General features: G+C 40.1%; 3 protein-coding genes and 1 long non-coding RNA gene across 7 annotated transcripts; 2 read left to right on the forward strand and 2 right to left on the reverse strand.

Moving 5' to 3' along the window:
- The first annotated feature begins 21,927 nt into the window (after positions 1 to 21,927).
- On the forward strand, positions 21,928 to 26,565 carry rnft1 (ring finger protein, transmembrane 1). 3 transcript variants are annotated; one of them, XM_086013467.1, is made up of 9 exons: positions 21,928 to 22,126; positions 23,184 to 23,611; positions 23,942 to 24,018; positions 24,143 to 24,243; positions 24,350 to 24,503; positions 24,808 to 24,966; positions 25,034 to 25,099; positions 25,257 to 25,358; positions 25,690 to 26,565. In XM_086013467.1, exons 1-9 carry the CDS (start codon positions 22,101 to 22,103, stop codon positions 25,822 to 25,824), a joined length of 1,248 nt encoding a protein of 415 aa, XP_085869593.1. In that variant the 5' UTR covers positions 21,928 to 22,100; the 3' UTR covers positions 25,825 to 26,565. The 3 variants fall into 3 exon arrangements, with proteins under 3 accessions (XP_085869593.1, XP_085869594.1, XP_085869592.1); XM_086013468.1 differs by having other exon boundaries at positions 23,282 to 23,611; XM_086013466.1 differs by having other exon boundaries at positions 21,929 to 22,126; positions 23,181 to 23,611.
- Positions 26,566 to 27,211: 646 nt separating this feature from the next.
- On the reverse strand, positions 27,212 to 38,312 carry LOC147132962 (ribosomal protein S6 kinase beta-1-like). The gene is made up of 15 exons (XM_086012943.1): positions 38,071 to 38,312; positions 36,433 to 36,476; positions 35,960 to 36,080; positions 34,951 to 35,019; positions 34,178 to 34,325; positions 33,996 to 34,053; positions 32,797 to 32,897; positions 32,467 to 32,557; positions 32,115 to 32,205; positions 31,941 to 32,048; positions 31,792 to 31,854; positions 30,668 to 30,745; positions 30,478 to 30,585; positions 29,613 to 29,725; positions 27,212 to 28,832 (listed from the first exon to the last, which is right to left on the reverse strand). Exons 1-15 carry the CDS (start codon positions 38,140 to 38,142, stop codon positions 28,601 to 28,603), a joined length of 1,497 nt encoding a protein of 498 aa, XP_085869069.1. The 5' UTR covers positions 38,143 to 38,312; the 3' UTR covers positions 27,212 to 28,600.
- Positions 38,313 to 44,784: 6,472 nt separating this feature from the next.
- On the reverse strand, positions 44,785 to 96,937 carry LOC147132963 (uncharacterized). Its single transcript, XR_015081924.1, has 4 exons — positions 96,791 to 96,937; positions 86,549 to 86,720; positions 74,001 to 74,049; positions 44,785 to 48,171 (listed from the first exon to the last, which is right to left on the reverse strand). It is a non-coding gene; the product is annotated as an uncharacterized LOC147132963 (long non-coding RNA).
- A 10,451-nt stretch (positions 96,938 to 107,388) lies between these two features.
- Positions 107,389 to 109,158, forward strand: ptrh2 (peptidyl-tRNA hydrolase 2). Of its 2 annotated transcripts, none has more exons than XM_086057290.1 (2): positions 107,389 to 107,468; positions 108,448 to 109,158. In XM_086057290.1, the coding sequence occupies exon 2, from the start codon at positions 108,455 to 108,457 to the stop codon at positions 108,977 to 108,979; it is 525 nt and encodes a 174-aa protein (XP_085913416.1). In that variant the 5' UTR covers positions 107,389 to 107,468; positions 108,448 to 108,454; the 3' UTR covers positions 108,980 to 109,158. The 2 variants fall into 2 exon arrangements, with proteins under 2 accessions (XP_085913416.1, XP_085913415.1); XM_086057289.1 differs by lacking the exon at positions 107,389 to 107,468 and adding an exon at positions 107,629 to 107,782.
- The last annotated feature ends 925 nt before the right edge of the window (positions 109,159 to 110,083 follow it).

The raw sequence follows: 110,083 nt of genomic DNA on the forward strand, positions 1-110,083 counted from the left end.
ATGTCATCCCGAGGAGAATGCATGAGGAGAAAATAAGCTTTGAACAAGAAGTGACATCATTCTGTGAAATCCAGAGATTGTCCCTGAATGAACAGGTGACATCATAGCGCAGTGTGCGTCTCGACGTGATGCGGAGCCACATATTATAACCCAAAACATCAAGCTTGTATATTTTTCGGGGGAGCCCTCCAAAAATGTTCCTAATGATGAGAAAATATGTTTTATGAAATGTTATAGTAGCATTATTTTTTTTAAGTGGTGCCACACAGCTTGCTTAGTTCACAAAAGGACACCTGACTGAGGCACCGTTAGTGGAAGTGGCCTCAAATTTTATAAGGCTGATTTTTTTGAGTCAAAAGGAACATAATTACAGCGTGGCCCATTAATACACACACACACACACACAAAAATAATTTTCATATTTCTTCTTACTTTTTTGCCCTAACATACATATGGAGGAATCACCGGAATCACACAAGTGTCAAACCAAAGGCCTAAGGTCTAACTTTAAATTCTATGTTAGGTCATTAATACTGTGTCAAGTGAATTCAGAGATTTGTTTCTAAATGCATTACACATGTTTGAAGGTAGTTGCTGAAAACATTTTCCTGAATTTTGGAGCGTAGCTAACGCATGAATCCCCCCCTTTCCTCCTATATAAGAACTTGAGAGCCTTGGTTCGCATCAGTGGTTAGCCTATAGTAATTAGCTAGCTAGCTATGTCTACACCCCAAGAATGCATCTTCCCTTAGCGTAGTCCGTTGGTGTTGTCGCTGTAGAGCACCTCGTTGTTGGCTGTGAGTGCACGCACATCACACAGAGAAAGTAAGAATAGAAGAATATATTTTTGAAATAAATTGAACAATGGTTGAACACACTATTTTATTTGACTTTGTAATTCAAAACTACCGGTAGTTATCAACACTTTTTACTTCGCTTCACTTTTTACATTGAATACAAATGTAGCATTTTTACACACAGACACACAAACACACTCACACATGACATTCATTTAGCTGACAAAACCACAGGAAATAAAGAATAAAGCTTAGACACCTGTTTCTTTCATATCGAGAGTCAATTGGGGTCAACGTATGTTTGAAAAGAGTCACATTTTTGGGCACTCCCAACTTTTGATACGCTTTCTTAAGTTCAGAAGTGAAAAATGACACTCGACAAAATGAACCTCGACAATACACTTGTTTGGAAATTTGGCACACTTCTGTTCAGTATTACCGCATTGTTTTGCATTTTTATGGACTATTATTTACATATTGATTAGTCAATGTCAAGGGAAACTTAGAAAACAGCAACTCTGAAACTGCTTTGATAATCATAGAAAACATGATTGCAACAGTTACTGTTACTGCTACTTTGTTTTATTTTCCTTTTTTAAAATTTTGTAGCTCCAGATGTTTGCCCCTTGAGCTACAACCCATCTCTCTACACATGGAGGCAAAATTATACCCTTATGGTAGACAAAAGAGACAAAAAAGACAACAACAACAAAAAGATCACTGAATACTTGAAACTGATTAAAGTAAAACAAAATATAAATGTACTGAAAATGAGTCCATTGAAATCATCCAGAATTGTTAATTAATTGTGGTCCAAGAGAATTATTTAAAAAATTTAACTAATGAAACTGTCTGGAATTGGCTGGCAGTTACGCCAATACATTTCTGTAACAATATAAAGTATTTTGATCCAATTATAAAACTGTCTCAATATAAATAAATTTGAATAATCTGCCATATTGTTCTGACAAATCCTAATATTTGGATATTTTTATTACTCTTTAGTATAGTTAGAGTATATTTGTGTGTTTGGGGGGCCATTTACTGTTGGAGCACTCATAACAGACGGTACAGACAAAGTTTTCTGATACTGAGCAGCACATTTTGAGTCAAGGATGTAGCAAAGCAGCCCCAGAACATAACAACCCTATTCCGTATTTCACAACAGGTGTGGTGTTTTTTTTTGTCTGTTTACATTTTTAATGTGTAAGCATAGCGCTAATGTAACTTGCCGAAAAGCACAGTTTTCAAATTATTTCAGTGACCACTGAGGATTTTCCCTTCCTTTAATGGAAGTGTACCAACACACAATATGAGGATTCTTTTCCCCCAATGCATCAAAAAGACCACAGTTTAATCAAACCTCAGTATCAGTCCCTCTCCTCTGCTTTTGTGTCCAAAATTTGCTTGCTTGCAAATAAACCTCTCCCAAAAAAAGTTTGGAGATGTTATTTAAATGTAATACAAACCTACCTGTATCGTATTTTATAATACTGGAAAAAATGATTAGCCATTACTTTTTTTTTTTTTAAATGTATTTATTTTAACAAGATACAGCATGTACTGATTATGCATGCATGGATGAGCAAAAGAGCTCCAAGTGTGGTTGGTGCTTTAAATACAGCCAGGTGTGCCAGTCACAGATGTATGACTGGCACCAGATGGATAAGTTTGGGTGTGACCGACGCAACCCAAGCCGGTTGACCTTCAACAACTCCTTGTTGAGAAATTGGCTGCCACCCGGCAGCAAAATGCGACCAGGCTGGTGACCAGCATGTGAGGAGGATGTGCCAAGCTGTTGTATGAATCTTCCGTATGAATCTTCCGCACGCAATTGAGGTCACTGAAAATGATAAAGGTCAACATGGTCCATACTGTATGTGTTTCTTTTTTTTTCATTATCACCATATGAGTGGAATAATATGGAAGTGTGGAACTGTCAATGTGAAGTAAAACATTTTTGACTGGCAAATACGTTCGCAAGTACGTTTGAACATATTTGCGAGTATGTTTGAACGTCCTTGTAGGCTTAATGCTACAGATGTAGCATTTTTCCCATGATGCAACGGTATATTGACTTTACATTATACCAATACGTTCAAAAATTAAGCAATAAAACATTGTTTATTCATATTTTTAATGGTTTTATTTTACCTGCAGTGCATGATTTACGTTCGTAATTTTTTCCCAATTTTTTCAATTGCCTGTGGCATGATGGGAAAAAACGACAGAACGAAAAGCATAACAGACTTAAAAATAAAACCATAAAAATATGAATAAAAGATGTTTACGTACTTAATTTTCAAACATATTGGTAGGGTGTAGGCCAAACAAAAAAATTTTTTTTTCCTTACCCCATGGCATTATGGGAAAAAGTGTTTTGTTAGTAGCATTTAGCTGACAAATACCTTCTAATATATTGCAAGTACGTTCGAATGTACTGTACTCGCAATTACATTCAAACCTATTTGCTAATAAAAGATTTTGACTTCACATTGGCAGTTCCATGCTCACGTACAATCATCCAATCTATAAAACAATTCAAAACAAGAGTGAATATCAACAGCAGAGCATTGCTGGGGATTTTGGCACTTTGTCTGGCATGTTACACACATGCTTAGCTGTGCTGCTCTTTTAATAATATAATACCTCGTTGGTGATAAATGGGGATTTCCAATGATACAACACCAGTTGTCAAAGTCAAGGCAAGGTTTTATTTACTGTATTAAATTGCGCATTTCATACACAAGGTTAACTCAATGTGCTTCTCATTAGTTACAAAGTATTTAAATACGACATTTATAGGCGAACGAATTCAAGACTTTTAAAAAACAGAAGAATTTAAGACATTTAAAAGCAAAGTAGTTTACTTAAGTTAGTAAAAAAAAGTATGGTGCAAAGAACCTGGAAAAAAGTGGTCTTAATCTTAGGTATGGGGCGGGGGAAATCATAGTTTTTAACCTGTATTAAAAGTATTTATGTGTCTAAATGTGTCTAAAACTTCAGTTCTGTTGGCAGTTTATTCCATGTGTGTGCAGCATAACAGCTTAATAGTGATGCACCATGTTTGTTTTGAACTCTGGGCTCCACTAATTGACCCAAGTCTGCTGACCTCTCAACCCTCCTGGGATAAATTCCGTGAGCATTTCTTTAATACATTCAGGTTCTAAGCCATTCAGTGATTCATAGATCAGTAGAAGAATTCTAAAATCTATTCTGCAGCTGACTGGGAGCCATCGTAAAGTCTTTAGGCGTGGAGTATTATATTCCGCCAGGGATTTGGGGCCTTGTAAAAAAAAACACACACTTGAGCCCCTCTGCATCAATGCCACGAATTGAAAATATTATTTTCTACGTCCCCTGTCAGTCCTGTGCACTTTGAATCATCATTTCTTTTCCTGCGCTTTTGGTGCCCAAGACTATTAGATAAAGACTGAGTGGCAGAAAAACAATATTCCTCCAATAGTCCTCTCGTATTGGAGATACCACATTAACATAATACAGCCTGTCCCCATGCAATTTTTAAATCCCCATTTAGACTCAACTTCAATTCTAATCAATAAATCCACTAAAGCGAGTTAGCGCCACACTCTGGGACTCTCTCGCAGATATACAGAGGTAATGATCTAGAAGTTCTCCAGCCATTGACCTTTTTCCAGTCCCTGCACGCGTCATTGCAAATAACAACAAAGTAGTGACTTGGCAGTGAGACAGTCCACTGCAGGCATTGCAGAGGGATTGGCAGGATGCGGTACGACGCGTGAAGGAAGTTCAGCTCCCCTGACAAATGCAGGGATGTGGGAGTGGGTAATGAATGAACGTCCGTCATAATTACATTTTTTCAATAGTTTTTAAAATTTTTGCTTGCCCTGGCCCCTTCGCAAGACTAAAAGCAGCCTGAAAACTTTTCAGATCAGTGAGACAGTGAGCAACCCGTGCTAGCCACTACTTCACCAAACAGTTTCAAGCAGAATTCTTTGTGCCTAATAAAACGTTTGTTCTCGACCCATTTATTGGAAATGGTGGGGCACTGTAACACTTCACCTCCATTTTCAGACCCCCACTGCAAAAATTAAATATATTTATTAAAGCCCAAAAACTAGCTCATCTACACTAATGTTGAAATAACAGGCCATCTACAGTGAATATGTAAATAAATAAAAATATGCATTTTAATCATTAGATCAGGCCCATATAGGGAGCATAAGTGGTTCAGAAAATGGATGGATGGATGGATGGATGGATGGATGGATGGATGGATGGATGGACGGACGGTGTAAAAATTTGACAGCTGCAGGGCTTATTTTAAAACCAGGCAATACATGTTGATCCAAGTAAACAATGTCCAATATGTATAAGTTAAATTATGAATTATTCATAAAAGCTGTGTTTCAGCAGCTACAATATATTGTGAAGATTGACTGGCAAGAAAGTATAATGCCAAATAGAATAACAATACCCCAGAATTCACAGATTTTTATATTTATTTATTGATTGCATTTTCAGCCCTTTCTGTTTTTTGATCTTTTTAAAAAATATATTTGCTACATCCTTGGATAACAGAAAGAAATCCCTGCTCTCTGGAGAGCCCTGTGTGGTTGTCAAAAGTGGGTGGACACCATCATTGCTCACTACATAGTAATTACAGAGCTTTCACTTCCAAGCTTCTCAATAATCTACCTTTCTGTAGCGAGTGTGCCCTGACAGCTCTTGTGATCGCACCGGGCAATTTCTCCATGCACGCTGCTGTATAATTTCAATTCCCATTCTTGGAGCTGTTCTCCAGTATTTTAAAGTGGTTGCTTTCATGTGTGCTTTGCAGCACATCTTAACCAGCAAGCCCCCTCCCCTTCCTCATACTCTCCAGTAAGCAACCTCAATGTGAGAGTGCAGCATGTGTGTTAGTGTGGCTCATATAATCGTCAGCGTAGTAGTGTTACACTAATGGAGGCTCTGCACGCTAACAGTGTGAGTCATTGCGTTCCCTCTGTGAAGGAGGTGATGCTTGATTATACAGAGATCCATGCAGGGGGAAGAGGTGTGGCCATATGCCTTTTCTGGGAGCTTTCCACTTGCTTTGATTCCTGACGATGCAAGATGCAGTGATAATCTTCCACTGGAATGGACAAAGTGAAGAGAGGAGAGGAGAGGAGAGGAGAGGAGAGGAGAGGAGAGGAGAGGAGAGGAGAGGAGAGGAGAGGTGAGGTGAGGTGAGGTTGAGTGAGGACAGGATAGCACAGGACAGTAAAGAAGAGAAGAGAAGAGAAGAGAAGAGAAGAGAAGAGAAGAGAAGAGAAGAGAAGAGAAGAGAAGAGAAGAGAAGAGAGGCTGAGTCAGGACAGGACAGTAAAGAAGAGAAGAGGGGTTCAGTGAGGACAGGACAGCACAGGATAGGAAAGAAGAGAAGAGATGAGAAGAGGAGAGGAGAGGTGAGGTTGAGTGAGGACAGGACAGCACAGGACAGTAAAGAAAAGAAGAGAGGTTGAGTCAGGATAGCACAGGACAGTAAAGAAGTGAAGAGAAGAGAGGTTTGGTCTGGACAGCACAGCACAGGATAGGAAATAAGATAACAGCGGTTCAGTCAGGACAGGACAGCACAGGACAGTAAAGAAAAGAAGAGAAGAGAAGAGAAGAGAAGAGAAGAGAAGAGAAGAGAAGAGAAGAGAAGAGAAGTTGAGTGAGGACAGGACAGCACAGTACAGGAAAGAAGAGAAGAGAGGTTGAGTGAGGATAGGACAGCACGGGACAAAAAAGAAGAGAAGTGGCTTAGTAAATGGTTGTCCCTGGTTGTCTAATTAATGGGATTCATTTGAATAAAGATAAACAACTGCAGACAGTGCTTCCTAATACATGACTGCTTCCAATTTGATGACTTGACAACCGACCTGGTCTTGATCCATACACGACTCCGTGACCTGCTTGTCTCCCCTAAGTCAATTTTCAGTCACAGCAATCTGCAACTTTGCAGGGGGCAATTATTGCAACTGGGCCATGAGCGTGTAAAAGTGAGCAGACAGTAGGTGTACACGCCTGCATGCTTTGGATTGGGGGGGGGGGGTTGGACAGAAGAGCGGGTAGGCTGAATGATTGCACAAGCCAGCGATATAAACAACACATGCAGATTTCCCCCTGGCACTGTTGGTTCTGCCTGATTATTTAACAGGAGCAACTGGAAGTGGTTGACATGGTTTCATGGGCTTTGTGCAGCGTGCACTCCTCAATTATGGATGGGAAAAGTGACACTGTGACAGCTGTAGCTCTCAGGAGGTCGGAGAGAGTGAAGGAGGAAAAGCGAGGGAGTCAGTCGTCCCTCCTTTAACTGGAAGACAGGAGAGAGTGTTCGGCACAGATGTGACAAGCAGATAAAAAAAAAAAACAACAAAAAAAAAAACATGCCCAACCGCACACGTCCTCTCTCTCTTCTTGTTAAATTAAATATGCTCTGGAAATGACAAGAGGGTGGGGGTAATGAGGAAATTATTCAGAATCCTTGACATGCTTTAAATCAGATTATGTTCCTCCCTTGCTTCACCGGGCCCATGCAGTCTAAAAGACGCAGACCGATCCACTCCTTGCTTCAGGCACACTGCCTCCCACTCACACGCTCACAGACCCAGACAACGCTTTCAGTGATATAGGTACAAAAAAGCTCAAGTGGGACACAGGCGAGCAAGGAGAGGTGAATTATCTGCAGCTTTCTCTGCAAAGCGAAACAGTGGGATCGGACCTGCTGCCATCTTGGAGAATCATCACATCCAGTGCTGGAGGTGCGAGTGGAGGCAATGAGCCAAAGAGCATGACTCACTGCCAGCTTGCCTGGCAACAATTGCGGTCAGAAATTTACATACACCCATCATGTGCATGAATGTCGCCTTAATTTCGGGCTTTTAATGATCCTTTTTTATTTCAAGGGGAAATGATCCTTTTTTATTTCAAGGGGAAAAGAAACTTCAACATCTTTAGCCAGTCTAACTCAGCTAAGTTTTGACAACAGGGGTCAGGGGTGGGAGGGGAGGCGGTTGTTTTGGTTTAATGGTGTAGCAGGCTCCAAAACATGGGGGGACTGGACTTTTGCAAAGTCATTCATATACATCAGGTATTTTTTTAAAATCATAAATGTTCAGAAAATACATTTTGATTATGAAATTCAATAATAAAGTTGCTTTAATTGAATTAAAGGGGAAGTCAACCCACACATATTTTTTCAGGTATATGTTCTATGCAGGCCCACTAGTCTAAGCACAGCATTCTGATTAATTTTGCATTTGCGGAATATTAGAAATCCACCCATTTTTAGCTAGCTCAGGACGTGGCCATTTTGTCACTTCTGTTAACTGAAGACGACATCGAAGTTGCTCAGCGCTCAGATAACGACCAATCATGGCTCAGCTTCAGAAAACAGGTGAGCCGTAATTGGTCGTTACCTGAGCCCTGTGTAGTGGTGATGTCATTTTTAGTCGATAGAAGTGACAAAATGGCCGCCCCCAGGGATGGCTAAAAGCGGGTGAATTTTGCTGCTTAACTTATATTCCACAAATGCAATATTAATCAGAATGACGTATTTCAACTATTGGGCCTGCATAGAACATATTCTGGAGAAAAATATATTTGGGTTGACTTCCACTTTAAGGCTGTCTGAGTCTAAACTCACCTTTCAAAGACGCAAAATGGTTGTTTACACCTGGGAGAACTCATGAACATGAGCTGTTTGTTGCGCGACCGCTCTGTTTGCCACCCGTCACTTCTCGAGTTGTGCTCTCCTTCACAGGAGTATAGGAAATAGTACTAAGTTGCCAGGAGAGGGTGAATGAAGAGAAGGAGCATTGAATCAGACTATTAAAATGTTATTTAAGGATTGTTTCACCATGCTATGCTACCTCGTGGTCATGGCAGATTTTTGAAAAAAATAAATAATAATACTGAGCGAACTAGCCTATCTTTTTATGTACTCACATATTACAAAAACAAATGCGACTTCTAATGTGAACGCAACGCATCCGTGATGTGACACAGATGTACACAAAGCACAACGTCGAATGACGTGGACAAAAAAAAAGAATATATTTTGCATGTTTGTTGCACGTGATTGCCACAATGTTTACAAAAGTAAAATAGGTCCCTCGTGTAGGAACTCATTTTATCATCTCATATCGCCAGAGTAGCGAGGTGGGAGGATGTAGAAATATTTTGAGGATATGAGGCAATGCTCCTCAATTTCCTCATTTAATGGAGAAGTCAACACACGGATAACCCTGTTTTGAAAGGTGAATTTATTTTATTTTATTTATATTTATTTATTTTATACTTATTTGTTTTAATGTAAAATTTTATTTTTGGTAGTATTGTATATGTATGCAAAGATGGTAATTGGATTGCCTGATTACTATGTTGTACTTTGTTGTCTATATTTTGTTCCACTAAAAAAAAAAAAGTTTCACACAAAAAAAATGGAGAAGTCTACTAAAGATGACGTCGCGTCATTGCCGCGCATAATAAATTAACCGTCTGAGAGGCTGAATTACTACTATCGCTACAAATGTCCACTTTATTCTTCATGTTTCAAGTGGGATTAAATTAAAGGCAAATGTAAAGACAACAGAACAATTTTGCAAATTCACGGATTATGTTAGTAGTCTCTCGACACCCGAGCACTCTCCCGCACTTGCGCGGAGCAAATATTGGACTTTTGATGACGTATAAGTCGAATGTGTGCGGATGAGACTTAGACGCATTATACCCAAAGCAACTTTTGTCTCAAGAAAGATTTATCGCATGAAAGGATCCACTGCTTTGAAATTAAGACCTTTTGCTTAATCGCACTGAAATTTACAGCTACCCATACGGACAAACGAAATGCTTTATGGAAAAAAGTATGGTCATGACAGATGCACGTTGTTAGTAGTTAATGCGAGCCTGGTCGTAGCATCATGCTCTCGGGCTATTTTGCTTCCAGCGATACTGGTGCATTGCACAAAATGGACAGAGTAATGAAGGAGATGTCCTCCAAATTCTTCGATTTTACCTCAAATCAACTGCTGCATGGTGGAAACTTTTATGCAATTGGTACAATGATCCCAAACAAACATAAAAACTAGGTTAAGAATGGATAAAGCAGCTTCTAGAATGGTGTTCCCAAAATTTGTGGACCATGATGGCGTCTCCACGTGAGGGAACTGACCCATTTTAATGAACTTCATCAAAGCATCTGGGCGGGGCAAAACTTGCATAGGGACATTGAACAATTTCATTATCGATTATAAAGTGTCACTTACAACTGTATACCTGACGAAAGAAGGGGAAATCCTCCCACCTCCTCACTGTTACATCTCAATACATATACACTGGCAGTAGAGGCCTTTGTTTAGCAATAAGGACCGCTAAGAAAGGCATCTTCGGGCACCTATGCAAATATGTGACTATAACGTTCATGCATACTTGAGTGGTTGAAGGAAGCTTGTAGGACAAAATATAGATAAAGTAGGAGCGCGTAAATGTATAGCAGCAAGGATGTTATCCTGCAATGTGGAGAAGAGTATCTGCACGCAATGACCTTGTGCCACGATCTATGGTAATATATGTAAATTAACATCAGTGATTGCATAAATGAGGGCTTGAAATGTGTGTTTAGTGACATACAGTATGTGGTAAGTTGATGTGTTGTCTTCACTGGATGTGGCATAAGCATCAATCCAAATTCATTTCTCGTTTGCGTGAGTCTTTTTCCATAAACACATCAGGTAGGTCTAATTTAGGATGGAGAACGCGCATGTGATCGGTTCCGAGGACGGAGGTGAGACGGCTGAGGCCTGCGATAATATCCACAGCAAAAGTTAAGGCGCTAGGTCATAAAAGTGTGTCAATGGATAATATACATTGTCAATAAAGAAGGGAAATGGAAAGCGACAGACTGACTGTAAAAGAAACGTTTCAGAAAAAGGCAGCCACAGGTGATTGGATGATTTCATGCACACACACACACAATTCTGTGTAACATTAGAATTATGGTGTTGATTTATTCCTCCATCATGGTGTAATCAAAGACTTTGACGCAATGGATCAATGAAAAACTAGCATCCTGTGAAAAGTCATAACACACACAGAATGTTTTTAGCTACCCTTTTTAATTCAATCCAGTTGTGATAAAACTACCCCTATTGCAGTATCAGTGCCAATCTGCAGAGGGGCTGCCATTATTTTTTATAAGTTTGCAGTTGCTTAACACTTTGAAACACTTTCGGAAGGACCACAAGCATACTCGTATAAATTAGAGGACAGATATGTGTGATTATGTAATGTTTTCACATGTGTATCCAGCTGGCTAGTGAGGATGTAGAGAGAGAAGATGAATGGTTGTCAGCAGATGTCCAATATTGTAGATGCTTGGGGAGGAAAAAAAACAGCAAGAAACAGATGTAGATACAGTTTTGACACACTCCACCCCCTAACATTTGTTGGACTTGGAAACAAAAAGGATCCCTACAGGCAGTTTCAGGTGTGTGTGTCTATATATATATATATATATATATATATATATATATATATATATATATATATATATATATATATATATATATATATATATATATATATATAAGTTACAGAAATTTAAGATGATTGCAGTACATCTGAAACAAATGATTGTAACAATATATTTGAGAGAAAAGGCATGTTATTTTGCCTCATTCAAATCTTAATATCTCAACATTTAAATATATAAACTAAAGTGCAATCACATTCGTAAATGAATGGCTTCTGGTTATTGAAATGTAAATAAACCAATCTATTGTGATCAAACAACGACATTGCAATAACTGCGTTAACCATCAAAGTGAAGTCTAACTAACTGTAGTCTTGAAACAAATCTGAATGAGGAAAAACATTGCAATAAAATAATGCAAACTGGTTTAACTTGAGAGTGGCTGAGATCTACCATGACAGAACGTTACTCCTCACAAACAATTATCTGCCTCGCTGTGCTCAGTGTCGCTGTCCTTAATCCCATCCTCTAAGGATATACATATATATATATATATATATATATATATATATATATATATATATATATATATATATATATATATATATATATATATATATATATATATATATACACACATAGACAGACTATGTTGAGCAGTTTCTTTCATGATGTTCCTGATGTTATCAGAAGAGTCGCCTTCTTCCGCCTCTTTGTGTCCCTTTTCGTGCAGTTGCAAGTGTAGTTGGAGGTCATTTATCATATTAACATTTTTGCGATCCTGTGAGAACAGACTGGCGGAGCAAGGGCAGAGACATATTTTACGTGTCTTGTCTTCATGTGAAGCATAAAGGGTGTTTTGTCGAAGAACGGAAGGCTTTGCAAGGTTATCACCCACATTAAGGGGCCTCAACCTTTATAGTAACTTTCGCTTTTTACACCAACAGGGCTTCAAGTGGGCTTTTATTATCCATTTAACTTCAATGAAATATTGTAACGGTGATATTATACAATAAAATGGTGTCAGGCCATCCTACATTTTAAGCCTTTTAGTTACCGTAAATAGCAAGCAACCTTAAGGGGAAAGGCTTGTAATAATGCTGTTTTACATGAGAGATCATAAATAGTTGATGTTGCTGTGATGCACTATTGTGTTTCCATGCACAACAACCGTACGTAGAAATGTGTTAGGATACATGTCGACCCAGTTCACAAGTTGATGAGCTGCAGAAAATGAAGTGTTTCTTGTTTTCATTTTGTGCTGGAAACAGTGTGCACCGTTTATGGGCAATACAAAGACAACGTGTGAAAAGGGAACAGCGGGATATCTGTGTTAAAAGCTCTCGACTCTACCTGTACAGCTGTTTGATTCTATGCTGCACTGAACTCCCGCCATGGTTATTGTAATTAGCTTTTGGCAATCAACACAAGATTATCTGCTTAATGACTGGGGAAAACAAATTGTATCCATCGTCCTAGTGGAGGAGCTTTCGAGTGATCAAACACAGCATCATTAAGAATGCTGCTTTACAAATTAGAACTGAAGATAATCAAGTTGAGGTGGAGGTTAGGCCCACTGGGACAGGAGCGCTTTTGAACAACATATTCAATTATTAATGCTTTTCAAACAAACTTTTATTCAGTTAGTTTCCATTGTATATTTGTGGCTTGCAGTTCAACTAGGTTTCCATACAAATTCCGTCAAGGACTAAAAAGAGGCCATGTCATGGAAATTACAGCTTTACTAACTTATAGAGGAAGTCAAATAAAAAAAAATAAATCTTTACAATAATATGTACCATGCAGCCCCACTTGTCTAAACTTGATATTTTGATTAATATTGTGTTTGTGAAATACAAACTAAGCAGCAAAATCCACCTGTTTTTATTCATCCCAGGGGGCGGCCATTTTATCACTTGCTGTCGACTGAAAATGACGACCAATCGCGACTCAGCCCTGTGACAAAATGGACACCCCCTGAGATGGATATAAACTCCTTAACTCATATTCCACAAACGCAATCGTAATCAAAATGACGTGATTAGACTCCTGGAGGCGCATACAACATATAATTGTAAAGACATTTTTTCAGTGTACTTCTCCCTTTAAATAGATGTTTTGGTCCTTGGACTTAATGAAATTAGGTTCTGCTGAGTGTACAGTGTCAAGCGTTTTATGGAAAAAAAATATTATCTCGAAGGGTGAAACTCATTTTCATTCATATTAGGAACATGTATGTTCCCCAAAGTCATCTGCATGCCAATAGTGCAATAAAGCCACTTTCCCGCTGCACTGACTTGACAGCTGGGTGTTAAAATGCACCTTGTTATCATGATTTAAGCCAAAAGGTGGAGGTTGGCGTGCACCTATCAGGACCTTGGGATAGATGGGACAGTGAGGGAGAGCGTGTGAGGGAAGCACGCGCACACACAGGGTATACAGAAAGTTTATATCAGACAGAGCGCAGCCTCATTTGCATTCTCCACAGACTGAGAGCAGCAGCATCAACCATCACCACCGCCGACATGCCCCGAGGGAGCTGCTGCTGCTGCTGGTGCTCTCGCCCTCTAAGAGGAGACGCCCAGGCTGCTCTGCTGATGAGCAAGCACGATGGGACTAAACGCAAACACAAAGACGAAAAAAGGGCAACGGGGAAATGTGTTTAGATGGAAAAGATGGATTATTCGGATAGCTCACTATCTGGATATATTGATACCAGAGTCATGAATGTTTTTGTATGGTCCACTTATTGAGGTTTGTTAAATACAGTAGCATATTACTGAAAGGAAGACAAGTACAAATGCACAGTTGTGGGAGACTTTAATTAATCCCACCAGGCATTCACCAATCATTTATATTAGCCAAAAAATCGAACAAGAAACAAAAATAAGTTTGACAATGACAATGAATTACTTTGATGTTAAATACTAGTACACCAGTGGGTTCTTCTTCAGGACATTCCAAAACTTGTATTGGCTATGGTAAAGTTTTGTCCATCTGATTGATTTCTCCTTTCAAAGCTTCATTTCAAATTTTCATTTCTGATTTTCATGTTGGTTACATCACTGACTAATATAAATGGGATCATAAAAGGGCACTCCAAGTCACCTGTTGGTCACATGTTCCAATACTTTTGATCAAATGAGGGGAAAAAATGGAAAAGCGTTCTAGCCTGTCATGTGTCAATCCAGATGAAAATACCTGGAAATGAAAGCGGAAATGAGGAATACTTCCATAGTTTCACATTCTCAGATTCAGTGTATTTATAAAAAAAAAAAAATCAATTGATTGTCATTGCTCCAATACTTTTGGAGGAGGAAAAAATGTCATAACGTTCATGAATTGAAAAAAGAGGCTATTTGGTGTCATTCAATTCAATTCAATCAAAATCATCTGTTCCATTTTTACTAGCACGCACCTTTTAAACGTGAATTAAACAACTGATTTGTTTTGTGAAGGACGGCCAACTACAAATCCAATGTATCCCATGGACTAGACTAATGATAAAGCAACTTTGAGTTCAACCTCCTAAATGATGACTAATGATCTCAATCAGACAGATGAGCCAGCTAATTAAATATGCTTTCTAAACTAGATGATAAATTAACATTGAAAAATAATCACGCTAACTTATAGTTTGCCATTTAAAATGTTATTAAGTACAGAGAGGTTATAATGGGGTCACAAAAAGTCTTCTTTTTTTTTTGTAAGGCTACTGTGGCAGTGAAGTGTATTCTTTTTTCTTCCTTTATTAAAAAAACAAAAACTTAACTATATGGTACGTTTTTCATATAGTTAAACATTTAACCAAACATTTGCTTGTCTGGTATTTTTATTTCAAATGTACTGTGTATTCTACCTCACACACTGCAGACCTAGCTTAAGAGCTCAACACGCAAGGTCAAACAGTAAAGTCCGGAGCGTTAAGGTGAAAACACTGCACATGCAGGAAAGTATTAGGTTAAGTCCTGGCACTGATACACACAAGAGCGTGGTGTCAGATGCCAAGCGCAGTTGTGGATGCTCCCATTTCTGCAGACTCCCGCTGGGCCACACAATATTCGTGATCTGCTGTAATTAAACACGGACCACCGGTATACACGCATACACACACGCGTGCTAATTGCAGGCAGGGGGCATTCTAATCATTATAGGCTAAATTAAAGCAATCAATTGAAAGGGGAGACCAGCAGAGAGGAATCCATTCATGGTTCCCCCAGCCCTGCGCACAGACATGTGTCAGCCATTTAATCGCACAAAACCTTTCCTATTTAGGACACAAGCACCCTTTTAATCACCTTGACAGTTACCTCGTAGCATGCGCTCCAAAAAAAAAACACACGCACACAAATAAATGTCACCTATTCCATGTTTCTCTGCAGCAACAAAAAGCTCTTGGCTGACACATGAATGCATCTGCAAGGCATTTCCTCTCCTCTCTGCTTTCCTAGACTGAGCCGAGTATCCTTAAAAACGGGGCAGGTAATCTCGTGTTTTTGCCAAAATCTGCCTCTGCGTCCATACAGCCAAATCGGAGGGGGGCGCGAAAGTGCGAGCGGATCCAATTCCAACATTCCTGGCGTTTTTACAAGTACATCATGCTCCCTGTCACCACCAGGGAGCCCTCGCTTGCTCTCTCCCACTCGCGCCCCAGCCAGGCCAACTGTTGCTGCATCTCGGGGGCTGATATGGCGGAAGCGCTGGCTCCTGAAGAATGCAGGCCTGCTGCTGTCACTGCCACCCTCTCCTCGGGATTTATTGGAATGGCCCGGCAGCACTGGCTTGTGGCGTTTTGACCAGCGCAGGAGGGAACAGAAGTAGCTCCAGTGACACATGACATGCGGCGAAGAGAAAACATCGCGATGCCCCTTTAAAGGAAAAGCTTTCTCGCTGTGTTTGAGTTCACTCTGTTGCCTTGTTAACACTGCTTTCCCGGAATGAAGGTGGTTTTATTTAGGGGAGGAGAGTTGCAGAGAACAGAACATTAAAAGGCTCTAAATCACTAAGCTCTGTCGCTATTGGATGCCATTACCCAAAATAGTGAATTCGCTCCCTGAAGGCATGCATTTGGCGTTGTGACAGCAAAAATCAATGATTCAGGTCATGAGCTTGAAGCTGTCTCTGCAAACAGTGATCACATGGACAACAAGTGAGCAGAGGCGTTTTTCTCTCCGTCTCTCTATTGAGATGAAAGAGAAAAGGAGGACAACTGAACTTGTTGGAATGCTTTTGGACTGGCAACAAACCGGTTTACACGGCTTCGGGGCCTGAAGAGGAAGAGGAGGAGGAAGCAGGGTCAGGCAAACGTTCATTATGAAACAATAATTTACCACCTGTGTGCTCTGTAGGTCTTACTAATACAATTTAGTTGGCATCAATTCACTGCTTTTGTTCAAATATTTTGTGAGCGCTAATTAGCACCAAATTACAATGGGGAGGGGACAAAACAGCCCAACTTTCATCTGACATGCATAATAGGCCTACATTAGTGCTATTGTTTCAGCTTAGAATCAGCGAATGAAGACAGGGATGTAATTTCAGTTTGTCATTTGGTGAGCTGCTTTTCTGGTGTTATCATAAAGCGCCACCTGCTGGACAATGAAAATCCTGTCCATCTAAACGTTACTTTTAAACAGTTTGTGAAACATTGTTTACTCTGGAGTAAAATTGTATTAAAACTACTTTTCAATTAAAAGTAACGCTACAACACTCTGATAATAATATAGCAAGGGAAACAAATCAGATTGTGACATCTGCCTACAGCAGCCATCACACTCAATATTATCTATTTGACTCATCACTTCTTGTTGGAGTATTTTTTAATGACAATGTTTCTCTTGTCCTCAATGATTCCCTTGTCATGTGGAAAAACTGATTTTAAAGCGGAAGTCAACCCAAACATAGTTTTTTCAAGAATATGTTCCCAGCAGGCCCACTAGTTGAAACACGGCATTCTGATTCATTTTGCGTTTGTGGAATATAAATTAAGCAGCAAAATTCACTCGTTTTTAGCCATTCCCAGGGGCGGCCATTTTGTCTTCTGTCGACTGAAAATGACATAACAACTGCTCATAATGACCAATCATGGCTCAGATTCAGAAAACAGGTCAGCCATCATTGGTCGTTGTGAGCAGTTGTAATGTCATTTTCAATCGACAGAAGACAAAATGGCCGCCACCAGAGATGGCTAAAAAGGAGTGCATTTTGCTGCTTAACTTATATTCCACAAACATTAGGGATGAAACAAGGGCAAGCGATCTTAACTCAATACCATTTGCAAACCCTGATGAGATACACCTGGACAGTTAGGATAATCACCCAGGTGGGATGGATAGGATTCATTCGTGAAACAACAAAACACGTCAGAGGAAGGAACTGATTGGCCAACACGGAAAAGTTGTAAATGAGACCAAAAAATAAATAAAATAAAATAACTGGACAGGTGAAACTACTAATATGCACTAAACGACTAAAATAACCTAAACCAACCAAACCAGACAGAACTACTTCAAAAATGCTTGACGATGCTTTGCTGACTTCAAAACTGTATTTTGAACTATCATCTGATTAGACATCAATCATGAGGCAAATACGTCATTGTATGGTGGTTCGCAGTCGTGACTGTCATGCAGCCAGAACAAGCACGACTGACGTGTGGGTCTTGATGGTTGCCCATCGATACAGCACACACAGTGCAGTACAGTATGTGTCTTTTGATCATCCAGCATGTTAAGCACCTTTCGCTCACAGTCAGCTACAATAATAGCGCCTACGTCCCGTGACCCTGAACCAGAGAAACAGTTGAGGATGGAGAGATGGATTTATTTTCTCAATTGTCCTACCTTCATCTTGCTCTACAGCAGCCAGTCCCTTGTTGTCCTGTTTGTAGGTTATTTGATGTGGCCATTTGTTGTTAGAAGCACAAACCATGTGGCATGGAATCAATCAATCATTAAAGCATAAATCCGCCATATACTGCAGTACTTTAATCTTGGTCACAAATGCAAGTAATTTTGAAAAGAAGGATGGTGTTTACTGTTGAGATGTTCTATGCCAGGGATGGGCAACAGGCACACATGCTGAGGTTTTTTTTTTTTTTTTTTTACGAACCCAGAAAATTCTTCATAAATGTCGTAAACATCCATTACATGTTTTCCATGAAAAATGGGGGGAAAGGGAAAACAAATCCCGGATAAAAATTGGAAAAATACAAAATATGAAATACGAAAAAATATTGGTGAAAAAACAATGAAAAAAAAATCGATGAATATGTGAATCCATGGGTGCCAACCTGTAAATACGCAGGAGTCGATTGTAGTTTTAAATCATCATATTGTCAAGCACCACAAGATGGCAGTCTTAGTTGTACTGACAATGTGTTTTACATTGCCTTATACAGTACTACATGAGTAGGCCTAATATTTTTGGCAGATTTGCAATGATATGCAAGACAAACATAGTACCTTAACAATATTAAAATTTGGAGTGAGTTCATTTTGTGAAGAAAAAAACTAGTTCAAATTAGTTCTTGCACTTAAAGTGGAAGTCAATGCAAACATTTTTTTCAATGTTCTGTGCAAGCCCACTAGTTCAAACAGGGCACTCTGATATATATTGTGTTTGTGGAATAAGTGTTAATCCACTCGTTTTTAGCCATCTCCGGGGGCGGCTATTTTGACTTCCGTCAACTGTAAATGACATCACAACTGCTCACAATGACCAATCACGGCTTGGATTCAGAAAACAGGTCAGCCGTGATTGGTCGTTGTGAGAAGTTGTGATGTCATTTTCAGTCGACAGAAGACAAAATGGCCGCTCCCCAGAGATGGCTAAAAACGAATGCATTTTGCTGCTTAATTTATATTCCACAAACGCAAAATTAATCAGAATGCCATGTTTCAACTAGTGGGCCTGCTGGGAACATATTCTTGAAAAAAATATGTTTGAGATGACTTCCGCTTTAATGTTGGTTTCTTGTTCAGCAGTGTTATGACAGCCTTGAATGATATTTTTGGGGCTAGAGATCCATTTGCACTGTAAAGAAAAATACTGTGGTTATTTTGTTGTTTGCTTCACACTCTTTGTTGTTAGGATTGTGGATATCTTATACATGCATTGAAAAAATGTATATTTTTGTCATACATCTGCTTTGGAAGTGTGCAGTTCTTATGTGGCCGTCCTGTAGCATTGATAAAAAAATTGTGACCCCCAGTAGCATTTAAGCCCATCCTTGTTCTATGCAATCATGTGTGGCAAAATGACACGACTGCAAGCCTGTTTCCACACTGATACACACAAGCAACGAATATGTTTGAGGGTGGCATCAGATCATCAATTTGCAGGCTGTGTGAATAAAGAGAAAAAGCAGGAGATGATGGGAAATATACTGAGTCTGTCAGAGTCGATGTCAGGTCACCGCTGTGTGGTGTGCGCCATTCATCTAGGCAGATAGCAATTTATATGTCAAGTTAACCTTCCCGAGCTGACTTGGCTCTGATGTCTTTACTAGGGCTATAAAACACCACTGACTATACTGCAGTGAAATAATACAATTACAGGGCAGGGTAGAGCTGGGTGACTGTTATCAAAGCCTTACAACATTAATCTGTTTTCAGCCACAACACTGGATGTGATGCAGAGAGGGTATTTTGAGCGTATACTACCATTGACATTTGACAAAAATACAACACAGGGGAATGAAAACATTTCACAACAGTTGAATTTTTGAGCAAGGTGGGATTAAGAAGAAAAACGTCAGTGATGTCATGACACCAACTCAAAGCACTAGGTAGGTTTAATACAAACACCAAATTCTGATTTGGTGCCCATGTCCGTTTTGGGGGGGACTATTTAAATGTGTACTAATGGGGAAAACGTGTATCATACACTGTCCATACACTGTATGTCCAACCTGAATTAAAAAAAAAACAACTACAATACAGTACTGGGGAAAAAAAAATAGAAGTTCAACTCCTTTACTTAAAGCGGAAGTCAACCAAAACATATTTTTTTCAAGAATATGTTCCCAGCAGGCCCACAAGTTGAAACACGGCATTCTGATTAATTTTGCGTTTTTAGAATATAAATTGGCTGACCTGTTTTCTGAAACTGAGCCGTGATTGGTCAGTTCTGATGTCATTTTCAGTCGAGAGAAGACAAAATGGCCGCCCCCGGAGATTGCTATAAACGAGTGCATTTTGCTGCTTAATTTATATTCCACAAACACAAAATTACTCAGAATGCTGTGTTTCAACTAGCGGGCCTTATGAGAACATATTCTTGAAAAAAATATGTTTGGATTGCCTTCTGCTTTAAGTAAAAGTAAAATACATTTTCTTGAATAAGGCCATGGATGGGGAATGTCACGCTTCTCCGAATTTGTTTCCCTTGTTCCCATTCCGCCTTATTAAGTGCACAAGAACCCAATCAATCAATCAAGATCTCACCTGCACAAAATAAGGAAGTGCCAAATCTGTTTTCAACTATTGGGAGTAAAAGGAAAAAGTCTTTGGAAAAATGAATACTCTACAGTAAAGTACAGATACTTGAAAAAAAAATCTTCTTAGGTACTGTACAGTAATGAAGTATTTGTACTTTGTTATGCTCCATGACTGCATATACTGTATTAAAGTCCTTGTGATTAAACCTAAATAAACTTCAAATGCTGGTTGGCTTTTCATAACATTTTTAGTCATATCTTACCACAAAAGACATAATCTGCAGAGAGCTCCCACAGCATCAGAAGGATCACATTGTTCAAAGATATCAGTGAGGAGAAGGGGACGTAAGAATTTCCAAGGCATTAAATATAGACAGTCATCATCAACTCGAGAAAATGTGGCCCAAAAGTGACATTACCAAGTACTGTATGTTCCTCCAAAATTGATGAAGACAAGAAGAAAAACGATCACATTAATGGCAGAAAAAGTTTGTGAAAGAATTTCTCTTGGTCCCATTTCTTAAATTACAAACACTTGAAATTTGATCAGGGGTGTGTAATCTACCTCCCCCCGCTCTCTCTCAATATTTGTATACGTGTCTCTGTGTTACATATACTGTATACACACTTAGAAAACGGGTACAGTATGTTCCTTTTTCTTTTCTGGAATCAATTTTTCCCTCAAAAGTCTCCACAAAGACCCACATAATGACATGCTGTCATTGAGCAAAGCAAAGGCTATGAATATTATGTTCAAAGTGACTTGTTAGTTTTGATGCATTTGCATTAAAATTCCATTTTAGAACAAAGTTTTAAAATCAAATGTGGGCGAAGTGAAGTACAATGAATACTTTCCAGATGAGTGCACGCCTGTTACACAACAGAGAGGACGATTTGCTTTCTTTTTTTTCTTGAACGTCACTTCTAAAAATAAAAAACAATGTGTTCCTTCGGCGTCACCGAATGAAATACGATGACAGAGCGAGAGTAATCAAAATTTGAAACCGGTTGAACCTGTTCAACCTCTCTCTTCCAGCTAAATGAGAAAACATCTTTTGAAAAAAATGTATTTTTTTAAATCAACCATTATTTCTCTAATTTTCCCTGTATAGCAACTTTGCTCACACAAAATCAATAAGGAGAATTTCAAAACCGTGAGGTCTTAATCATTTGTTTCAACAGTGCCAAGTTTGAAATTACATTGCACGTCTTCAAATTGAACGCTAGGTGGCAGTAATGCGGCAATTGACAACCTGACACTATACAGAGAAAGCTTGCTTTGACGTCATCTCTACGTTTATGGCTGAGCTGGAAGTCAACATCTTAAGTGTTTTTGTTTCGTTTGGCGTTTTGGGCGTTTTAGTTAAATGGCGACTAAACGGTTACCATGAAACTCCGGTTGCAGAATGACAGGTGAGTGGATTTACTCGTAGCTGCTCAAGTGGCCCGACATAAAACATCTGCGAGCTAATGCTAACGACATTTCACTGTCGTCAGCTCTCAACATTTCACTGTCGTCAGCTCTCAACCCCGATTTTTTTTTTCGAACAAAGTTGATGAAGAGAAATAATAATTATGCGTCTTCGATGCTTATGGAGGAGGAGCAGGCGTTATAGTGCCTGAAATACACATTGGAGCTCAGTTTAAAGTAGCTGGATTATGTGTGTGTGACTATTAATCTCTTGTGTGACAACATGGCTGCTTTTAAACGTACAACTATTCTATTTTTAAGGCATTCTATAACAATTCTAATTGTTATAATAATAGAAAGAGGGCGTCATCATACTTCCTTGGCCTTTAAAGACGACGTATTGTGCTCCCCCAGACGATTCAAAACATTTCCCTGGTACCTAAATAACATGATTGTGTATAGTGGTGGCAAAAAATACCCCGATGATGAAAAATTATAATATACTTTACACACCTTCATTTTGTATTGCTGAAATCAGCCTGTTTTTAGGTGCTCTCTCATGCAAATCAGCAACTAGTCCTTATCTGGTCCCATTTACTGCTTGGCCAATGGTGAGTCTGGCCTTCATTACCATGATGACCGGGGGTCGAGCCTGTGATTTTTTTGGTAATGACATTTAATCATGATTTCGAATTTGGCTTCTCATGATCATAAAACATAAACAGCGGGGGGGGGGGGACTATAAATGTGCTAATGTTCGGACTCAACATAAAATCCCATTGACATGCTGATAGATTTTTTTTTTTTTTTACTGTAGATCCATGCACCGCTTTGTGTAGAAATAATTTGACACATTGGCAGCAAGTCAGGGGGGATCAGTGCATAAAAAACAGAGAACGTCCAACATTTGGGATTATTTCACACCGAAAAAGATAAAGTGCCTAATCCTAATGTATGTCCAAGAGAGTAGCATGCTGTTCAACAGGAAGTTGTATAAATTGTTTGCTCGGTTTCTAATGAGTTGAGCGAGTTGACACTCTTCTCTTTTGTGTCCAGAAGAGCTTTGAAAGTGAGGGAGTCTCCTACTGTCATGCAGCCTAATCCCAGCCAGGAAGGCACTCATGCGAGAAATGGTTTGTCCCTTACTCTGCAAGCAGAGCTTCCCAGCAGGACGACGCCCCCCGGTGCCGCGGGCGCCGCCCATCCCGACACCAATGAGGTGCGCGTATCCATGAGTGGCGGCGCGCCGAGCGATTCCGGCGGAGCCGCCTCGGCCAGGAGGTCCAGAGTCAACCCTCACGGCCACTCCCATTCCCACGGACACACTCGTGGGCAGCGACACCCTGCCTCCGATGACTCCGGCGACCCGGACTCCGGCGAGCCCAGTACCTCGCTTTCGGAGCTACGCTGCCTGTTCCGCTGGCTCCAAAAGAGTCTTCCTTTTCTTGTCATATTGAGCGCTAAACTGGTCATCCAGCATGCGCTAGGTGAGAGTAAACAGACTCACGGGCTTTAGCCCTGCAGATCCAAGTGTCCATGTCCAATTGAATACGATTAGCGTTGCAAAGGGATATAAAATTTCGGGTACATTTCTAATTGGAATTTAAGTGAGGGAATTTTTTGAAATATTCCACATTGGAAAGTTTCCGTGGGAATTGAAGGTAAACCATTGGAAATGTGTCATATCGATGCGGTGGATCACATTCGGCAACAAAACTGCAAAGTGTTTTGTTGGTTGTTTTTTTTTTTTTTTCTGTTTGTACTGCCCTGACAGCAAATCCAACCGTCTTCTGAAACGGCTTCTCCTCTTTCTCAAGGGCTGGCAGTTGGCGTGGGCCTCTTCACAACGTTTCTCTATGTGAATAAAAGCATCCAAACTCAAGTGTTTCTTCAGGTAAGAGCTGGATCATTTCAAGAAAGAGCTATTACACCACCAAACGAAAATGTGACGCTAAGCACGCCAATGTGTCTGAGAATCACAAAGTGTTTGTATTTTGCGTGTGTGTGTGTGTCCTCAGGGTCGCCACGCAAAGCTGCATTGTGTGTGGCTGCTGCTGCTGCTCGTCTCCTCCGCCCTCCTGCTTTACTACACTTTCCTCCCTCAGACGCTTTACAACTGGTAACGTCCAAACGAGCAGCGGGTGCTGGTGTTTTTCAGCATCGACAACTGTTCGCACAAGTTAGGTGAACGTGGACACGTTTTAATCCGTGTTTTCCACCCCCAGCCTTGCTTTCCTCAGTCCAACTATTGAGCCGCTGGGATTCTGGGAGGTCCTGTGGGCAGTTGGCATCACCAACTTTATCATCAAATTCCTCTTTATGGGGATCAAGTGCCTTCTCCTGCTGCTGCCTGCTTCGTTGCTCAGCTACAGAGCGCAGGTGAGAGCGACGGACTGGGTTTGAAATGTCGAAACGAGTTCAGTTCTCCGGCTCACCTGCAGTAATTTGGGGTTTGCATTAAAGTTAGGTTTTATTTCGATTTGACTTTTGTCTTTTAAATTCAGGTCATCTTCATTAGTTTTGAGAGTGTTTTTTTTTTTTTGGGTGAGTTGCCATCATTAGTGCAACTTACAAATTCCCGCATAGTTGTTGACATGCTCGATTGTAAAGTGCCTTGTGATAACTATCGCACTATAGAACTCAAACGGGCTTGCCGATTTTGTAACGTGGGGTCTGTGCGCAGGGACGCTGGCTGCTGCTGAGCGAGGAGCTAGCTCAGGTCTACCAGGCCGTGGCCCCCGCGCCGCTCTGGTTCCGCTATCTGGTCACCTACCGGGAAGCCGATGGCGCCCCGGCGCTCACCGTGGGCATTTTGCTGGCTCTGCTCTACCTCATACTGAAGGTACGACGCTTTTCAAATCAAATGACCACAAGAAATCTTCTTCTCAAAGCTATCATTTCTCTCGCAGCTTTTGGGATTATACGGACAGTGGACGTCTTTACTGAAAACTGTGAGGATCGTCCTTAAGAGCGAGGTCAGTTGAACCCCTAATGAAATTTCGGTACACCCAGGGGAAATATTCTGAACTTTTTGGGGAGTTTCGTATATGCTCTTTGATTGATTGGCAACAAGTCAAACCTCTCGCCCGACGTGCTGCTTCTAATGACCGGAGTGTTTTTGTTACCTTTCAGCATACAGGGACAGCGGCCACGAGGAGTCAGTGCGTGGAAGCCGGTGACGTGTGTCCCATCTGTCAGGGAGAGTACAGGGAGCCTCAAGCTCTCATCTGTCAGGTAAAATATTTGTCATTTCTATCCTTTTAGTTACACGGACGGGGACAGGGCTGGGGAAAATCCCCGTGTTCAAAGGCAAGCAATGTGTTATGGCATCCATTGCATCACATGAACTAGCATCACTAGTACACACGAACTGTAATGGCGTTTGTTGACTAGATATGTTAAGACGCGGAAAGTTGATTCCGGTTGGAAGAACGTTCGATAGTTGACAGTAATAGCATTTTTAGCAATAGCAACTTTAGTAATAGCATTAAAAGTATTGGAGTGTTAATCTCTTTTCACGCGGACGGGTCAAATGAATGGTACCACTGTGTCTCTGACTGCGCAGCACATATTCTGTGACGAGTGCATCGCTCTGTGGTTCAACCGGGAGAAGAGCTGCCCCCTCTGTCGCACCGTGATCACGGAAAAGGTGTACAAGTGGAGGGATGGAGCCACATCCCCGCACCTGCAGATTTACTGATCACACATTTGGGAGGAGCGTTAATGAATGTTACATTGTGGGATTGTCACATTTGTACAACACTGCTCTATTCGTTTTCTGAGGCCACTCACTCACTGTCATTAAAAATTGAAGTCGTTTTCCTTTGTTCACATCCTGACGTGTCCGAGCCCCCCACGCACCCCACCCCTTTTTTTTTCATTTCTCTTTGTATTGCATTGTACTATATTTTTCCTCACAGACCTACATATTGAGCTTATTCCAAATTATTCTTTTACTGTAAATACAAGAAAATATTTTTCAACAATTTGCTGGATTTCTGTTTTCAAGAGATATGCGTAAAATCTTTCCAGCTGTACAATTGATCCATTCATGTCAGTTGGAGGTAAGCAGATGTGCGCATACCTCACACCTGGAGTGTTTGCTGAAGACGCGTCTTTCATCTTGAAGGGTTAAAGTTGATTTGGGACTGCTGGCAAATTGCACACTGCAATGCCTTTGGAAGAGGTTCTACTAACTCTCCCACAGCAGCCTGTATCAGGCGATGATGATGGACACTGTACATGTAAGCTGGTGCTATTGCTATTTTTGCAGCTCCGCTCCTAAGATTTTACACAAGTTTTTCAATATTTTTATAGAGGCAATGTAGCTTCCTGGTGCAAACACCAAAGAAATGGAGAAATATATTTTATGTAATGATAGACATCCACTGTTCTTGTCCATTTCACTCCGTGAACTTTCCGAATAAAATTTTACATTTGATCAAGGTATGTGTGTTTTATGAACTCTGCATGTTTCCTTCTTATATGTTAAGTCCTGCGATAACTGAACGAATCTTTTTGGACCTTAAAGGGGAAGTCACCCCAAACATATTTCAAGAATATGTTCTATGCAAGCCCACTCGTTGAAACAAGGCTTTCTGATAAATATTGCGTTTGTGGAATAACAATTAATCCACCCGTGTTTAGCCATCTCTGTGGGCGGCCATTTTGTCTTCTGTCGACTGAAAATGACATCACAGTTGCTCGGGGCTCAGATCAGACCAATCACGGCACACCTGTTTTCTGAAGCTGAGCCGTGATTAGTCGTTACCTGAGCAACTGTGTAATGACCAATCACCGCTCAGCTTTAGAAAACAGGCGAGCTCTGATTGGTCATTCCCTGAGCCCTGGGTAGTTGTGCTGCCATTTTGAGTTGACAGAAGTGACAAAATGGCCACCCCCTGAGATGGCTAGATTTTGCTGCTTAACTCCACAACTCAAATCCACAAACGCAATATTAATCAGAATGCCTTGTTTCAACTAGTAGGCCTGCATAGAACATATTTTGAAAAAAAAAAATGTTTTTTCATTTTCATTCAAACCGTAATATACATTATACACATGTGGGGGGGAAAAATGACAATACATTGCCACACAAAATTTATTACATACTGGAAAATGTGATTCAAAGAAAGCTGCATTGTGGTTGCCATTTGACCTGTTTTGTGTGGAAAAACAAAACATAAATGAGCATGTGTATCATTAACTTTTTCTTCCAAATCACTCTAATGCTGTCTAAATAAAACTAAACAATAAATAGCAATGTAGTTTGCATAGTATGAGCCAGTGGCCCTAAAATGAATACGCAAACAAATTCACAGTTGATGCTTTACCTCTGATGGAAGAAAATCAATTGAACACTGGTCCATATTTTGAACGCGATAGAAAAGTTTAAAGCATTTGGTTGGCAACTATTTTAGCCATTGAAAAAAATAAACTAAAATAAACCATTAATAGTTAGCGTCATTGAAAAAAAGCATCCAATGGCTTCACTCCAGAGGCTTGTCCAGCAGCAGCATCATGGTTTACACGTTACTGGTAACAGTCAATGTAGAAATGCAAAGGCTTTATCATAAAGTGCCATGTAGACCAAAACATAACATTTACCACTCACACTCAACCAAAAACTTCACACATACTAAAAACAACTCGCACTAACCCCACCCAAAAAATCACACTTACCCAAAAACTGCTCACATTCAGTCAGCAAAACCTCTCTGACATCAAAATAAACCTCTAACTCACCCAAAAAATGTCACGTAGAAAAGGTTTCACCAAAAACCCTCTACCAAAAAACCATAACACACACACACACGTTTTCCAATGTGAAGACTTTTTTCTCTAAAATTGTCAAAAATTGTAAAAGGAAGCTCAAAGCTTGACTCCAATCTCAAATGCTGATTGGCGCTGCCATCCGGTAAGCCCCTCCCTCCGTCTGTTGATGGTAGGTGTGTGAGGTACTGTATTTTTTATGTGAGAGGAATTTTTGGGGGGGGTTGAGAGATTATTGGTGTTTTTGAGAGTTTTTTTGGGGGGTGTCTGAGAGCAGTTTTTATTTTTTGAAGTGACAGTTTTTGGGGGGGGTCTGTGTGCATCTCTTGGGGATGGTGAGGTTTTTGGATGTGTGTAAGAGCTAAATGTTTTTTGTGGTCTATTCAGCACCTCATACTTGACAAGTGTTTTTACATTCAGCACAAAGTAAATGAACGGTGAACCGCGTTGACTTTTTTCACTGCAAGTTCATTGTGAATAGCAAACAAGTTGGCGCCGGGTGGCGGCTTTGTAAAAAGTTATCCCTTGAGGAACGAAGAGCACCATGAAACCAAAGCAACGGCCTATAAGCAAATTGGCGACTCTCATCAAAAGTAACCGCCGAAGATCTTGGAGCATGGCCAAGAGATGGAAGCGCTGGTGATGGCGTCAGCAGTGACGGCCGCCAATTATTTCTCGGGGCGGAAAAGCGGCTGAGCCGAGCGTCATAGGTTCATCCGGAGGTGTTCCGGTCGTTTGGAGTTCAGAGGGTAGGCTTGTTTTTTGTAGAGCGGCTCGCCGACGCTCGACGGCCGCCTGATGGGAAGCGGCGCCGAGGCTTCCGACGCGCCGCTGCTGCCGCTGCTCGTGTCCATTTGCTCCATTGTGGACACCTCCATGGGTTGCTCCGCAGAGGCTCCCCGCGGCCAACAGTTGCCCCGAGCGAACTTCACCGGACTGCAAAGGGGGAAAAAAAAAAGAACTCTTCTCTAGTCCGCTCCCAGCTATTTGAATGTTTCGTCAAATTATACACATTGTGAACTAAACAATTCACACTCTACTTACTTTTGAGGAAAGTGTTAGCAATTCATCACAAGTTGTCGCCCTTTAACTCTGGATGCGGGTCAGCGAGATGCTTGGCCAGATTGGGCGCGTTACCACCTCGAGTCACGGTAGTTTTAAAACAAGCCTCACAGACGGGCTTTGTCATGTTGGTCGGCTTAGCCGTGGCTTTTGGCCGTGTCAGCAAAAAAGTTCCATGTGACAGAGTTGGTGAGCTGCGTTTCTTTTTTTTTTTTTTTTTAAATACCAGTGTAAAATTAAAAAAGGTATCGAGACGTTTTTGACGCCCAGAAAATCACGGTACGGTACTGGTACCGGTATCCCTTGCAACACTACTTTGTACTATTACAAATTTTGAAAGTGGTCAAAAGAAATATTTCCTTCATTTGACTCGAGCAAAACTCTCCTCTGTTTGAGTACATGACCGTACGTACTTTTCACTCTTTAGTCCTTTTTGACCACCTTTGTGATCCTTGTGACTCAAACTGTAGCCACTTACACGACAATGGCCACATATCACGCGGCGCCTAGTACCTACACAGAGCACCCACGTGTGACACTTTCTCAACAAAATGTGTGGACGCTCATTTGAAACTGCATTGAATGTTGATTCATCATTTACAGTAAAGGCGTTTATATGATTCATTCATTTAACAAATTCAAGTTGGTCGTCACCTCACAGGCGTCCTCGGGCTTCCGGGGAACTTGCGAGGCGAGCGGATCTTTGGCTCGAGCGAGAACTTCTCCTTGACGGTTTCCAGCACGGACGGCGCCACATATGTGAAACCCTGCGACAAGCCAAGAAACGCCCGGTCAGCTGAATCGCAGCAATGTGGCTTAACAGTGAGGGAAGCTTCCAGGAAGAGGACTCCTGAACCAGATGGGACCAATTAGCAGATTCTGGTAAAACGCACTCGTTGGAAGAGGAAAAAAACCACGTCCGCAGGTTGTCCCGGTTGCACAGTATGTTTGTGTGGCACACCTTCTTCCCGTAAAAACTTTCAAGTACTAAAGTGGAGCTTCCGATGTGAAATGTGTGAATCGTCATACTCTGCTATACTGTTTTCCTCAGATTCCACACTCACGTATCGTCCAATTTGACATTGACAGATAAAAAAGCAAGTGGGCAAATGGCTTGTCATGTTGAGTTTTAATACTACTACTACTAATAATAATACTAATAATAATACTACAACTAATAAAAACGAACAAAGGCGCCCTGGAAACTAAGTTGCTAGATTTAAAAAAAAAAAATAAAGTCAACAAAATAAAAACTTACTATAATATCCTCAAGCAGAGCAAAACCACGTGATTAGCGACTCGTCAACGTCACGTGCATGTTTTCATAATGTGATAAAAAAAAAAACACAACTATGGTAACATGCAAACTACAGACTGAAATAATCCAGAGATTCAAACTGTGAGACGTCTTGACTTTAAAGACAGACATGCTACCCAGGAGACACATTTACGCATCATTTGAAGTGAAGATTTGACCGACAACGGTCAACGAGGAAAGAGCGAGTCGACAAAAACGCACCAGGAAGACTTGGTTGGCGCTCTCGCTGAGCGCGGAGTCGTCCGGGCTGTCCACCGGAGGCTGGCTGGTGAACTTGGAGTCAAACTGGCTGACATCATCGGCCGATTGCTGCCAAAATAAGCGGCTCGGTGAAGTTGATTGTTTTGGGTTGGGGTCAGGGAGCGCGGCGCCGTATGCCGGATGAACTCACCAGGAAAGGTTTGAATGGAGGTTCCACTCGGTGCGCTAGGAGCTCCTCCCAGTTGGTATGGCGGAAGAAAGGGTGCGCCTGGGGGAAAACCACAACAACATCCCGTTTGTGCGCGGCACGTTTGACTGCTTATACTTGGCCACGTTACAAGATTTGATCCATAAATAGTTTAAATGCATTATTTAATTGAATAATGTATATCACAGAGGCTGAACCTTTTGTGCCAAAGCGCTACAGCAGATTTTTAAGAAGATTTTTTCGAAAGCAGACAGGTCATTTGCAGATGTAAAAAAAAACAAACAAAAAAAACTATTATAAATGTCTATGATTTGTTTACATTATTGTTGTAATCTGATTTATGATTTCTGTTCACGCCACACTTGTATGGAAGAATATTGTAAAGTTGTTGTAGTGACTGTGCTTAAAAGACTGAAACTCAAAGTGTTTAGTAAGTTAACATTTCTAACTCAGGTAGACAAACTGTCATTCATATTAATTCATTGTTCATTTAGCATAAGCCTAACCTATAAAACCTGAATGTTTATTACGGTAATAACAAATCTGATCTTTTTTTAACCATAATGATTCATTTATTTATTGTGTTTATTAAAAAAATACAGGGGAAGAGGACGTTGAAAAAAATTATCGCAGATTAGATTCCAATTAAGGCTGCAATTTACGATTATTTGACTAATTGATTCATTTCTTGATTTTGTTGATTCATCGATGAATCTGATGGAAAAAAAACATTTTATTTTCCATCTCTTTATTCAAAAAAAGGATAGACAGTGCAGAAATTGCACACATTAATTATGATTCATTTACTGGTTTGATCCCTAACATGTCACAAAATAGGCAAAAATGTTGATCATTTTTTCCAAAGTAAAAGCAGATGTTTTAAAAAAAAATGTCCAAACCATTACGACTACAGAAATCTGAGAATGTTTATTGTTGAGGGGCTGAACTTCCAAGCATTTGGACAATTTTAAATTTAACAATGTTTGGAAATGATTCATCGATTCTTTAAAAAAAAAATTATATTATTTTGCTAATCAATTGACGGATTAATAGTTTGTTCAGCCTTACTTATGACGCTAAGAATAGCGGGGAATTCAACAAATTACCTGGACCTCGCCAGCGTCGTTTGGCCCTGCCCCGAGTCGCAGTGAGGCGCTTCGCTTTAAAAGCTGAGAGACGAAAAAACGTCATGTTGAGCAGATGCCAAGTGTGCAATGTGAGGCGGGCGGTGGAGGGGAGCAGCAGTGAGGCTCACCTTTTTGAGGAGGTCTCTGGCTTCTTGAGTGAGGTAAGGTGGAAGGCTGAGTTTGCATTTCAAAATTTTGTCGATGGTCTTTTTCCGGTTTTCGCCAGTAAAAGGAGGCTGCGGCGGAACAAGGAAACACATTAGCTGACTCAGCAGAAAGCGGACGCGACGGTGTGCACTTACTGCTCCTGTCAGCATATCGTACATGAGAGCCCCCAGACTCCACCAGTCCACTGCCCTGTTATGGCCGCTTCTCATGAGGATCTCTGGAGCCCTACGGAAATAGTGACGCGCTTAACGCGGAACGGCGCCCGCTGCCTCAATTCTACTAAATGGTACGATTTGGCTCAGCAGAGTACTTGTATTATTGCAGTGCAATTGCAAAACCCCCCATAATCCATAATCTATCTGTCTGACGCAGAATCCCGCCGACAAACCCCACAGCGGAAATGCAAGCCTGGTCAGGCTTTACCTGATCCTAAACTGAACTAAACTGTACTGTTTGGTGCACAGCCCGCAGGATGTGATGACGTACATGTACTCGATGGTGCCGCAGAAGGTGTGGGTGACCGTCCCGTCATGGATGGACTCTTTGCACAAGCCAAAGTCTGTCAACTTCACATGCCCTGAAAGTACAAATCACACACATTGTGATAAAAGTGATAAGATAGCCTTCCCAAATTGAAGCTTTACATATGTTTTTGTACTCCCCTTAAAATAAAGGTTTACATTGTCATAAGTAGGACTAACAACAAATAATAATAATAATAAATATAATGTGCGAACGGTGGCTTCTCAGCAGTCACACAATAATACTGTGCTTGAGTTTGGAGTCGCGTGTGACAAAGTGACAAGACTTCTGTACCGTTGTTGTTGAGCATGATGTTTTCAGGCTTCAAGTCTCTGTAGATGATGCCTTTCTGGTGCAAATGACCCAGTGCCATTGAAATCTCAGCCAAATAAAAACTGACAACAGAAGAAGACAGGGTGTTATCATCATGCTAACTGATGATTTAAGAAAGGGTTTAAGGCATACTTTGATCAAATTAAAAAAAAAAAAAAAAACATTCACTAAATAAGGACACTGGGAGAGCACAGTGTAAGCTCAGTCTTACATCACAATAAGTTTGACATTTTGTGAAAATGGTTTGATTTGCTGTATAAAACAAGTAGCAATAATTTCCTAGTTTATTTAAATAGTGGTAACTGAGCGTGGGAACCAATCATTTTTGCATTTTTTTAACTAAGGCAAACAGAGACCCAATCGGAGAAAAGCTTACTTACATATTGAATATAGGGATAGACTAATTATTGGCCGGGCCGATTATCGGCGCCGATATTCGGCGTGTTGAAATCAAAACAAAGATAAGAAAGTATTTGAAGCTATTGTTAAATGTAACGTTTTAAGACACGCTGACGACCCTGGGTGCTCCTTGAAGTTTTCGATAGAATTTTATAACAATAAAAAAATAAACGAATAAAATAATAAACATATGCTTAAAGACATTTCAACAAAGTTTTTTCGTTTTTATAGATTTTTCCGCCAAAATTTTTCTTTGACTGAAAATGAGTAGGTTTTCTCCGGGTACTCCGGTCTCCTCCCACATTCCAAAAACCTGCGCGATTGCACAGTCTAAATTTGCCCCTAGGTGTGATTGTGAGTGCGAATGTTGGTTTGTCTCTGTGTGCCCTGCGGCTGGCTGGCAACCAGTTCAGGGTGTCCCCCGCCTACTGCCCGAAGACAGCTGGGATAGGCTCCAGCACGCCCGCGACCCTTGTCAGGATAAGCGGTATAGATAATGGATGGATGGATGGATGAAAATGAGTATCGGCTCCAAATATCAGTTATCGGCCTACCAATAATTGGTATCGGCCATGAAAAAAAAAAACCATCGGTCAATCTCTAATGGAATAGTTTTAAATATTCATGAGAAAACAAACCGTTCAAAATCAGCCATTTCTGACCAATAAAAATAGCTCGGAAAAAGAGCATCCTGCTCATTTCCACCCAAAACTTTCTTGCAAAGCCCATAAAAGCTGAGTACCCAAACGCATGCAACTTACCATGCGGTATCTTCCATAAAGATGCCCTCTCTCTCCAGTTGCATAAAAAGCTCCCCACCTGCAGTCAGCACAGTCAAATGGATTCATGTTAGAAAAAGAAAGTGTGTTGACGGAAACCGGTCCTAGGTCATGAAAAGTGGATTGTGTCATTGATGTCACCGAAGAGCCTCATGGATGCTCACCGCTGAGATACTCCAGGATTAGGTACAACTTTCCTCCTGTCTGGAAGGCATAAATAAGATCCACTATAAAAGGATGCTTGACTTCTTCCAGAATGTTCCTCTCGGCTTTGGTGTGCGCTGTGTCCTTTGCGTTGCGAACAATCATGGCCTGACGGAAAGGATGGAAAAACACAGGCGGCAAGGCATTATTAGTATCCAGGCCATACCTTTAGCCCTGTTACAATTGTGTTAAATCTCCGCACCAGTGACAGCGCTGGAATCAGACACCCAGCGTGAGAGTGAGGGTGAAGCCTCATTAAGCCAATAAAACATCATTATCCAAAACCTCAAGCTGCTGGGAATGGAGCAAGTCAGGCAGTCGTTTAGTGTCAACTGAAGCTAAGAGGCCAAGCGGAGCATAAAAGCCACTATGAGGTTTCATGAAGAGAAAAAAAAAAAAAGCCTGCTGCCATTACTTTGGGTGGTCTGCTACTCGCATGAGGGTTCACAAGTGAATGCACAAGTCTGTCAGTGAGACAGAAAAAGGGTACTTTGTGGCATACAGTACACGTGAAACGCTATACATGAAAAGGCGCCATTGGGCTTTAACTGTTAAGTATTGGAGGGAGTTAATTCTCCACAAATGAGGGCTTGTTGTCTTTTCGCACATAATGCCACCCCTATGACACTGCAATGCTTAGAACGTACACAAGAGGGCAGTAGCGCTCATGATGGCTCAGTCACAGGACACTCACATCAAACCAAAATGAGAGACAAAAGGGATTCGTACTCACCTTTTTCAAAACTTTCATAGCAAATATCTTCCCGGAAGTGGAACCTGATACCTTCCGAACCTGAAAAACCTAACATGACAACAACATTCAAACAAAACATAACATAACATTTCTCATGGGGCTTCAGGTAATCGAGCAGCTAAAGGACAATATGTCTAAGAGTTCATTAATCAATTATTTTACAAAGCACACATAATTCCAGGATTACATTTAAAACACTACTAGGTGATAGTTGTGCTCTGCAAACACATCCCTGAGTCTGTCAAATTGTCTTCAAATCGTAACTAGTTTTAGTATAGCGTGGTTAACTTCTCTATACGTATATGAGTTAGTAATAGAAAACATTTTCACACAATGTTCTTGAAAATCTGCAAGTAATCGACGACTCCCCCCAAAATGTTTATGATTGCCTCAAGATGCCACAAAATGGTGGAAAAAAAAACGTTTTCTCTATTACGCAGACAAGACTTATGGCCTGACTATATAATGCGCTCTTCCCTCACTTTTAACAGTTACTTGGCCCCTAGAGAGCAATTCAAAAATTTTGTATTAGACATAGCTTTGGCCTACGCACAAAAACAGCAAATATGTGAGTTCTTCAGCAAATGACAGAGTATTGGCTCCCCTCAAAAATCTGCAAATTGTACACACCGTGAATGTCTTGTAAAAACTGTATACTTTACAGACACAACATTACTATCAGGTGCGTAAATCTAGCACAGGAGCAGTATTATGGCTTTACAAAGATAACAACATTCAGTATCGATTGACACCATCAAAGAGGCATCCATTTAACAATATGTTTATTATTCTGGGTGTAGAAATGTACTGCATCATACTGAGAGCTATGTGCAATATTCTGACTGTCATATACTTCAATGAGGTCACTGTAATACTGCTGCGACCAGTCGGTGTGTATTTGAATTGGAACAGCTCAATGAGCAGCAGCATTAAGGAGTGAGGCACAATTTCCATTTCCTTAATGAAAGAGATGAACGTAAGGGCTCACCTTTCCATAGCCACCCTTCCCCAGAACCTTCAGCAGCTCAAAGCACTCAGGTCTGATCTGTTCAGTTCCCTTGTTCACGCTGTTCTCGGAAATCTCAAACTTCTCACAGTCATCTATGTTACTGGTCAAATAAAAAAGAAGGGAAAAGAAAAAAAAAAAAGGACCAGTAAGAACAAATTACATCGCGGCAGAATTGCCACTAGATGTTAGAATGAGTTGTACAGTGTGTTAGGATTCTACCACTGACATTCCTTGCGGATAGAATAGGTAGACAGTGCTCTACACTACTTTTACCTAATGGTCATTGCACAAAAGTGAACACATTTTCTCAAATCAAGCTTATTGGTCCTATCAAATATCTTTACCTTTTAAATAAAAAGCCATGTAATGCTAAAGAATGAAAACATTGTAATACCTGAGCAGCTTTAATCATACAGATTGAGGCATTTCCTTTTGCACCAGTTGATACTCACAATTCAAAGCCACTGCATTGGTCCATGTATTCACCCATGTGGCCCTGAAAACAAAGGAAACAGTAAACCTTTCAGAAAAGGTGAACATTAAAAAGGCAAGGCAAGACTGGTAGTTACCATGCGACACTTCATGGTAGGATGGAAAATGGCAAACATGCTTCGGACTTCGCCGAGCACCATTTGTTTATGTCTTTTGCGTCTAATCAGTAATAGTAGTAATAGTAAAGTAGATTCATGGTAAAGGGTTGTAATAGTGTATTGTTTAACTGAACCCAAAAATATACTACCGGTACTTTATTTTTTGCTTCAAATGTATACTAAAGGTTTAACTTGACAGGATGCTAATAGTCCTCACCTCGATAAAATTATACATTTAGGCTTTTATTTTAAACGGTAACTACTTTTACACACGGGTGTGTTGTGTGTCCCGGGGCTCAGAGACATGGGAAGGATGGATGAGTTTGTATTTTCATGTACTGAGAAACACTTTCTGTTGCGTTTTTAAGTATTAAAGCGCTATATAAATTAAGGCATCATTTGATATAATTATTATTTTATTTCTCATTTTTAAACTGTAAACTTCTTTTACGAACAAACGCTGAGTGTCCTAGGGCTTCAGAGACTTCAAATGTACACGAGGGACAGATGAGTTTGTCTTACTTTTTGTCCTGTGAAGGAATTTGTGTTACTTTTTAAGTATGAGAGAGCTAATTTACACATTTATCTCATATATTAAAACTTTTATTTTACTTAAATGATGGCTGCCTTTTATGCCTTTACTGTCTATTTTTTTCGCATAAAATTTGTTTTATTCTTGTAAAATTATGACTTTCTTCTTGTAATATTCGAACTCCGGCCATCCACATGAACTCTTTGATGTTTTAATTACGTGTGATTTTTTTTTTCTTAAATGGTAGCTTGAAGATGTTAATATGCAAAATAAGCAACAACAAAAAACATGATTAAATAACTAAAATAGATATCAACTTTGTTTATTGCTGGCTAAATTACTTTGCTAAATGTCGTTCTTAGACCAACTTTCGCCGAACGTGCACCATCAAAAAAGATCACAAAGAAAAGATAACTGTCAAATAATAACAGTCTTTGCATCCTACAACACTACACGTGTTGTCCTGCCCTAAGCATGTCTAGAGTAAACAATTACAGAAGCTACAGTATTTACAAATATATACAAAAAATATTTTTTAAAATTACGGTTAATTTGCTAGGAGTGATGAACCGATTTGCTTGAAGATTTCAAGACGTTTCCCTCTATGAACTACTAGCATTCTTGATTTACAACTGTATGCGTTTTGGCGGTGGTCAGATCCCCGGTCACACAGACAGCCGGACACTGTCCGGCGGACACTGGCTAAAAACTAACAAAAACACACAATATGTGGCGTCACCAAATAATCCAAAGTAACGCACGGGATGTAACGTCACTTTAAGTGGAGGAAATGCTGCGCATGGACGCTTTGGGCGTATTTCAGTGAAATGCAGGAATTCGCGGGAAACGCGGGGAGAGGGCAGTGTCCGATAATGGATGTCGCTTGCGTATTAGCAACTTAACGGCGCTGCGAAACATTTCAGCGTACACACGCTATTAGCATCCATGCTAACGCGCACTGTAAATACCCCGTCTTCCAGTTCGTCGTCCGACACATTCTCATCCGGTTGGTCCAAGTCGATGTCGAAGACCCCCGCCATGGCCTTACAGCGCTTGGCCCGGTGTTTACACAAAAAACACAGGCCCACTCGCCCGCCTCATGGGGCAGCCATAGCAGCTACGGCCGGCCGGCTACAACACAGAAGGCGTGAGCCACTCGCCCGGCTAGCCAAAACACAACAAACAAGCGTTCAACGAGCGGGAAGCCGGTAACGCCTCTAGCGTCGACGGCCGGCACTGCTCGGCTCAATCCGGCTATTTCCGGAAGAGGTCGGCAAAGTTCGGCAGCTTCCGGCAACGCTCTACCGAAACTCGGTGACTCGAAATCGTCTCAACTGGACGGTGTGCATTTAACACGTTCCCGACACCAGTGCAAATTAACTGCTAAATTCTAATGTGACTTGCAAATCTATAACGTGAATATTACACTCAAATCCACAAAGCCACATATTACCAGTAGATGGCAGCAAAACCCCCTTTGACCGTGAAAGACATTTTTAGACATACCGTACTGTACAGTTACACTTTTTTCTCCTCTTCACATTTTTAAGACTTTATTTATAACTCAAGCTATAACAAAAACTGTTATTGCTAGTTATATTTACAGACACCCAAAAATATATAAAAATACACAAGGATACGAAACAAGGTAATGATACATTAGTAATATAAAAGTAATACACGTTTTATGGAAAAAAAAATCTTTTAAGTCATTAGTGCCTTCTTATTTTCCAAATGATTAACTAATAACTAAGAAGCTATAGGCCTAAGGCATTCGTTCCATTCCCATTTCCTTCTTTTGAATTTAGCAGAATGTCTTGTTTTGGTTCTTGGTATCGGTATTAACAAAAGAATAATACAATTAAATAAAGCAGTTAACACGTTTAGGCAGACATTGCAGTCATGTTACAGTGTTTTGATTTATTTCTATTTTATTTTTGATTCGATTGATTTGTGTTTTTCTTCAGAATGTTGTGATTCTATATATAAAATATGTGAAACAGTTTGCCTATATAACTGGTGAATTGGAAATTTGTGGTGCTTTTGTGTTGCTTTCCAGTATACCCACTCTTGCTCACTCAGTCTATTTGTATGTAAAGCGTCCTATAGTGTTTACACAGTGATAATGTATTTGGTGACAATGGCGATGCAAATTTTCAGTCCTATCACTATCAGTGGTACTATACATACCATCATATGTATTGTTCTCAACTTCAACCAGTTGAGGCAGATGGCCACCCAACAATGAGTTAACGGTTTCTTCATGAACACAAGGGTGGCTCAGGTGGGATTCTTTTGGTTCTCTTCAAGAGGCGCAGTCCTGGATCTGGTCCATATAAAACTCCCTGGACATGTATCGAATAAATGTAATCATCTCTTCCCATGAGTCAGCAGGACATCACAGCAGTCGCTCAATCCAAAACACTTGAGTTGAAATCTCCAGCAGTGCTTTAGTTTCAGAGCTGGGAGTCTTGTCATTGCTATTTTAGCCCTCAGCATGTGTGAGAGTGGAGTCTTCTTTTCTATTTAATGACTCATTTTTATATGATTGACCCATAATCAAAATGTGGTTTACAAAAAGCACTTACAGTACTTAGTGTTAGAAGTTTCACAGCTCTGTTGTGGGTTGCCGTGAGGTATGAAGTTCATTAATCGCTTAACTCTTCCAAGGACCAAGTGTCCACCTCTTTTCACTCTTTTTAAATAAATGGGAGGAACAAAGGACATCACCCACAGACAAAAGCAAAACTCATGGGCTGCATTTGATTATTATTATTAGTAGTAGTAGTAGTATTGTTTTTTTTTGAAAGATAACTTTCTACAACCTTTTGACTTTTGCTTTGTTACATTGGAGACAAAAACCTGCCAACCGCACAGAGTGCTCTGACAAAGTTGGAAGTATTCAACTGTCCAAAATGTCTCGGTAAGTAAGATGAATTATGAGTCAGTGATGTGCGTTGAGGTTCATGGCTGGTGTGAAGCACCATACCATACTATGGTATGCTTTTATTGTCAATCTGCAATGTGTGAAGCATACGGATGATCAAATTTTACTTCTCAATAGCCCACAGCCTCAAAAACATGACATCAGTACCGGTTTCAGGGGGGCAAATGCCCCCTTAACACTGTGACAGCCCCCTATTAAAATGAGTATCGAACCGCCACTACATGACATGTTTATACTTTTGTTGTTTGAAGCAGTTATAGATGAAAGAAGAGAGCTTTGATGTCTCCTTTCTCCAGTGGATTGGAGTAATACTGAGCGACATCGCTCTCAATCAGTGATCCTGCTCTAATGCAGCTGTCCCCAACCATGGTATCGAGTTGACCCATTCGCCAATTGGTTTTGGAACGCACAGATAGGGTGAACAAAAAATATTTGATTATAATATGTTTTATTTGTATTATTTATTGTATTTTCTGCTTGTACTTACGTACACATCTCAAAGTGCTCATCTTGTTGACATGATATTGTAGCCCACAAGATGGAGAAAAAATGATAGCCTACAACTTTTCAAGAAAAAAGGAATGTGCATTTAAGCGACGATGTCAACAGTCCTTACTTAAAACACAGGTTTAGCACCGATTGGCTCCTGTGAGTCTCACGCGCCAAACCGGCGGTACATATGTGATGACAGGCTCGCAAAATGTGGCAACATGGAGACCAAGCATCCAGCATTGAAAGACACATATATTAAAATCAAAGCAAAATATCCAGACCCCAGAATTTATATTTTTAAAAAAAACCATTGAATTCTTTGCTGCACAAAAATACAAAATAGATTTCCTCCTCCAAAAAATGTCAGCATTGATGAGTAACAGTTTGGCCTTGGCCATTCTAGTTGTTATTCCTCCTGTGTCCCCGTGGGCCACAGGAGAATAAAAGGCAAGCATGTAGACGCGATGAGCCTCGGCTGATGCACGGTTTGGACACACAGACAAATGAGCCATCAGTGCTGTGTCAAAGGTTCTGGGAAACCACCATATGACTCACCTTCATCCTCCCAGTGACTACACCAGGCTCTGATTCTGCTTACAAATTGAGGGCAGGGCTTTTAGTCCAGTTTAAAGCAAAGCCAAGGCCTGAGCTGAGGTTCGAACCTCTGTCTCGACAGAGATGCAGACGTGCCCATCACTGCCACAACCACCGGTTCGTTTCATTAAACGTAGTATGAACTTTTCTGTTATGATCATTATTAATCGGTACCTTCTTTGCTGATATGAGCCGTGGCAGTTCTAGACTAATTTTAATTGGGGTGGTGGGCCAGTCTTTTTTTTTTTTTTTCAAAGAGGCAAAAAGGTTTTTAATACAAACCCTATTGTCCAAATCGCTTTACTGTCATTATCTATTCATGGTATCTATTGATCATATTAATTGCCATCGTCTAATGGCATTTTACATCATCGCAGTAAATCAAGTCAGTCTGTGCTCCACTCATGGCAATGATGCAACCTAACAAAGGCGCTGAGGTACATTACTTAGCAAAGCTCGGCATTCCGCCTACATGACAGAACGGTCGGCCTATCTGCCTACGACCAATGCCCATTTTTTTTAGGCGATAAACGATAGACGGGAAACTTTAAAAAAATATTCCGACCAAACTTTAAAAAAATATTCCGACCAAGCATTGTAGGAAGCCAATTTTTTTCTGTCTGGGTAATGGTGTATCATATCGGTGGGGTGCAAGTGGTAGTTCATCGAAGTTGGTAGTCGGAAAGGCAGACCCCTTTGAACTGCCAATGGATTTAAGACAAATTCTGCTGCCTTATAGTGCCTCTTACCCTAATGTAGCCATAGAAAATGGAATGTTAACACAAAAAGAAATTCACATTGTTATGAATCTCTAAATTGTTCATCCAGTGATCCTTGTGGAGCCGCATGGCTGTTTACTGTTCACCGAGTTTCATGTTCATGCCCATGTCAGTGAATTTGCATATATAACGACTGTATGGGAGCGCACATGAGGCTGCTATGCATATGGTTGAGGCATATTTGTGCAATGGCATCATGTCATGACGCATGGACTCTACTAAATGCGTCTGTTTATTGCTGCCTGAAAAGCTCGGCTTGGAGGAGAGTCCACGCAGCGCTCTTGTGAAATAGGTCAAACTCAAGGTGTGTGTCAGGTACACAGTTGGTTGTAACTGTTTTACGCCCACTCTGTTGCCTCATTGTTACCTAATCTCACTAGTTTTCACGTCCCGTGTGTTCAGGACACACCTGAGTGACGCAGGCTACCTGGCAAAACTCCTGGAACAACAAAGGCCGAAGGAGGAATCAAGAAGCAACGTGAGGCTCGACGCGGGCCGTCTTTCCATCTCGTTGACGCAGAGGCATGCGCACCTTTTGTGTTTAGCTAATGATATGATCCACACAGGACACGCGTGACTCACGTAAGACTAACACAAGGGCAGAATGTTTAAACATTCATATTAAGAAGCCATAATCTGTCAGTGACACACAAGGCAGAATAACACAGTGTTTCCGAACTTTAGTTGAGTCACGGTGTATTTAACATTTCGCAGCACACCGCCAAACAGAAATGTATCAAAAAGTATTATGCTCATGAGAGTTTAATTATGCACTTCCTGCCATCACATGAAAAAAACATTTTGAATTGTTCACCCTGTTACTACTTTGCTGACAGATCAGCAAAGATTCATTGTTTGTAGTAAAGTTTCTTACCGACTAAATAAAAGTGGATTATTTCCGTCTCAAAGCACCCTTGCTGAGAATCACTGCAAAAAACGAATACAACTTTATTTGAAAGCAAAAAAAAAAAAAAAGACACATTACACTCACTTTGTACACCTGAGTAATATAATATTCAGTACAAACTCTGTCTAAGATATTCCGACTTTACAAAGATCATTTTTGATTGACAGTCAGAGAGGCATTTATTTAATCAAAAGTTGATGTAAAAGGATGGATATGTAAAAGTAACTGCATTGAATCATAACGTTTCAAATGTTCCAGTAAGCGGCTGCGTGTGAAATATATTATTCAGCACAATGATCATAATAACGTGCAGCTAATGAGGTGCGATTACTGCAAATGTCAGCAGAAAACAAATGTTAAATCACACCCTGAGTGTGCGAGGTCATTATATGTCTTGATTGCACAACATTGGTAACTATTCACTCTGACAATCAACCAAAAATATGTACAGTATATAGTAAGAAATAAACATTTAATTTTTTGCTCAACGTGAGATTAAGATGTCGTGTGTGCTTAACAAAAGTCACACATGACATTCTTTTCCTAAATGAATGTTTGTACTGCAAACTTTGGTATTTTTTATTTGATTTTTTTTTTCCTGTACTTTCCCCGAAGAGGAGACGTCAAGGACGAATGGTAACATCATCATTTTGAAATCCAATATTGACTTCCAAGGATTATGTCGAAATTTGAAACCTTACGGCGAGGAATGTGTGTCATTGTGAGGAGTCAAATATTTACATTTGCATAAAGTTAATGAGGCGGGGACAAAGTTATGCATAACATGAAGTCAGACTAAACTCATTTTGGTAGTTTGTAAATAATTGGTCCGACTTAAAGATAAAAGAAAGGATCTTCATTTGATTTTGTGAGAAAAAAAGTAGGAAGAATATTAAAAGAGAAAAAAGTGCCATGCACTTTAGGAGTTAATTTAAAGACTTTGAAAGGATAACGAAATAAAGAAAAGGCTTAAGGGTGACTTGTTATGAGATCACAGGATATTTTAGCATCCCTCAGACTGTGAGGCTCCGAGAGCACTTGGGGAGAGTGGGTCAGTGTGCCAGGAATTAAAACCAAGTCACATTCAAATTGGCATCCCGTGGATGTTCGGATGAGTGAACCGCATGTTCAAGTTTTGGTCTCCGTGTGTTCGGGCAGGAAAAATCACGTGCACGTTGGATTTTCAAGCGGTGCTCATGGGGCAGGGCGGGGCCGGGTGGGTGTCCACTCTTTCCGGCCTGTGGTGCTCTGGGTGTGGTTGGTTTAGGAACCTAAGGACTCCGATCGTGACAACGCCGCTTCACACACAGCAAGGTCATGGCCCTATTTTCGTTTTTTTTTTTTTTTTTTTTCGTTTTCACAATTAGTGACATGTCTATCCCATTATTTTCTAATGTAGTGCTTGTCCTCATGTGTGTGCTGGAGCCTATCCCAGCACAATTTGGTCGAGAGACGGGATACACTCAGGACTGGTTGCCAGCCGGTTGCTGGCCACACTGTTAGAAGTTGCGAACAAAAGAATAAATTATTTTGACTTCAATTGACAGAAAAAACATGGATATTTAAATTATATATATATATATAACAAATTGAGTTAAGATGTACTGTAATTGTTGTACATTTTTTGGGGGGGTTTACTATCTTATCACAAAAATGTGTTCACTTTTAATACTATTTAAGTATCTGAATTTTTATGGTGTGTCAAAGTGAAGTCGTGTGATATTTGAATGTTTGAGGGAAGTGCTATTAAAAAAAGATTTTGCTTGCAATCCAAAATGGAGATGATGTCAATGCGGAGCGAGCAAATCAGTAATGCGATAAGTGCTTGAATGCGAAACATTAGATGTGACTATGTGAGTGGCGATGGATCCTCCTCGTCCTCTCTTGGCCGACATGTGAGATTCTTGAGAGGCTTCAGGGTCAACGTCTGTGGCTTTGTGTCGTCAACGCTTGAATCGAAATCAACAAGGCATACTTTTTTTTTTTTTCAAGCACGCTTTATTTGAAATGAAAAAAACAACAAAAAAAACAATACAGCATTCAGCAATAATTCAGGTACAGACATGAAATACAAGGCATTTACACAATATAAAACCATTTCAAGGATAAAAATGTGGACACGTTTATAAGGGCCGAGGGGTTATCGGAAAAGACATGGACCCGCTTCACTGTTATCCAACATGCTTTTATGACCAGGTTTGATCCATTTGTTCTGCTTGAAAGCAAACTCGACAGAGGCTGACTGACTTTTTTGCTTTTCACCAAAATGCCACCTTAACAGTTGTCCCGACAGAGTGGGGGAAAAAAGAAAACATTTAGCAAGAGTGGAGAGTTGAGGACGGGGAAGTGTAAAAGGGAAGAGCGTGTACTATGATGACTGTTGCTGTCACAATAGCATGTGTTGCAACGAGGCGTGCGATGTCTGGATTCTCTGGAAATTCAAGAGGAATCAGTCGGCTCACTCTCACACCCACGCAAACACACAACTGGCGTAAGTTCATTTGCACAGACGCACACCAATACACCCAATATACTCCACTTCCACATTTTGACCAGCCTCAGACGTCAGCGTCGGAGGAAGAAATAAAGACTAAAGCATCTCTCCGATGCTTGACGGACGGTTGGGATAAAGGGAAGTACCACGGTAGCGCACCCACCCTGAAATGGGAACTGATGCTAGCGGAGACAAAGAAAGGAGAAGGAGGAGGAGGAGAAGGAGGAGGAGGAGGAGGTGGAGGAGGACAAAACAGGATGCTGGTCAGATGAAAGAGCCCGGAATGTCAGACAGCCTACAGACTGTTGTCGCCTTGTAATCTTAACAGCCAACACCAGTCTGATAAGCTATGTGACAGGCCAGGAGAATGACCAGCGCCGATGAGTACGAGGGAACCGGACAGAACAAAGCCTAATAATCCCACTTACCGTGACAGCGGGAAGCGGGAGACGGCAATGTCGGCAGGCGAGCCGGAGCCGAGCGCAGGCTCCAAGCCCGTCCAACAGTACCTCTCTGTTTCGAATCTACTCGAGTGATTCGTCTCTTGGCTCTGCGACCGAAGGCAGTGCAACGGGTTCATTCGAGGGTTCAGATGAGGTAACGGCACAGACGCTTTTCACTGTGCACTCGCTGGGGGCTTTTTTTTCTCTCTCTCTCTCTCTCTCTCTCTCTCTCTCTCCTTCCTCCTCCTCCTTCCCTCTCTCGCTTGTGCCGGCTCGAGCGCCCGCTGAGTTCAGTCCGGCGTAGCGAGGCGGCGGTACACAACAAAATAGAACACTTCACCGGCGCATACAAGATACCGGAGACACACACAAAAAAAAAAAAAACCCAGATCTTTTGTGTAAATGCCTCCCATGAGTTTACAGTCATCATGCGGGGTTAAAGGTTACAAAAAGCACTTAGCAGTATCTACATGCAGCCTATTAGTTTAGGCACACTAATAAGAGATAAAAGACAGAGCACATGCACCGACACCAGCCTAGCATCTCTGTTCCCTTCGCAGACCTCGGTGTGATTCAATACATGCTTGCATCTGGTAGCTGACTCATGCTCCCTTTCCGGAGGCAGAACAATAAGCGCAGACAAAAGGGACGACACGGGCCGTGTTTTATCGCTCGGGCTCGGAAGGTAGCGAGATGAGCGCCAGGATGGAGGCGCATGCGGCGGCTCGAACAAAACAGCTGACGCTCACGCAGCTCATTAAACTACTCTGAAAACGGCCAGGCTAACCGGTAGCTGACAGAAGGGAATAAGTTCAAACAATGACTTTTTTTGCGGGGAAGAATTACTCCCGGCAGTTAGTTGAACAACACAGGAGCTTAAACGCACTCACAAGGGCAAGCACCAAAAGTACTGACGGTACTTGGACAAGAGAGAAAGCCGCCCCGGAGGAGAAAGGTGAGGTGATCCTTGGCTCTGAGGTGTCCTCCTGATGCGCTGTTGACAACACGGCGAGGTGAGCGCAACCTTCTTCCAGCCTTCCTCGTGGGGACCGCGATCTCGACCCTGTCCTGTAAACAGCCGAGGGATCCAGCCAGCTCCATGTGCAGGACAGATAGAGATCAGGGGTAATAAAACACGTCGCAACCCCCACCGTCCTCCCTCCGTACGCCCCTGCTGACCCCAGCCTGCGAATAAAATTGCCTCGCCGCTCTCAAGTAACTGCGGCGGGCTCGAGTTACAAGAAAAAAGGAACATTGTTCTGGAAACTCCTTAATCTGTCTTTATGCAACTTAAAGTCTTTCCTTCTTCTCATTCCACATAAGCCCATTAAAAAAAAAAAAAAAGAGGAAATCTTGTTTTCAATGAATCACTCGCAGCGATAGAGTGAGAAAAAAATAGCCTTGGACAAGACACAGCTACAGCTACAACTGGCTCTTTTTGTTCCAGACAGGGAGGTTTTGATGGATTGTCACTAGCGGAAGGTGGGGAGGGGGGCAGTGCTGGCTGCCCCCGCCCCGGTCTACAGTCAGTGCTGAGTTCAGGCGGGGCACAGAGTGCAAGTGCGCGTATGTGAGACACACACGGGGGAGTGACCACACTCACGCACGCACTCACATGCTCCCAATTGCTAAGATGGAGCATGAGTCAGCACGCTACAGTCGTACACTTCAATACTGAGTGGAGCCAGACCCCACAGTGGCCCCTCTCCATCACCCCACCACCCCACCCACACACAGAGTCCCCCCCCACCCCACCCGCCCTTCCAGCCCGCCTAGTGCAGCGCTCTGTCACTCTAAACAAGCCCCTGTGAACTAGCTGACAACTAAATAAACACAAATTCGATTTTCTTTTGAATGTGCCGATGAGTCTAATTCGGAAAAGGGAACATAACTGTCAATGGACAAGGAAGGGGAAGAAGAAGAAAGGAGCAAAAAGATACAAGTGGAGGGAGAGTGCGGGAAAGAGGCAAAAGTGAAGGGGGAACATTCCTTCCTCGGTGCGCACATGTGAATGAATAGAGGCAGTGAGCTGGGGGTTTTGGGGGTGAGGTGGGTAGGGAGGGTGTGGGTATGGGGGGGGGGGGGGTCGAAGGCCCCTGTACTTACAGTTGGGATCCCCTCGCAAGCGCGGCTTAGCCCTCCGAGCGCGCCCCTTAAGGCGCGCTGCAGTGCCGCACCCAGCAGAGGGGCAGAGAGAGCGACCGAGAGAGCGAGCGAGAGGGAGAGGTGGCTAGGTATGAGGAAGGGAGAGGGGGGGGGGGCACAAATCACGTCACATCTTTGTTACTCACCGGCCCAAGGGCAGGCACAAAGGGGGGGTGGGGAGTCGGGGGGTAACGCTGTCCTATCCGTCTCCGCCGCTTCCTACGTCCATGTGGAGGAAGACGAGGGGGCAACGAGTGCAGTCCCATCGCTGCGCACACACAGACAGGAAAATACACACGTACAACAGAAATAGAAAATAAAGCAGCAGCAAAAAGTCAACAGCATATTCAAAACCCCAATAAACAAAGAAGAAAAATGAAAGTTGTCTGGTCTTCAGATGGTGCCTGCGACAGCTGTAGTCAGCCACATTCTCCCGCTCCACGCTCAGCTTCCTCCAGCTCTCTTTCACACACAGGCACACGCGCCCCCCTCCCCCCCCCCCCCCCCCCCCACACACACGCACACAAGCACAGACGGATGAACCCGTTCAACTCCCTCGCAGTGCCGCCTCTACCGCTGCAGCGAGGAGAAATGAATGACTTCTCAGAACTCTCACATTTATCACAGGCGGTTCCTGTAAGAACTGGTTTCAGCCAATTAATGGGGAAGTGAGTCGTACCGAGCTGTGTCATCACTGGCTGAAACCTGACGGGGGGGTGGCCCACGGGGGGAGGGTGCTCCTGTAAGACGGCCCATATTAGGAAACCCTTTACAACATTTAGCCACCAAGTACAAGATCACTACCGAACACCGTCCCTCCCCATTGTCATGGGAAAAAAAAAAAAAAAAAAAAAAGACGCGGCAAGAGGCTGCTGCAGAGAATTCCCTCGAAGAGCAAATCATCGGCCCATCCCTGAGATGCAGTTAGTAATTAATCAATAAACAAATACATCCTAAAGACTCTACACTGTCACATGCAACATCTAAGCTCTATAATGGTTCCATCTCGTTTCCTGGCAGCATCATCAAACATTCTATATGGCAAGTCCGCGTGGGAAGTGCATGTTACAAACGGTTGACTTTATGGCTGATAACTTTCTCTTGAAGGAGGCAAGTCATTTCCGTCCCGTCCCACTTCCTCCAACACATACACAAATGATTAACATCATACAACTCAACTGTATTTGTAGAGCACTCTCAAAAAAACAGCAGGCAATAATTCTAACATTTGATATTTCACAGAAGAGGAAATCACTTAAACAACATTGAAACTTTTCTGGAGAGAAAACGTAGCCTCCTCTTCCCATTTCCTTCCCCCGACGTCAACAAATTCCTGGGATCTTCACACACAAAGGATGTAACAAACTAAAACAAAAATCACATTAGCCCAATTGACACTTAGCCAAGAGTTTGTACGAATAACACCAAGATTATAAAACAAGTGTGAAATACGAGAGCTCGGCCAGGGAAAGCAGACCACAAAGGACAAAGAGACCGAGAAAGGTTTTCAGAAATGGCGGGCGACTCATCGCCGACTCGATGAGCAACACTTGAGTCATGAGCGCGGCCATATTCACCAGCTAACGCCGCAAAAACGCTCAGTCTGAAAGTTGTTCATGCCCAAGGAGCCACAGGACTGTTTTAACACCAAAAATGATTTGGAACTCTTTTTTTTCGCGGGAAATATACGTGAACCTTCTGTAGTGGATGCAGAAATAAGGGATTCGATGTTCAATACTAACCTGTGAGTAGGACTGACCTTTGAAAATGTTTCTGTATGGCCTAAACTTGTTCTAAAGTCTTTCTTCATTTGTGTATCATGAAACGAAATGTATATTATATCAATCCACGTAATAAAAAGTATTTTGTACTTTGTACTGTTGTAAATGTTGCTTTTAATGTTGGGCAAAAGTTTAGAATTGCATAGCAAAATTGAGCACGTGAGAGAAGAAATGTTTGAAAAGAAAACTTGTGGCAGTCACAAGATGTCATTTGGATATGAGCTATTTACACCAGCTACTGATCAAACTAACATGTTTCTTCAAAATTTTGACCTATGAGTGACAATACAGGTACTTAAAAAATATTGTGTGAGACTATAAATGTAAGGCATAAAAAAAAAGCATGTTTTTTTTTGTGCAGGCTTTTGTCAAACATTTATTGGAACTAAATCTTAATCAAAACAAAAAAAATGTAATTCTATATTAATGTTGATAATCTAAAAATCATTAAACATATTATAATTAAATACATATTTCTTTGTAATTTTTGTTCAACGTATTTTAAAATCCAGCAATCAAAATAAAACTCCTGGAATTGAGTCTCCAATGGGTTTCAGCATACCGCATATTTTAAATTGGACCATCAATATTTCTGTTCTCTATAATCAAATGTTGTCGTACACTCTCTATTTTAGCATAAATAAATGCTAAATGTGTGAAAATGTATTTTAAATTCATAGCCGTTGTTAAATGTAAATCACAAGCTTGCCAACTCATTTTTAACTTACTGTCAGAAAACCCCCCAAAAAACGTGTTTGCTAGAAATGGTGTTTGTCCTTTCTTGCATGTGTAAACCCTCAGCCAACCGCATCCCCAAAAAGTTGAATCCAGGCAAATGGATTCTGCTTGCTGTTGTTTTTTCTTGTCTTTCAAAATGTTAAAAAATGAGATAGGCAATTATGCTATTAGGCTTAAGTCCCAAAAACATCCCATAGATAATGGTAGTGGCAGTGGAAAATATATGATCATATATTATATATGTATATACATATAAATGTGTAATTGCATACTGCATTGTGTATGTAATACAGTATATGCAGTGTAATATATTAAAGCTACTAAACTCTGCAGTGGTGGATTCTATCGAGGTGTGTTACTGATGACATGTATCATCCTTTGTTCATGCTTGTGATTTTTATGTAGAGTAAATGACTTAAAAAAGAACAACATAGTGAATGTGCAAAGTGTGTACAGATTCCACTTAAAATATCACGTTTTGCTTATGTACAAAAATGACATGACCGTATTAATGTGTAGTCCAAAAAACAGGGACCTATAATCCTGTACATTTTAATTCAAACAAAATAAGTCTGTCCAGTGACTAAATATGAAAAAAGTCAAACGTGCTCACTGCCCAAAAAATATTTGTTGAGGCACAATTGCTTTAATTACAAAGTTGAGTCGGTTAGCATTGCAAGTAGAAGTGACAAAATGTGCCCGCACGTCCTTGGAAAAGGGCTCCAAATTAGTCAGTGTCCAAAGGCATCAGCTGCAAACAAGCAGGTAACGCACATTTTTGAGGTCATCCCAAACATTCCCAATTGAATTTAGGTCAGGGCTCGGACTGGGCCAGTCCCAAACAAAACATTTCACATCAATCTTTTGTTCGTGTGGATACAGTATGCTTAAGTTTGTGGTCATGCTGAATGGTGAAATTGCTTTTCAGCTTTAATGTTTGGGACACAATTGCCATCATGTCATATTTCTGGAGTCACTTCACCTTCACTAATGTATCAGCTTGACCAGAAAAACAAGCCAAACGTGTAACGCTACCACCGCCATGCTTTACTGTGTGTATTTAAAAAAAAAAAAAAAAAAAAAAAAAGAAATCCCAAACAGACATTTCAAAAGCTTATTACAAAGGTCAATTTTATATTACTGGAGTAGAGTGCTGCATTATTCTAAATAGGTCTATTAGTTACATTTTACAGGCCATGTAGGCAAAGTGCATATTATGTAAGGCTTTGTGTAGACATGTCACAAAATACATCAAAATACACGTACTGGCACTGATAAGACTAATTAAAAAAAAGATTATTTCTAAATGATCTAAACTATAATTTACAAACACACACACAGTGTTGTGTCATCATGGAGGTGTGCACAGATATACAGTATATACTTCCTGACTTCCTTTTTTATTTGCTGTCACTAATTTCGAGTGAATCAGCAGCACCTCTGCTGAAAGTCGTGCACTGCATTTTGCCTGCCTTTGATTGGGACACATCAAGAATCAAAGCCACATTATTGATCTATTTGCTCAAAATTGATTAGGATGCCCATCTTTAGTTTACATACGACAACAGCAACTATACATTTCTGAATTTAAAGATATATATATTTTCTCTAATAAAAAACAAATCATTTGTTAAAAAAAAAAAAAAAAAAGTCCAAAGCAACATATTTAATACAGGTTTGTACTTAACCACACAATGAAATATAGATTATTTAATGTATAATAAATATTGTTTGCAACTAAAACATTTTTCTATGAATGTATATATTAGATGAATATACAGTATAAAAAAGATTTAGTGTTTTATCCGTACAAGTGGTGTTGCTCATCATCAGGTCAGGTTGAACATACAACTCCGTTAATCTCCAATTTAAAAGTTTAAATTGAAAAGTTTTGCTTTGCTACTTAAGGAATTCAAGCGCATACGTGGACTGAACAATGAATCTACTCTATTTACATAATATATAAATGTCTATTTGGAATTGATTTCTTTATGTCTTCATAAGTTCAATGCTTAAGAAGTGTAGTGCACATGTTTCGTTTCATGAAACGTGAAAAGTTGAAGTGGTAAAGTCAAGTTAGTTTTTTAATTGGATTTATGATTTGCTGTCTTATGTTTACATCACACTTGTTGGTCGAATTTTGTTAAGTTCCTGTAGTGAACGCTTAAAAGACTGCATTTGCCTTTATATTAGCATAAGCCAAAACAATAAGACCAAAACATGTCTTTACAATAAATATGATATTATTTTTTTTAATATAGATTCATTTATTGCTTGTTTGTTAAGAAATATATGGGAAGAAGACCTTGAAAAAAATACTTGCATATTAAATTGCAATCGCAATATTGAGGAAAACCAAATCGCAATTAGATTGTTTTTTTAAATTGTTCAGCCCTAGCGCATACTGTGCTTTATTAATTTGGGTGATGATTCAAAAACCGTATTAAATGTAATCTGAACTGACAAAATTTGCAATTTTAGTTTTAACTACACCCCTAGTGTAATTGAAAAAGTGGGGCTCAGTGATTGGCTGACAGGTTGGGTGACCTGAAACTTTGATACACAGGTAACAGCCATCTTGGATCGCTACCCCAGGACTAGTTTGTGTAATTTTCTCCCAGTAAAGCATTTTTCGGCATTCCGTTGACTGCGTGAAAAATCCAAAAGTAGTTAAAAGTCACTGTGACGGCTGTGACAGCGAAGTACAGTCATTTCAAGATCACCATTGGTTAGCTTGTTTTCGCCCCATTAACGCAGCTGCAAAAGCATCGTTTTCTGTCCAACCACTGGATTTTATCGTCTTTCACTTGTAATACACGCCTCTTGCTTTTGGATGGTATATTTTTATACAGTTAAGAAGTTAATTCATCAAAGCCAACCAGGCCATTTTCTCCCTCGGAGTGAATGGCGACCATCGCACCCTCTGAAATGGACATCAAATGTAGAAATTGACAAACTGACACTGTCACTGACACACTTGTAAAATGAATAATTTAATGTGCATTTAAGTTTCTGCAAGTTTATTAGACTAATATTTATACCTACGGTTATGTTAACATTTTTAAAAGTTGCTTGAAAGTTTTCCAGGAAAATGTTGTCACTCATGTCAATGCCTGATTTTTAAAAATAGGGGTCTTGTGTTCTTCATCTAATTTGATCACATAAAGGACAAAAAAAACTCAAATATTTAGTAGAATCATTTGATGGAAACATAAATTGTACAAAAGATTAAGTGAAATTGGCTCTGAATTTGACTCTGAAATTGACTCGGCATTTTCACTTAACTGAAAATGCCTAGTTTCAATATTTTGAAAAAAAATTATTAAGAAGGCTTAATATTTTGAGTTGTAACAAACAGGCATGGTGTTTATTTGATCAAAGATATTTAGAAATATCATCTTCCATTAAAATTGTAATCACGCAAGCTATTCATTTTTTTTCTTTCATAAATTTGTTCCTCACGTAACAGATTTGCTAGTATTTTCCAAGTAAACTCAATTTAGCAGTGAATCCCATGACATTTGTTTTCACAACAGTGTTGCATAATTTACCCATGATTTTGAATATTGGAGTCTTCCAGCCTTTGACCTTTGTTATAAGAATGAGGATTCTTTTCAAAAAAACATTTTCATCTGTTCCTCGCCTGATACTTGATCAATAATAAGGATCAAGTAGAGAATAAAATCTTAACGGGAAAACCCCTTCATGTCTCAACTTAACTGGAACCCGGATGTTTCTCAGGTTTAATTGGAGAGCCCTATCGCGTCTCCCATTTTTTAATAAATGACAGTTTCCTGTTGCTGTTTGCAGAGTCTGCGCATGTGTGTTTGATGCTTCGGCATCCTGTGTTTATTTAGTAAAAAAAATTCCACAGGCCATGAGTCAGAGATCACCTTTGACCCGTGTTCGCCTTCTGAAGGCTGCCACCTCGAATGGCATTCGCACGCACGCACGCACGCATGCTCTGACGTCCCAAGCAGGGGATGACAGAGAACAAGGGCTCACATGACAGCTTGGCTGGGTCCAACTGGTTACGACACCTTCACAACAACCAGCTTAGGCAACACTGTTACCCAACACGCCACAGGGCCACAGTTCACACCTAACATAACAGCACCAACAACAAGACACTGGGATTTGGCAGAATGCAGAAATGAGATCCACCCCCCGCATTCACCCCCCCCCCCAAAAAAAAATAAAGTTCCATCATGTCCGATCTGCCCATGCTTGATAGATGGTAACGATTCAGGTTTAGTGAGTGAAAAGAGTGAAATATTTCACATAAGGAAAATGATGAGTCACGTGCAACTGCAGTAACGTAATACCTGAATGTTTTCCTGCATCGGTTCAAGTGGGCTTTTTCCCAATGAGCTCATCACCAAAGCATTAAGAGCCCACTCCTGGATGGAGATCCCCTGCCTTGGAGTGTTTATCACAGCCGTGCTCCACAGCCATCCCTCTATATACAAGCTCAGACGCATACTATCCTCTTGGGTACCGGATCGACTGCCAGGAAATCCGGCGGCAACGGTCCTTTTATTCCTCCTTTCGCATCTGAAATGGCATCCTAAAAAAGGGACCCCTGCCCATAAGACCCCAGCAGTCCCAGGTTCAGGTCAGCCTGCCTATGCTGAGCTTAAGCCTTTAGGTCTGGGTACAGTCGTGTTTCACAAGCATGGACCCATGGATCAATTAATTAAATGTGGCTGAAGACCCCTTACACATAATGCAACATCACATAATAAAAGAAACATGAAAAATATATATTTTTAAAATGTTTCTTAACATGGGGGATTTAGGAATTGTATTGCTCTGCGTATGTAAGCACCGTGTGTGTGTGTGTGTGTGTGTTTTAAACACACCTCCCTTGTGACACTATTTTTCCTTGTATCTAAATAAACAACTAACAGTAAAAAGTCCACCTGTGTATTGTGTTTCATCCTATTGGAACCAAATAGATTCCTATACTCCTTACAGGAAAAAAGCAGTAGTATACAGTATGTTGTGAGACAGTAGAGCATCTGCGCTGTCCATTCTAGACTGAGACTGGCTGCTAATGTGACCACTCTGGTTACGATGAGCATACCGGTCAAAAGCCACAGAGTACTGTCGAGATGTTTTACCTTATGCTGTGTTTTTTAATCAGATCTTTCAAATACCAACAGTAAAATCCATTATATTTGAGGACAAACTGGATATAATTATACTATAAACCTGGGTAAATTGCATTTATTCTATAGGTTTGTGCTAAGGTTAAGGAAATCAAACAGGGAAGAATTCTGCATGTTGTACTCTAAATTGCAACAGTTTGGTGTGCTGTAACAACATTAATGACGTCCATTTTTTTAAATATTATTTTTGACATTTATATCATCAATGATCGTTAGCACAACAAAGCATGTAAGTTGTTTATACTTGTACCTTTAAGTTAGGGGACATTACAAGGAGAAATTACTTTTGTAAAGTCTTATTCCTTTGTTGTGAAATGACCCACCCAGCAAAAATTGGTTGAAAAGACATAGAAAAGACGTCACTTGTGTCCATCCAAAAAACGTCCGAACTTGGTTGAAAAGTGAAAGGTGAAAAGACGTAATTTTCATGTTGTTGAAAAGACGTCTTTAAAAAGACTTCCTTTTACAGTCTAAATTGGGTTGAAAAGACATAATTTGGATGTCGTTGAAAAGACGTCTTTAAAAAAGATATCCTTTTATAGTCTAAATTTGGTTCGAAGTAAAAAACAGAGCTGGGCAGTCCGTCCCAGGGACGGACCGGACCGGACACATTTGGGGAAAAAAAAGGGCTTGATTAAGTAAGGGCAGAAGTGGATTTTAGTCCGGCCCACTAATTGGCCTCATGCGTGTGACATGGTCACGAGGCAGCCAATCACAACCTACTCGATGATATGCGATGGTTAACATGGCAGGGAGGTAATTGTTTGTTGTGCGGTGCTCAGTCATGGTTTGATAAAGTAAAATGCATGTGTTTAGAATTGCAGCAAATTCATATATTTTGTGTCATGGTACTTTTTAGATATGAATTAAATGTATAAAACATCAACGTCAGTCTGCAAAGTGTGTCAGTGACAATCACTGGACTTCCTGGCTGGCAGCCAATCCCCATTCAAAATGGTGCGCGGGAGTGGCATATATTTTAAATACCTTTAATAAATGCCAATTACGATAGCAAAGAAAAATTACATTTTCGAGACGATAGTTTGTTAACATCATGCAGCATTAAAAGCAATACAACTTTATTTATATAGCGCATTTCACAACAACTGCAACTATAACAAAGAACTTTATATATTAAAAAAAACAATAATACAACAACAAAGACGGCTAAACACAACCCAAATTTAAACAACTATTTTTGGGCTAAATTTGGACTACATTGGACGAGCTAAACACAACACAACTATTTTTGGACAAAATTTTGACCACATTGGACGGGCTAAAACACAACCCAGTTTTCAACGACTATTTTTGGACTAAATTTGGACCACATTGGATGGGCTAAAACAATAGCCAATTTTCAATGACTATTTTTGGACTAAAGTTGGACCACAATGAAGGGGATAAACAAAACCTAATTATTAACAACTATTTTTGGATTAAATTGGGACCACATTGGTCGGGCTAAACACAACCCAAATTTAAACGGCTATTTTTGGGCTAAAGTTGGACTATGTGGGAAGGGCTGTAACACAACCCAGTTTTCAATGACTATTTTTGGACTAAATTTGGACACATTTGGATGACCCAAACACAGCCCAATTTTCAACGACTATTTCTGGGCTAAATCAAGTCTAAGACGGACCGACCAGATTTAGCCCAAAATCCAACGTCCAGAAGACGTCTGGTACTGGGTGGGGAGGGAAATACAATTTTCACAGCAGAACTTAAAATATTTTGTTGACTCGTCCAACTTAAATTTTATTGATGTTTGTTGTCTGGAAATTTTGTGTTCACTGTTCTTTTTTTTTTTTAACAGCGCATCAGCCCATCAACATGACACATGACCCCTCCCTTCTCTTTGTGTCTCTGACAGTCACCAAAGCTACAATTACATTATAGTCATTGTTCACCCTTTCACAGTCTCTCAGTATGCCGTTAAGTTCAGAAAGAGACCCCAAGTATGCTACAATGTCCGAACAATACTTCCTCTTCAGTGACCGTATTCGAGTCTATATCACTGCGGTTGGCCGAGTCATCCTCACTGTATGCTTCTGCACTTGCATCCAATATAAGGAATCCCACTAAAGTGAAGCGGAGTGAAAATTGAATTTGTTACCCTTTACAATAAATGTGATATAGTGTATAATAGTGGCACTGCACACTATCTTTCACTCCCACCACCAACAGCCCTATGACTGAGCTACTTGACGCTCGGCTGCGGTTGGGCTAATGGCAAATGGGGCCCTATCGAAAAAAACCTGATCAATGCCATCATTGTCAGGGTGCTTCTCAGGTGACCGGCACTCCCAGTGACTAATAGAATCACAAATACTACCTTCCTGCAGATTGGGTTAACTGGAAGCTTTTGCTCATAGGGGACTATTTCTAGGCCCATGACGGAGCTGATGTGCAAACGGTCAGATTATTTGGTTTTTCCATCCATTTAAACTCGTACTTTTAAGCGTGTAAATCTGTCAATGGGCAATTATTGACATGGCTATGTTATATTAGTTTAGAATGTAAGCAGGTGGAAAAAAAAAGCAAGGCTAAAGCGGACATGCAGAACCATGACCATGAAACCACAACAATGTGGTTTCCGTGTGAGCAAGGTAACATTGTGGTGAAGTTGGGTCAAATTATGTGTTAACTCATATTAACGACATTTTCCCCCTGGTAGTGCCACTACTTGCATCATTATTTATATTCTATTTATATTTATATATTTTTTATGTCTATATTTATTAACACATGTATCACAGCCTTTTATTGTTTTTCTTCTATTTATTGTATTGTTTGTAAAGTGCTTTGTTACAGCTCTAGCTGTTATGAAATGCGTTGTATAAATAAAATTGTATTGTATTGGTTTGTTTGAATGGTTCTCATGATGTGAGTTCTTTTAGCAGGTTTAAGTTGTCGTATCTTTTCTTTTTCAGTCGTGTTGTTGTAAAAATACAAATAAAACAAAACGACAGAGAAAAACAATTGATGACACTAGATAATTGAAATGCATTACTGTATTAACATGTTTGACACCGCTCTCCCGCTGAAAGGCATTTGAGTGCTGAAGACAATCTGGAATGACCCAGCAGGATCCAGAAGGGGACTCATGCAACCCTCGGTGACCTGCCCTGACCCATAACTCCCCCCCCCGGCCTCCTTCTGAGCAGGGCTGCCCGCTGTGATCCCCTAATGCCAGCAGCCTTGTGAGGCAGGAACAGCCATCTGCAGGCCCATTGTGCTGGTAATGAACTCCCGCCTTAAAGATGGGCTCACATGGAAATGATTGCATTCTCATGGAGACTTGTTAGGTCCCCCCCATGGTCCAGAACACCAGTTCATGCTGCATAACCTTTTCAGATCTCGACTTTTCCTTTCTGCATGTCAATGGTGGTCCCCCCAAGAGTATGCCAGTGATAGACCCACCTTGACACAGGAGTCTGAAGGATTAGTCAAACACAATACACAAGACACACTGATTTGATCAAGATGGATGATTGACTACAGTCAGTTAAAATGAGACACAAGATGAGATGAAAACTGCACCCATCTCTCTTTAAACAATAAAAAGTTGGAGCTCTGCTTCATATATTTCTGGAACGTTTCGCACTGATGATTATGTCAAAAAAGAATAAAAGTGCACTATATATTGAAAAATGCAGTGTTGTAGAATGCAATTTTTAAATTGCAAAGACTTGGTCCGTAGACGCACGCAACCCCCCCCCCCCACACACCTGCATATATATATATATATATATATATATATATATATATATATATATATATATATATATATATATAAATAATCAGGGCTGTCGAGATAAAATACTGAGATTAATTATGATCTATAATCTATAGTCTATATATATATATATATATATATATATATAAAATAATCAGGGCTGTCGAGATAAAATACTGAGATTAATTATGATCTATAATCTATAGTCTATATATATATATATATATATATATATATATATCTATAGTCTATATATATATATATATATATATATATATATATATATATATATTACGCCACACTTGCTTGATAAAAATTGGTGAAGTTTTCATAGTGAACACTGAGAAGACTGTAAGTCAGAGTGTTTAGTAAGTTAACAACTCTAACTGAAGAAGATAAAGTAATGGTCTGTCATATTAATTCATGGTTCATTTGCCTTTGTTTTAGCATAACCTAGCCTTCAGTATAAGACAGTCGGACAGTATAATTGTTTATTGTAATGCAGATTAATTTATTGCTTGTGTTTGTGAAAAAAATAAAAGTGTAAGGAACTTGAAAAAAATAAGCACACATTCAAAAACAAAAAAAAAACAGTTAGGCAGCCGCTAAGCATAAAAATGTCTGATAAGAGTCACAGCAGACAATGACTACAGTGCCCCACATGGTGAATCACAGCAATACAAAAGTCCTCATTGTTGTCACACGCGGCTACTAGCCAAAGTGTCAAATCACGACACAAATCTTTTTTTGTGATTAGATTTACGACGAATTGCCCAGCCCCCTTTTGGGGCGTGGCGTATGTTATGTTTTCGGTCTCAGCGGTATACGTCACAAGCGTGGTAATATTGCTTGCTGTCTAAAACGGCGACCGATCACCACCAAAACGCAAATTCACATTACTACTCTTGTCCACTTCAACCTGTGAAAGTATAAAAGTGTTCTGCACACTAGTTTGGATTTATTGACATAAAACGTGAGCTCATCATGATCACCTCCACAAAATCCAAAATACCGTGGCGTTTCTCCTCTTACACAGGCTGAAGCGGACAAGAGCATGAATGCGCACACGAACCCCAACTGCTTATATTTCGGACATTTAGCTACGCTAAACTCGTGTCAACTCTCGGGAGGCAGACGGCGATTGGCCAGCGGGCAAGCAGTCAGGCAAGCATGGATCTTTATCCCCTCCCCTTCCCAGCTAACAGTAGGATAACAGTACAGCTAATAGCAACAACTAGCTTCAGGCCGTTAAAACAAAAAGGCGTTAGCACAACAACATTAGCACCTTACTGTCCGTTCAGCATGCGTCGATCTTCATGTCGCGGTGTTGCCTCCCAAGTAGCCGCATGCATTGTCCCGACACCGCTTGCAGCTTTAGCGTGAGTGAAGCGGCGTGAGAGTGAGGTAAGACCTCATCAAGCAAGCGTCAATGTTCAGCGAACAAAAAGTTCCAGCGAGAGGAGGCTGACTGACTCCACAGCCGAGTGTGGCCGCATTGGAACGCACCATTTCGGCTTTTACGTTCCAAATTGGACAGCATGTTGTAGGTCGAAAAGGCTGTGGTCATTCCTCATCCAAATAAATGTGCACGTCTATTCCCACTTCAGTCTCTGTAAATATCCTGACTGGTGTTTAATGCCTTGCCCGTCCTAACCGTGATCAGCAAAGAAGCAGTGTTTTTTTAAATTTTTGTTTGTTTGTTTTTTTTAAGCAAAGAAGCAGTGTGCTCTCGTTCCAGCATAAATCTATGTAGCTCTGCTCACATCCACATTTCCTCATCCTCATATAAATCAGCCACGGAGAGGTTAATCCTTTTGATGCTCTTGATATGTTGGAGTGGGCATTAGTAGGGATGTCCACATAAATTTTGGTGACAATTGATCACAGTTTTTGGACGTTATAAGCAATGAAAGTACAATGATTTCCAATGGAGAGTTTGTAATTGCTCCCTACAGTGACACCGACTGAACAAGGATAGAACGGTTGGGGACACGGCCATTTTCCTCATTAACAAGAGCCGTTATTCATGGAGTCACTTATTTCCTAATTTCTACCAAATTTATTGATAAAATAGAAAATGACAACTCTTTTCATTTTCCCGATCAAAAAATATATAAAATGAACTTGTTAGTGAAAACATGGCCATCCCGGCCCAACCATCCCTTTAAACATACACAAGAAGGTGATTGCGATGGGAGACTCTGAGGAGCTAAGCAAGAGAAATGTTTGCAAGCACCAATATGGCTTTCTTCTAATCATTTTGAGGTATTTGGCAATTTGAAATGTAGTAAAAAAAAAAAAATTAAAAAAAAACTTTAAAAAAAAATCAACTTATGATTACTTAACAGAACACAAGTACATTTTCTTCCTTAAAAGGCCATCAAATAGTATTTCGGGGCCAGGCCCACCAAGCTTTATATTTTTTGTTTTTTAATGTGGCTAAAAGGCAGACAAAACATGAAAAGCCCGTGGTGTGTGACTGTTTCAGATGTTGATCAAAGCTGTATTGCTTTGGACTTTGCAGTACATTTCCTGACCGTAGCGATGACTGTGCACGCACGGACGCTCTTGAAGAGGAGACAAGTACATTATTCACAGGATGCAAGTCTGATCAGACGCAGCGTTCCATCCACCATGGCTCTATCAGCACAAAAGGCTTATGAGGAGGCTTTCGTTGTGAATTTCTGTCAGTTCAAAGCAAAATTATCTTCATTTTTATCAAGGCACTGCTGACAGAAGATTTTCAGATGATTACCTTACATGTTGTACACATGGGGCTTTTTAAAAAATCCCATATGCTGTAAACATGTTGCCACACCACATGATGCAGTACATCTCAAATTTTCTCTTGTTATTTGAGAAAAACATGTTAGATTGAGCTACTTCCCGCAGAAAACAACACTTGTTTGTAACTTAAAACTGTTGAAAATGTTTGTTGACAGTTATGGAGGGTTTGTGGGATAAAATGTCAGATCCAAATCGCTCATGAGTAAAAATTTTTCAGGAAGTTTTCCATATTAAGCAAAATTCCACAGCTGGTGATAGATAAGAGATAAATGAAATGCTTACGGGACATTGTGACGCATTAATCTATCCAGATGCTAGGATGTCAATTAATCACTGGAAAAACAACAACACTGAAACTGGTCAAAACACATCCATCCATCCATGATCAGAACCACAAGTATGTCATAACAGGCTAATTCAGGCATATTTACATGTAGTTGTGCGTTAATATGCAGTGTCCCTGTTAAATAAATAAATTACAAAATAATATGACAACATGGAAACAATTTCAAACACACACTGTTTACTCTCTCTCTCTCTCTCTGTCTCTCTCTCTCTCTCTTTATATATACATATATATATATATATATATATATATACATATATATATATATATATATATATATATATACATATATATATATATATATATATATATATATATATATATATATATATATATATATATATATATGTATATACATATATATATATATATATATATATATATATATATATATATATATATATATATATATATATATATCATCGGCCAATCAAGGAGCAGGAAGATGCCTGTCCCGTAAAAATGAATTACAGGGTCAAAAGTCCAAGGATCTTTGGTCACTAAAAAAACCAAAGCTTGGTTCATTGCTTTGCTTAGATCAAAACTACAACTAGGTTAAAGTGTATGAAAACATCAACCGCAAAACAACACAAGTAAAACAAAATGTAATTAAAATGATGTGCCATTCTGCCACCAAAATGTGCTTATGTTGAATTCTGTTTTAAAATTCAATTATCAAACAGTCGCATAACAAAAGTATAGTGCATGTAAAGATTTAAAAATGAAAACATTAGAAATCTTTCAAAAACATTCAATATCGAAATGAATTTGAAATGTTGTACAAGCTACAACAAAAGATGAAATCCCACAATTAATTGAAGTAAATGAATCTAAACTGAAGTATGAATTGCTCGAAAATGAAAAGGGACTGCTTGAAAACTAACGGCTACGTTTCTGTGAGCGCGTGCGCGTGTGCGTGTTATCTTAATGAAATGATCATGTGCGAGGTAGGTGGATGCGCCTGCAATGTGTACAAAGTGCAAACCATTTTCCAGCACCTGCATGTAATCCGACACACAACGAAGCTCCCGTCTAAAGGGTTAAATTTGAATGGCGGGCGCCCATTCATAAGATGATTTGCGGGTAAGGGTGAGAGCGGCATGATCAAAGGTGTGGCAGATGGCTCATTGGTGGAAAGAGTGAAACTCCTTGTAGAACCAAAGCAGGAAGTGAGTCAGAGTGGAAATGTCAATAACCAATCAACTGTCACTTCAACATGGCATCTCAATGAACAGTAACTATGCACCACTGTATATCATATTACAACTTCACACTTGTACAATATGTGGATACCATCAATATAAACGGAATATTCTAATCCATCGGTCAAGATAGATAGATACACTTTATTTATACAGCTTTGAAAATAAAATGTTATGTTGTCTGTTGTAGTCTGCATTTGTGTAGGAGTGTCCCGCGTCAGATCGCAAGTGGTTACTAAGATTTTGGAGTCTCATGTAACAATTTCAGGTAACTGGACACAGGCCTCAATATGGTCAAGTACAGTTGTAGCTCACGATAAGAAACATATTGTTGAATTGAGACCTGTCCGACAGGCAACATTTCAGATGCAGCTATTGTATTAGCCATCGTTATATTGAACAATTGTGCTAAACTTCAATGAGACATCAAATATTGACTGAAGCACAAAGCAAATGCAAGAAATGCCAAATTACAAAGAACACACCACTGCACTGCCTGCCTGTGTGTGCGCGCGTGTGTGTTTGTGTGTGCATGAGCGCAAGTCACTCCCACCCACAGGTGTGTCAAAGGCAGTTTCCAAGCTGCTGCCCCTGGCATTTCTTCAAGGATATCAGTCATAGCAACAACGAGCCCCCACAGCCAGTATCAAGGCTACAATTTGATTGTGTGAAACCTCATTTTCACTCATCTAGAGCTGTGTGTGTGTGTGTGTGTGTGTGTGTGTGGCCTGGGGGGGGGGGGGGGTCTAAGGGGGATTTTACCCTATTTTGCATTTCTGTTGAAATGATTTCAGTTTCACTAATTTCAGAAGAACCTGTGACAGATGGCTTCATGCAACATAACACAAATAGTCGAGACAAGTCAGTCATCCACGATACACAAAATTATTCCTTTGCTTCAAAGAGTCTCTGACCACTGTGCTCACGCACAACCGCCTCTGACAGGAAGGCCCTTACCAGAAAAAGGTCACACCAAGGCATTCCATCAGCGCACAAAGAGACACAGCCCGTTTTTTTTTTTTTTTTTTTTTTTTTTCAGGGGCTGACGCTTCCCCAGAGAAGAAGTAGATAAAATAGCATCAGCAATGTATCGTGAGAGATAAAACAGAGCTGAGGCCTCCGCTAAAGAAGCCGAGACTATCTTATCCTGTAAAGCAGCCAGAAAATGTTCAGTAATTCGGTGGAAAAATCCAAGTCATCAATCACCTAGCACACTATTACGGCGCCAAAGAAGAACGGAATACGACAAAGACTTTTAAACTTCAAGACCTGCTTACAATAAAGCAAAAAGTCATTTCACAGGATCACAATATTCACTTCAAAGCCGCTCCTTACCCTGTATGACCTTTACTGGTTCCAAAGAAGAGGAGGAATGTAAATTACCCGAATGCCACACACACCGTACCTCAAAAGGTCCCTCGACTGTAACGTTGGTCACCTGACAAGGTACTTTTTGGCAAGCACATACGCGTACAAACATACAAACACACTCACCATTAGCGGGGAAGGCTGACTTACTCGAAAATGTGATGATCACAATCCATTACTGCATGGTACACACACACACACACAATTAGCAAGTCAAAAGATGAGGGGAACCATGAGGTCATTAGTTGTATCATCCATTGATTTCCTACCACAGGCACATCCACGCACGGCTTGCGAAACCAGGACGGCTTGATCTCTTTGAAACCATGATGACGCCCTTTTGTCCAGCCAGCAAGAAGTAAAAGCTTTGGGATGTATGACACACCGCTGACACTACACTGGTGTAAACACATCGGCAGTATATCATGTCACAGTTTGTCCATACTTGTGTGAAAAGGATGGATAGCGAGTGTAGTGCGCGATGTGTCACTGCTGCAGAGGGGGTCTGGAGGCCAACTCCTGTCTGCTCTGATTCCTGCTTAGTCACTGGGCCAGTCGGGACAGAAAGGCGACCAGTCACCATGATGTCTAACACGGGTTTTGTTCAGAGTCGAAGTCAACCCAAACATTTTTTTTTTCCAGAATATGCTCTATGCAGGCCCACTGGTTGAAATACGGCATTCTGATTAATATTGTGTTTGAGGAATATAAGTTAAGCAGCAAAATGCACCCATTTTAGCCATCTTTAGGGGCGGCCATTTTGTCACTTCTGTCGACTGAAAATTACATCACAGCCGCTCAGGTAATGATCAATCACGGCTCACCTGTTTTCTGAAGCTGAGCCATGATTGGGTGTTATCTGAGCCCTGAGCAACTGTGGTGTCATCTTCAGTCGACAGAAGTGACAAAATGGCCGCTAGCTAAAAACGGGTAGATTTCTCATATTCCACAAACCCAATATTAATCAGAATGTTTAGACTAGTGGGCCTGCATAGAACATATTCTGGAAAAAAATCAGTTTGGGTTGACTTCTTCTTTAAGAAAGCAAAACACAAAAAAATAACAAATCCTTCACATGCAGAGTTGTTTGAGGTTGTTGACTCTAAATATGCATACAAAGTGTTTTGACACGAACAGCGAGGTTGGCGGGAGACATGCCGGTTAGAGAAACCTTAGCCCTTGGCTAGTTTGTCGTTGCAGAGTCAAGTTGTGCAAAAAATGAGCCATTTAAACCCGCAGGATCTTATTTTAAATTCTAGTCCAGAACCCAGTGTTTCCAGGGATACTAAATATATACTGACGAATTACAGGGACAAGTGTATTAAATGACATACAAGACATCAAGAATTTTCCATTTTATGTAATGATAGCGCCATACAAAAATGCCCTGTTTGATCGGAATATTTACATAAATATGGGGCCCCATGGCCAACAAAATAATAGCACTGATTCCTACGACAGTAGTCAAAGTGGATATATTTTCCGAATGGAATGTGACAGCAAAAAGAAGCTGAAACTGACCCCCACAATTGGCTTCTGAGCTTGGTGGCAGTAATGTTGAATTACACACTGTATACACTCAAAGACAAATGCATATTTATTGAAGATAGTAAATAAAGAGGAGAAGCTGGAAAAGGTCATGTGTAGCAAATTTCCATCACACTCCAGGGCAGTATGATCGCTGACACTATAATTTGATAAAAATAACTATAAACGCACAAAACCCAGTGGAACATCACTTCCATCGTTCTGCAACATGATCATGTAAATAATGTGCCGAGTGGCGATATTTCTGCACTATATTTGTTTTATTGATTTATTCATGATTCATTCTATCACTCTGTGTGTGTGTGTGTGTGTGTGTGTGTGGGTGTGTGTGTGTTCAATGTGCTCAAAGCGTCTGTTAACATTTGTTAAGCCAAAACATTAAATTATTTGTTTGGGTAATTCTTGTTCCAGGAAAAAAAAACTCAGCTAAGCAGAACATCTTAGCATTAATTAATTTGAATTATGTGAAAGTAAAGTGTCGTTATTTCATTTCTTTGTTCACTCGTTGTTCCCACAGCTGTAACCATGTTTCTTCTGTAAATGCTTCAAATCAATATCTTCAGTGTACAGGAATCAAATCAGTTCACACAAGACAACTTTGCTCCGTTTAACATCCACACTACCATTAATACCATACAGAGGAAATTTGTTCTGAAAGAATGTCAAACTATTATGTGATATTTTGACTGCCACTATTCATTAATTGGTAACATTAGTAAACGGCTTTGTAGACAACCTTTTACTTTCTTAATCTCACTGGGGATTTCCACAAAACAATATTTTGTTAGCGCAAACAAAATACATTGATCCACCTTCACAATGGACTCAAAAAGATGAACAGGCATATATAGTCACAGCGTAATATCAGGTTTTTTGGGGGAGCAAGAAGGAATTTGGAGTACCTGTCGAACCCTCACAAAGATAGGAAGAACATGCAAACTCCAGAAAGAAAAAGCCAGAGTCAAAATTAAGACCAGAGCCAAGAGTCAGACCCAGTTTGGAACCACAACATTTGTGCTGTCAGGCAGCAGTGAAAACAATGTGTGACCGTACCGTTATACGACGGAAGGATTCAAAAACCCAATGCAAGATTTTAATTCCCCAAAGTCCAGGCCTCAGAGAAAGTAACATGCATATATGTCATTGTGAATTTATCATCAATTTTTTAATATATGTTGATAACGGGTCTAAATTTAGAAGGGGAGAAAAAACGGTTTATTGTTACTGTATCAAATCGTACCAAGAAGTTAATCAAACATTCTTTTGTTAACCAGAATTCTCGTTTCAGGTATATATGTGTCACAAATACTGAGTATAAACAAACCTTAAGGCAGCATCACATCCTCGTTTGTTATCAATTTGAAGATCAAATATGCCGCTGATCGTACTTTTGCTGTCAGGATAAACCTTGATTTTTTTTTTTTCTTTTAAAGGACTTTTTAGACTTGCTTTAATTTGATTCAATTCATTGTTTGACATGACTGATACACTATGATTGTTATTGAAACTAATGGCCAGCTAATATTCAAGTATACAAATAATACATTTTATTTCAAAAATAACAAATTAAGAATCCAGAGAAACCGCTAAAATGCTCTGTGCCAGAAAACAATCTTTAGCCATCATAAAATCTTTATATTCAGTATAGAAATTGTTTTCATTAAAACAGACAAGCTACATTTTTTTCAACATCTGTATACAGGAGTTGAAAAAAAATATACTACTGTAACTGAACATCCTGGACAGAAAAGTATGTAATGCTTACCCACTTAGCAGTTATTTCAATTTCCGATTCCAGGGTAGTATAAACAATTTTTGGCTTACCACTACCAGTGGCATTTTGAATATGTACAGTCCCGAAAATATGACTGCACTTGCCTGAAAGCAGTTTTAAACTGTTCCTTGGCAAACCATTTTATGCTGGATTCACACTGCGTTGTTCAAGTGGCACAATTGAGATATTTTGTTCTCAAGTGCAACGTCCAATCCCACTGAAGGACGAACATTATCGACGACGATAGAAAAATGCCCGTTCATGTCAGTTCGTCAGGGTTTGTTTGTTCAAGGTCGCAAATGTTCGCCAAATGGTCGTCAAATTTGACCATTTTAGTCATTTCGAAATTTTGGAGAACTTTATTTGCTGGCGAAAACTACATGGAGCTGTTTGTAAGTTTTCATTTAACTTTTGAAGACATGCTGATGACCCTGGGAGCTCCGTTTTTGTTAGGATTTTACAAGAAATACAAGAATATTTGTTGACCAAGGTAAAGTCGTTCAAATCTTTCTTGAGGATTATTATGCAACAAGTGAAGCCTCTCGACACCTTTACAGTAATTAGTAATTAAATTATGTAATTTTAATACAATTGACCTTTTCAACCATTTATCTTCTCACATATTTGTTGATCAAAATTGCCACTTGTGACACTCTTCGCTTTATATATTTTGTGTTATAAAATATCAAACATCGAAGCTCAAGTTGCTTCACTTATAATAAGAATTGTTATCACTAAAGTTGGACAAGGAGTGGCTGAGCATGCTACACCGAGCAAGAGAGAACAGATGAAGACATTGTTAATCGCTAAAATAATGTCATTTTGACAAGCACCAGAAAAAGTTTTACAGAACACTTTTCACTGAAGTCTGCCGGGGTACCCTTCCACCCTCCGTCCATCCGCCTTTTTGTCCGGCCGGAACAAATAGTAATCGCCAAGCCTCACCGCCAAAATAGACGATAGACATGACGGAAAAAATGGCCATTCCGACTTTTCAGCCCGCAGCCTCTAGCATGAAATGAATAATGGGTGACCCGTCAGTAGCGTTGACCACAGTACAAAACACGTTAAAAAAAAAAGCTGTTTTATATTTCACCACCAAATGGCAGCAGACCTATGGCTGCCCCCTCAGATATACGGTCCGAGCTCGCTCTGTCTCTCCGACACACCATTCTCATAGTTGTTTTAGGTGTCAGGGTGAATGCGTTGCTTCATGACCTTCTGTGTGGACTTTCCAGCCCATTTCTAAAATAGAGACTGTTGTGAAGAAAAAGAAAGTTGACGGCGAGGGCCGTTGCTTGCAGGACAAGTGGAAATTGTCATATATTTTCGCTGAAATACAAAAACAACTACGTCTGCCGAGTTCGCTAAGACAACGTGGATGTTTTCAAGAAATCCTACAGTAATCATTTTTAATGTTTCGATGGCATGACGTAATTTTCTGTCATCTTTCAGAAAATGGATGGATTGATTGATTTTAAATGTCACTGTACATAGTGAAGCTTGATTTGGAAAAAAGACAAAACATGAACGATAGGTGGCGGGGATAGATGAATGAGATCTGTGGACATATTTCATTGCCAGCAGTTATAGTTCATTCTGTTCTGTATTTAGAGTATCAAGGGTAGCCGCTAACGTTATATGTTGCTACACCGAACACCGGTCGTACACGGATCACTCCGTCCTTTTCCACACTGAGATGTCTCCACGCAAGACATTGCAGCGCATATAAAGAGAATGAGAGGAGCCGCTTTGATTGGCGGAAAATCAAGTTGGCTGTGCTCACCACCACAAGGGTGCAAACCGTCCTTTTTTAAAAATTCTTCGGCTTGCGCGCATCTGCGAAAATACAAACACCCGGTTCAAAGTGCCTCTATGCAGAGTCACGCCAAGCATAATGCTGGATTTGCACTAGTTACAAAAATAAGAGGCCAAGGAGATAAAATTCCTGCTTTTTTTCCTAGGGCTGGATAATTACGGGAAAATAATACAGTAATCACAATCGGGGGCGCAGCGTAGGTATCAGCACAGAGGGGGCGGAGCATTCTCGCTGGGTCCTTATGAAAGTAAAACAAACAGACGTATTGGGCATCACCCGACTTACAGTAAGTTCATGTTGATGACATACAGATGTAGATATGTCTTTTTGAACACATTTGGTTGACCTCAGGCTTGGACTCAGGGATTTTGCATGATTCATCGACTCAAAGTAATACTTTTTAAGACACTTGAAAACCATTATAAACAGAATGTAAGACCTATACCAGCAGATATTTAAAAAAAATAATGCAGTCAATAAGTTATCTATTGCTTGAAGAAATGGCGTCTGCTATTTTATTTACAAACCAAACATTTATTGTAAAATCTGGAATGATTTTGCTTTTTTTGTGATTCTGAACTAATATTTTCATTGTATTTGCTTTAACTGTGGAAACTACAGACATGAACGCGTTAGTTAAGAATACACACGACATACCTTGCAATGGGAATGCCTCTTGCCTTTAAACCTGTCTGTTCTAACAATTAATATTTGTTGCCATACTTTTGGGGTGAAAATAATACAAGTGAGATGCCAAAAGGCACTCAATATAATAAAAACAGTTGATAAGTAGCTGGCTGGGTTCTTTGCTTGATGGGCTTGTATAGTCAACAAAGAATTAAGACCCGTTTAAAATCATTTGAGACGTAGAACACATTATTTAGTGAATTTAAGACTTTAAGACACAACAGGACCGCTACAGCTGCTTGTTTTTCTTTGCTGTTGTTTTTTCAAGAACAAATGTAAAAAATAGATGTGGAAAAATGCACCTGTATTGTCTACTATTTCAACATAATAAATATTTCTACAGTTCACACATAGTAAGTAATGTGCACCTAAACTTTTTTTGCAGCAGTATCTATTCATCATAGGACCCCATTTTTACAGTGATGAATACAGTAAACTGTATTTGTTCGGACAGAATTCCTTATCCACTTCAATATTTTAAAATACTACATATCCAGTACAATGACACCTGAGCGATTGTAATGAAAAAGTTAAATCAATTTCACACTCAACAGAAGACTTATATGTGGCTTTTTTGGCGCAAAACCATTACATTTTATTTATTTATTTATTTATTTATTTTATTTTATTTTTTTGTCAATAGGTTGTGGTAGAGTCAAGCCAACATTTGAAGGACTACTATCACAGTGATCCCTCATTTATTGCGGTTAATGGGGACCAGAACCCGGCGCCATAGGTGAAAAAACGCGAAGTACAGTCAGACTTATTATTATTATTATTTAATATCTTATTTATTTTAAAGTTTTATATTGGGGGGATTATAAGATCTGTTACGCTGTTGCGAACCCCAGACATGGTTCCCATACTTATAAATACTTGTTATACAATAAATGTAACTTTAAAAATGAAAAATGAAGAATAAATACCAAGCGGGTTGTGAGAGGAATTGCGCTTCAACCGTGGCAGCGGGCGATTACGACGGAACGTTCGCTAATAACTACGTTAAAGTTTGAATTTTTATCACAAAATTGACTTACCTTAACTAGAATGCTGTAGTGCATTTTATCCAAAAGGTACAATCCTGCACTTTTAAACGCTCGTCGTCGTCGTGCAAAGCGATAGTAAAAGTTCTTCTTCGTTGCCTCCCTAAGAGACGAAGAAGTCGTTGCCTCCTACTTTTTTTTAAAACGAAGAAGAAGCACGGTCCCGGGAGGCAATCATGCCGTAACTTTATCTTTGCACAACAACATCAACAAGGTCCTTTGGATAAAATGCAACGCGGGATTGTAGTTAAGGTAAGCCGTTTTAAGACAACCGAAGACAAAACTAACAAACACTTTCACACTTTATTTGCCGATGTCTCATCGATTTTGCTGATGTGCTTTACTGACGAAGCTAAAAAAGATCAAATCCATATCCAACGAATTCACGTGAGTCATTTATGCACACGCGTACACACACACACACACACACACACACACCCACAATGAAGTATCACATCTATATTTTGTTGAAATGACAATGTGGTTGTCACGCTGCTAGAGCTATTCAAAACCACTGACACAAGGGAAAAGGCATAAAAAACATGCCACACGGTCACAAAAGTTCCATTAAGTATTACGTTTCTGAGACGCGTATCAGATTCAACTCTGCCACACCTCACACCCATCACAAGAGCCCAAGAAAAAGTGCATTTCCGTGACATCACCCATTCACATGGCATTTAATGAGAAGAGAAGGCGGAGCAAATGCAGAACAAAAACATTTCCTTCCAGACTCGTGAGAATACACCTGAGACAGGTACAAAGCCACACCAAACCACACTTTCAAGCCCTGAGATGGCACGACTGACGGATGTGGACACACACAGACACACATAAACACCTAAAGGCAAAAATAAGAATAAGTCTACATCCATTAAGGAGAACGTCACCTGCTTGCGAGTGAACTTGATATTTGTGCTGATAATAGTGAGCAGAGCAGTTGTCAGTTGAGAATCAAAACCCGAGCGTGAGGAAAAATGAACACAAGCAGCTACTGGTAAAATCGGGGCCCGCCAGACATCCCGGAGAGCCGGGTGAAGTTTTTCTTTCCACGAAGCAGAGAGGGACACACCTCAGGCCGAGGGGCCTCTGGGTGTAATCTGGTGCATGGCAAGCCCTCCTTGCCTCCTCCTTGCCCCCATCACTCCTTCTCTTTCTCCATCACCTCCCACAAACAATGCTCCTCCGCTCTCATTGATGGGGTTTCCCCCCCCTCCACCCACCTCCCCCATACTCAGGACCAGGACAATGTCTTCTGCCTATGATAAGGAACAAGGCCAAACAGACCAATATGCTCAACGTTGAACTCTTTCTCAACCTGCAACAATGAGCTAAGTCCACCCAAAAAACACAGTTGAGCCCCTGATGGTAATCAGACATCCTGCAAATACCTTCCGAATAACCCAGGATTAGATCTATGAAGTCAATTTGTCTTTATCAGCACTTTCTTTAAAGGGTGAGTTTGTACAATTATATTTCATTCCTTGACGTTTGCGAACGGCAAAAGTGAGTGGAGTGTGAACGGTGCAGTGAGCAACGCGATGGGGCAGCTGCATGCTACAAGCACAAAATGGCTGCCTCCTCACGCTCTACTTCGACTGCACAAAATGGCAACCCTTCAACAGCTCACTACGCCACAGAGGTGCAGTGGTCAAGTGGGAGTCATTATTTAACCCCTAACTACCGCTACCACATCATTTCATACGTATGCAAATCTAAAACTGAACAGAATATGTGCTTGCGCAATACAAATGATGATTGGCAAGTACAGAAGTAGATAAATGAAGTAATGGGATTGTGTTGAGATGTTATGGTCAAATCTTCCATTATTTAAATTGAAGGTCACTTGCCAAGTAGAATGAGGAAAATACCCAGCTTCCTTTTCAGTGTCAAGCCTATTTCATTGTACAATAAGCACTTATAGGCTTCACATTTTATGGTAATAAAGACACTTTTTTTTACTAATTAGCTTTTTTTTTTCCTATTAACCAAATACATTTTTCAGAGCAAATCAGGACCTAGAATATGAACCTGCCATTTTGATACACAACATAATTAAGGTGATAAGAAGGCAAAGAACATTTTCCTAACCTTCTGGACGACTTTGGACGTGGTTGCTTCAATTTGCAGGCCAAAAGCCCTGAGAAGGAGAAAATGGGGAAATGTGAGTATATTTTATGTTTTGCATTAATATATTAAGATATTTTGATGCTGTTGCTTCTGATCACAAAATGTACTTCATCATAGTGTATATTATTTTCATATGGTCTTTAAAATAACTTGTGTTGCGGAGAATATATGTAAAGGAATCAATTAAATCCTTTTCCAGCTAGCAAACTTGGAATATTAAGGTATTCTAGCGTTAAGTTTATTTATTTAATTTAAATAAATTGTTTTCATACACTGGTTTCATAAATAACACATCTAGAGAACATTTCAGGAAATTGGGACTAATTCAAGAAAACATCTTTTCAAAGATCAGTTAGCTGAAAATGTTTTGTTTAGTTTACTTTAGTTTAATTTAGTCAAATCAGAAGTCAGCACAACACAATCCCCACAAAACACCAAACAAAGACCAAAAAGTGTAGATTGCCACCAACTCCCTACTCCACCATTTTTTTGTTTTTTTGAAGATTAAATCTTCTAAGATGACCTTAAATCATTTCATTTTATTTCTAAAAACACTCACATATCACCATGAAACGAATAATTGTTGAAAAACTGAAAAGCTCACAGACTTCTTTCAATTTTCAACTAGAAATGAAAGTGATTTCTATTTCCAAATAGAAAAAATACAAAGAAACTAAAAGGTTAAAATCTGAAGTGCAGACAATGCAGATTGTAGATATATATAATTTTTAATAACTCCTTAATAACATTTTTAGCTTACTTTGATATAGCTTAGGACACTAAAATAAAGATTTTGAAAATGACAAACTAATTAAGATTTTTCCAAATGTTTCCACATTTTCCCATTTAAAGGTGTGTTAAGGAAACCTCAGAGGTGAAAATAACATCTTAATGAATGAATTTATAACAGAAAAAATAATTAACAATTCTTTTCCAGGAAGGGTAATCATTTAGTCAAATACTTAAATACAAAGTGTCAAGTTTAGTGCTGAATTGACACCAATCGAATACATTTTACAACATATTACAACAGTGGTTCCTAAAATAAATTATTATCCTTTAATATATTTTTTCAATTACCGATTTAGATTTTTAGCAATTTTAGAATGATCCAACTGGTTAACATGTTACGCTATTGTACCAGAATGATTAATTGTATTTATCACATATCTTTTTTACCTCCTGTGCCAATGCTTAATTGCAAAGTTGCGGGAATAAGACAAAAGACGTTTGTCATTCCACTGACTCACAAATTCTTCTTCTATGAAGTGCCCTATTCCTCCTGACAGCTTCACAAAGCCTCTTTTCACAGCAATGACACAGATCTTTCCCCAATATACCTTTTCTGGGAAGGGGAACCTTAATCTTTCTGGACTTTACTCATATTCGTTCTGGGAACACAGGGGACGCATGCAGAGGAAACTGCCAACATTCTTTATTTTTGGGGGGTGGACAATTCCATCAACACAAAGGTAAATAAAATGGCTAATTGAGCAAATGTTTTAAATTAAAATTGTCATTATTCTTTGTAGAAATAGCAGAGTACTTTCATAAATATCAAGGCCATTATTTAAGTTCATTGTATTACTGCCATTATGAATAAAATCATTTTAAAACCTGCAGCTCGGATAAGATTTTGTTGTAGCTGATTTGTAAAAAATACTATTTCTACAAAATAAATGTACAGTTCTAAATGATTTTTACTGCAAAATGAAATATAGGAAATTGATTTTCTGAATGTTTGAGTTAAGTTCTAATTAAAGTAGACCACCTCAAACTAAATACATACTGTATGTTGATGAGCTATTATAAAAAAAAAAAAATCCATTAAGAAATTTGGAAAAATATATATATAATGTATAAAAAATACTACTTTACGGACCTTAGTTTCTAAAGTTAAGTCTTCTTTTATGATAAGCCATTTATTTAAGCCATTTTTTAAAATTAAAAGTAAGATATACATAGAAGATTTTTAGCTCAGTTATATTTAATTGTAAATGATGTCGCGGATTTTCACTTGCTCTCTGCATAATTTTCAAATGGTTTTAAATTTGTACTTGTTGATTTAGAACATTCCAAAATGAACTCTGAATACTTTGTGGTGCTTGGCCTGAGATTATTGAATCTAAATAAATAAACATGTTTGCTGTTTTGCATATTCAACACCGCATCAACAAAGACACTATAAAAGGAAAAGATGAAAAAAATGTTTTATATATATATATATATATATATATATATATATATATATATATATATATATATATATATATATATATATAAAGGATAAGCAAAACAAATTACATTTGTTTTCTTTTGAAAAGAAGGCCTCAGCCTCCAAAGCATCATGTTAATTACAAAAAAAGGGAGTGAGAGGGGGCTGGCAATACATGATCTGACCTAATATGGTCAACAAAACCAGTACAGTGCTGATGACATCCTACACAGGGTGCAACCCAGCGGACAGGAAATCTGAGAGCCATGGGAGGTCGCCTAATAAGGTTATGGAGGGGGGAGCGAATGGACACGAGATCTGATTGGTTTGCGAATTGAATTTCAGCCTCCTCTCATGTCCAATCAAGACGCTTCCTCCTTCGACAAGCATGTCATTTGAATTTCAGCCTGTCCCCTTGCGCGTGGGCGTGAGCGCGTGTGCGCATGCATGTATGTTTGTGTGTTTGTGAGAGAGCAAGAAAGAGAGCGAGCTGTTCAGCCGAGGAGGGACTGAAAGTGTGCGGCCGGTTTGCTGCCGAACCAATGAGGACGCCGTCTGGCTCGGAAACACCTGACAGGCGCCGGTGCTGCGGTGTAGACAGAACCCTGCGGAACCAGTCTGTGTTATGGTGACACCATGTGCACCTCGTTTGTTTTCTGACACATGCGCCGTTGGCATTCAGTCCGGGACTTTTTTGGCTCATACCGAGCGCATGAATGTATGACCCCCGGTATGTCCATGTGGAGGTGATATGACTTTGTGACATTGTGATTTACTGGGAAGGAATTCTCCCTCGCTCTCTCTCTCGCTCTCTCTCCAGTTCTGGACCGGAGAGGCCCGTCTCTCTCTTTGGTGGCTGGGGTTCAGGCATGTGGTTGGTGGTTTTTAGAAAATCACCATCTTAGCCAGGCAGTTTGCCAAAGCCTGCCTAAAATCCCCCCACCCACACCCTGACACCCCATCAGCAGTAGCCTACGGGTTAGCAGTCACATCTGGCGAGAGCTTGTCAAGAGTGCAGTGTCATTAAAATGATCGAGGTTTTGGGTCAAGCTCGGAATACTGTAAGATGATGCGCTCAGCAAAATGGCAGTCGCCAAACAGAGAGGAGACACGTGGTGGACATAGTCAGTAATCATTTTTTCCAAGCTTACGATACAACTATCGGCCAGCAATTAATCATGTGAACAGATATCACATAATTTACAATGCCATTTTCTCTTTTCATAACTACAAGGCAATATTAACTTTGGACGATATGGGGAGTAGCAAGTCCCATATTAAATTTGTGAGTTCGCAGGAGAGGGATCATTACTTTTAATACGGTTTGAACAACTGCGTTGCCAAGTGACGATAGTTGATAAAAACAAAATCCCCAGGGAGGAATCCGAGTTTTATGAACCTGAAACAGCGGTAAGGAAAAGGATTCTTTATTCAAAAAGTGGCAGTTTATCATCTTCATGCATAAGATTCAAAATTGAATGCAACAAATAATGCAGGGTTGTTTTTGTTTTGAATCGCAACGGTTACATCATCAAAAATCATTTCGATAGAGCTGATTCAGGAGAATAACCGGTAACCGGTAACAAGACACTAGAATCCATGTGGAAAACGTAAGTGTCAGACAAGGAAAAATCTATGCATAGCCTATACACAAGTCAACACCCACACACATTTTCCTCGCTCTCTATGCCTTTTTTTTTTTTTTTTTCTCAATGAAAGTCTTTCACACAGAGGACACACGTCTCGGTTGCGTTCACCCGACACGAAGACGACAAAAGTTCATCTCATTAACTCCTGACAAGCCTGCGCCCGCTCTCTCTGGCGCAGGAAGTGGCGTGATTAAGTACTCATGACGCAATGTAATTGTCTGCCCCGTTTCCCCCCCAAAAAAAGAAAAGAAAATGAGAAGACCTATCACTCCCTCACACAAAAAATGTACCCCTGAGTCCACGTTGACAAATTCTTTAACAAGCTGTGGTTAAAAGGAAGCTGGTTTTACTCTGAGTCACCCCCCTCTTTTCAAACGGTTTACTGGAAATAAAGAGGGAGGAGGAGGGAGGGGGTACTTTCAGAGAAGTCACGTGACCGAGCTGGGCAAACCACAGCACAGTGAGCCTTTGAGTGCAGTAGGCCAGGGGGGGAGGCAGGCATACGCCCAGCGCAGATGGCCCTGATTTGAGTTACAGGAGATACAATCCTGGGAGTTGGCAATCAAGATTTCACAGCCTGTTAACCCTTTCATAACTGGACTTTAAAAAAAAAAAAAAAAAAAAAAAAAAGACTCAATACAGGAAATGACTTTATAATCGAGTATTCCTATTTCATATTCTTGACTCTCGCCATGAAAGGTTCCCAGACATGGCATCTGGGGATGTTGAGGAAGTCCAGAGTTCTTTTGTTCGGGGCTCCAAATTTTAGAGCGATTGATATAAGCGGCTGGAACCTTAACAAAAGGCATGACTTCACCATTCTTAAATAGCCGTCGTGAAAAAATAAACTAGACCACTGGGCATCACGCGGCATTCATGGCAGGAAGTTGGCACATGCGCGCAAACAGAAATACCACAGGGTTTAAGTCAAGATGCTGCCACCTAAAAACCACTCAGGCATTAACAGAAGGGACAAAGGCAACATCGAAAATCAGATCTGCTGCCACAGAGTGGGGAATGTGTATGAGGACACAAGGGAAGGTTGCTAATACACAAAAACGTCCCACTACTCTTAATCCAGATAAAAGGTTTTCTGTCCAAATCCACAATGGATGAATGCCTCTGTTCTCCCTTAAACGTAGCGGAAAAAGGTAACACGCGGAGTAGTGGTCCGGGATGTCCTTGGAAAAGATTGAAACCTCCGAGTAATGTAAATGCGCGACCAACTCATCCAGATGCTGTCCAATCACACGAGGAGAACACTTAACATAGGGCACGGGGCTGCCAGACATCATCAGGGAGCGAGTAATGCACAGTGGGAGATGAACGCAGTGCGTGAGAAAGAATAGGCGCATAGGAAGAGTGGGACAAAAAAAAAAAAAAAAGAATGAACGCGAGCAAGAGGGAGAGCGAGACAACGGGTGTGTTTTAAGACGGCAGCATGCGACGTCACTTCAAATCTGTTCTTGCTTGGATGCAGAAAGGGACGCAGACGCACGAGTGCTACCATATTGAAAGTCATTAAAAAAAAAAAAAAAAAACTCGTACACTTGGTGTCTCATTGTATGATGTATGCTTGTCATCGTTCGGATTAATAAAGCACAATTTTATTAGCAAAGTATGTCGGAGGTATGCCTGCCATGTTTTTGGAGCGAACTTGTTTTGGAGTGCATTTCTGTGGGTGCTTGCAATGACACAATGACACTCATTTTCTTGGTTTAACATTACATTAGGAACACAAATAAGCCTATTCTTAGATACTGTACTAAAACTGTCTGAAAGGGTGCTTGTTTGTATGAATTGCTGACTCGCCGCTTCAGCAATTACTAATTACTATTGAATGAATATAAAAAATATACACAGTATGACATATGTATACATATATGCATACATACATATATAGATCCATATATATATGTGCATATATATGTATAAGGGGTTGAACGTTTTTTTTTAAACCGTCAAATACGATCGGTTCAAGCATTTCGGTTTGATCCGAGTTCTTCCGTCGGTCTTTTCTGTGCAATTACTTTTTTTCTGCCTCTTGAGTACTAACCCAAGATGGCGGCATGATATGCGTCATAAAGACTTGAGTATTTTATGGAGAAGCATAGTCTTTTAAGCGACAACCAATATGGTTTCAGAGAAAAAAGATCCACCGCCGTGGCAATAACAAAACCCGTGGAAGAAATTGCTACTAGTGCAGACAAAAAAAGAAGATACTGTTGGGATTCTCAGAGACTTAAAAAAAAGCTTTTGACACTATAGATCATAATGTATTAATGGGAAAAATAGAGGGATATGGTATAAAAGGTTTGGCATACAAATGGATAAAAAGTTGCCTAGATGACACAAACGAGTATGTGCAGTTAAACAATATAAAATCGAACCAGTTGAAAATAACTCCCAGGGTTCCCCAAGGGTCTGTGCTTGGTCCTAAATTATTTATACTATATATAAATGGTATCTGTTGTGTCTGTAAAGTTTTTTAACAAGTTCTATATGCTGATGACACAACTTGTTCCGGAAAAATTCTTGAGCAACTTCTGACTACTGTGGAAAAATAATTAAGTACATTAAGGAACCGGTTTGATACAAATAAATTGTCTTTGAATTTAAATTAAATGAAGTTCAGAATTTTTGGGACCACACAAATTAAACACCAAGTCAAAATCATCATCGACTCTGTTGAAATAGAAAGAGTAAATAGAATTAAACTTCTTGCAATTGTTGTAATTGATGCGATTTTATCGCCCTCCACAGAGGTCCAAAAAGTCAGTCTTTGTCCTCTTCTGCTGTGCGATGACTAATTTTACAGTTTTCATTTTTATTTGAGAGACCTACTTTTTGCAGTTTAAACTCATTTGTATTGTTTCATAGGTATTGTTCAATGTTTTACAATAAAACAAGATTGGAAGATTGAAGGTGTAAGCTGTTGGTTATGTAAGAATCGGCAGCTGAGGCTTTTTAAAGATTGGGGTTTGATCGGCCAGGAAAATTGTGATCGGTGAACCCATAGTAACAAAGTTTTCAGTAAATAAACCTCTACTAATTAATGGTAACTCCAAATATATATATATATATATATATATATATATATATATATATATATATATATATATATATATATATATATATTTTTTTTTTTTCACAAATACCAATGGTCCGTCCCCACTTTCTCTGTAATTTTTGCGCAATTTTAGCCGATTTGAAATAAATAAAATAGCAAATACAAATACACTGCTACAGTTTGTGTGATAGTTTATTTATAAACTATATATTAGATGTTGTAAAGACTGTCAAGTTATTTTATTTTTCTTCCACTGCCATTTAATGTACCTGAGTGAGTTTGACCCAAGATGTTGCATTCCTACGGATGCTATATGGCAGATGAAGTCACCATATTCACCCCATTCGTCTTTCTGCTGAATTCTGCCCCGTTACAAAACACAAGTGGCATTTCAAAAGGGGCACAAATGGCGGGAGGATTACATTTCAGAGCATCAATTGTTGCTCTCTTAGTCATTGAGTTGTGAAAGTACACACCAGTGACGCACCGAGGTGTGGCTTGGTAAGTTTGTGCGCAAGCAGGCTTACTTAAGATGAATGTTTGATTGCTTACCAAATAATGGCACATGCACAATAAGCACACAGGGGAAGTGAAAATAAATTAAAGTGAGGAGGAGAGGGATGTAAGGACGTAAACTAGAGATCATGAAGACGACGAAGGGCTGAAACGGCATGCTATCGCTTCTGCCAGCTGCTTTTGGCCCTGAATAACTCAGAATTGAGTCACTGTCTGTCAGGGTCACAAAGTAAGGCGGAAGCTTTTTTAGATATTAATGCTCAGCTGTTTATGCTTAAGTTAGTGCTCTCTGACATCATGTGCAGACAACACAGGTCTCTGCTCACCATGTCAATAAATCTCAATTCAAAAGGATTTGCTAATGTTTTGAAAAGGCAGATGTTAGTTAACTACTGAGCAGGAGGTTTGTAAGATTTATTAGTGTTGTGTTAACACGTGACTGTATTGTCTTATTTGCAAATTGGAACAATTATGCGTTTGTCTTATTATAGCTATGACATGATGATCCCTAAGGGTGTTAAAATGTGTCATCGTGTTTTCCAAAACAGAATTGTGAGATTTCGGTGCGGAAGAGAAATAAATACCTTGTGCGGATTTTAACGGGTTCTGCGTATATAAATCGGAAAGTTAAGGTAGTTGAACAACCGAATGTCACCTCCAAACACCAATCTGCTTTGAACATGTGGAATGTAGCATCCTTGCTTTTACTGTATACTTTTAAAGTTCAAGTTTAAGAAGCGCTAACAAGCCCATTTGCGTGTGAAGGAAGGATAGTGATATGTGACAGTCAAAAGGAACGTGTCGCTATAAAAAAAAAACGATGGAGCCTGTGTGATTTAGGGGAGGCTTAGTAGAAGGGGAAAAAGAGGAAGTGATTTGAGGGGAATAAATCCTCAGAACTTTGTTGGTTTACAGCGCCAAAACATGCGGACGCTGAGGAGGAGGGGTGTTAAGGGTGACAAGGTGAGGGCAAGGGCCTCAATTAACACAATGAAAAAAGCTGCCAAGAAATGCGCTGCTTTTTATGGGCTGCTTACAGCTCATTACTTTGATCTTTACAGGCACAGGGGAGCTGTAAAATGTGGATGAGAGGAGACACCGACGACACAATGAATGTTACAAGGGCAGATGTTTTTTTGTTTTTTTTTCTGATCAGTTGAAATCTCACCACTTGTCTGACATCATTACCAACGCAGACAGAATTGAATAAAAGAGCTTGTGGCTCCAAGCTGACATTTCCCTCCCAAAAGAATCCAGCGTACTCATCACAATATAATCATTTGCATGTAGCTGGATAACTTGAGGTTAGCAAGCAACCATGGCAGCAACAACAAGCCCAAACAATCACTTTCAGTTGGTCTTGCTACCCGGAACGTGGCTTGTTTTTTTTTTTGTTTTTTTTTCCATCTCCACACCCTTTTTCTCTCATTAAAACAAGGCTTTGATGAAATCAGCCATTTGTTTTCTTTATAAAGGACATGGCAGCTGCTCTATTCAACAGCTTCTGCCTCTGCACGTGTTTGTGTGGGGTGCAGTGAAATATGTCCCTCTGCACGGAGCTGACGTTTGAAGTGGGCTACTTTTGAGAGCTGCAGTAGCGGACAGAAAAGAAAGGAAAAAGGGAGCTGAAGTAGTGGGGAGGGGACAGTCTCTCCAACAGCACACCCAGTGGGTAGGGGGGCTGACAGAAGGAGGCTCATTGTTGTTGTTGCCATCACAGGTGTCTGGAACTGAGCAGCTGACCATGCAGCGGACTTGATGCCAAGGTGACCTGGTAAGTGTTTGATTCGGCGGTTTGACCGACACCTTCTAGTGTGGGGTGAGAATGTGATGTGATGGATTTTATTACGTTCGATCATGATGAACACGCCGATACTATAAATCAAACACACACAGGCGTTTATGTGCAGGATCAGGTCAGTGTTGTCTGCACACAGGAAACATGAGATCTAGATTTGCTGTACTTGCGTGACACAAAAAGCTCACATTCTTTGTTGGAACAAAATGTTTATGAAAACATCTTGCAGGAACACTGTTGCTTTTTCTTTTAAATGTACACAAAACAATAAGAATGAGAGAGAGAGAGAATAACCTGTGAATGTTTCACAACAGATTAGCAATAGCAGAAATGTATAAAGCGACCAGTCGTGAAAAAACAGCTGACAATCACAATTCCCCATTCTAAAAACAGTTGGGTTAAAAAAGAACACAATTTTGGGTCGGAAATGGACCGATCCACTAATTGGGTCAACTTGACCCACCTTCTTGCATTGTTTTGTACAAAACAGCCCAAATTTTGGGGTAGGTGTGTACAAAACTACCCCAAATTTTGGGGATTGTTTTGTACCAAACAATTTGGGGATTGTTTGGTACAAAACTACCCGAAATTTGGGGATTGTTTTGCACAAAACTACCCCAAATTTTGGGATTGTTTTCTGGGTCGAATTGACCAAAGTAGTGGATCCGTCCATTTTTGACCCCAAATTGTGTTATTTTTAACCCAAGTGTTTTTAGAGAGTACATCCAGACATTTTGCTAAAAAGTACTACAAATGACATCATTGGGTGACCATATGATCACTCTTTTAGGGGTGTTTGCCAGGTCTGATATTCTCCGAATTTACAGCACAACAATTTATTGTAGTGTGACATGTTGAATGCCTCTGTTCTCAAATTTTCATGAACAAGTTTGACAATTTTTAGCCTGTCTAATTTTACTTTACATTTCCAGATCGCTTTTCCTCCCCAAGACTTGATCATTTAAAACATCACTGTACTTACCGCAAAACATGGAGGGGCCTAGATTATGTTGTCGGCCGGCTTTGCTGCATGTAACACAGGGTGTCTTGAATATATGCAGGGTGCAATGAAATTTCAAGACTACCAACTAGGTACTCTGGAGAAAAATGTTCTGCCCCATGTCACACAGTTTGGTCTTAGCTGCAGGTCATGTGGGTCTCCCAACAGGATAATCAACCATATCACACAGTAAAAAAAAAACCTCAGAAATGGCTAAGAACAAATTGTCGGGCTATTGTGAAGCATCTTGCGAAGGATCTGAATATGCAGTCAGGAAAAGAACATTTTAAACAGCTGGAGCAGTTGGCTGACATGGAGTTGGACAAAATACCTGTCCTCAGGTGCACAAGTCTCACGGAGAGAGTGATTCCCTCCAAAAAACATCATTTTGTCCAGGCCAGTTGCGTAAGTTTGTTATTTTAAAAAAATTCTGTTGGACCGCAAAAATAAAGCAATGCTCGATTTCATTACATATTATTGTCAGTACATTTTTATGTATTACTTTTGTCACTTTGAAGTCATTTCCTGTGCCCATTGTGTTTTTTCTTTTTTCTTCTAAAGGATATGTACCAACAATTTTGTGCTTGTTTGTGCATGTACTAGTCACACATACACATACAAATCTTTAGCAGGCGAAACCAAATATATTGTATGATACTGTACATTGTAGAAATGATCATTTGGAGAGATGAGCATTTACACCTGCCCGTCAGTACTGACGGCAGGTCCGTCAGTCTTTCATCATTGACTGACTCCAGTTTTTGCTGGCGAACTGATGACTGACGGTAGCTTTGAAACACCGATGGAATAAGCACAGATGGAAGCGATTTTTGGCCGTCCCTTAGATCGCCATGAACCCGAAAAAAAAAAAAGACAAGGGACATTTTGGGGACGAGAAGCAAGAGGAGGAGCACGAATAGTATAAGAATTTGTAGTTTTTAATAATAATAATAATAATGACGCTGGCAAATGACGGAAGTCCACTGACATGCTCACCACTCATCATTTGAAAATGTAAACACTCGAAGAGATTTCTATAAATAAAATGATGCATATTGATATTTCTGTTTCCTACCTTGTTAAATCATTAAAGATGATTTCAACCCAAACATATTTTTTTTCAAGAATATGTTCTATGCAGGCCCACTAGTTGAAACACGGCATAGTGATTAATATTGCGTTTGTGGAATATAAATAACCCGTAAGCAGCAAAATCTACCCGTTTTTAGCCATCTCAGGCAGCGGCCTTCAGAAAACAGATGAGCTGTGATTGGTCGTTATCTGTGCCCTGAGCAACTGTGATGTCATTTTCAATCGACAGAAGTGACAAAATGGCCGCCCCCAGAGGTGGCTAAAAACAGTGGGTTAACTCTTATTCCAAAAACGCAATATTTATCAGAATGCCTTGTTTCAACTAGTGGGTCTGCATAGAACATATTCTTGAAAAAAACATGTTTGGGTTGACTTTCTTTTTAATGATCAGTATCTTCACATAGATGAATAGGAATAATTATTAATAACAACATAAAATTGTTAATTGGTATTTTGAGTCAATGTATTTATTCCGAAGTGCGTATTAAACTGGCATCCCTTCGCATTAATCAGTACACAAGAAGCAGCTCACTTCCAAGGTTGGTGACCCCCTGGTTAAAGCTAACAGGCAGCAGAGGTGGACATTTCCTATGTACTGTATGTTCAACATAAAGTTTTAGTCTGCAAATTTTACAGTATAATTAACTGACAGAATGTTCATTTGCTGTTCATTAAAATGACTGCAGACTGTAGATGCACTCACTGCAGCGGCGTTGGTTAAAGGTGTGAAACCACCGAGACTGCTTGGGGGAAATCCTGAGCACCTACTGGGGTTTCCTCACTAATTTCTTATAAAAATAAGTGCACGCAAAGTTTGAATGGGAATTCGTGTTATTTCAATCTAAAGCCACCAGTGGTGGAAGTAATTAACTGCCTCTGTGACTGAAAATAAACAAATATTTTCTTTAAGTAGGGAAAGGGAATAAAGTTGTAAAGACGATCCAAATAACTAAGACCTACAAATATTGTAATTCATGTTTGTTTTCTCACACGAGGGCATAAATTGCATTTTAGCTGAGAAACAATCTTTTTTGTTTGCGTGTCACCCTAATGACGCTTCCATTATTTGTTATCCGAAAACGTTCTCACGCAAGGTTATTCTCTGTGATAATGTCAGTGATCACAGAGAAAATTGGAGACATTTTTAGAAAATGGCAAGAGATACTCACCCACATAAACATTTCCAGACTGACGTTGGATGAGATCACACACAGATACAGTAGGTGTTCCCATGATTCCCACTATTCGGTCTTCCTCTGAGCCTCATGGTCAAACTTCGGCATTGCTTGGCAGGAGCAGCTTGGGAGAATCCAAAGCGCACAGGCCACAATTTCTCAGAAGCTGTGCACGGAGACAGAGAAGAAGGGAAAGTGGATAGAAAAAAAACACACAAAAAGACATTACAGGAGTGAATCCACTACTGGAAATAGTTTTGAGTCAGAAAAAGACCCTCTCTCTATCAGACTCACAGTGACAGTGAGTCAAATTGTGGATAAATACGTACCGTTTGAATAGATTAACAAAAGGCAACAAAACCACAAAGACAGAATAGAAAAAGGCAGTTTAATAGGCTCAGACTAACTACCGTGACACGACACAGCTGGGTATAAACAAGCCCGTGTACTGTAAAGAGGCTGATTGGCAAACAAAGACTATTGCTGGGTGTAAAGTTAATAATCAAGATAGGTAATAAAACCTGGAAAAACAAAGAAATTAACAGAATATGAATGTGAAACAAACCAAATTGAACCAAAGAACAGTACTTCAAGGACGATGAAGTGAAATATGCGCTTATGAAACGTACGCAGGGATTTTACAATATTAGGTAAAGGAACAAATCTCAAGCAGAGTGAAATGGGAGGAGATATTCATATATTTTGATTCATCACATTAAAAGTCATTTTTAAATAGCAATCAATTATTTTTTCCATGTCCATCCTTAAACTGTATATACAATTTCACATGACAAGGCTTCATAAAGCCTGATGCTACGTAAGACATCTCATGTTTTTTTTTGGGGAAAATGAGGTCACAATAATAATGTATAAATGCTTAATCTTTACAGTCTTGACTGCAGATGAGAAATACTTGGAAAACACTTTGAAAGGTCCAGTTCAAATCATAGTGATGGCTCTTTGTATTTTAGTCTCATAATTACGGTGGTGTGTGAGAAAACTTTGGAAAGGAAGGACGGAGAGGAGTGGGATGGATTTCTTACGCAGTTTGTTGAGTTGCCAGCTTTGTGATCTTGACCTGACAAACCCGAACAACTTATCCCAATGCTGCTCACACACATTCTCCATTAACGTAAAACAACCACAATGAGATTCCTTTTCAACGCATGATTTGTAACAGTATGGCTAGTTTGAGGTCTTTTAAAATGTCATTCATTTTAAACACATTCAAAATGCTCAGCTTTTGTTAAAAAGGAGCTTAACTGTATAACTAACTGGTAGAATTTTATTAACATCATGGCTAATTTCATACGTGCACCACTTCAAAAAAAAAATTCCCAAATGTACTTTTTTTTTTTTTTTTTTTTTTTTTACCAGAGTACGCAAAAAGTAGAATGCCTGGTTGTCAGAAAAGAACAAATAAGCTTTGTGCAATAAGGCAGTAGGCACAACACTGGTGTTATTATGACAATATGTTTGATAGTATCACGCAAGATCATTAAACTGATCAGGCTCTAATTAGAAAGAAAAAGCTACTGTAGACACTGTACACCCATTTGAAAGGAATTGGATGATTGACAGATATAATCAAACAGGTTAGTAACAGTTGAGCGGGCCACAAAGGGGGCCAGTGTAACGCTGTGTGCTCCGTTTGTTTAAGCTCATGCACACATGCGTGTGTAGAAAGGGTGCTTGTGACGCACTTGGGCAGTTTGGCATTACGCAACGGAGCACCAAAGCAATCTGGCTAAACCGGGGCGGAGAGAGAAGTCCCGGACTTAGATTAGGCGAGGCAGGACAAGACTTGACAGACGTGGGAGGGCGGCGCAATGGTGTGTGAGCAATGCCTTGAGACAGGGACAATGAACTCCTTTTGATGGCACAGAAGTGTTTCTGGATTTACACTTTAGAGAAAAAAAAAAAGAGACTTACATTTCTTGAATAAACACAAAAACTGAAATCATTTTAAGGTCATGTGTTAAGAAACCCGTAGGCAAAGTAATGAAACTGTCCGCAGTGGCTAGAAAGTCAGGGTTGTAGTCAGTGGCGCGCAAAGCAAAGTGGATGCCGGGGCGAGCACGTGGTTCTGATGCTCCCCCTCACCCCCCCAAAAAACTGTCGACTTTGGAGGGGTGGGGATGCGCAGCAGGTGAAAATTTTGTAACTTAATGTCGATATATAGCCGCCATCTGTTCAGATGGATGTCTCCTTATTTAATACGGATGCCACGTGACATTTTTTGTTGACAGGAGTGAGCATGTGTGTGTTGGGTGAGGTAAGTGCGGAAGGAGGATTTTGCCATTCGTCATCTATATACATCTGGCATATGATAGCCTTTATACCAGGGGTGTCCAAACCGGGTCCTCAAGGGCTGGTGTCCTGCCTGTTTTCCAGCGCTCCTTGCTGCAACACACCTGATTTAAATGATCGGCTCATCAGCAAGCTCTGGTGAAGCTTGATAACGATCATGATCTCTTGAATCAGGTGCGTTGCAGCAGGGATAGCTGGAAAACAGGCCGGACACCGGCCCTTGAGGACCCAGTTTGGACACCCCTGATTTATACCATTATGTCAGAAACGGATGCCTCTTCCATAAAGCTGTGCCGATGTATGTTTTGGTTGACGTGCGTCCAGTGTTTTGAAATACTTTTTGCTGCCCACTGAACTTCCCCACATCTACAAAGCACCCAAAGCAGCAGACATTGATTTGGTTGAAAGTGGCACTAGTAGAGGAGATGACACAGTCCTGATTAAGCTTCTCAGCTACCCTAACATCTTGCTGTATTTTTCAATATTTTATCACTCCTGCGCTGACGCGCCAAGCGTATATGCGAAGCTACACTCTAAAAACAGTTGGGTTAAAAATAACAATTTGGGGTAAAAAAAAAAAAATTTAAAAAAAGGGACCGGTCTAATACTTGGGTCAATTTGACCCAACTTTCTTAAAACTTAAAACTACCAAAAATTGCTAGTTTTGTACAAAACAACGCCAAAAATTGGACTGTTTTGTACAAAACAACGCAAGTGGGTGAAATTGACCCAATTAGCGGATCGGTCCATTTTTGACCCAAAATTGAGTGATGTAACCCAACTGTTTTTAGAGTTGTAGGCATATACTGTACATCATACCAAAGAGACACAAGCCACACAATGTGCGCACCTGGCAGAGGAAATGAGAAACATAATCACGAGCGGAAGGTGGAGCGGCCAAATATGACCATACCAGTTGCCATAGATAACGCTGCAAATATTGTGAACTCAAGTCAAAGCAACACACATGGACTAGGACCACAAATAGGCTTGCTCACACTGGTAACCGCGCAGCTGTGAAAGCAGTGTCAATCAATTGGGTTGTCCGAACACGGTGGGAAAGTTAGCAAAGTTGTCACCTTTTTCCACAAAAGCACCACAACACATCACGCACCTAACTGTGAAGGAAGAGATGTTAAGCCTACGTACTCAACATTAAAAATGGACAAAAACTTGAAGAGTCTCGTCAAAAAACAAACAACAGATGTTTTTTTGTTGTTGTTTTTTTGTTGTTGACATTTTGCATTGTTTTGATTGAATGTGGTTTTGTTTCATGTTATGGACTAAAAGCACCCTCCTGCCCTTGCTCCAAGTGGCCACTTCACAGCGGTGGCCTGTGAACTCCCTGGCCATCTTTTGCATCATCTGCCCACAAAAGCCTGCTTGCAGTTCCTTACAAACTTCGCGCGCTTTGACCTGTAAGTCTTTTATTTCATTTCGTGAAAGAACATCGGATGTTACGTAACACTATTGGAAGTTGAACCGTTGCAAAACATATTCCGCAAGAGCCCCACCGCTTCCAATTTGTTAAAAGGTGATGTCACTCTTCAATAGCGCAAAATATTTTGGATTGAATTATTCTTCTAAAATGTCGACACGTCGCAGAGGCTTTGAGGATGACGGCTGCTAAAGTACAAACTGAGTGGAACTTCCTCCGCACTAAAATAAATTGTGCGTCAACATGGCCATTGAGTGAGGATGTGAAAGCTTGTTAGCCAATAGACGCAGCTGAGGGGAGCAACTGGTACCCTCTCGATCTCATCATATAATGCACTTTGTCAGCCCTGTGATTTATTTGTCATCACAGGAAAAAAAAGATGATCAGATAATATGGTAATATTTTGCACATGACTGTGACGGCACAGAAATTCCAGGACCCTTGTTGGAAACAAGCGATAAACTCATCGTCAAAATACAACAATGCAGTTATATAATTACCTCATTCACTGCCAGATATTTTCAGACCCTTTTTTATCCTAACGTTTGACAAAAAAAAAAAAAATTGGAATATATAAATAAGTTCCTGGGATTGAATGGCTGGACTGTGTAAAGACAAGTAAATTTGTCAACGGCAGTGAATGAGTTCATATCTGTGCATTATGTAAAATATTTTAAAAGCAGTCACATGTAAAAAGTTAAAATAGTATGTTTCTATTGTGTGCACATTATGGATACAAAATATAAACAAAGTAAAACAAAAGTTCTTTTTCCCTTCAAAATATTGATGGAAAAGTACACCTTTCATGAAGACAATGTTTTAACACATGTTGAGTCAGCTGTGCTGTCTGTTGATTTTCAGTTCAGTACAGTTCCAGACAGCATAATTCTTGTTAATTTTGTCTGTTCTGAAAGTTTGCCATGCATGTCTAATTAGCTCAGGGGTTCCCCCACTTTAACATATTTGGGAGTTTCCAACACTTAACGTTTACCTCTTTTATCAAGTCTTTGAATTTTTTTTTTCTTCTTCTTCATATTAAACCTAAAACAACAACAACATTCGTATGCATTGCTGCATGCTGGGGGGATTTTTTTTATTATTTTTTTTTAACAAGCATGCCATTTAAAATGAACCTTCCCGCTTTTGCATAAAGAATCTTTTCCACAAAGGCTGTACACATATACCCGGCCTCTCATTATTATCCACCTCTGAGAAGCTGCTGTTCATATCATTAAATAATACGATTATTAACAATGTCACTGCTTTTATTTCATTTTTTTTTAAAAAGCCATAAATACTGTACATGATCATAGTTCACTTTGACAGTGTCGTCTATTAACCACCTTTTTTTTTTAACCTCAATGCATCTTGTGTACCTTAAAAAAATAAACATAAGATCATTTGTTCTGACCTGGTTGAACTTGCCTTTGGTGATTTTTTTTTTTAAGAGTGGCCTGCGATTTATCTCATCTGCCATGTGTGTGTGTGTGTGTGTGAGGGTGTGTGTGTGTGGGGGTGTGTGGGTGTGTGTGTGTGTGTGTGTGTGCGTTAACAAGAACTGCTGGAATGGCGAGTCAGACACATGCCTGAGATGTCTGAGACGTTACATTTGAGAATCCATTAATCCAATTAATAATATGTACATTACATACATGGAGAACACTCCGCATTTACAAATCCCTTTGGTATTTGTGGATAAAAGCCTGGTGGAGATGCGTAAGTCACAAGACATTTGGACAGATTCCTGTTTAACAGGATGAAGACAGAAAATAGTTGAAAACATGAATGATAGCAATTGTGCTTGTTGTCTTTTTTTCTTCCAGGAGAGAGGGAATATTTGTGGTTGTATGTCATTCTCATCCAAATGTAGAAATCTCACAAGCATCAGTGCTTAAAATCCCCAACCAACTTACCGTCATGATACATACTCAAGTGAAAACTGCAATATTTAAATGAATTGTAATTCAAAATCTATACTTGTTTAATTATCTGTAAAGCAATTCACACGGAACAGCTGGGAAGCAACTCACTCAATGATATGTGTCAAGTAACAAAAAAAAAAAAAAAAGAAAGAAAGTGGAAAATTTACTTCAGATCATCATGAGTCGTGTCAAACAAAGCAGCTACATTTGAAGGTGTTTATTTAAGGAATACTACAATGAGCGAAACACAACGGTCAGGTGAGTTGAGAATGCCGAGTCACACTCTGGGTCCTGTTTTTCGTTTTTAAGAAAAATTACACATAAAAGATGAAGCATGACCTTTAGTTTTGGATGCAAATATATTTAAAGTTATATGAGCTTTCACTCAAAAACCTCTTTCAGCAAAAACGAAAAAAGTCAGACCTGTGTCTTTTCGATGATAATAAATAAATTCACGTCACAACTACTATCATTCTGCACATTCTATTAATACATGTGTTCACTGTTAGCCCCATCACAGGAAGATTGACCAGCAAGCTTCTGAAGGAAAAAAAAAAAAAAGCTTAAACATATAGATAACAATCACTCAAGTGTAGTGTTCGTAATAACAAAAACTGATACATGTCGAGAACAATGTTCATCCTGATCACCACCTCTGTGGGCCCACAAGTGATACAAGATCTCGGCAGTGCCCTTGCTCTATTTTATTGTTTTCATTCATGGTCTGTGAATTAAGCACCCACCAGCCACTAACGTCCTCCCTGGGAACAGCAGGTTCAAATACACTTGATGTTGTGCCAATAAGTGTGCTTTTTCTCTCGCTACGCATGAGCTGGATGGTTTTTATCTCTTTCCAAGAACCAGTTCTGCCCGTGTACAATGATCTCCCGCAGTCTCAGCAGGATGCGCAGACCAAAGAGTCACGGAACAAAAGAAGTGCCACCACACTGTCCACTTCAGTTATTCAAGATTTGCAACACCCTCTACTGGAGAAATGTCAGTACTTGAACAAAAATGTGTGCAGTAAATTAACGATGGGTACGTTCTTAGCTAGGGATGGGTACCTTTCACATTTGGAACTGTACGTTAAGAATTTCTGCTAACTGGGAATACATAATCAACAGTGCCAAGTTTTAGTACTCGAGTGTGTTGGTGTGAGGATGTGTGTGTGTGTGTGCGTGTGTGTGGGGGTGTGTGGGGGTGTGTGTGGGTGTGTGTGGGGGTGGGTGGGTAGGTGTGTGTGTGGGGGGGGGGTCTGTGTGTGTGTGGGGGGGTGTATGTATGTGTGGGGGGGGGTGAGTGTTTGTGTGTGTGTGTGTGGTCAAAATGTTAATTTATTTATTTATTAAAAATCCCAAGCTTTTTCAATTTAAAGGGATACTTGACTAATGTTTCCATTTTCAGCAGTAAAAAGTAATTTTGTCTATAATGAATTTGATAACTTTAAAAACACATTTGACACTTGGTTTGTGGAATATGAGTTAAGAAGCAAAATCCAACCGTTTTTATCCATCTTTGGGGGTGGTGATTTTGTCACTTGCTGTTGACTGAAAATGTCCAATCATCGTTACCTGAGCCCTGAACTACTGTGATGTCATTTTCAGTCGACAGCAAGTGTCAAAATGGCCACCCCCTGAGCTAGCTAAAAACGGGTGGATTTCTCATATTCCACAAACACAATATTAATCAGAATGCCATCTTTAGAATAGTGGGCCCACATGGAACATATTCTGGAAAAATAATATGTTGGGATGGCATAGCATCCTTCAACCAGCATTTGTCACAATCAAGCTAATGTAGCGAAATTCTTTGGATCATGATTTGGGGAAAGTGCATTAAGCTTGCCAAGTGTAAGAAATTTCAAGTCAATCAGACTTGCGGGTAGGGGTGTTCAATTTTGTCTAATAAGAAAATCCTGATTATTTGCTCTCAAACCCGATTTTACGATTACGATTTCTTTGTAAAATAAAAAAATAATGAAAAATGAAGTATTTTGAATGTCTTTTATTCAAATTTCATTTTTCTTTCTTTTAACTCAAAATGCCAGTCAATTTAACTTAATACACACAGAACAATCCATTGGGATTAACAGCATTTTACTCAATAGATTTCAGATCTGTTCTTAATTAAACCAATAATGAAAGAAGAAAGTGCATATACCATCTGAAACGAAATCATCAACATGAGAGAAGGTAGACAGTCAAGTCCGTAAACCAAACAGCCTGTCAGTAAGTCATTTTGCCAACCAGCTAATGACTAGCCTTTCACCATTCTCCCTGGTCTTACTTAAACATAAATCAATGATTAGTGCAAAACTGTCACTCAATAATAAAATGCACTGTCAAGCTTAAGGGACGACTTTCAGACGTTGAGTTACTTGCTCAGGGGTTGCATTGTACATGCGGGGCACACACTACACAACAGATGTACTTTTGCCCGATTTATTAACTAAACGCTCACTTGCCTGAGCAAATAGCAGATTCGCTGGTAGCCATGGATGTTGTTGTTGTTGTTGTTGTTGTTGTTGTTGTTGTTGTTGTTATCGGACTGCGCGCTCGTGGGAGGAAGCGGAAATGCAGAGAAAACTACGGTGGCTTAGATACACCAAATTTAACTAAATCGAACGTGCCGATTTGAACGTTTTATCCAGAAAATCGGTTACGGTTCAAAATCGCTTAATCGAGCAGCCCTACTTGCGGGGTTAGAGATGTGACAATTTGGACTTTCTAAATGTTAGGCTTAACAAATGCCACCGTAACAAAATATTTCTCCGATGCAACAGGATTTTTTTTGTTTTTCAAACACATTAAGTATATATGAGAAATTACTTGTATAAGAAATGTCAAGGTGCCATTTAACGAAGTGTAATAAGATAGTAACATGTAATTGTAACATTTATTAGTGAGCCACAATTGGATGCAATAACTTTTTCCCAAAACAAAACCCCTTGAAAGCCATGCACCACTGGGGGCGCTAGAGAACATTTTGCCGAAAGACGTGTTTTGAGCTGTATAAGATCAAGTTGCCATGGTGATTGCACCCTGTTAGGTTGTCTTTCAACACACATTTAAAGATCTCTGGTACCCTCTACTGATCACTTCGGAACATACCACGGACACGCCACACTATGACTCGTGCAATATACTGTACTGTACGTATATATCATACAGTACAGGTATAATTAGAGACCTTTTAATATCATACTATTAAGCCCGACTGTAATAAATTGTTAAATTAAATACAATTAAAATCATTCTGTTCATTGCCTTTAGGTGGATTGCATTGGGCTACATTTCTTCGGCTAGCTATTTTAGTGATTCATTGTTATAAAGTGGAATACAAAGAGCTCTCTGAAGGTTTTGAACTCCTGTGTTGATGCCAGTGACATAAAGGCATGGATGTAGCTCACAAACTGAGGGTGTATGCTCAGCGTATTACATCCAAGTAGTGTAATAAGTACTTATTTATTTATTTATTTAGTTGCTTTCAGAAAATGGCCTCATTAATCACAGAGCCCATGGATAATTTTAGTAAGGTGAATCTGTTTAATCACTACTAACACACTGAATAGCCTAAATATATTGAAATGTAAAATCAATGTCAAGCAAACATGGATTAAAAGTTGAAGTGAAATAAAACGCAATGATAATATCCACATAAACCAAATTGGTTGAAGGATCGAACAAAAAAAAAAACCCTCTTACTTTAAAAACAATCCATTTCATAAAAAATGCATGAGAGCGGCCCCTGCAAGGAGCACAGAGTTTCATCATGAACCCAATGACACCAAAACCTGCAGTAGCAACTACACTCGCTAGATGGCGACATCCTGCTTCGAAACAGCCCTCAAATAATTGCATGTGGGAGGGAATTAGTTGGGCTTTTAAAAACAGCAAAATTCGGGCGGTGCACGTTGTGGTTTTAGTTCAGGTCCAACGGACAAGGGTACATGAGTCTGACAGCTTTGATGACAGATGGAGCCAGAGCAGCAAATACAAGCAGATGTCTTTCCTCACTGATTTAATCAACAGTTGCAGACCTCCTTGGTATAAAGAGCAAAAACTCTCAGGAGATGGAAGAGAGTAGAAGGGGGCTGAACACAGAGAGGAGGGTGAGTGAGTGACAGAGGGGGGAGAATTGTGGGAGGAGGCGTGCGAGTCATTTTACCCTCGTGCGCATTCAGTCAGAGGGGTCAGCGAGTGCGATTGTTCTAGGACAGCTTGTCAAAACAGTGCAGCCACCACAGCCCCTACTCATGTGTGCCCCACTCTCATATGCATGCACGCACGAAGCCGTGCCAGCTTACACGAACAGCACCACCAAGACCTTTTTTTAAGAGCTGTGTGACCAGATGGGGGTGCTAGGCAAACCACCATGTACCCGTCTACCCCGAGGAATAACACATATAGGATACAGACGATCGGTTAACCAGTTGAGGCTTCAATCTGGTGTCAGCTGCTGCGTCACAGCGGAAAACATCACACACTGACGCACAGAGGCAAGTGAATAACATTAGACTAGCAGTGCACAACTTGTTGGGGAGAGTCAAGAAAAATGTTGTCTTACCAAGTGAGCTGGAGTGAGGTTGTGCCAAGAGGAGGGGATGCCGAGGTCAACCCAACGGTGCTTGCTGCTCCACGTTGAGCGCATGCTGCGGAGGCCAGAGAGTGGGACAGTCAACCACATGGCAGGGACACGCTATCAGAGTGTGAGCAAAACAAGGAAGACAAGAGAAGGGTGGGGGGGTACAACAGAGAGAAAGGGAGGGACAGAGACGGAGGAGTAAGAGAAGGTAGAGGAGTGAAAGTGTACCAAACGGCACTTTAAACGGGAAGTCAACTCAAAAATGATCTTTTACAATATGTTCTATGCAGCCTCGCTAGTCCAAACTTGATATTCTGGTTAATATTGTTTGTGGGATACAAATTAAGCAGCACAATCCACCTGTTTTTATCCATCTCAGGGGGCGGCCATATTGTCACTTGCTGTCATCTGATAATGACATCACAGTTGCTCAGGGTTCAGGTAACAACCAATCACGACTCAGCTTCAGAAAACCGGTGAGCTGTGATTGATTGTTACCTGAGCCCCGAGCAACTGTGATGTCATTTTCAGTCGACAGCAAGTGTCACAATGGCCGCCCCCTGAAATGTATAAAAACGTGCGGATTTTGCTTCTTAAATAATATTCCACAAGACTATAGACTAGTGGGGGCGCGTATAATATGTTTCTGTAAAGAAAAGTTTGGGGTTGACTTCCCCTTTAAAGGGTGGGAGAGGGCAAGTGAGTGATGGAGAAAGGGAGGGAACGAGAGACCTTAGGAGACAGCGGATGTTGTTGAGTTTAGAGGACAGTGCCGTAGGGTAGGAGTGTTCAGCACACTGACACAAGAACAGCTCCATTATTCTGTCTGCTGGCAGATCATATTACACAACTCATGAAGTCATTATAACACAAGCTAAAATCGCTCCTTGCCTCATCCCCTTCATGGAACATAATCACTGCGATCTATCCCTTTATTTACATCTCCTCCCTCCCCATAGCAGAGGCAGTTACATGAGATTGGAAGTAAGGTGGCGGACTGGAAATGGGCTCTGACTGGAGAAGTTCAGCTTCCCGGGGAAACGCAGCAAAACAAGAACAACTCGCCCAGGCTCTCTCTACTGGCCGGCTACTGGGAATTATCATGCCAACAATAAGCGTGTGGTCACTGAGAAGCCATTGCACAACACTTGGGCTTGTGTCAGGGGAAGGAGGGGGGAAAAACTATAGTGGCAGTTTGCAAAGTGTCACAGCCTGTTGCAGGAACAACAAGAAAAAGTGGTCGAGGCCAGCGGGAAGGTTTTCACTGACTGTCATTTGTATGTCGCCAATAATTTAGTTTGGCTAGTAAAAGCAAAACACAGGCAAGCCTAAACATTGCGAAATGTTAATCATTAACTCAACGCCTCATAGACAAACTCACAAGTTGTTGAATACTCCTTTGCAAGTGGCGTGCACTCGGATTTGACCTGGTCAGTGCTTATTCATTTGTATGTCAACAACCAAGTGAGACAAATGGAATGGTGCACCCTAAAGGATGTAATCACACTTAAACACGTTTAACTTCATAAAAGAACACTAAAATGTAGATTCCCCTGCTAGTGTGGCTCCATTGGTCAAGTGTAAACACTTTCACCCGAACCCTGATATGCAATAATAATAATAATAATAATAATACATTTATCATTCATGTTCCCTTCTCAAGGCCATGACAGATGCCAACAGAAAACTCTTTGGATAAATTATAGATTAGCAAACACCACATGTATTTATAAATAAATACTAAATAATAGCATCTGCAGATTTATTTTTCGATTTTAAACTCATGGTTTTCAGAAGCTGCACAGTTGAAGTTGAGAAACCAAATAAACACAATGTGAAATACCGCCTCATGAACTATATAGGATGCATTCTAATGCAAGGATCTCAAACTTGCAGCCTGGGGGCCATTTGCGGACCGCAGGATTATATTTTGCGGAACCCTACTTGGCATCAGAGTTTATAGTTAGTGAAGCCACCACAGATTTTTGTTAAGTTGTTGCCATTTTGTTTTTTTAATCACTTATGGGCTATCATAGCTCAGGTTCATGACAGCATTTGGAAAAATATAATTCTGAAGTGACACTGAGTGGAAGAAACAAATATCCAGTCACCCAGACTCAGCAATGTCTTTTTCAAGAACAGCAATGTGGAGAGAGGTTGGCGACGAGAACACCCAACAGGAGACGGAATCTTTTTGGTGAGAGAAATGCACAAGAAATCAGATGTCATTACTCAAGAGAGAGGAGCCAATCATGTTCACGCTCCGAAGAACCGTGAACTGTTACTAAGAATATTACATCACTTGTACTTTTTTTTTTTTTTTTCATATTGTCACTTCTGTCGACTGAAAATGACGTCACAACTGCTCAGAGCTCAGGTAACCACCAATCACAGCTCACCTGTTTTCTGAAGCTGAGCCGTGATTTGTTTTTACCTGAGCCCCGAGCAACTGTGATTGTGTCATTTTCAGTCGACAGCAAAAGACAAAATGACCGCCCCTTGAGCTGGACAAAAACGGATGGATTTTACAACTTAACTCGTATTCCACGAAGACAATATCAATCAGAATGCCATGTTTAGATTGGTGGAGCTGCATAGAGCATATTGTAAATAATTTTGAGCGTTTACTTCCCTTTAACACAAAATGTAGTCCTATTGTAAGTGAATGCATTTGTTTCACAGCATCAGAGGTTTTGTAATGTTTGGTAAATAGGTCAATTCATAATATGTGGTTAGCATGCCTCCGTCAAAGCTGAGAGGTTGTGTGTCTCGGCTCAGGCCCTCTTATGTAGCGTTAGCATGTTCTCCCAATGCTTTTGCGGAGTTTCAGTTTTTTGTTTGTGTGTTTGTTTGCTTGTGGTTGTGGTTGTTGTTGTTGACGTGCTCATGAAACTATTAGCCAGTGTGTTAAAGCTAATGGTTTGTGGGTGGCGACTGTGACTCAAAATCAACTTTTTTTTTTACTCACTCACATACAAAACCAAAATGTGAATATATAAAAATTAATCTCCAACATTGTGATAAGATGATGTGACCACTGGATTTCCCATATTAGGCATCGAAAGGTGATTTCTCCAAATACTAACACTAAAAAGTCTGAAGCAAAACAAGTACGGAGCCCCAAATCAGAACAGCATGTAACCTTCAGCCTGTACACGTGTTCTAAATTGTAAATGTATGCCTTGAATGCACTTGAATAACCTGTAACACGTTCGTCACGTATCCTTGAGAACCACATGTGGAGCCACGTGCTTTTAAATGTTGTTGAAGACTAACTCCTCTCACTGAGCACGCTGCTCGTGGTGCTTGTGGCTCACCACTTCCTCTTGTCGATTACAAAATAAACACATTGTCGTCACACACTTAGCGGCCTCCCCGAGCGCACACGCTGACCTTCCCAGGGGCCCACACCGTTGTAAAATAGTTGTTGTGCAGCCCGTGGAATTTCTTCTTCGTCTGCTAACCTCCAACAGCCTCTGTGAGTAATTGAAAAAGACAAGTGCTATCAGCATGCAAGATGAAGGGTAATGACAGGAAAATGATAAGAGTGTCCTCAGATTCCTCTTCTGTGCAGAATGAAATATTTCATGAGGAAGACTAAATAATGAGGGAGGTCTTGTGAGTTGACAGCACCAAAACCGCCAAGGTCATCTCTTGTCTGTCTGTAACGCAGACATGGGTCTTTTTTTTTTCTTTCTGCCGTGTATGTGCTTGCAAAAGGAAAATAACATGAGCACTTTTGTTCTTCAGGATTAAAATCTTTATTTTTTGTTGCAGGCTCAAACAAATCTGTCGCAATTTTCAAATCGGACAGTAATTTGGACAATGATAGCGGCATGATTTTCCCTTTACTACCACCACAATGGATCTGTGATAAAACAATGATATGAATAGATTGTAAACTACATTATTAGTTTTAATTTAAGTGCATCGCATACAGTGGGTAAATTATTACGACTTATTCTACTACTCATTTAAAGAGGAAGTCAACCCAAAGATTATCTTTCCAAGAATATGTTCTGTGCAGGAGCACTAGTTGAAACAAGGCATTCAGATTAATATTGCGATTGTGGAATATGAGATAAGCAGAAAAATCTAGTCATCGTCTCAGGGGGCGGCCATTTTTCTCACTTCAGTTGACTGACAATGTCATCACAGTCATTCAGGGCTCAGATAACGACCAATCATGGATTCGCTTCAGAAAACAGATGAGCTGTGTTTGGTCGTTACCTGAGCAACTGTGATGTCATTTTCAGTCGACAGAAGTGACCAAATGGCCGCCCGCTGAGATGTCTAAAAAGGGGTGGATTTTGCTGCCCAATTCATATTCCACAAACTCAATAATAATCAGAATGTCATGTTTCAACTAGTGGGACTGTATAGAACATAGTCTTTAAAAAATATATGTTTCGGTTGACTACCACTTTAACTCACCTTGTTAAGTACATGTAAACCTGGATAAGTAGAATTTCCTTGAAAAAAAAAAAGTCAGGTAACTCATTGCCTTAAAATTGCAGAGTAATGACAATCACTGCCCAGTCATTTCTTTAACTTAGCTTGTTAAGTTTACTCCATTCATTGTTCACGGCAGAGGATCCCCACTGGCACATCATCGTAGGAACCTTCCTTGTCATCATCCTGAAAGAAAAAAAAAAAAAAAAAAAACAGTAACAGGGCTTCATCATGTCAGCATGGTGCTACAAAAAAATAGAATATGTTTGGGGGGGGTGCAAGGGAGCAAGAAAGGGGAGGTGGAGAAAGTGGAAGGAAAACAGAGGAGGTAGTAAATGCGGGAACTAGCAAGAGGAGGTAGAGAAAAACCTTCCACATTGGAGGGAGTCATGTGACTTCCGTCACATCCCAAGCCTGGTGCGTTGAAGGAGTAGAAGGGACATGACACTTTAAAAAGGATATAGCCTAGCTCACATTACGAGCGCATTTACACACGTTAATTTCAAGCCCAATAAAAGAAGGAATGATCCCACAAAGACTGAAAAGAAGCAAGGAACTAAATACAAAAAACTGACAAGACGAGGAACACCAAACATAGAAACAAAACATACTCAAAACAATGCGACAGTCACAGTCCACAAATGCAGATTTTGACATCAATAACATGACAAGTTCAGGCAAAAAAAAATGTGGCCACATTCATTTTTCTTTTTTAAGTGAAATCCAGTTTTTGAATGTGGTAATTGCTACTCGGTGCAAAATGTTTGAGAAACACTGAGTTGACAAATTTTGAGCTGTGGCTAGCTGCTTCACTGTCTGTTACAAAAGACTACACTTCCACAAGACAATTGGATAGCTGGATGACAAGCTCACCACATAGTTGGGACTGCAGTGGCATGCAACGAGTGGCAGGGTCCAACTCACCTTTTTGTGGCTGAACTCAATGAAGCTTTGTGGGTCAAACATCTTGCTTCACTTGTAGAGAAAAATATATTCAATTAGATTGAATCCTTCCGCTCTCTCTGCTTTGTCTCACAAAGTTCAGAATCGGATATCATCAATCCATTCCATCATTCCACTCTGTCAAAACTGGGGGTTCATGGGGCCAAGGGGTTTGAAAAAGTTGGCAAAACTTGATGTTGTTTACGCTCAAACAAGTGATTAGGCAATTGAAAAGTACAATATACTCAAAACTCACTTGAAATAGTAGGACATTAGTCGTACAAATGTGATTAGCTTGAGTATAAACAATTGCTTGGACATGAAAACACAATTACAATAACAAAGCACATGAAAAAGTTCTGATTAATCAGAGTTGACAAGTATATGTCAACAAATTAGAGTTTATCAAAAATCTAGCCTTTCAGTTTAGAACTGCTTCAGTAACTACTGTTGTAAACTGTTGGCAAAATGTAAAGTCAAAGAAAAGCAGTTGCAATGCTTATTTCTAAGACGTTTGCTTCGTCTGGAGAAACACGTGTGTGTGTGCATGTGTACAGAGCTGCTCACTACAGGTCTCTCAGGAATGTGTCAGTGGGCAGCGAGGTGGGGACTCTGACATGAAGGAACGCAGCTCACCATCTGGTGGAAGTGTCAGTCATGTACACATTCAGAGCTCGGTCGGGTCCTTCAGATCCGCATCACCTGCTCGCGTTTCCGTCTTGCAGGCTGAAGCAGACCACAAGCCTTAAAACAGCCTACCAACAGCCATTTCGCTTTCGTAGTACTTTGAGAAGCTGTCATTATGGTTTACAGCGGTCATTTTGAGGTCAACTTGGACATTTCGAGGGTTTCTTTGAAAATGAACTTGTACTCGACGTTATGTCCACTTGCAAACAAACATTAGAACCAGGTACAATATTACAGAGACGCAACTGAAATGATGGAGGGGGCCACATTTATTTTTCTAAATCATGGCGCAATAGGACGATGCACTTCCAAATGCAGGACAAAAATGACATTTTAAGTATGGAGAAAATATGTGCATATGTCTGTTTTTTTAATTGAATCAATGTAAATCACATTATCTTCATATATTTTAATGCTCAAAGGCAAGTATAAAGAAGAACTCTTTAACAAAAACAGCCCTGCCCTTTGCCTTTCCTCGATGAACTGAACAGCTCTCGTTGCCTCAGTAAAGGAAAATTATAATCAGAGACCCCTCCCACTCCGGACATCACATATTTAAACTGACGGCAGACGAGAGCGAACTCTGGCTAGGTTCACACCGCAGGTCTTAATGCTCAATTCGATTTTTTTTTTAAAACGATTTTTTTGTGTGTAAGCGTTCATATTACATTTTAAATGTGACCTCGGTCTTGCCTGCTGTCTGAACACATGCGTCACGAAAGTGGCCCGCATGCGCAGAAGAGACGATGCCACTCCCAAGGTTGTGGTTGTAAATGTGGTCCAGCATGTCGGGGCATTTATACAGTCAAGCGATTAGGTAGGAGGTAGAAATAAATACAGTATTTGGAGAAAATCACGAGGCGACCCTTTAATATCTGATTTCATGGAGACATCACTAACGATGACGTCACGTCACAACCGTGCGTAAAAAATGAATCGATCTGAGCTGTGGCTGCTATGATCGCCATAAATGTCCACTTTATGCTTCATGTTTCAAGTGGGATTAAATCAAAGTAAAATATAAAGTCAATTGTGTTACTCAAAAAAAAACTTTGCAGATTCGATCCCCCTGCTGCCAGCTGTCTCCCGCCGCCTGTGTGCAGCCCATTTTGGCCACCGGATGACGTCAATGTCGGATCGATGCGACCTGGCCGTTCAGACCGCGAACGCATTGGAAAAGATCGGATACGGAGCCGATCTAGGACCACATACGAAAGCGACCCAGGTCGCATTTGAAAAAATCGGAATTGAGGCGTTCAGACTGTCATAAAAAAAAAATCAGATACAGATCGCATATGGGCAAACAAATCCGATCTGGGTCGCATTTGCCTGCGGTGTGAACCTAGCCTCCGAAACCAAATCAGACTCAGAAATAGTTTCTTCGCAAATGAGATCCCTGCTGTTAATTTTACACATTAAATTATTGTAATGTTTAATGGGTGCATTGGATGATTTTATGATTATTTTTTAAAATAAATGTTTATATTTATGTTTGTTTATTATTTGGTTTGGGCTTTGTCGACTGTATTTATTTATTATGCAATGTAAGAAGCACTTTCAATTTCGTACTTCTGGTGGGATCCTGCTCTTTTCAGGTTTAATTTTTTTAGCGTTTTTCAAACTGTGTGCCGTGGCACACCATTGTCGGGTGTGGCGTGGAAAATGATCTAATTTGTGTTCCTGTGATGTCATTTTCAGTTGAGAGCAAGTGGCAAAATAACCGCCCCCTGATATGGATACAAACAGGTGGATTTTACAGCTATTCGTATTCCACAAACATAACATTATTCAGAATACAGTGTTTGGACTAGTGGGGTCGCACAGAACATAGAATTGTAAAGACGTTGTTTTACCTGACTTCAGTTTTAAGAAGTATCACCCTGACAATAGGATAATGTCAACAACACTGTAGCGAGCAATGTGTAACACTGCTGCAATGAGTGTATGGCAGGTGTGTGGATGATCAGTATTGATTATTGGTGGAAGACTAAAAAATGAAAATAAAAAATAGGGAGGCATGGGTCGGTTTTTGTATGCCGCACTGAGTTGGGCCATAAATAGAACATTTTAATAACTCCACAAGGTCAGAGGTGGTTTTTGAAGCTGTGATGTCATTTTCAGTCGATAGCAAGTGACAAAATGGTGAGATGGTGGATTTTACTGCTTAACTCATATTCCACAAATGCAGTATTAATCCGAATGCTGTGTTTCGACCAGTGGGCCTGCATAGAACATATTCTTGGAAAGAAAATTTGCGAGTTGACGGGTGGAAATGTATAGCTCCAATAATTCTGCTCATGAAGCTTGACTTTTACATTTGTATGCGAATGAGACAAAGCTTTCTTGAGTTCACTACTGGTTTAATGCCCAAAACCTTTGCAATCATGATAAATGAGTTTATTTAATGTTAGCTTGAGTGGGCAAAATACTCACATTAGAATCACATGTGTTCTTGCAATGGCATGCCTTTGAAGCAGGCCCCTGGCATTTAAAACATGCCGCCACTTGAACTGTTGACCAGAAAGTAGTTATTCATTTAATGCAAGTGGACTTGTGAACACAAAACACACACGTCAACAACAATTCTAGAGTATGTGCTTCGTCCTACTGTGTGATTTACTAAATTTCACTGTGAATCAATCACTATGACTACAATAAAAACAGATCTATGTCAACATGCGTGTGTGAGACATTGCATGGCTCCAGCTCTTGATTGCGCAACTGCTTTCTACCAAAACAATTCAGACCTGTTGAGTAACTGCCTGAGAGAGAGCGAGAGAGAGAGAAACAGAGAGTGCGAGAGAGAGAGAGAGAGACAGAGAGAGAGAGAGAGAGAGAGCACTTAAACCTCAGGTTGAGAGGTTTAATGGGTTGCAGAATGCTTTCATACTTCAAAAAGATAAGATTATAAAAATGGGTAGGTTTTAAATTGCATAAACATAAACTTGTTTTGGAGCCACAGTGGCAAAATAGGCTATGCATTAGGAGCAATGGGCTTCATGTCAAGAATTCAGGGTGTGGCGATGGTGGAGATATGGCACAAATACAAAAAAAAGAAACACACCAAACAAACAACGTTTCCATTGGGGGGTGGGGGGGGCGAATGGTGCAGGCTGCAAGACATAAAACAAGACAAACTGTTCATATTAGGCTGGCACAGACCACAAGAGAGACTAATTAAAGCTCTATAAATAAGCAGATAACTTGCCCTGGAGCAGTTGTGAGACTTGTCAGTTCTCGGTGGGTTTCACATAACAAAAACACATTTCACAAAACCACAATCCAGGACACATTCAAGAAAAAACAACAAGAGCAAAAGTCTAAAATTTAAATGTTTTTGGTCCAACAACACACTCTTCATGCATCCATACAATCAGATAACGGAAGCAAACAGACACTCACATAATACATATGAGTGTTCCTGCAATGACAGAGAAGACAACATTTAACAAATCATCCACTTCCTACAACCTTGTCCTCATCGGGGTCACAGGTAATCTGAAGCCTATCCCATCTGAAAAGTAATCTCATATCCCCCCCTCAATATTCCCCCCCCCCCAATACTCCGATTCCGATTTATTATACATAATTGTTGTGGTCTTATTGGTTTGGCTTATGCAAAAATAAAGGCAAATGAACTATTAATTAATATGAATGATACTCAATTAGAGTTTATCAAACACTCTGACATGCAGTCTTAAGTGTTCACAAAGTCACTAAATCATTAGGCAGATTACAACAATAATGCAAACAAACCTGTGGCTCTATTTTCTTGGATAGGGTACAGGATAATACTCACCAGAGATTCAGATCATCAAATCTATAATACATGTGTGCAGTTCGCTACATTTTTTGCTAGTTGAATTTGGCTTGCTCCGACCAACATCATGGATAATATCTGTGTGCCACTAGTACTATAAGGACTAGATGTTCATTCGTAGAGCTGTAGTCTCATAAGAGACCTAGTACTAGTAGCATGCAAATGACAACTATAGTGCACTATTATCATTAATAGGCCAAAGACTTTCGTTGAACATTTCCATGAGCATTTATGGAGATACAGTAAGGAGGCTACTAGTGTGTATGCCTACTAGTTGGGCCCAGTATGTATAGCGCAGCACCATACTAGTAAGATTTAATTGTGTGCCAGTAAGCATAAAGTGGCGCTAATAGTGGTTTTTTTTTTTTTTACTCAGTCTTAAAACAGCAACACATCAGTGCTCCCTCATCATTCTGGTACTATGGACCGAAATCTGAATTATCTTAGAAGCTACTACTAAGACTATCCACAATAATGTTACTATTGAGGACAAAACGTGCCAGTACATGGACTTTATATTGGATATCACTGATCGAATACATGCTCAGTTTCAAACGGCTTACTGACAAAACACCCTGAAATTTGGAAACGGTAAGTTACGCTCCAGGGCGCTAAGCGGCGCTATCACATTTTTGTACAATGAAGACGAACGAAGAGGAGGGCTACCCCAATACACGAGGTGGCGCTACCACACTTTTCTACAATTCCAAACGACAGAGGAAGAGGTTGGTTTCTGATCGTTGCGTGGAGGAGATTTGAGTGAGTAACTTTTCGAACGTTCTGTGAATAAATGTTCACAAAAGCGTTTTTAGCATCAAGCCAAACGAGCGAGTTGAACGTCAGTGCCACTGTCATAAAGACCGATGTGCTATTGACGAACTGTTTGTAGGCGCAAACAGAAGCTAACGTGAGCTCGCCATGCAACTAAATAGACAAGCTCTCAAATAAATGAACTGCATCCAGTGAATTGAGCTACTTTATTTTCATATGCATTTTTTAAATAAGCTCTCTACAATGACAATATAAGCGTGAGATTCCATTAAGAAACACAAGACGATGAACTGGAATCAACTGTAAGCAGGGTTGAAAATTGTCCTGTACGTTTACCGTAAATTTCTATCGGAAATTAAACTGGGAAACTTGTGGTGGCGGTGGTCAAAAATTAAAAAAAAAAAAAGCATATTTCAAGAGATTTATTTGTAAGATGGATGGGACTTGATTCAAGTTTTTGTTTCAATTCCTTCATTTAAGAACCAAAATACATACGTTTATTGCTCATTCCAATGAAAATTGCACACCCAAAAGGTCCAGTTAAAAATCCTCTTCCTACCAATGTTTTGTTCCTTATCGAGAATCAACTAATTCTGTTTATTTCCCATGATAGTAATGAAGTGTCCAGCCCAACACTAACTAGGGCCCGACCGAAATGGATTTCGTGAGGCGGATATTAATGATTTTTTTGGTGTGTTAACACTTTCAACATAGATATGAATTACAAGCAGAACATTAGACTATTTTACATTACTTTGTCATGTAGAATTTTACTTAAGAGAAACATTTGCAAAATCTCCCATTAACATGCCCCCTCCCACCACAATTGTTAAGGGTATTTTAAAAGAGCTATTGTCGGCCAATGAAATTGGTCGTGCCCAGTTCAAAATCAACACTTTCCTGCAAGAAAGTGAGTTTAAGCAACTATAAATGTGTGTAATGTTTCGCTGTGTTTGATGTGCCCCAGGTTTAACATGGACATCCTCAAGGGTCCATTGGACATGCTCAAAAGTCCACTCGGCATGGGTGTCGCCGTAGGACTGGGCTGCGGTCTCCTCCTGGGTTGGCAGCTGCGCGCCTACTTGGGTCACAAAAGTCTGCTAAGCGCAACGGAGTCAAGCGAAGCGATGGTGATGGGGGAAGGAGGGGAATTCAAGATGACCCTGGTGGTCCGCAGCGACCTCAAGATGGGCAAGGGGAAGGTGGCGTCCCAGTGCGCCCACGCAGCCGTAGCGGCCTACAAGCAGGTGCAGCGCAGGAACCCCGAGCTCCTCAAGATGTGGGAGTACTGTGGCCAGCCCAAAGTGGTGGTGAAGGCCCCAGACGAGGACACCCTGGTTCAACTCATGGGGCTCGCCAAGGAGATGAGGCTGCCTGTCAGCCTGATCCAGGATGCGGGCAGGACACAAATCGCCGCCGGCTCCCGCACGGTGCTCGGTATCGGCCCCGGTCCGGCTGAGCTCGTTGACACTGTCAGTGGAGATTTGAAGCTTTACTAAAGCCCCACCTCTTCACATGCCTGTTCTGTATACAGCTTCTATACTAAAACAACTTGTGACTGTTTACTACAAACGAAATGCAATGACAGCTGTCACTATACATCGGTGGCACAGATTGATGACCAAAGATGCATTCATTTTAGTAATCATTCAGACTAATAAAATGCAATTCGACTGTCCCACTGCATATGATGAATCTCACTGGTCCAACTTCAGTTTGACAAAACAAATGTTTAACGTATGTTGTAGAAACGTTAATTTCAGTATATGAGGTCAAAAAGTGAAGCTCATGCCAATTCCACTTAAGATACTTTTCAGAAGGCTAATCCTTACCTATCTGCTGTAATTTCTTCCAAAGGTGAATTTGGGGTTTTCGTTAGCTATTGTGTATCAAATTAAAAAAAAAAAGTAATCTATTTTTATTTGAACTACTAAAATTAAGTTTTATGATTTAGAGATACACTAGCTTGGTCACTTAAGTGAACCAATGGTGTAATGTCTGTCTTTGCTGCATTCAACCAAACATTTACAACATGTATTTGTCTTTGTTGCTTTTATGTATTTTGGCATTTAACAAATTTATACTGCTGCAGGAGTACTCATTTTACAGTAACAAATATATTTGAATTTCTCTGGACATCAATCATAGGACTGATAGGCAAATATTCACGCACAATAACACGATAGTGATTAGTCATCAATGAAGCTAAAATGCGTATTTCAGCAACGTGGGAGAAAGATGCAAAATTCACAAAGGCAGGCCTAAGACGTCAACACTGTGTTTCCATACACTTGTTAAATGATAGTTATAGATGTTCTCATAATTGCTGTTGATATGCTAGGTCACAAAGGCTCAGCGGCAAAAAGCATGCTCAGTTAATGTGTTTTTCATACAAACATTCCAATTATGACATTACTGCAGTAATGACATCAAAATTTACGTTACACTTCCACCATCATAAACTAAGAGTTGTGTTCTTTAGTTCATTGATTCCACAAAATAAACTGCCATGAGAGATCATCAGTTGCGTTGACACGGAAAAAAATTCAGTTGGTCCAAATTACCACAAATAATGCATATATGCCAGTGATGTATAGTGACAG

Source organism: Filicampus tigris, chromosome 17 (assembly GCF_054856515.1).
Source record: "Filicampus tigris isolate MCC_2025a chromosome 17, RoL_Ftig_1.0, whole genome shotgun sequence".
NCBI classification, from domain to species: domain Eukaryota; kingdom Metazoa; phylum Chordata; class Actinopteri; order Syngnathiformes; family Syngnathidae; genus Filicampus; species Filicampus tigris.

Excerpts from the sequence above, each read along its gene's own strand:
- rnft1 (XM_086013466.1), top strand. The coding sequence starts at position 22,101 with ATGAAACTCCGGTTGCAGAATGACAG. Across the intron at positions 24,967-25,033 it reads TGCTCTACCTCATACTGAAG|CTTTTGGGATTATACGGACA; the intron begins GTACGACGCTTT and ends TTTCTCTCGCAG. Across the intron at positions 25,100-25,256 it reads GGATCGTCCTTAAGAGCGAG|CATACAGGGACAGCGGCCAC; the intron begins GTCAGTTGAACC and ends GTTACCTTTCAG.
- LOC147132962 (XM_086012943.1), bottom strand. The coding sequence starts at position 38,142 with ATGGCGGGGGTCTTCGACATCGACTTGGACCAACCGGATGAGAATGTG. Across the intron at positions 34,326-34,950 it reads CTATGAAAGTTTTGAAAAAG|GCCATGATTGTTCGCAACGC; the intron begins GTGAGTACGAAT and ends CCTTTCCGTCAG. Across the intron at positions 34,054-34,177 it reads AATCCTGGAGTATCTCAGCG|GTGGGGAGCTTTTTATGCAA; the intron begins GTGAGCATCCAT and ends TGCTGACTGCAG.